The sequence below is a fragment of the Amborella trichopoda genome, chromosome 6 (genome assembly GCF_054954075.1).
Source record: "Amborella trichopoda isolate Santa Cruz 75 chromosome 6, AtrichopodaSantaCruz75HAP2 v2.0, whole genome shotgun sequence".
Classification (NCBI taxonomy): domain Eukaryota; kingdom Viridiplantae; phylum Streptophyta; class Magnoliopsida; order Amborellales; family Amborellaceae; genus Amborella; species Amborella trichopoda.
In genome coordinates, this window is record NC_142341.1 from 851340 (window position 1) to 983618 (window position 132279).

The following is a 132279-nucleotide window of genomic DNA, read 5'->3' on the forward strand; positions in this document are numbered from 1 at the left end:
AAAGGTTGGCGATGCACTTGCATCTTGAAATCAAATATTGCAGGTTGTGTGTTAAACGACTTGATTAATATCTCATCTAGATCCAAAAAGACCGTGGGCTTTGGAGGGAAGTCTTGGAAGGGAGCTAGGTAGTTTGGTATCATTGGTATAGGTCTTACGTCTAAAAGGAAAAATAAAAAAAAAATCTGAATGTATGATGAAAAACTATATCCATAAAGGGATAAATCAATTCAATTTTTTTTTTTATATATAGAATTATAATAAACTTAATTCCAATACAAATAGAATATTTTGGCAAATAAATTCTATCTCATACTCTAACAAGTCGAGGAACACAAGTTCTTATACAAATAGGACCATTATTTTCTCAGCTTAGAGTGGAGAGTGGCAGCTTAGAGTGGAGAGTGGCTTTTTATTTTTCAAATACATAGAAGGTGACTATTGGAGAGAGAGTCTGAGAAGAAACAGGACTGATGCAATGTTTAGCACAAAGAATATGGCTATTGCCATTCACATATGTATCATTTGATAATCCATTTTTCTTTATAAATATGTTCTTTGATATCCTTTTTGATATGGTGTTAAATCTCTGTATTTGTTGAGACTCAATTCTGGTTTGTTATAGATGCCTAGGGCACGTTTGGTTTGTACGTAAATGTTTTCTGAAAATATTTTCACAGTGAAAATTATGTTTTATATGTTTGTTTGGCACGTAATGTATAGGTAAATAAGTCTCATAGTAAAACAAAAACTCACCTCTTTAACCTCACCTCTTTAGGTGAGAAAATTCTCGTGCTCTTACAGACCCACTATTCACTATTGGGTGCAGTTTGCATATGGATGCATCAGTAGGTGTAGAGGTAAGGTGCACTTTTAAATTTTATCATGGCATATTATTTGGATGTAAAATGTTTTTTGGACTATCTCAAAATCTATTTTTATATCTAATTATAAAATTTTAAATTTAAAAAATGGTTGATGTAAAATGTTCTTAGGACTATCTCAAAATCTAATTTTTTTATCTAATTATAAAATTTTAAATTTAAAAAATGGTTAAAATCAAGTAGATCTATAAACATATGAAAATCTTAAAAATGGATGGTGCAGGTAATATGTTGTAAAATGCACTATTTTTTAGAATTAAAATCTTTTTATTTTTCATTGTCATACATCTCGATGTCGAGATGATGAATCAAAGGGTTTTTCAATATTAAAACTACCTATGAATATTACAAATTATATCACTTACCATTAGGATAACAAAATATAATTTGTCAAGTTTTATCACTAATTTTTTATTCTATAACTTTGTTTCTCTTCGTGATGGTAAACAAAGTAGCACACAATAGTCATAAAAATATTTAAAATAAAAGTGATTTTTAATCTCAAGTGCAAACTTTTTATGAAACTAAATTAAAGTACATGTATTTGCGAAGTAACTACATGTGTAACTCAGTGATATTTGAAAAATTGTATTGAATACATACCCTATCGTCAGTCTACTCCAATGTCTCAAAGCTTTAATATCTCCAATATCTGCAATATATGCATTATACTTAAAACATTTATGTATCATAATGTGGAGCTTTATACACAACAATCAATACGAAATTGACGTTGAGAATCAGATGATAATCATGTTGAAAATCATGTTAAAAGTGTTTTTGTCATGAGATTTTGATTCCAAAGGGAATAGGGTTTTATAATTATGTATGCTTATAAGCCTCTAAGTTTGCCAATAGCAAGAGCCTCACAAAATTGAAACTTTAAAGCAGTGTTTGTAAAATCGAATCGGAATGGTTAACCGGTCATGAGCCTAGGAGTGGTTCGAACCGGAACTGGACTAACCGGTCAAGTAAATTTTTTTTTTAAAAAAATAGGGTTAAACGCCCAAAATATTTAAAAAAATAAAAAAAAAAATAGAAAAGTTAATTAAACTATATATAAGTCATTTTTCAATTTTTCTTTTTTCTTTTCATCTTCTTGACTGGTCATATACTAGTCATTTGGATGAAGTTGCATCATAAGGTGCAGACAATTCATGGCTTCAATAGAGTAATAGAAAATTCTTGCAAATTCACAAGACTTCTACAATAATTCCATAGATTATCACTGAATAACAGTCAATAGTGTTGCAATAAATATATAAGTACGTCTTCAATAAAGCAATAGAAAATTCTTGCAAATTCACAAGACTTCTACAGTAATTCCGTAGATTATCACTGAATGACAGTCAAAAGTGTTGCAATAAATATATCGGTACGCATAAAAACTAGCCTAATGAAATGTTATATAACAAGGTCGTAACTGTTCCAAAGTCCAAACTAGATGTGACTGGAAATTTGTGATGAACATACTCATGCGAACCTGCAAAAGGATACGATTTGAAAGATAAAATGTATCAAAGAATGGAGTACCTTTACCATGTCCTATGATTTCCTATCAAAAGCCCAAAGAATTCATTGTAAACTTAACCAAGAAACGTGAATGTTTTGATACTATTCAGTCAACACAAACTCATTCCACATTTCCATACTGAAGAAGAAAGTAGAACAAAAAAACATACTTTTATAAAAAAATATATAACATTAAAAAGTAAGAAATATTTTTTTCGCATATTCATCACAAAAAAAAAAACATATTTTTGTAAAATAAATATAACAGTAAAAACAATCCAAGAAGCTCATCAAAAATATATAACATTAAAAAGAAAGAAATATTTTTCTCATATTCATCACAAAAACATATTTTTGTATATATATATATATATATATCATTAAAAACAATCCAACAAGCTCACCAAAAATATATAAAAGTAAAAAGAAAGAATCTATTTTTTCTCATATTTATCACAAATAATATATTTTTATAAATTAAAATACGTAATTTTATTAAGAAACAAATTTCTTTTTAAGAACCCTAAAATCGAGCCAAAAAACACGGTTTCTTTAGAGTCAAAATCAACCCCAAATATTTCATTTTTTGAATAAATTGATAGGGGGATATGATAGATACTTCAATCACAATTAGAATCCCCCAAATATCATGAAGATCAATTCACAATTGAGATCATTCTTCAAAAATGGCGGATATTTCACTTTACGCAATTTTCAAAATAAAAACGCTCCAAAAACAAATTCATATAAATAAATATACTGAATGATAAATCAACATACTTGATGTATTCGATTTATGAAGCCTTGATGATCAAAATTAATTGATCAATACAATAAAAAACAATCAATATATCGATCAAAAATCAATTTTTTTCCATCGAACATAGTTCTTTGAGCAGAAGCATTTTCAGCCGAAATCAACCTCCAAAATTTATCTTTTCCGATAAATCGCAATAGAAAAAAGTTTAAGAATTCCCTCCATTTCCATGCATATTCATGGGTTATTGAAGCTCATATTGACAAAAAGGCAGAAATTTCACAGTTTCAGAAATCCGCCATTTCAATCCACCAAAAAATCATTTTTCTTTGATTTTTAATTCAATAAACAGTTAATTATAGAAAATTTCAGGTGTATAAGTGTAATAATTCACCGAAAAAGATAAAAAAAGCCAGAAAATCGAATAAAAAAAAGTTACAAAACATGAATCATAGGTTCTGTTTAAAATAACGGCCTCTGTGAGAAATAACAACCGTTATTTAATAGAATACCGTTATGTCCGATATATCACCTGTTATATCAGAAACCTGACCGGTTAGTAGAAACTGGCTGGTTTTGAAGTAAAACTGTCGGTTCGAACTAGAACTGACCGGTTTTGATGCTCATTTTTTTTGGAGGTCCCTTAAATTTTACTAGTACCCCAAAACCGGCTTTAATTGGAATCGGTACCTTGCCGGTACCTATCTAACATGCCGGTTCCGGTTTGGACCGGCCGGTTTTACGAATACTTGTTTAAAGTCATTTATTTCTCTAGATATCTCATTTGTTACATAACAGTTGTCTCTATATTATATCAAGAGATAGGCACGTCTCGTAAGAATAAAAAGAACACCCTATTAGTAGAAAAGACGTAGGGTAAACTTTAAACGAGAGAATACTATAGGGTAGCTTACAATCTTTTCAAATAATGCAAATACTATATGTCTATTTTATCTAGTTTTTATGTGGGCCCTAACGCACTCGTGGCCACCTTCCATTGGTCATTTAGTTTGGATGATGCATAAGTGCCTCAATTTATCTCAAACTTGAAGAAGGGGTGAAAAAGAATGATTTGCATAATCTAATACAATTTGGGAATTGGTTTTTCTGCTCCATTTAATCACACCCATTTTAACGCAATCTTAGTCCATTCAATGAAATCTTAAAAGATTGTATGCTCCCAGCGGAGCAAAATGTACATTTCTTCCCTTTGATAAATCAAGACATTGGGATCCTCGACCTAGCGACCAACTTCAAAAAAAAAAAAAGAGTTTGAATAGCCACTCTGTAACTCTTTAAAGTATTTTTAAGATCCAAAAATTTGGGATCCTCAACCTAATCACCAACCTATAAACTCATGAAGTTCTTTGAAAGAATTCACTCCCTAAGATTAAATGCAGACCCTCCAAATTGGAAATCTGATCTAAGTTGACATGAATTTAAAATCCTAATTATTTTTTCTCTAAATATACCTACATAGTGAGTCTAACGTGGATCCAAAAATTTCAGATCACGAGAATCTTCTTAAGTGGGTCTATTGCACGAGAGAGTGAATGTACAATATGCACCACGGGAGCACAATACAACATGAAAATGTAAAAAAATGCATGATGGGTGTCACTTTAAGATGGTAGTTATTGAAAATTAGCCTCGTAATCATATCATTAATTTTCCTTTAGTACTTAGATGATATTTTCTAGGGTTTTATATTAGGTTTATGTGGTCTTTAAAGGCCTTATGAGAGTTTGTAAGAGCATTTTATATAGTGAAACATAAACTCAGTGGGAGTGTAGCCTTTTTGTGTACCATGGTAAGCAAATGTGATTTGCCGATACTCAGACTAGGCTCGACGTGCTAGGTCATCCGAGTTTGGAAAAACTCGACGTGCAAGGTCATCCGAGTTTGGAAAAACTCAAGATACCTGGGCATAGGGATCTACCGAGAAGGGTTTAATGGGTTAGTCCTTGATGAGGTCAGAGTATGCCCAGATGATAACCGAGGGACTGTGTGGCCATTGTGCGTGATGAATAGCCTTTATAGACATGGCTAAAACCTCATCGTTATATCATCACACGACATGTATATAGATAGCCATTTTTAATATTCGCCAATGAGGGTGAAACGTGTACATGTACGAGTGAGAGAGATTACCCCTATGCACTATGCACCATAGAGTCATGGTTGCATCATGGTCTGGAGGACGATGATTTTTGGTAATTTTTTGTCTCTAAGGGAGAACTTGAAATCTATAAACTGGGATTGTGTTTTCTAGTCTATTAATTGACTTTCGTGGTCCAATCATGAGCCCTTGCAGTGGATTGTGAGTCATGGGAACTGCTGGATTAGTTTGAGAAAGCTAGGTGGATCGTGGTCCGCAGTTGAAGGTAAAGTGCTTCCATATATTGATAAATTTATAGATCTAACGGATCTAATTCCCATCAAAATCAATTAGTTTTAATTAATTTTATGATATGTGATCATTTAGAATGTTTATTTGAACTTTTGTGAATCTTCTGATATTTTATTTTTGTCATTTGGATTTATAAATTAAAATAAATTAATTTTTCAATGTTTTAAATAAAACACAAGATTTAAAATTTTAAATACAAAATATGATATTTTTTAAAATTATATAAGACCTTTCATAAACATGAGAGCCCAATATAGAACATGTGGGATTGGGTGAGGCCATGTGTAACCATCAAAGGGTGGCACGCCCTATGGATAGGTACTAACTTGTTCTCCCATAATGGGTAATAGTTATCCCCTAGTTTGCTTGTTTATATTTTGGGTATAGCCAATTTACATAGATGAATATTTAAAATATTTAGTAAATCTTTTGAATGAAGATTGATTGATCCAAAAAATAAATAATGGATATACTAAAATAGAAATAATAGTAATTATATATATATATATATATATATATATATATATATATATATATATATATATATATATATATATATACTTTCTTTATTTTAAAAATTGATGGGAATAGATCTAGGAAAGAGATAATAAAGCTCTAGCTCATCTTTTTGAATCTTGATAATGGATCAAAGAGATAGATGGCTCAAATCTCTTACCCCACAAGTCACATAAGATTGACGGTCAAGATTTGACTATACGAATTGAGGCAAACCCCAAGGCATAGAAAATCTATAAAAGAGGCTCTCCCAACTCATAAAATCTCTACATCTATTTTCTCTTCTATCTCTGAGGGTTTATCTATCTCTCTAATTTCTAGGTGGCACATTTTTTGGTAGGAAAGCCAATGTAAGCTTGTGGTGGTTTGATTTTGGGTAGGAAAGGGGAGGATCTCGAGTAGATCTCTTCTTCTCTCTTTGATCTATCTCTCATATCTAAAAAAATCAAGCCAAAGGGGTTTGAGCAAAACTAAGGCATTGAAGCCTTATCTAATTGGTTCTAGATTTGTTAGATTATATGGGAAGAAAAAAATCAAAAACTCCGAGGATTACTGGCGGTGTCGTGAGACTGAGGTTCATAGAGGGGAGATTTTTCTAAACAATGAAAACTCTCTGTACTGTGTGTGCCTCTTCATGGCCATGAAAGGCCTAGATATAGAGGATGGAAGAGGTTGTTCTTCAATATTTGACTTTCTCCTTAAAACTCTGAGAAACGTGACCCTGTAATCTTGAGACGTGGTGGTTATTTTCTACCCGTTAGATAACGTGACTTTTTCTCTCTAAGAGAGCCTCCCTCTTTTAGTGATAAGTATTAAATTATAAGAGAGAGAAAAATGGCACGTTTAAAAGTCCCATAGTCACACACACGTACCAACATCTCCCACTTGGCCATGAGGGCCAAATATATTAAAATATCATAAAGTTTTTACCACTTAATGAGTTTAACATTTATGAGCATATTTTTATCATGAGGGTTTTCACGCGAGTGCGGTTATACATCTCATAATAAAAAATATCCAAAGTCATGTCATGGGTTTTTCACGTTAATGCAGTTTTTCCTCTCATGACCAAGACAAAAAAATATCACATTTGGGAGTTCATGACTTAAATATTTCTAAGTCTCATCAAAGCATGTTGCTTTGATAATATTTCTGCAGTCAATCCCTTTGTTAAAGGGTCTGCAATCGTATCTGAAGATGACAAATAACTTACAGTTATTTCATTATTTCCAATAATACCATAAATATAATGATAATCAATTTCAATGTGCTCACCATTGGAACTATAAGCTTCATTTCTAATTAATGAAATAGAAGCCTGATTATCAAAAAAAAATTTAACAGGTCCGTCGGCTATATCCAGTTTCAAATAATTTATAAAGCGTTTAATACAGACGGCATAAGTTGTAGCAATGCTACAAGCAATAAGCTCGACTTCCATAATATATCGAGCTATACAACCTTGTTTCTTAGTAGACCAAAAAATACATCCACCTCCAAAGAGGAATACAATTCTTGAGGTTGATTTTCTATCATCAAGGTTTTCTGTAAAATCTGCATCAGAGTACCAAATAACCTCTAAGTTGACAGCTTGGAAGCACAACTTATAATTTTTAGTTTTCTGAATATATCTGAGTATCCTTTTTATGGCTTGCCAATGAGCCATCTCGGGATTACTCTGAAATCTACTTATAAGCCCATATGCATGACTCAATCAGGTCTTGTACATAACATAACATAATTTATGCATCATACAGCTTGAACATATGGAATTCTTTTCAATTCAGCTTTGTCACTATCATTTAATGGACACATTTGCTTTGACAATTTTAAGCTTTTATAAACAGGTGTATCTATGGGCTCGCAATTTTTCATCTTAAATTTCTTTAAAACACTTTGTAAGTAATTTTCTTGAGATAAAAATAGAAGTCTTGAACTCCTATCTCTTGTTATCTTAATTCCCAATACATATGAGGCTTATCCCATATCTTTCATCTAAAAATGGGAACTTAGCCATGATTTGGTTTGGTTAATCATGCCAATATTATTACCGGCTATCAAAATATCATCTATATACAATGATAATAAAACAAAATTGCTCCCACTATTTCAGACATATACACAATGGTTTAACCTATTGGCTACATAACCAAATTCAGTGATTGCATTATGAAAAGTAAAGTATCATTGTCTAAAAGATTGTTTTAGACCATATAAAGATTTTTTAAGCTTGTATACTTTGTCTTCTTGACCTTTAATTAAATTTCCTTCTGATTGTTTATGTTTATATCTTTTTTTAATTTTCTATTTAAAAAAAGCTATTTTGACATCCATCTGAAATAATTCTATATCATAATATGTAATTAATGCTAAGATGATCCTAATAGATGAAAATTTTGCTATAGGAGAATAAGTCTCTACATAATCGATGCCCTTCTTTTGGATAAATCTTTTAGCTACCAACCTAGCTTTATATTTATCAATGGATCTCTTTGTATTAAGCCTTTTTTTTATGACTAATTTACAATCGATGGTTTTTTTATCTTTAGGGAGGTCTACTAATTTCCAAACTTGATTTCTTTTAATAGAATCAAGTTAATCATCCATAGCTTAAGTCCACTCAGCTGAGTCATAAGAACTAATAGCTTCACTGTAGTTTCGAGGTTCATCTATTGTATTCTCACTCATTGAAGAATAATTATCTTCATTTATAAATACATAAACTTCTTCTAAAGTTGTAGGTGGGCTCTAGTTCTTTTAAGCCTGTCTGGTATACTTGATTCAATTGAATCATTCTCACCAAATGTAGAGGGAGTATGAGAAACAGGGACTTCCAGACCCTTATCTTTATCAATTTCATATAAGTCCACAAGCTTATTTAAAATAGTGTCATCATCAATATTTTTTAAGAAATGAGCATCACGACTCTCTGTTAATGATTTAGTATCACGGTTATAGAATCTATACCCTTTAGAATTTTTTGAATAGCTTATAAAATAGTATTTTATAACTTTACTTTGTAATTTATCTTTATTTTGTGGTGGTATAAGCACATGTACCCAAGAACCCGAAACTTTTAATATAGTAAGGTCAAGTTTCTTACCTGTCCATAATGCATATGGGGTCAAGTTTATAGATTTAGTTGGAACACGTTTAATAATATAAATTGCAGTGATGAGAGCCTCACCCCAAAAATGAGGTGATAAATTTGAATGGCTCATCATAGACCTAATCATGTCTGTTAGAGTTCTATTTCTTCTTTCAGTTATACCATTTTGCTGTGGTTTATATGACATGGTTGTTTGGTGAATTATATTATGCTCCTTACAAAATTCGTTAAATAAGCCAGATCAATATTCACCTCCCCTATCTGTTCGAAAATTTTTAATATGTCTACCTAATTTATTGTCGACCTCATCTTTATATTATTTAAAAGTTTCTAACACATCTGATTTCTTACTAATTAGATATACATATCCGTAATGTGAAAAATCATCTATAAATGTTATGAAATATTCCATACCTTTATGTGTTTTTACGTTTAATGGGTCACATATATCAGAGTGAACAATACTGAGTAGATCACTAGACCTTTTACCTTTAGGGAAAGGCTTCTTAGTTAGTTTACCAGAAATACATAGCTCGCATGTTTTGAACACAATTTCTCCTAAATTGGGGAGCAAGCATCTTTTAACTATTTGATTCATTTTGTCTTTATTTATATATCATAATCTTAAGTACCATAAATATGGATCATCCATACATATATAAGCATAAAAAAAGGCATTAAAATGACCATAAAATGATGAATTTTCATTAACATTCAGTCAGTACAAATTGTCAACTTTAGTATCGTACACCAATGCTCTAAAATGCTTTCCAATGGTAACCCGACCAAACCTTAACCTTATTTCATAATCCTTGTCGTTTAGTCTAGAGACAAAAATCAAATTGAGTCTCATATTGGACGCATACAATATATCAGTCAATAAGAGATTTGTTCCTCCTGGTAAACACAGCTTGAAAGTACTGACACCTAGTACATCGCAGTAGGTGTCATTTCTCATGTAAATCCGCTGGTTATCAGCTGCAATCTCCTTCAATTCTGTAAATCCGTCCTTGGTCCTTGAGACATGTCGAGTGGAAGCTGAGTCGACCCACAAATTTCTCAGGTAATAGCCGGCAACTATTGATTCTAAGACTATGCATATCAAGTCCTATGCATATCAAGTCCTTTCTTTTATTTTGATTATTTCGAACATAGTTGTTATTTTGGTTCTTATTTTTATTTTTCAGCTTAGGACAATTAAACTCGATGTGCCCAATTTCTTTACAATAAAAACAGGTATTCTCAACTTTATTCTTTTGCTTTTTAAAATTTCTCCCATTTCCCTTATACCGATTATTTTTTTGATTATTTAAATGGGGACATGAGATGATGAACTTTAGGCAAAGTGGATCTCATTTGATTTCTTCCTCATTCTTCTTTCAGCTTCAATACTGAGATGTATGGGAAGATTTAACATGGTTATCCCTTGTGTAGACTGGTTCAATGCAATTGCAACAGACTCCCAAGATGGAGGGAGACTGTTAAGGGCAATGGACACTTGCATGCGATCGGGGACTAGATTCCGGGTTGCTGCAAGGTCATTTGCGAGCACTGTCATTTTATTGATATGTTCGGTCATTGAGTCTGTTTCTTTCATTCTGCAAGAATTGTATTTTTCTAATAACAATTGCACATGGGTCTCAGAAGTAGTCCCATGCTTTTTAGATAAGACACCCATCATATTTTGAGCTGTGGTGTGATCTTCAAAGACTCTAATCAAATAATCTTCAATAAAGCTCAACATAGTAGTCCTAGTTATTTTGTCATCTTCTAACTATTTTTCAAATCTCCTTCTGACTTGACCATTGGTATTAGGCTCTAAAACTGGTGGTTTTATTTCTAAAATATAATCTATCGTATCTTGAAAAAGAATATATCCAATTTTTCTTTTTCACATAAAAAAATTGTTCCCATTGAGTTTTGTAAATTTGGATAGGTCTAACTTGACTAGCCTAGCTATTTAAAATTTTTAGATAATACTTAAAAGTTCAAAAAATTTAATTATACTTAAGAAAGGGTTGTCTGCTAGCTAAATCAATAAATTTGCTGACTCTAAGTGAGCTGCAACCTCAAAGAAATTTTTTTTCAAACAGTTTATGTTCACACTGCTGTGATGCAAAAAAAAATCAATAAAGTAAGGCAACAACTACTTTATGTCAAATCTTGCATAAAAATAATTTTCATAAATATGTGAATATGTCTTAGTACAAGAAAGAGAGTCTGCATTGATATTTGATATTTTCAACAAAATATATGGCATAACATAATTACAAAAAATGAATTCACAAAATCAAGATCATAAAATTTGCTTATTTAAAAAAAAGGACAAAGCATAGAATAATTATGCAATGCAATGATAATTATTATGCAAATAAAATATGTAGAAAATCCCTAAATTATAAGCCACAAAAAAAGAGAGCATGCAATTAATATAACAACCTTTACTTGAATAGTTGTTGTGTACATTATAATTTTCAATAATCCAATAAAATTATGCACTAGTTTTCAACATTAAAATATGGAAGAAAGAAAGGTGCAAACCAACTGATTTTCAGCAAGTATGTGTCTCTTTGTCTCTCTTTCTCTAAAACTACAATAGTAACTCTATCTCTCACTCTCTCTTTCTCTCTAAAATAAAAGCAGCAAATTTTATCTTTACTTTTATTTTATTTTATTTCATTATTATAATAGTAAAACTTAGAGAGAGAATTACCGCTTCACCATGGTCAAGTGGTTAAGGTGTGTGGTTGCGATGTGCATGAGGTTTTCAAAAAAGAAGAAGAAAGGGCGAACTCTTTTTGAGTTAAAGAATAGCACAGAAAAAAGGGCTTGAAATTCACTGAAACTCAATGAATTTCGTTGTGATGTTTAATAGCAAAGAAAAAGTTAGAAAAATATAAACTTTGGTTGTGGGATGGAGGTATCAGCACACACAAAAAAAACGTGGCTATTTAAAAAAACTTCACTGAAACTTCAGTGAATTTCACTGAATTAGAGGGAGTAAATAATGAATCTAAGACAAAAACGAGCAAAGGGAACAAAAGATTACAACGAATTAACCTAGTATAATATATAAACATAAATTAATAGATTTAATCGTGTGAATAACAACCCGCATTCTTCTAAGCGTAAAACGGCATATGGAGATAACAAAGAAATCGTGAGGTTGTTTTAAGATAACAATGAGATGAAAATTGAATGATGGTACGATCCTCCTACTCTTAGGATAACAACGAGATAATAATATAGCGAGAGAGAGAGAGAGAACTTCACAAATCTCAGAGATGAAAAATTTCAACAGAGTAAATAGAGAATTGATAACGACAAAAAAAAAATTTAAGAGAGATATTGTTCAATAAAATACAAACTCACAGGGAACCAAATAATCGATTTTGATCATCCTGAGACCTGTTGGATATGAGCCTCTATGCTTCTGCTAACTTGAGGCTTTGATACCAATGTTGGAGTATGTGGGAAGAAAAGAACTCAAAACTTCAAAGATTACTGGCGGTGACGTGAGACTGAGGATCACATAGTGGAGATTGAACAATGAAAACTCTTTGTACTGTATGTGCCTCTCCATGACCATGAAAGGCCTAGTTATAGAAGATGAGGAGGCCGTTCTCCAACGTTAGGTTTTCTCCATAAAACTATGAGAAACATAGCCCTGTAATCCTAGGATGTGGTGTTATTTTCTACCTATTAGATAACGAGACTGTCTCTCTCTAAAAAAGGCCTCCATCTTTTAGTGATAAGCATTAAATTATAAGAGAGAGAAAAATAACACGTTTACAGGCCCCATGACCAAACACGTACCAACAAAATTGACATCCACGGCTCCAAAGATCAAGCTAAAAGGGCTTGAGCAAGACTAATTGGTTCTAGATTAACATCCATGGCTCCAAAGATCAAGCCAAAGGGGTTTGAGCAAAATTAAAGCATGGAGGCCTTATCTAATTGGTTTTAGATTGACATCCATGACTTCAAAGATCAAGCCAAAAGGGCTTGAGCAAGACTAATTGGTTCTAGATTGACATCCATGGCTCCAAAGATCAAGCCATCCATGGTTCCAAAGATCAAGTTAAAAGGGCTTGAGCAAAACTAATTGGTTCTATATTGACATCCATAGATCCAAAGATCAAGTCAAAGGGCTTGAACAAAACTAAAGCATTGATGCCTTCGGTAGTTGGTTTTAGATCGAGATACATATCTCATTGAGAGGTTTTGCCATATGTAAGAGAATAAAAAACCGATTATATATCCTGGTTGAAGTAATCTCTGACACTCTCTTTTTATTTATTGCCATATTTAATTATATTGTCTTTATATTCCCAAAAATTATAGATATTTTATTTGTTTAAAGAAAATTAGTTTGGTCTAATGACAACAAGGTTTTTAAGATCTTGGATTCGTTAATTTTATTTTCTTTGAAGCAAGAGTTATTGTAATAAGACTACTTGTAACTTATCTTTGCCAAAAGGAAAAAAAAAAGGTGAAAAATAAGAAAAATAAAAAATATATCCCCCGGCAAGTTCACATTAGTCTTTCTTTTATTTTATACATCTAATTTCTGTTTTATAGTTCTCTTTTCATAATGATCTGAAAATATTAATAGTAACTTTTTTTTTTTTTGGTAGTTAATGAGCTTTTCATTGAGAAGAAATAAAAAGTACAACGAAAGTAAAAGAAAATGTGAGGAAAAGAAAAAAAAGAAATAAAAAAAGAAGGAGAAAAGGCAAAAAAAAAAGGAGAAAATTACAAGGGACGGCAAGGCCAACAGCGGTCACATCACCTGCATTGTATTTTGTCTGGCTAGAGAATTTGCGGCCCCATTTCTTTCAAGATTTACATGGGTAAAAATGACTTTTAAGTAAACTTCTATCCAAAGTTTGAGTCCATTACTGATGGCCTTTGCACCACTTGATGAGGTTTAATGAAACTCTAATTGGGTTACATCTTATTGCCATAGGTGAAGCACAAGACATCTGGTTCAATTGACCTTGAAAGTTGGTTTATCTTATCGCTCAAAGTGATTCCCTTGTGCAAAGCTGATTTAGCATAAAGAAACACCACACTCATTTATTCCTAGCAGAAGCATATTACTTTATACGTTTTCCAGCATTCTAGATATCAAAACTACATAGGCCAAAATATTTGATGCTCCCGTGGGAGCACATGATGAACTAAATTTTCGAATGCCAGCACCCCAATGTAGTGACTGACCCCCCTAGGAAAAAAATGAGGAAATTTATCAAAATGCACATATACATAGATGAAATATTTAACAATATATCTGTCTTTTATTTAATTTCTAAAAGCCTATTAAAATACAGATTATCATTTGGAATAGTTGAGAAAGGTTAAAATGTTGAAGAGAGAATAAGTTGGTGTATTATGATAAATTTCCAATAAAAAAATTCTATACGTGACTCCCCAAGAAAAAAATAAAAAAAATAAATTTATCAAAATACACATACCTACATGGAGATGAAGTATTTAACTACTCATCTATCTTTTATTTAATTTCTAAAAGCCTATTAAAATACAGATGATCATTTGGAATAGTCGCGAAAGGTTAAATGTTGAAGAGAGAATACGCTGGTATATTATGATAAATTTCCGATAAAAAATTTCTATAAATGCGTAGAGAAAATTTTATTGCATTCTATGGTTGTTTAGAGACCATCTATTTTTTGGATGGTTATATTTAGGAACTCAAAAAAAAAATAGTATATATATACTACTCCTGCTAACAACGAAAAATACCCTTGGATGATCAAATCAAAAAAAATTGTTTCTAAACCCTTGTATGGTATTTTTAAAATGGATTTGCCATGGAAAAAAAAAATTCTCCCAACAGCTCTTCTGCACAAGGGAGTACGTATACAATGTGCTCTCACAGGGAGTCCACTAGCACACTATACGCTCTCACCAAAGAATTGACAAATTGGGAGATGACCTAACTTTATGGATGTTACATGTGGCGGTTACCGATCTTAGGTAAAAATTGTGACAACTACTATCTATGTGATGCTTGGTAAGATTTTTTTTATACTTTGAAACCTACTTCTTTGTGGACAGATCACAGACTAATGTCACAACTCAAAACACTTAAAATCCCATGTCACTGAAAATCTTTCTTTTTGTCCATCTCAAAGAATCTAGGCTAAAAATCTGGAACTCCTAAAAGGTTGGTCAAAGTGAAATAAAGAAAATAAAAAATTACAAAGTTCATATAAGAGTGAAGCCCTGAACAATCAAATTAACGTGCATCTCAAAAATTTCACTAAGATTGTTTTGATGCACAAAAATCTTCAAATTGATCATCTCGACTTCAACATGCGGATATGAAAATAAATGGATTTTAAATCTTGGAAATAGTGCATCTTGTATTGCACTTTCAGACGGTCAATTTTCAAGATTTTCTAGTGTTCATAGATCTTCTTGATATATACTGTTTTTTAAGCTTTAAATTTTATAATTAGATATGAAAATAAATTTTCATTTTATCACAAAGATTTTCAAGTTTGAAACAACACCTTTGGACACTATTTGAAGGTCCACCTTATTTTAATTGTTTAGGGCTTCGGCCTTATATAACCACACCCAATAACAAATGGCGTGCATGAAACGTACAATTGTACTAGAATTATAGAAAAGTTATGAACTTGTCGCTCAATGCCGTCCAAACACTATGAACCATTCATTTTGCTTTAATATTCGCACATTTTGAAATTTTACAATGGAAACGTCACATTCCCCTACATTTATGGATATAAATACAGTTATATATAGATATTCTTTCATCTTTAATAGATACATAAAATAAGAAAAACTTTAAAAATGGCTATAAGCTAAGTGCTATAGTATTTCACTAGCGTCATGGATTTACTATGCTCGTGGCGGTTCTGAACGAACCCACAACGGATGACGTGCCATCCATTGCGATTCTACGTAAAATTTTGGCCGTCACAGACCTAGCATTCTGTGACGGTACCGCCACAAGCATGCTAGGTTCGTGGCGGTCGAAAAATACACGCATGGGACAGTGATGAGCCTATGGGCGAAAATACTATTCATTTTCACCCATAGGTATTATGTAGTCTCTTGCCATAAAATATATAAGTACATAAAGTAATACATGGGGATGATATATTCTAAGTAATCCAATGAAATATATGTCGGGTTTATGTGGCCTTTAAAGGCTTTATGAGTACTTGTAAAATGAAATGATATAGTGGAACATGAACTCAATAGAAGTGTGGTCCCTAGTAGACCATACTAAGCAAACGATGTTTGCAGATACCGGACTGTGCTTGACGATCTAGGCCAGTCGGTTGGAAAAAACTTATGTTACTTGGGCATAAAGAACAAACCGAGAAGGGTTCTAATGGGTTAGCCCTTGATGAGGTCGGAGAATACGCCCAAATGAGTGAGCCGAGAGACTGTATGACCCTTGTGTGTGATGGTGGCCTACAGAGACGGCGGCCCAAGCCTCATCTATGTGCCATCACACGGCATGCATGTCGATAGATCGTTAGGAAAGCTAGAAATCTACCTTTTAGGGTGAAGCGTATGCATGTGCGAGAGATACCCCTATATACCATAGGAGCTATGGTCGCATCAGGTCTAGGTGACCTTGACTCGTCTCTAGGTGATGACCTGAAATTCACAGACTGGGATTGCGACCCCTTGGATCATCGACCGGACTTTAGTAACCAACTAATGAGCCCATGCTTGGACTGTGAGTCATGAGAAATATTAGGTCGATCTGATAAAGCAAGTGTGGTCTGTAGTCTACAGTTGAAGGTAAAGTGCCCCATGATTATTGTGATTCCTAAACCATATATATCATTTTCCCATCAAATTAATTTAATTGTATTTGTTTTATGATGAAAATTATTTTAGGATTATTATTTGAATTTTTATGAACCCCTGGATATTTTATTTATAATTTTTGGATTTATAAAATTAAAGATATTGATTTTACAATAGTTTAAATATTCAAATAATATTCTAAAGTCCTTTTATTAATTTTAAATATATAAAAATATCATGGGGGCCCATTGTGCATATGGGCCAACATATTTCTAGAAGGTGGGGCTCATGAGTCCTCCCTTGGGTGGCACACCCCACCCTTATTCTCTTTCCTATTTTTTGGTGATATGGCATGTGACCATATCATTGGAAGATATTGACTAAATATTGACTTGATATATCTTTGAAAGATTTTGCTGAAAGATTGAGTAGATTTGTGTTATTTTATGGTATGCACAATATTTTGATTAGATTTAATTTATTTAATTTCTATTGATGAGAAAATGGTTAAGGAAATGGGGATAATGATTCATGCACCTTCCATAATATTTATGGCCCATTTATGGAATGCATGGCTCAAATCTCTCACCCCACAAGTCACCCAAGATCAATGGTTCATATTCAATCTCACAAGAAGAGGCAAGCTAAAGAAAACCCTAAAAAACTCTAATCGTGTTCAAAGCCTATAAAAAGAGATTGTCTCTACCCAAAAATCTCTACACCTTATTTCTTGTACCTAATTCTCATCTTTTTCTCTCATATCCCACAAAAGGGCACACCCCACTTAGAATTTCTCTCTCTCTTAAGAAAAGCTTCTCTCTCTCATGAAAGCCAAAGGGGACACACACCACTCTCTCATCTTTGATCTCTCTCTTTCTTATCTCTCAACCATGATTTATGACTAGCGGTTTTAGGGTTTAGCAAAAAGATAATCCATCTCTCTCAAACTAGATTGCTAAAAGAATTCACATAGAGTTTGAGTTTGTGATCAAAGGGGTTCATGTTCTATTGGTATGACTTGACCTAAACTTGCTTTTCCGGTTGAGATTGAGGGTTGATCATTGATCCAGTGCCATCTGATGGTGGTGACTCGGTGTGGGGTGTAATAAGCCCGGTTGAGGTAATTTTTGGCACTCTTCTTTTTGTTTCTTGCAATCTTATCTTTTATTCTCAAGCATAGTGCATATGTTTCAATGGCATCAAGTTGTTAAGATCTTGGTTTTATTGTTATGTTGATTTTATTTTGAAATTTATCTTGTTATAATAAAGACCACATGTAAGTGATCTTTTACCAAAAGAAAAGGATGAAAAAAAAAAAAAAAAATTAATAATATGTATTCTCCGGTAAAATATCACATAGGTCTTTCTTGCAATATAGACCATCAGCTATTTATTTTAATGTCATTTAGAATTGAAAGTGTTTAGAAATATTTTTATTGTTGGCAAGAAAGGGATTAGGCACGCGATTAGGCAAGAAGTGTTTAGAAATATTTTGTTAAGGTCACAACTTCAGGAAATTTGGTAAAGTTGTATCTCATACCCTTGTTTGAAAAAAAATACCAGATCTAGTGTCGAAACATTTTGAAAGCCTGGAAATTTATTTTTGCATTTGATTATGGAATCTGAAGCATGGAAAATGATTCAAATCTAATGAATACGTGATCATTTCAAATGTACAATCAAGAAAAAAAAACGTTGCAACATGGACCATTTTCAGGACTCGAAACGACTTTCTTCAAAGATTTATAATTGTTGAGGTGGAAATGATCCATTTGTAGATTCTCCGACTCCAAAACTGCATTTTCCAATAGGATATAAAGTACAATTGTTTAGAGCTTTACTTTAGGAAATACTTTTCTTTGTTTAAAATATAAACTTAGAGTGGATGTTTGCGTATCAATCAGTTGTCTGAACCAATCAAGAAAGGTGGAAAGTAAGAATCTTAATTGCACACAAATGAAGAATGGAAACCTCCAAATGACCTAATTAGCGCATTAAGCCCAAGAGGTTAAAAAATGAACATGTGAAAGGTAGTTAATGGTACCACAACTCATGATATAATTTGAATTTGGGCACCATAGAGCATAAGAAAACAAGTCACCATGATGCAACACTCTTTACCAACCCAAGAGGGTGCACCTAAAACCATACTTATTGATGTCATGGAGAGAGAGAGAGTTAATTTTTTTTTAAAAAAAAAGGTTTACAACTAGAAGAAGAGCACATGCAAATATTGTGACTGGCTATAGCATACTCATGGAGAAGATTCATTAGAAAAAGTTGTTTTGATGCTGAAAAACCCTCAATTCAAGCATCTTGACCTCATGGACATGAAAAAAAATACATTTCAAGTTATGAAACTAGTACATCTTGTAATGTATTATCTAGACCGTCAATTTTCAATATTTTCAAGTGTTCATAGATATATTCAATCTACATTATTTGTTAACTTTAAATTTTATAATTACAAATGAAAATAATTTTTGAAGCTATCATGAATTGAAATAACACATTTTAGCAGTATTTGAAGGTGCGCCCTACTTTGATGCTTTGGGCCTCGGCCATATACAAGCCACACCCTAAAAAGGGCAACAATAGAGGAGCACATACAAAATGTTGTATATTTGCACTATGGGAGTTAGAAAGCAAATATGACTGATGGAGAGAGCGCAAAGCCTTCTAGTGTGAGAAGGGGTGCGGTCGCCCTTTGGATGTTGGTTGGACAATAGAAGCAAAGACCTAATTTTACCTAATTACATCGCTTTCCTGAGGCATGTAAGAAAGAAGGGAGACAAAAGCCACCTAAAAGCTTCCATTTAGTTTTTTGGCACTCTACTTTTATTATTCCACAGTGCAAAAAAATCTTCTTTATGACTGCTTGCAAATTTTGCTTTCTTTCATATGACTATGCTTGTGGTTTATCCTTTACACAAGGTGTCAACTTCAAAGATTTAAAGTAAGGCACATGGGCAAATTTTGCTGAAGGAAGAGTATGAGGTCAGCCTCTAGGCTGACGGCTATAATAAATACTCAATGGCTTAGATTGAATATAAAATCGATTTATTGGTAAATATTGTATTTTATATTTTAATTTTAATTTTTTTTATAAATTTAAATTACTTGAAATTTGGAACGTCTATTTGTGAATAATAGGTAAAAAATATTAAAGAAATAATTCACAAAAATTAAATAGATGACAGTACACCTGAGATTTTTAGAGATATTTTGGTCAGTTTATTTTTTGTGAATTATTTTTTTATATTTTTATTAGGTACGCCTTGATGAGACGTGTAGACACACCAAATTTAATGTGATTTACATTGGAAGAAAAAAAGCCCTAAAATTCAAATATATAGTCAGGACCGTCAAATCGGCTTATATTCAATATGGGCCGTTGGGCTTACAACATTCTATTAGCCCAAAAATGATCTTTTCCCTTTGCTGAAAGATTTAGTTTGTACATAAATCCTTAGGATAGCATAAAAATTCATTTTTACTCCTAATTATGAAATTAAAACTACAAAAATATGCAGATTAAACATATCTCTACACTTAATTTTTTTTTTTGAAAATGAACGGTTTAAAGGGTTTTTCAATATGGGAACAACCTTTCATAGGATTTTTTGAGGTACACCTTACTTCTATTAGGTTGACAACTTATAAAGATTTTCTCATAAGTATTCGTATTCGTGTATATCACATTGTCTATTTTTGGTACAAAAACATCACAACTACCCTTAAACTATATTAATTGTGAAAATCAGGCGGCTTATTAAGAAAAAAGGTATTTCAAACTGTAATCCTAGCCCATTACTTAATTTCATGTTTGAAATCTGGCAGTGAGTGTGACCTACTTATGCGAAATATAAATGGTCTTATCATGCACTTCTCTTAATTAATTTAAGGTTTATTAGTGTTCAAGAACTTGAACTTGAACCATAGGAATGGAAAATATGTTTCACACAATGTGTTTGTCATCTCCACATATCCTTGGTGACTGAAAAAACGAGGTCGACCTGGACCTAGACACGACTCAACAGAGTCCAAGCCTTAACGCACCCAAGCTGGCTCAGAGTCTGTCAGGCCTAAATTGGAGCCACCAAATTCTCGTTTGGTCGACCTCGACCCACACCTAATTGCCGTCCAACCACTGAACTACCAAAGAGAAAAAAACTCTACTTAAATGCTACACTTTGTTACCCTTCTCTCAATTAGACTCCTCTATTAAGTCTCTCTATGTGATCTTACTTACAGTTCTATCCCCAACTGTAAAATTTATGTTCAATATATATTCCCCCAATGAATTATTTTTTCCTGACACAAAATATATAGGGAAGTTTTTCAAAAATACATTTAAGATATTATCTATTTTACATTTTACTCAACTGTTTCCAATGAATTTCTAATACCATCAAAATGTGGATGAGTTTGAGTTGAAATATTATAGAAGGGTAAAATGTAAAATAATTAGAAATAAAGTGTATTTTGATAAAGTGTCCCAAATATATATAAGAACTAGTGATTTTGAAAAATACCGAGTCGGCTCAGTCTGACCCAAAAATCGGTCACTCCGTTTCGATTTTGTGTATATAGAGGAAAACGGTCTAGTCTAGAAGGGAACCGACAGTTACACACAAGTAAAACGGAGATTCTCTAAAATAAAAACACGATATGGACTATCTATTCAACAATCCGAACTGGTTATTAGCTAGTTCATTGTTTTTCACATGCTTTTCTGCTGGTTTGTTATCTTTTTTGCACAGTAAAACAACGATTAAAACTATGGATTTACTGATCCGAACTAGTTTTTGGGATGCCCATTCGGGTCACAGATCCTTTTTTTAAATCGCAGATAAGAACAATCTTGTTTGCTTTTGGGCTCGATCGATCCGTGGACGTAACTTAGATGCCCCGGTGCCTACTATTAATTTCACGTGTGATTCTTTTAGTTTGTAGGATATGAGAGAGAGAAAGGTCACTGCTCTTAATTTTACACGTGGTTCTTTTACTTTCTAGCGTATGTGAGAGAGACTAACTTGTTTTTTGTCATTACAACTGGGACATAGTTCTTTTTTAAGAAACACCAAAATTAGGATCCTTTTTACTTGTCGAAGAAGAGAGAAAAATGAATCAGAGTTTCAAAATATGAATTCAACTTGACTCACAAAAATGAATTAGAGTTTCAAAATATGAATTCATACCCCCTCTCTCTCTCTCTCTACCAAAATTAGGATACTTTTAATTCTAGAATAACTGACGAAAAAGAATTCGAGCTAGGGGTGGCAATGGATTTGGAACTCACCCAGGACCCGAGAGGTAGACCCGATCCAGGTCTGGGTATGGGTCCAAAATTTGGATCTGACGGGTACAGGTCCGATTAACTCCGGTCGGGCTTGGGTTCGGGTCTGATCAGTTCCAGTAGGATCCGGGTTTGATAATATTTTTCAGGTCTTAATATATGAAATATATTTAAATATAATTAAATACATAGATATTTTTATATTTGGGTCGGGTTAGAACGGTTCCATCCAGGTCCGAGTCGAGGTCCCACACTATATTTCGAGTCCAGGTTTGGGTCCAGGTCCCACACCGTATTTTCGAGTCTGGGTCTGGATCCCACACTATGTTATTTAGTCTGGGTCCGGGTCCAGGTCTGAGTCCCATATTATTTTTGGGTCCCACCAGACCCGACCCGTTACCACCCCTAAATTTAGAGCTTCAAGTGCATCTTTGCTCTAAAAAATAATTAGAATTTCAAAATATGCATGCAACTTGACTCTCTTTCTCTCTTGCAAACGTGACTTGTCATAATCATGACGAAGAATCCCCCACGAAAGGTTCCCTCGTCTCCAAACTAAAAAACGCTAAGAAACGTGTTCGGTTATGGTACAAGGATCTCAAATAGGGAACACCAATTTGGCACAATTGTGGCCATGAATAATAAAAGCAAAAGAAACCAAGTCATATGGGCCAAGTCGTGTTGCACTTGCTTTCCTCTTTTCAACTTTGGTAAACCCAAGTTCCTTGTTCCCAACCTCTTTCTTTACCCTCCTTTTGTGTTGCATAAGTTAGGTTTAGGTGTCACTTAAACGCTTGATTAAAATAAAGTACAAAGGATTAAAAAAAAAGCATTATGGTTTATTTGCATTAATTATCATTATCGTGATATTATTGATAGCAAGTTTTATTGGGGAAATTTTATTGAATATTATTTTAAAATATCAAACTGATTCATGTAACCGATCACAATTAGTTGGCAAAAGACTTTAATGATGATGTTGATGAGGACAAAAAATTTCAACCAAATAATATAAATCTGAAATATATACAAACATGAGTGTGTGAAAGATTTTATAAATTATAAACTGGACAATAATTCTTGTGTAAAAGATAATCGAAATATTAGAAACTCTTAGTAGCTTGTTTTTTGGGTAAGTCGTTGGAGGAGTAGGTCCCCTACCTGTTTTTTATTAAATAAAAATGGAGAAAAAATATATCATTTTTTAACTATATGGCAATTGTGCCAAATCATGAAATAAAGACAGATAAATAAAATTCAGTGATCTAAAATGCCGAACTAAAAGATAAAATTGCAAATTGCTCCACATTTGCCAAGTCTTGGAGAGAGTGTCAAAGGTGGTTTAGAACTTGAATTTTTTTCAAATAAACGCCAAATTTTGTTAATTTTTTATTTGCACTTCAATTTTTTATTTTTATAAAACATAAGTTAGCCTTTTTCATGGCCAACATTCCTTTCTTAGCCCAAGTCTTCGTTTGCCTCACGTGTATGGTGCCATGGATTATCGGTGCTCTTTCATAACTGCCAAGCCTGTTTTGTTTTTTTTATTCTTTTCACACTTTATTCGAAAATTCCCCTTTATTGCAGACAACATGAGTTTGTGATAATTATTTTAAAATAGCAATATTCTCCCTAGTAAAAGATGAAAATTCGACAATGTCAAAAAAGGCAATGTAAGGCTCTATGTTTTCACTAAATTTTATCTGATTATCACTTTATGAGAAAAATCTTCCCTTATAAACTAATATTGAGATAATTATTTCTTTGGAATAATATTGAAATAATTATTTGCTAACGTGTGTATTTATTTTTTGTGAGAGTATACTGTCTATTTACTCCCTTGAATGAAAAATTAGCTCATGAGAATTGGATTTGAAATTTTGTGATCTAGTTGCGAGTAACTATTATATTACTCCCAACAAGAGGACTAATTTCAAAATGAGGAATAGAAAACATTGAGATAAGACTGTCCTAAATGGACCCTCTGCTAGAGGGCAACAATTGACCCTATCCGGATCTAAATTTTGGATTTTGGATCCTATTTGGATCCGGGTACGGACCCAAATTTTGGATTCGAAATATGGATCCAGACCAGAAAGTCGTCCGAATTGAAATCTAAATCGGATCCAAGTGCAGGTGGATCCAATTCAGATTCGACCCTAATCCATATCTAGATCCAACTTGGTTTTTTTAATGGTAAATTATATATATATATATATATATATATATATATATATATATATATATATATATATATATATATATATATATAAGTTTTTTTTAAAGTATATATAATCCGGATTCGGATCCAATGTATACTATTTGGATCCAAATCCAAATATCCAAGATCCAATTTGAATCTGGTTTAGACACGAATCCGATATCTCCTGTTCTCACCCCTACCGTCTACTTCTAATTTTGGGATGTTATTTTTAAGAGTAACAAGGAGCTTACCTACGATTTTCTTTTCTATTTTTCTTTTTGAAGTTGATCGGTAGCTTACAAATTAGGATGTGGTTTCTATAAGGCCTAGGCTTTGTGAAAACAAAATAAAGCATCACCTCAAACCCTTGTTCAAGAAGAACATTCGACAACAAAAATCTTTATGATGGCTCTAAAATCAATTTTCAACCCCAACAATAAAATTTGAAACTCAAAACAATGGTATATATATTGCAGATCTATGTTCTATGAACACTTTTTTTTTTGGTGAAATGGATTGTCTAGATAAATTGTTTCAATAACCCCATTTTTAGAGCTTGAAATCCTAGTTTTTTCACAACCATAATGTTCAAGCCAAGATGATTTGATGCAAAGGTTTTCTAATGCTTGAATTGAAATTTTCGATGAGTTATAAAGTGAGGCTTGTTAGTCCTACTAAAGATGATAATAATAATAAAAATTGTAAAAAAAATAAGACCACACACTGATTTGCATTGGTTTCATGCTATTAAGATAAAATAGAATGTGAACAATTATGGCAATACAAAAATTTACCATAAAATCTTTGTAATTAGAACCTTCCAAATACTTTCCATATTCAAAGTTCATTGAATTCATGCTATTTAGATAAAATAGAATGTGAACAAATTTCTAATTTAAAGTAATAAAGAACTAACTGTAAAAACTTTGTAATTGAAACCTTTCAAATACTTTTCATATTCAAAGTGCATTAATTTCGTGCTATTTAAATAAAATATAATGTGAAAAAAAATTCTAATTTAAGACAATAAAGAACTTACCAACAAAAAAAAGATTTTTCTAATTGGGGCTTACCAATTATTTTGAAACACTAGCTAATATTAGACATGGTCCTCAAAGGAAACTCAAGGGAACTCTTTCTATTGACCTTTTTTACTAGCTAATATTAGACATGGTCCTCAAAGGAAACTCAAGGGAACTCTTTCTATTGACCTTTTTTTTTTTTTTTTTTTGATATTGCAGCTACAGACATCTCCCATCATGGACAAAACTCCAAAAAAAAAAAATCACGCAAAATAGGACATAGTGAATGTCATGAAAGGGGCTTTTAAGAAAGTGGCAATATAGTCACTGCACCAATGGTCAGGCTCAAGCTCATGGAGGGCTCAAAAGAAACTTCAACTCACTAAGGGTTGGCACCAATTTAACCAACCCCAGGAACATTTTCTCTCTCAAAGCCTCAATCTTCAATGAAATATATGAACTCGATGATCTTGCACAAAAATCTACAACTCCTTCCATAATTGAGGTAAATGGGAGAAGGGAAGCCAACTCTAAGTCCATTGTTCTACTGCAAAAATAAGATATCTTTTGGGTGTCAAAAGTCAAATTGCTTCTATTTGGCGAAAAAATATATTGAATGTATCACAAAATAGAAAGTTGTTGCAGTTGTGTCAATATTATCATGCACATCTATGTGGGACAAAATGCCTTTCAAGAACCAAACTCAATTGCCTCTATTTCTCTTTCTTTCAACAACTTTTTTAACCTTGCTCTAACACCATTGTTAATCCTAATAAAAATAAAAATAAATAAATAAAATTGAGATCCAAGTGTAACCCCTGTCTTAATTATCTTAAGTACAACTAATTAAGATTACCAAGTTGTCACCAAATTGTTAATCCCATGTAATAAGCTAAACATGTCATTAGTCCACTAATGATTTACATAATAGGATGTCATCCAAGTATACCCACAATTTGATAAAAAATATTTATAAATTAAATAAATTTTGTATATCTATAATATAAAAAAGTTATAACAAGGAATCCAATTCCAAATACGCCACTGGGTTTTTCCTCCAGTGATACTGGTTTTCCCCAGTGCAACATCCTATTAAAGCTAAAAATGGATCAAAATATATAACATTGCTTCATGTTAACCGTATGCGATTTTTCTATACTTCAATATGAATTTTGTACTATTATTGAAAAAAAAAATTCAAAGAAAAATAGCCTGATGGCCTACATTTCCAACAAGGTTTTACTTATTTTAATAGGCCTGCACTATCAACCCATATTCCTATAAATTATAGGTCTCCAAAATTGGGTGTCACTCAAATACTCTTAACCGAATAGGGTAGATGGATAGTATGCTACTGTAAGAGTAGTATTTCAAATCCCAAAATAGTGGGCTGGATTGTTCACCTATAAATCCATGTTGAATTGTTGAATTGGCAATTTCGATCGAACTTGAACCTGTCAGAATAAGTGATTTAAAAATTACAAAAATGAATAAAATAAAATAAGAGTTTATAGGGTTGAATTTTAAAGAGAACTTAAAATCCAGTGGCATTACCTTAAAAAAAACAAAGCGACACTCTGAACAATAAATAAAAGTTTGTAAATATAAATGGAAAATTGTCTCATGCATACTGGCTCTCATGACTATATATACGGTCCAAAAAGTATAAAGCATCCATCTTAAAGATGGATGCAAGTAGGTGTTCCCTCTAAAAACAATAAAAACTAACGGTCCAAATATTTTTTTACTAAAATTATTGTTTTTAAATTTTTAAATTATTTATTTATTTATATTCATGACCTACATGTTAGAAAATTGCACATCCTTAAATTTGTAAGTCCAAAAATCTTTTTCAAAAATAGATTTATTAATATTTCCGCATTTATGCAAATCTCGGCTTAGCTACATGGAAACCGGATCCAATATAACGTCCCTTGTGCCACATGGGGCAGAATTTCAAGGACCAACAAGGAAGTTTGGGGGCGGCAACATTCATACAAGATAAATTATTAATTTTATTTTTTAAATATTTTTAAGCATTTTCAATTGGCAATAAACAACGAAAAGGCAAATAATATTTGTTGGCTACGACACGTGGATAGCACTTGAGCTTTGGGCGTTACATAGTCGGTGGTCGCGTCTCTTTGAAATGACGTTATTACCCCAAGAGGAAAAGGAAATTACTCGAGTGTAACCTCCGCGACAATGTCTTTTAATAATGAAATAACTTTATTAGGTATATTATTTTGGGATTGCAGGAGATCATTTAATTATGGCACAAAGCGGCTACAATTAATCTAAAATTTGATAGTTTTGATGTATCGTAAAATACGAAAAATTTTATTTTGAAGTTTGAGTTTTATCAATAGAATAAATACATCTTCACATACTCATATGTAGAAATATGGACCTCTTAATAATTTATTTTTGAAATAAAATTAATTCCTAATTTTTAGAAAATATATATTCTTTAACTTGTAGATTATTAGTTTGTAAAAGTAGATAAATTTTTTAAACTATAAATGATATTTTTTAAAAAAAATATTTGAATTGTATATTTTGCTTTTTCTTAGGAGGACTATTATTTAAGGTGTAGATCTATATTTTTTAGTGTAGATGATGTAGATCTTCAAGCCCATATAGTATGTGCGGGATTGGATGCACCAAATAATTCTCCCACATTTAATGGTCAAGATTAATAGTGACCACTTTGTACTAAAGATAAATAATCTCATTGTATACTTTTTCTATAATTGTAAGAGATTATCTATAAACAGATAATTTATCTTATGTTCGTGGAGGTCACAATCATTTTCACTCATTAGATTTGTCGCTTGGGGTGAATCTTGAAGTTTGATAATTTTTTAAAAAAATTATTAGTATAATTATTGTTGTTATTATTATTATCATTATTATTTGTTTGAATTGTTAGATTGGTTTTATGGTTGTTTTGAATCCCTCTTTTTTCTTTTACAAAATTACTAGTGTTAAATATAAATTTTTAAATTTAGAAACCCATTTAAGACATCATCCAACTCTCTTTTTATTCTCACTCAAATGATAACCTAGAAAATCAAACAGTGACTCAATGAGTTTAATTCTCAATGATGCTTCTCTCATTTTATGCCCTTGGTGAGGATTAAGAAGGACATGAGAAGCTAGAGGGTGAGAAATGCCATTTTCAAAACTAGAAAGGATGCTGTACGTTACTTTAAATTTTGGTTTGTTAGGTGTAGGGGTAGTAATGGACCTGGTTCGACTCGGAACCCGAGGGACAAACTCCGATCCAAGTTTGGTAATAGGTTTAAAAATTGGATATAATGGGTTAGGGTTGGGTTCAAGTTTTAGACTCGATTACTATTTGGATCTGGATCTAGTTGGGCTTAGGTAATATTTTTCGATTCTCAATATATGAAATATATTTAAATATTAGATATTTTATTTTTTGGGTTAGGTCCGGTCAGGTTCAAGTCCCACGTTATCTTTTTGGGTCCAGGTCTAGGTCCAGTTGAATTTGGGTCCATGTTGTGCCAGACCCGACCGATCCATTGTCCCAAACTTAAAAGTAGTTCATGAGAGAGAGATAGATCTTGTAAATAATAGTAGATCATGAGAGAGAGAATGATTTATACAAGTAAACAATGATTGTGTTATTGGTTACAAAATGAATGCCACTTTGTTAAGAAAAGATCCAAGAGAGAGCTGCATTCATAATTCCGTACCACTAGAAGGTAGAATTTGTGGTCCAACTGTAAAGAAAAGTAATAAACTATAATAACCTGCGGGTCCACCTTAGTGACGATAAGCTTTACTTAACGCCTACGTGGCGTTGGGCTCAAGTGGTCTAAAGGAGTACAAATGGGAGAAAGAAATCATCATTCTTTGTTATTGCATTGTAATATAATATGATTGTGTAGTTATATAGGACTTAAGTGGGGTCTACTAAAATAGTAGGAGAATAGCGGAAATTTTCGTTTGACACTGAGTTTGGGCGAGCAATGATATCTAGCTCCGGTTACTAGGGCCGGACCACTATCGGGACCACCCAATGGGTTGGGGCGGTCTAGAATAAAAAATGTCTGTTCAATTGAAATTATAATTTTAAATGATAGGACCATCTAATTTTGACTGATCTGATCGACTAAAATAAAGTTCAGAAATTTTTAAATTGATGGAAACCTTTATCAAGAAATTACATATTCGACACATGAGCATAATATACGTTTACTTTGACTGATTTGATTGACTAAACTAAAGTTCAAAAATTTTTAAATTGATGGAAACCTTTACCAAGAAATTACATATTCGACACAGGAGCATAATATACGTTTACTCCTTGGAGTTCAACCTTTGTAGGACCCCATAATTTGGGGATGTTTCAAAAAATTATCCAATGTTTTGAGAACCAGATCTAAGTGCTATGAATCCAAAGTCTAATTCTTATTTTATAAATACTTATCTAGTGATTCTAAATTTAATCCCAACATTTAACATATAAAAAAGGATAGGGTTTGTATAAAACCGAGGCTCTAAACAATTAAGTAAAGTGCACCTTCAAATAGTATTGAGAAATGTGGTTTCAATACTTGAAAGCTTTGTGATAGTCTTAAAATATATTTTCATCTCTAATTATAAAATTTAAAGCTTAAAGAATAGTATAGATTGAGCAAATGTATGAAAACTTGAAAATTGATGACCCAAATATGCATTACAAGATGCACTATTTACAAAACTTAAAATCTATTTTTTTCTCATGTCCACGCATCTTGAGGTTAAGATGATCAATTGGAGGATGCTTGAGCATCAAAACAACCTCTTCTAATAAAATTTTTGAGCTGCGCACTAATTTAATTGTTTAGAGCCTCACACTTACATAAATTTTTTCATGAAAAAAAAATCCTCTAGAGTGAAATTTATGAGAAGGATTAAGTGTATTTATGCTCCAGCAAGAGCACATAGTAGTTTTGTCTCAAATTTTTAAGGAAAGTTTTTTTTGTCTCAATATACATATGCAGTCCAAAGAGTATAAAGCATCCATCTTAAAGATGGATGGATGCAAGTAGGTGTTCCATCTAAAAACAATAAAAACTAACGGGCCAAATGTTTTCTTCCTAGAATTATTATTTTTATTTTTTAAATTTATTTATTTTTTCATATCCATGAACTTCATGTTAGATATTGCATGTCCTTAAAAACTAAATCTTAAAATCCATCTCTAAAATAAATTTATTAAGAAGCCCGCATTTCTACACATGCGTATAGTAACCGGGTCCAAAGTTTAAAGAAGGGTTGCAAACAAATTTAGAGCACAAATAATCAACTTAGCTGGGTTTGGGTTAAAACCCGAGATTGGGCTCATCTTTTGAGAGTCTGTCATCTCTGACCATTCAAAACCCCATTTGAGTTAACTTCTTATAAATTCACTTGAAACCTATCCGTTTTTTTCCCATAATTATGAGAAATGATGATTTTACCATAATTGACCATTTCTTTAGTAATAACCATTATATCCCAAATTTCAGTAAAACATAAACAAAAAAAAAACCCACCAGTTCTCTGTTTTTTTTTTCAAAAATTTACTTGACAAGTCATTTTAAAATCACATAAATAATTTCTGACAATTTTTAAAACCATGAGTTCTCAGTTTTTGATTTCATCATTTTTTTCATCAATTACTAAAATTTAAAAATTAAACAAAAGAAATCTATATTCCCCCAATTTTTTATCAGGCACTCGAATTATCACCAAGTTCTAATCATTTCATTAATGTCTTTGGTAGTTGTATCATATAATTGTTGTTTTGGGGAAAGGGGGGGTAAAACATTATTTTGAGTTAAGTGCATTATGGGAAGCTTTTTCTAATTAAAAAATTAAGTAAACCCTGTGCATATTCTCTATGCTTTCGCGGAGCTTTCCCAAAATACTTAACACCGAAATGTCGGCCGGTTTCCGCTTGAAGATATTTTGGTCGAGAATTCGAAACGGAAAGCGGGGTTTTCGGCTAAAAAGAGTCCAAACTAACATTTTTTTTAAAAAAAACAATTTATTTATTTATTTTTCTAAATCTGTATTTATTTATTTATATTTTACAAGAGAAAAACCCAAAATAAAAAATGGCCACTAAAAATAAGCAACAAATATAGAAGAGAGATGGACATTTTAGCCGCCCATAATTTAATATTCCACCCATATTTTTTTTGCAATATTTTTGAGTTGAATATCAATAAAAAAATAGGTGGTAAAATAGTATACAAAGCAACTAAAAAATAAAAAATAAAAAATCATAGTTAAAAATAAATAGATAAGGGTGTGGTATAAGATCGAGGCTCTAAACAATCAAAGTAAGACTACTTTCGATACTTTGTTTCAATTATGGAAATCTTTACGATGGTCTGAAAATTTATTTTTACATGCAATTATAAAATTTAAAACTTTAAAAATAGTGTAGATCAAGCTGATCTATAAACATTTGAAAATCTAAAAAATTGACTATCCGATAATACATTACAAAATTCATTATTTCCAGGAATTGAAATCTATTTTTTCCCATGACCATCTTAGAATAAGTGATGATTAATTTGAAGATTTTTGCCCTAAATTGATTGTTTAGAGCCTCGGCCTTACACAAACTTTTTCCAATAGGATGATTGGAGGGGCGGTTAATTTAAGGGACACTGCACTCTCTCAATTTTCAAAAAACAAAAGAAATTCTCAAGGACAAGGGATAAATACAAAAGAGGAGGCTCATCAATCCACCCTATTAATAGATATTCCACTAATATTTCCTTGCACTAAGTTTTAGTGGAAAATTAATAATATTGGGTGCCAAAATAGCCAATAAAAAAATCCCAAAAAAGAAAAGAAAAGAATAAAATAAAGGGCGAAGACGGTTAATAAAAGGGACCCTTCTCCCTCTCATAAAACGAAACCTCTCTCTCTCTCTCTTCTGAAAGGGACTCTCTCTCCCATTCTTTGTACCAGAGAGAGGGAGAGATCCTGGTCTAGGACCGCACGTGCTGAACCGGTCGTGCACGTGCGATCTATAGATCTGGACCGTCCATCCGTGGTCTGTTGGGCGCAGGCTCAGCATTGCCCTTCGATCCACAGATAAGCTTATCCTGGTTCAGGGGCCATGGGTTCTTACGAGCTCATTAAGGGCGATGACAACGGCGTTGGGGATGTTAAAAAGACTTACATAACGGTGGAGGACGGGTTCAAAGAGGGCGAGGCAGAATTGGCCAACGAGAACGCCCAGTTCAGGGAGAACTCTGTCAAAAACGGACAGAAGAATGTTATTTCGGTCTCGGATTCCCCCTTGCAGCAGCGCCTGGTCTCTCTCGATGTTTTCCGTGGCGTTACGGTCGCGGTACAATCCAATGAGCCTTTCTCCGTTATTTCTTTTGTTATTTTCTTCTCTTCTCTGTCCTCTGTGTATGGAATGTCTTCCCTTTTTTTCCTGTTTTTTCTCTGTTTAATTTCCTCTTTATTCATCTATATTGGGTTAGTTTAATTTCATTTTTTTTATCGATATTGGGTCTATTTATTATTGCAAAATCGATCTTTTATCGTGTTTTTTGTAATTTTATTGGGTTCTTATTAGGCTGCATTGTTTTTGGTATGGCCATTTTGTGGGAGATTTAATCACCACTTCGATTTACAAATCAATTGTGTTTTCATATCAATTACTCTTGTTTTCTCTTTGAAATCTATTAATCTTCCTTTTTCATTTTTTTTGCTTTATTGGACATATGTTTTGCTCCGCATTCTTCGTTGTAATGGTGGCTTTTTTTTGCTCTGCAAAAATCGGCGACTTTAATTAAATCGCCTCCGAGAGCCGTGCTAATAATTACTTTAATTATTTTATTTGGCGTTATAAAGCTTTTTGAATTAATGCTGCTGCCGCCAAAACCACGACCTTTATTTTCATCTGATTTTTTACTAATTTTAATTACCAGCATCCTATTCCATATGTCCTTTTTCAATTCAATTCCTTTACTATATTTTTCTTGCTCTTTTTTCCTGTAATTATTTCTTTAAATTTCATCTTTACTTTTCTTGCTTTTTCTGGCTTTTATTTTTTTTATATTTATCTTTTGAATCTTATATGTGCTTTTCTTTCTTTTGGTCTTTCTTCTTTGTTTCTTTTTCTCAATTTTTTTTCTTAATTATTGTCCTTAATTTTATTCCATTTTTTGGACATGATTCGCTGTAATTGTCTATTTGATGGACTTTCTAATTTATTGGGAAAGAAATAAATGGTCCATATCTATTGGTGATAAGCCATATGTCTCTCCATTTTTTAAGTGGATAAACTTTTGATAATATCTCTTTCGAATAATAATTTTATTCTAATTTTGTTGCTCCCTTATTTTATCGATCGCTTATTTCTTTTTTTGGAGTAAGAATTGTTTTTTCTGTTTTTACGATTCCTTTTCTTTTTAAACTTTTCCACACGGTGATCAGTGATGCGCAAATTACGTGACAAACCCCTAACGACAGGTAGGGGTACTTTGGATATTTAGGTGGGGAGTTTTGGAGTTATTAGTAAACGGATCTAAAAGATTTTTTTCGAATGGCCGTTTTTCTATATATACATACATAATGAAAACAGTGTGATTGATCTAGATTTGATCATTTTTTTATATATACACATAATCAAAACAAGCTTAAGTTAAATCACCTAGTTAAACTAGGTCCTCTCCATAGGGAAGGGTTTCGATGAATCTTAATAAAACTTTTCTCTCTACTTGGTAAAACCAAATAAAATATTTAGTCTTTGTCACCTTAAAAAAATAAAAAATAAAAAAAAAGTTTGTTCCACTTTTTAGGCCTGATCCTTAGTATTTGATAAATATCCATATATCTTTGACCAAGGTCCAAATTTCTCGGTCTCAGCAAATTTTGGTTGTTATCCAGTCGTAGCCAAATTTTTTGGAAATTTCATAATGAATTTTTAAATTTCGTTCATGAAATGGATAAAGATTGTTTTATTAGGTTTCTATTTTGCACCACTTTTTTCATTATTCACAAGTAGTTTTAATTTGCCATCAAAGATGCACATCCAAATGATGCTTAAAGATATACAAAAATCTATTTTCATATTGAAGCATAAAATTTAAAGATATACAAAAATCTATTTTCATATTGAAGTATAAAATTTAAAGCTTCACAAATATTATAGACCACTTGGAAAACTTGCAAATGGATGGTTTAGATCGTAGGTGCACTATTTTTCAGATTTACAGTTATATAAACTTTTTCTTTTTAATTTATGATCTACTTCTATCTTTTGTGGCTTCTCCTGAACTGCTGATTTTTTTTTTCATTTTTTGTGAAATTTATTGAAATGTATCCAAGCGATAAGCTATATATTGTTTTTCTATTTCTTTCAATCATGAGGTTGAACACTTAATAAATTAAGTGTACTTTGATAGTTTACCTTTTTTTCTAGGTGGTTTATTTCTCATTCAAAAATTATTAACTCTATAGGTTTTATTACTATGTCAATTTTCTTTATATTTTCTAAAGTTTTTCAGTGTTCTAAATTGTTGGTTTCCTTTTATCTTTCGAGTGTTAATTTTTAAGTTTAATTGAAAAACTTTATGGATTTTTGTGAACCTTTAAAATCTGAATTTTTATGGATGCGGTATGTAGAGCCCACCTTCAATTAATGTCGAAAAATGTGGTTTCAATATTGATTGTGATAGCCTTAAAATATATTTTCATCTTTAATTATAAAATTTTAAGCTTCAAAAATAGTATAGATCAAACATATCTATGAAAATTTGAAAATCTTAAAAAATTGAAGGATAAAAAATACATTACAATATGCATTATTTCTCAAACTTGAAATCCAGTTTTTTTTTTTTGTCTATGCATCTTGATGCGGAGATGATCAATTTGAGAATATTTGAGCATCAAAACAACATCTTCTAGGTTCAATTTTTTACGTAAGCTCATTTGATTGTTTAGCCTAGGCTCTATATAAACTTTTTCCAATTTTTATTAAGTTTTAATAGACAGTTATGATCCCATAGTGTCATCCCATAAATAGAAGTAGAGGACTAGGTGTTGAAACCCAAAAATTGCCGAAATCCAATGAAATTTATGAGGAATACCTCCATTTTACAGCTGTTAGGAAGCCGGCTTGCTCAGACCCTGCGACCCATCAAAATGATGTGATTAGACTCGTTATTACCTTTTCAATTAGGAGGTCACCCAACAAATTAAGCGATGCGACTCATTAGTGTTTAAAAAACTAGAATGAATTGCAGACTCGCGTTCGTCGTGTATGCCTGTGGATTCCGAGTTGCTGTTCGTCTCTGAGCGAGTTGCCTAAAAGTTGTAAACGAAAAGGGAAAGATATGAAAAAAACCGGTCAGGAATTGTCCGGTTGTTCATTATACTGAATTGCTTAGTTGAACATCCGAGCCGATTCTTTGGTTCTTGGTTTTATATAGGCCAAGGCTATTCCTCAGTTTGGGACCATCAAGAAGCTTGGAAGCTAGGGGTTAGGCTCCCCGATTTTCAATCGATAATTACCCATACTTTTAAAAACTGATCTTAAGTAGCTGGGATAAAGCCTAATTAATGATGATAATTGTTACTAATACTTTATGTTGTTGGAATAAGGCCTAAATAATAATGATGATAATTACTAATACTTTCTAAACTCATAAAAAGTACCATTCTCAACTAGGAGGTCACCCAAGAACTTGAGTGATACAACTCGTTAGTTTTTTTACCAATAATTGGTAAAGATGTATCAGTTTAATTGATTATGGTTTGCGGTTTTTTAGTAAAGCGGATTTCTTGACTCTATCTATGAAGTATGGAATTCTCTCTTGAACTCACTACTCAAATAGACTCATTCGATTTTAATAGACTCATTAGATTTTTTTAGGTAATTCAATCGGGAAGACATGTCCTTGCGGTTTTTTCAGATTAAAGAGTTAGCTTTTTGAAAAGTGCGGTTTTTTCATATTAAAGAGTTAGCTTTTTGAAAAGTGCGAGTCGGAGGTGTTAGTGGGAAAACGTGGTAACTAGGTGTGAGGTGCAACCACCATGACCAAACCCCATTCCTTTAGACTCTTTAGTGTATTAGGTATACTCTTTCAACGAAGAGATGGAATAATACAAACTTTAGTACTTCTTCGACTTCGTGGTCACTTGAGAGTTGAGACGTGTTATTTGTATGATTTTTTCAGCTTAGTGGTCACCCACAAAAGAATTAGAAATGAAGACTTGTTAATTACTTCTAATATGGAGAATACATAGTCTTACCTCCTAGTATTTATACTATAGAAAATAGAGGGAGTCACCTCTGGGACTTTTGTTTGACTAATGCTTTTTCAACTTAGTAGCCGCCCCACCTGACCCTTGCTTTAACTTTTTACTAGGACTTTCAACTTGGAGGCCACCCGCACACAACTTACGACCTTTTCAACTAAAGACAATAGGTCTCATCACTCGCATTGCTTTTTCAACTTAGAGGCACCCACAAAAGAGTTGGGTGTACTATTTTCTCAACTTAGAGGCACCCACAAAAGAGTTGGGTGTATTATTTTCTCAACTTAGAGGCACTTACGAAAGAATTATATATATGAAGTCTTATACTTATTGTTTTCTCTAAATAAGATAAAAGCATTTGGAAATATTGAATTCTTGAGAAATGTATCACATTCAGATGAGTCCAACAGTGGATACACATCTTTCTCGTTTTTTTTTTTTTTTTCCCAAATTGCTGCAGGAGAGGCAGGTCAATATTTTTAAGATCATATAGATCTATTCGATTTGCATTATTTTTAAAATTTTAAATTTTATAATTAGGTTTGAATATAGATTTTCAAAACCATCGTAAGATTGTTGACACTGGTTTTACGTTTTTTGGCAAAATTTAGAGGTGGGCCTTATTTGTATAGTATAAAATTGGTACCGTGTTCTAACCTCACTATTTGATAAATGAGCAATGATCCTATAGGAGCCTACCCCACCTATGTATTTAAGACTTTAAAGGATCACCATTAAAATCGGTATAAATATCTAAAACAATTATCAAAAGATCGGTATAGATATCTAAAAAAGTTATCAAAAATTATCTACGGATCTCTAAACAAGTTAACAAAAATTATTACATGGGTGTAGGACTTGACTTTTATGTAAATCCGTCACAAATTTAAAAGTGATATTTTTGAAGTCCTACAACCATGCAAGACCATTTCTCTAAATAATATCCCCAATAAAAATACTGGTTAGTGACTTCCAGAATAAAGAGGGCTTTCCTTTTTCCGTCTTTAGTTTGGCCCGTCTATTTTGGAAAGGCTTTACGTATTGTCCTGAAATGTCAACAACCTTTGATTCAATGCGTGTGGGTTGTCTTTTCTTTTAAATGCCTTGGGACCTAATGGAAATTACGAGAGTATCCTCTAATCCTGCTATTTATTCTTTGTGGATATTGTTTTTGGGAAGTGTTCCCCATGTGGTGCGGTGGCTTTATTAAACAGGCCGACACGCACCTCGAATCGAGAACCAAGTTGACACGTGCGGTGGGTTTTCCATAATTTATAATTAATTTAAACTCATAGTTTTCTTCACAGTGGAAATGAGTAGTAAGCCAACGATTCCCCTAACTTTCTTGATTGACGATATTTTTATTCGAGTTTCTTTTGCATATTTGTGGTCCTCATGTCTATATTCCCATGTTTTTCTTATGAGAATACTCCTTTTGAAGCCTCTCTTTCCAACTGAGAGGTGAGCTAGCCGCCCTCTTGTATGAAATTCTCTCTTTAAAGTTGACATTAGTTTACCCTATATCTCTCACGCTCTCTATATATACGGTTATGTTAGGTATTTACACTATAAAGTATTTTATGATTATATTCGATAAATTTTGGATTTTTATATATTTTTATTTTGTACATACAATATTTTTTAGTAGAGATATTTTTTGTCATCAAGAGAGATGTGACTTCATCTACGTGAAGTATATTATTTTTTGTCATTAGAAGATGTGTGACATTATCCACATGAAGCATACTAATTATATGGACACAGAGATGTGTGACATCATCTACATGAAGCATACTAATTATATGGATACAGTTTCTATACAGCTAACTTGCATATTGTAGAAATACAGGCTTGGCAATAAATATATTTTTTAAATATAATTTGATCTTAATTTTTAGAGAATATATGATCTTTAACATGAAGTTCATGAATATGGAAAAAATAATAATTAACAATTAAAAATAATAATTATATTAAAAAAACATTTGGACCATTAGTTACTATAGTTTTTAGATGGACCACTTATTTGCATCTATGTTTAAAATGGATGCTTTATATGCGGTCCAGCCCATATCAAACAATTTTCTTAATTATATGTAGTGGGTAATGTCACACTCCTCTTAATGATCTAAAATACCCTTATTAAAAATATTATATTATAAAACAAATGTATAGAAGTGTCCAAAATTTGTTAAGTACAATTATAAAATGCTCTGTAATGTGAGCACCCTAAGATAAAATAGGAATAAAAATAGGGATCGTTTATAAAGTAGCCGTTTATCTCTATTACGAGGAGGTCACAACTTTTCATACTCATTAAATGTTAAATTCGTTGTTAATCCCCACTCATAATATAAATATATATGTATATCCTCTAGTGGAGCACTCACAAGGACTTGTTCCTTGCTAATCCCCCTTTCTCTTGGAATCCTTTAATAGGGCCTCTCTCTCTTATATTCACTCTCTCCACTAAAGGTGACATTTTGTGAACATGCAAGCACGCACTCAAATTGGTGCTATTCCTTGGTGCCATTTCATTTCCTCCATGAATCCATCGGTGGACTCCTTTAAATGAGATTTGTTGCTTCCTTTACCAATTTGTTTTGGGATCCCACAATCCTTAGTAGTGTTTTGAAATTCGGCCGAGTTGAACTCAATTTGTTTTGGGATCCCACAATCCTTAGTAGTGTTTTGAAATTCGGCCGAGTTGAACTCGGACTTACCCCGTTGTGCGCTGAGTCGACTTGTAGAACTCGAGGTATATAAGAAAAATAGAAAAAAAGTCATAAAAATATATAAAAGCATAGAATCTATTCATAAAATTTTATATGTAACTTGAGCGTTTATGGCAATTATTGGTGAGTTCTTTTTTTGAACATGCTCTACTTTTATATTTTATTTTTCGAATTTTAATAAATATCCCAGCGATAAATCAATTATTTTAAATTCATGTGCTATAGATTTTTTAATCTTGGTTGGACTTTTGGGTTAATTTTTTGTTTTGTTTGACTATTTCTTTTTTGCTTTTTTGTTCTTTTTTATTTTTAAGGGCCTATGGGCCTGATGCAGTTCTCTTGTGAGTCCACTCGGACTACTCAAGTAACCATCCTCAGGCCAGAGTGGAGTACTTCGGCTTATGCAAGTTTTAAAACATTGATCCTTATAATCATACCCTTGGGCTCTCTCTCAAGGGGTGGCAATTGGGTCTGGGTCCGGGTCCAGGTCCAAAACCTTGACGTGAGTCGGATTAGAATCCAGGTTGAGATGACCCAGACACATTTATATGTGTGTTGAAATCAAAATGTGTAGCTATTCAAACATGATAAATATGATACACGAGTGGTAACCCAAATCCCTCATATTTTGGGTAACTAAAGGTGGAGAATATCTTGGTGATATATTTAAGAGATATTTTGGAAATCAGTTTCTATTTTTTTGTTATCTTGTATCTTCTATTCAATATTGGGTGAATGGAATACTGGGCAAGAATGAATGACCTTCAACTTTGGATGTAGGTCTAAGAGATCGAACCATGTAAAACTTTCTTTTGTCTTGCTTCTTCTTCACAATTTCTTCTACATTGTGTGTATATGTTAAAATACACAAGGGCACGTACACACACACATATATTTAAAAATTTAAAATATATAATATTTTGACAAATTTGTCTATATTTGTATCATATGTTTGTGTATTTGTGAAACGTATTTATTTATCTTTTTCAAAATGTGGTTGTTAGGTTCTAGACCTGGAATTGACCCGGTTACAAATCGGGTCGGATCCGGGTCCAAAGCCCTAAACCTAAGTTGGTTCTAGGTCGGGTTTGGGTCTAGATTGACTTGGACCCGAGCTTACCCATTGCGACCCCTATGACGCTCTCTCTCTCCCTCTTTGTCTCTCTTTGGAAAATGAAATTCTAGTGCTCTCATTCGCAAATTTTATCGGAGGGGTATTATAATACTCAATTTTACATTTTAGGCTTCTCTCTTGGCCTATTTCAAGGAGGTGGGCTATGTTAAGTAGGCAACCAACATAAAATTTAACTAAAATATTTCATAAATTTGCAATATATATTATCTGCTTATGTTAAAGCATCCCGGTAAGCGACATGTTGTGCCTTAAACCGTTTGGGCCTCTCTTGATGGTGCGTTTTAGATTTTCATTTTAAAACACCATCATATAGATAAACTGCTTTCTCGAACAAAGATTCGACATGAGGCTTTACTTCATGTCCATAAAGCTATTATATCCTTTGTACAAAACCAACCCTCCGTTTATTTAAATTTTTTTGGGCTAAATTACATGATTTATACTCCACTAACATACCGAGGTTACGTAATCACCCGAGTACCGAGTTACACTCTCGTGACGATGCGTGTGCGTACGAAGAATGTTATTTTCGGACCCGGTTTTTATGTGTCTCCATACTCATACTATTCTCATGGGGCGTCTAAATTTGTATATAGATAATGAATATAAAAAATGAAATATAAAACTTAATTACATTTTTTTAAAATTTTTTCTAACCATTGGATACGAATCTTGTGAAGATCTTAAAGATGAATGATTGTGCGAGCGGGCTAGTGAGTCCGCTGACTCATTTTAATCGTATTAGCGTCGTTTTTATGATGCAGTAAGCATGGTCTCTCTCACCACCTGGTGTAACTTTCTCTCTCATCACGTACTGTACAAGCCCTCATCATCTTACCCATTCTCTCTGTCATCACCTACCATGCACATTCTTTACTACATGGTTGCACTCTATTCTTGGCGTCCCTTTCTCTATCTCATCACAAACTCTCTCTCTTATTATACTTATTGTATTCTTTTGTATTTGGTTGTATTGGGTTCGGAGTTTCATAATCTTAAAAAGAAAAAAGAATTTTTAGTCTTAAAAATAGTTTATTTTCTAACATATTTTCTGAAACCGTTTATTTTTAATATTTTTAAGTGTTTATAGATTTGCTTGTTCATCACCATTTTAAAATTTAAAATTTAATAATCGAGTACAGCAATATATTTTCATACCATCGCAAGGCTTTGCGACATCGAAATTGCATTTTCCACATAGTTTTGAGGTGCACCTTACTTCAATAGTTCAAGGTTGATAATGTATACAAAACCTGGCTCATCGTTGATAATGTATACAAAACCTGGCCCATCTTTTGCATAAGGTACTATGACTTTCTCTCTCTTCACGTACCCTTTCTCTCTATTATCACCTAATAGCACAACGTGGTTGCACGGCATCTATAGTGTTCCGTATGGTGTTAATATTTAAATAATATTTAGTACATAACATTTAAATAATATTTAAATATATTATTTTTAGTTATAATGTTTATACAAGTCATGTATGTATTTAACATAATATTTAAATATAAGTTTTTTTTATTTTTGGATCGGGTCTAATCGGGTCCGGGTCTAGGTCTAGATCTGAGTCCCATAACTTTTTTTCTTGGTCCGTACCCGACTCGACCCGACACGTTACTGCCCTAAATGCTGAAAAGCCTTCACTGCAATCAACTAGACCTCAAAACATATGGATGTGAGAAAAAAATAGATTTCAAGTTTTCGAAACAATGCATGTAATGTATTATCAAGACTGGTAATTTTTAAGATTTTCAAGTGTTTATGGATTTGCTCAATCTACACTATTTTTGGATCTTTAAATTTATAATTAGGGATGAAAAATAAATTTTTACGCCATCATAAAGATTTCTAATACTGAAGCATTATATTTCGATACTATTTGAAGGTGTGCCTTACTTTGATTATTTAGCTCCTCGGATTTATGTGTATTTTACTTAATAATGCATCTGATTGTTTATCTTCTCAGGTGTGGTTTGCATAGATGCATTATTTTTAGGTGTTCGGATTTATGTGTATGTTACTTAATAATGCATCTGATTGTTATCTTCTCAAGTGTAGTTTGCATAGATGCATTATTAAGTAAAATACACATAAGTGTTCAACCATTTAACAATTTACTTTCAACTTCTTGTTTAATTTCAAAACACTCTTAAAAAATATGCATTCCAATAAGTTGGAATATTTGGAGAACAGTAAAGTGTTAAGTTGTTGAAAAGTTAGGTGTATTTTGATAAATTTCCCCTGATAAATTAATACTGCACGAGTGTATAGTAGCATTTGTTGTGCTAAAATCTTTGGGTTGGTAAATTGAAGTTCTTGAATAACCATACAAAGGAAAGTCTGTGAACTGGCTTAATGGATGCTACTTTCAAATTTATGAACTAGTTGGTTATTGGCTCAATGCTGAAAGAAGTGTCATATATAGTACATTTTGTCATTTTGCATTTTGGATTTTAATCTTATATATCTATGGATATATAAATTTGTTGTTGTTCCTAACTATTTTGTTTTATTTTTTTTGGATTTTTTTTCCAATTTTTCAGTTTTTTCTCAATGTACTACTATTTTCTTAGTTATTATTGTGGCGGTCTTGTTTTGTCTGGTCTGATCGGATCATTGCTTCCAATTTGACGGCGGATCTCGTCTTGTGTACATTACTTTATAAGGCATCAATTTTTTGTTTAGATATTCATTTCCTATTATATGGTAAATCATCAATTTTTGGCTTCATGGCATAATCTCTGATAAATTCATGTTATCTTTATTTTATCATGATAGCTTCTATTCTGGATAATTAATATGATAATAATGTAGTGAATCCATTATTTGTGTTATTTTAAGCCTTCCTGTCACTATTGCGATAAAAAATATCACATGGATTGAAAGTAACTGTAAGATTCAATAATGCGAATGGCAAGCAGTTTGCAAAGATTTGGAGATGGATATCTAAGTAAAATTTGTCGCGTTGGATAATGATTTTTGACATTTTAGTCTTGATATAAACCAAAATCATTGTCAACTCTTTCATTTATAAAATGTTTTACTAATCTAATTATGTATACCTTGAATTTGTCATAGTTAAAATTTATTTTTAATAGCTAATATATTAAAGTCCTGTCAATTATACTTAATTTGAATACGAACTTAAAAAATTGTATAAATATAAGAATAATAGTTCTACTAATGCATATTTGCGATCTCAAATTTTATCTTGTGTTTTTCTAATTTCAGAAATTTTGGTCCTTGGTTTTCATCAAACCACCTGATCGAAAAATTTCAGGCCCATGTTTTTCTAATTCTTTAGAGGAAATATCATTTTTTGTCTCTCTGGCTTGGGTAATAATCACTAAAATGGAGGATAATGCAAAGTTTTCAGGCCCATGTTTTTCTAATTCTTTAGAGAATAATGCTGTCTTGGTCGGCTTTTTGTTCTAAGAAATGTGTCTTTTCATGTCTTGACCATCACAACATGTATAAATAAACCTTAACGGTTCATTCAATTCACCCGCATGCAATTTGATAGGATCATGTCCATAGCACATTATACAGATTAGTGCAGATTTTTAGTATTTTTAATACAGATTAGTACTTCAGATCTATAAAATTAACTAAATACGTGATTGATTGTCTTACAATTGCCTTGTTATATCGCAATGCAGCTCATGATACTTGTGGATCATGCTGGAGGAGTTATCTCGGCGATCAATCATTCCCCTTGGAATGGTCTGACCCTTGCAGATTTTGTAATGCCATTTTTTTTGTTCATGGTTGGAGTTTCACTTGGGCTTACTTATAAGGTAACACAGTTTATAATGATGATCTGTCGCTACATAGATAAAGTCGACTTTCGTTGAAGTTCTTTTGATTTGATCTCTTTGCATTATAAAGCATTTGTTATTTATTTATCATGTACTTTGTTTGCAGAAACTGCCAAACAAGATCGTTGCTACTAGGAGGGCAATTTTGCGAGCTCTGAAGTTGTTGTTTTTGGGTCTAATGCTTCAAGGTATCTAGAAGTGAATTGTCCTAATTGAACTTCAATGACATGTATATGTTTTTGAATTTTAATTGAGTACGTCCGTTTTCCCTTGTATCTAAAATCTAAAAGTCTCTTCTCCAATTTGCAATTTTATATTTTAAAACATGGATGACTATTTTTTTATGTGTTAACATTGTATACTTTTTCTTAATTAATGAATATAGGAGGATACTTTCATGGTGTCAATGATTTAACTTATGGTGTTGATCTCAATCGCATCCGGTGGATGGGCATACTTCAGGTACATGCTTTGCTCAATTGATTGCTGCTTTGTGAAATTGTCAGACTCTTTTACTGTTAGTTTTCAATTTTTTTTTGGAGTTCCAAAAGGTCAAGGTATAGTTTGATGGTGCGACTCTTTTGCTACTTCAAAGAATACTCACTATTTTTTTTTTTGCACGCGCACTCTCTTTAAAATTTGATTTGCATATTTTTCACTGACCACAATCACAATATATCTTTTCTTGTAAGTACAATCTTAACAGTTTTTACTTACTGCATAAATCCAATAACTTGTCATGATGCAGAGAATAGCGATTGCTTACTTTCTGGCTGCAATTTGTGAGATTTGGTTGAAGACTGATGATGATGCGAAATGTGGACTTGACTTAGTAAAGAAATATCGGGGCCAATTGTAAGTTTTCATGGCCATTTTTTTCCATTATAGTATTCTCGTTATTGGAGTTTATAAACATAAATGAAACCCTCATTTATGCATGTGATTTTTATTTCTTAGAGCTACTTCCTATTCGATATTTAAGTGACAACATATTTTTTCAAATATGTATGAGCTTGAAGGAAGAAGCAATTGTTAGTAGCATATAAAATCAAGGCCATGAAATTCTCCTTAAATTTGTGCAAATCACCCCCCTGCCTAGTCTACTCGAAACTCACTTAAGTTTGTGCTTTATGGAATGTTAACAATCACTTGGAAGTTAGATTCATGGAAAGAGGAGTGAGAGCAGGGGTGTTTGGTGCACACAGGATACAGATTTTGAATTGGTGTTGCATGGCGACATATAATACTTGCATCTAGGCTCTAAACCTAAATCTTATGTTCGTGCGAGTTTTATTTTAGTCTACTACCATGGGTTTCAAGTTAATTTTAACTACATATCATGATATGTTCAGTTTCTTATTTTGTTTCTTAGGTTGGTGGGTTTTGTGCTTAGTGCACTGTATATGTCCCTGTTATATGGTTTGTATGTGCCTGATTGGGAGTATCAAATTCCTGTGGACGGTTCTTCGAATGCCACAAAAACATTCTCTGTGAGTTTCTGAATTTGTATTAATTGGTCATAATTTGAGCCGATAAATATATTTACAGATGGACAAATTTTTCCTGATAATTTACATAGTAGCAAAATTATACTAATAAAGGAATCTTAAGTTTCTGCATACTTAAACCATAAAGTGGATTGCTTTTTCTCTTCCACCGCAAGGTAATCAAGCTCTATGAATACCAGGCAATTGGTTTAGAAAATGGCAATTATTTGGTTTGGCAGCTGAGTCCATTAATGTTTACTCTCCAGGTGAAGTGTGGAGTTAGGGGTGATACTGGACCTGCTTGTAATGCTGTTGGTTATATCGATCGAACACTTATGGGACTGCAACATCTATATAGAAAGCCAACCTATGCACGAACAAAGGTTGGAAAACATATTCTTTGCTTCAGAACCGTTTGTTTTGTAAGTTTTATCTTTTTCTTTTGTCTTATGAAGGCTTAATTTGATCACATTGAATTCCTCTTGTGTGTTCCAGCATTGCAGCATTAACTCCCCGGATTATGGTCCGCTACCTTCTGGTGCCCCTTCATGGTGCCAAGCTCCTTTTGATCCTGAGGGTCTTTTGAGGTTTGTAACTAGCTCCACCATGTAGTGAGTCTAGTGTGATTTATTCCCTTTTTTCCAAATGGTGCGGCAAGCTTAGACTTTCCATTTTCCTTTTTTTTGTTTGATCTCTCTGACGATAGTGGTGGTTCTTAATTATTGGCGTGCAGTACGGTGATGGCTGTTGTGACTTGCTTGATTGGTTTGCACTATGGACATATTCTAGTACATTTCAAGGTTGAGAGATTCTCCTTTTAAGCCTTTTCTTTTCTAAAACTAAAATCCTGTTTTTCTCTTAGACTAATGTTGGATTTCCTGTGGTGCCTATCAGGATCACAAAGAGAGGATCTTGCAATTCACAATTCCTTCTTTTTGCCTTGTGGTCTTAGGGTTTTTGTTGGATTTATGTGGTAAGTTGTCGGTTTTTCACTTGATGTTGATTACATGCCTCTTTTTTATGTAGTTATTTTTCTCTCTTATTTTCTAATGCATGGATTCTGTTTGCCTAGGCATGCATTTGAACAAGGTTCTTTACTCATTCAGTTACACCTGTGTTACTGCTGGAGCAGCCGGCATTTTCTTTGCTGGAACTTATGTGCTGGTCAGATCTCGATGTCATTGTGCTCACCCCTTTTTTTTATGTGCTTTTTGTTTTTGTTTTTTTGTTTTTATTTGCAGTTAAACCTTTCTATGAAACTTTATACTAGGCAACAAACCCCCAAGTAAATCTATGGCCTCGACTATAGCATGACTAACTAGGAGAATAATGAATTGGAAAGACTTGTCTTGTACCTCTTTTTTGTGAGGAAAATTATCTTTTAAGTTGCTTTGATTAGGTTACATGCCAAGTATGAAGAAGTAAAAAATTCTGAAACTTTTGGTTCGAGTGGTTCACCTGAACTTTATAATGCCAGATGAAATATTAGCATAAAAATTCTATAGAAACATATGTTAATTATTCTGTGAAGGACATCTCATGTTGTTTCTTTCTTCAGGTTGATGTATATGGGTACAGGCGGCCAACCATTGCCGCAGAGTGGATGGGGATGCATGCACTGATGATCTACATTCTGGCTACCTGCACTGTTGTTCCAGTTTTCCTTCAGGGATTCTACTGGAAGACTCCTCACAACAACATTGTAGGTTTCTCTCTCTCTCTCTCTCTCTCTCTCTCTCTCTCCCCCTCTCTCTCTCTCTCTCAGTTATCTGTAAAGTTAAATAAGTTTTCTATCTACTTGTCACTTTTTTTTTTTCAACCTATATATGGATGTTACCCTCATGCTCTGGTGTGTCCTTTCTTAACCACATGTACAAGGCCTCTTGAAATGCTTACACATGCAAATGCATATGTTTCCCATACGTTGCCCAACATGCTGTCATCGATAGGATCATTGATAGGATGAAACCTTTTCTTAAATTTTGGGAAATTTATCACAATACACCTCACTTTTCAATTATTTAACTTCTTAAAATTTTTGTACTATTCCAACTCATCCGTATTTTGTTGAGCATTTTGAAATTAAATCAAAATAGATGGATAGAATGTTAAATGGTTAATAGCTTAGTTGCATTTTGACAAATTTCCCTTAAATTAATGGTGGCTACTTCTGTTGGCGATTGCATTTGTCTCTTCTTTTTTCGTGGGTCACTTCCCTTTTGTAGGTTTTCTATGTAAGAAGATAAAAAGTTCTTGTCACGTTTTATTTGTGATCACATACGTTCATATGATGGAACCTTTTTTAAATCAATGGAAGATAGTGCTCTAAGTTATTCCATTTGTCTCTTCTCTCTTTGATGGGGTTGATTCCCGTGAATGGTCTTTCTTTGAAAGATGAGGAAAAGTTTTTCTTGTTTGTTATTTCTCTCAAGTCATTGGTCTATGCAGATTAATTTTACAACATTAACTTTGATTGCAAATTCCAATCGATTCCCATGAATGGTCTTTCTCTGAAAGCCGATGACAAGCTTTTCTTGTTTATTATTTCTCTTAATAAACATTAAGATTGATTGCAAAATTTCAAATTATCATTTTTCTCAATGATCACATTTGGATAGATTCTGAGATTTTAATGCTCTCTTCCCTTGTAATCTGCGCATGATGTATTTGGCTCTGGTAGACTCTTCTTATTTATTGTCTTAGTTCAAAATCTTAGATTTGGTCCAGTTTTATTTATTCTCTAATTATGATATCAGTTTCCACATATTGCTTGAACCTTGTACATTGACTTTGGTTAGTCCAGGTTGGTTTTATGCTGTTTCAGTTATTATTGCCACATTTAAGTTGATAAAAATACCTCCATCCTCTGATTTTTGGTTCCTTTGCCTTCTCTTACCAGCTATCTTTGATTGGTGTTGGCTCCTGAAGATCTGCTAAAGCATGCCCATTTTGGAGGACTTTGGGGAAGGGTACACAGGAGCACACAATCTCACTACCCAAGTAGTCCTCATAATCGGATTTTGTCTCATCAGATAAATGGAAAGGTTTAGCCTCTTGTCTCTTGTACATGTAAAAAACAGGCAACAGGCTTGGTCTGACCTTGAACCCTTTTATTTAGTGTTGACGGGGGTCTCGGTGCATCCATTCCCATTATTGTAAAGACCTGATTACATGAAGAGAATTCAGCCAATTTTTGAAATATATAATATTAGAAATTCAAGAAGCCCTTATTATTCAAGTAGCCTTACCTACTATATCAGACCCTTTTATTGTTTTCCTAAATGATACTTACCCCTAAATGGTACCGGCTGAGCTTTTCATTGGTCCCTTTGTACATTATTCTCATGTGTTTGGGGATCGACAAATATCTATCCTTGATCGGATGGTTGGTAATGATCTAAAAATACGTCAAGTAAATGGAGGCTTTAGAGGAATAATTGGTGCTAATTGGACATTATTATCATCTCATTGTCAGCTGCCCAATCGACATCAAACCGCTATTATCTCATGACTTCAATGAGTACACATGAAGTTTGTTGGCAGGGGAAAGCATACAAAAATCCCATCTTGTCTGTTTGGTCCTGATTATCTTATAGGCAAATGTGTGGAGACCACCATACATATATTCATTGGACGATGATAATCGTAAGGACGAAGTTTCTCATGGTTCATAGGATTATGGCTCAGTTTTTGCCTTCATTTTTAAAACTTTAGGAGTTTCGTTTCTGCCATTTTTAGAACTTTAGGAGTTTCGTTTCTGCCAATTTGGATGCCTCTTTCTCCCATTCTGGACATGTTCCTACAGCTAATTACAGAAAAATACCATTAAGATAAAAGACCAACATGCTGAGCTATTTTACTGAAGAGCTTCTAAGTAAATAATTCAATCATCTTCCATTAATGTTCTATTTACACAATATTTTAGCAAACAACCTTTATTTTAGCCTCCCTTGGACAGGAAGATACTAAGAAAGAAAAATCACAAGCACCGTGAAAGAGAGGGAAAATATTTTGTAAGGCCTTGCTGAGAAAGCCGGCATGTGGCTGGAAGAACTGAAAATCTGCTAGTTCTATACTGCTTTTACAGTTCCATATCCCACAGTTGGGTGAAAATGAATTTTCAGACCACAGCATTGTTTTCTGGCCCCGAGAATGGTTTCTCTCGCGAGATATACAGCTGCAATCGTACCTAAACCTCACCATAAAAGAAGCAGGATGGACATGCCCAAGAAAACCATGCATTCGAAAGAAGATAAAAGGAGAGAGAGAGAGAGAGAAATCAAAAGGAGAGAGGGAGAGTACACTAGGATGAAATTAATGGGGATTATGGTAGCTGAGCCCTGAGTACACTGTCTGAGCCACCGTAAGCATGAGCAGGAACACGGCAGCCAGCAGCGAGAGGATCGCCCATGGGCTACTCAGGTAGCTCTGGTGGAACTCGGCGCAATACCTGTTGCTTCTTCTCTTACAATGATCACTCAGCTCCTTCTGCAACCTCGCAAAAGGGCCCCTTTGCTCCATGGTCACCTCCTTTGAGAGCTTGTTGAAGAGCAACGCTACCTCCTCATCACTCCCCATTCCATTCTCTATGATGCCTTTGGAGCGCAGAAGCTCGACGTCCTTTTTAGTATCTATGAGGTTGTCCATGAACCAAATGTACGATGAGACCTCGCACCCCGCCCCCACATGCAGGTGCTCGAACGCCATCAAATTCAAGAACATCGACTCCTGCTCGTAAAAACAAATATCAATCCCATCTCAAAGAAAAAAATCATGACATGAACACATTTTGTTATGTTTTTGGGGTAGTCGACAGATCAAGGCACGAAATTTGTCTAAAAAGCCAATTACAAGACAGACACTTCTATCCATTTGAACTCGACAAATGAAAGTTAAGCCTTATCCCTTGAGGGGATGTAATCTGTCTTCTGATCTTCCGCTAAATGGATGTCGGTGGTACCCGGATCTGGTTTCGCTCAATGTTCTAAAAAATGTCGAACCGGATCGAAATTACTCAATCCAACTTAGGAATCAGTATGATTCTTAGAATATATTGGGAAACACCCGCTATGAAGTAGCCAGTTCTTTGAAAAAAAACTAGTCTATTCTATCATAAACCAGCCTATCCAGCCCCATATTTTATTTTTATTCTTTTTTTATTTTGATTTTTATTCTTTTTTTTCTTCGCCGATTATCTCGGCCGTATCGCTGATTTGGATTTGATTATTTAAGAAGAAATGAATAACACATTGCTTACAAATATTTGTTATGCATAGTTCTTTAATCGTTATCCAGTTTATTTTTCTCTCCGAGACAATGCCTTTTTTTTTTTGACTTCTATTTAAATGGGATTTGTTTACAAAAAGACCGTTTATCTTTTGTATATGGAGGTTACAATCATTCTTGTCTCGTAAATTTCAAAATGGGTGGTTATAAGAGTGTCATTGAATAGACACAGTTCCAAAAACAAATTATCGGACTTCATGACTCACCTCAAACTATCCAATTTGTCATCTTATGAGTGGAAATGATTGTGACTTCCATGTATGAAAGATAAACTCTCTTTGTAGACAATCCCTATATAAATTAAGGGTGCTGTTTTTATAAGGTTACAACCTTCAACAATCCAATTAAGGCGCACCTCTAAATTTTATCATAACATGTAATTTTGGTGTAAAAAATTCTTAGGATTATCTTAAAATCTATTTTCATATCCAATTATAAAATTTTAAACTCGAAAAATGGTTAAAATCAAGTCGATCTATAAACAAATGAAAATTTTGAAAATGGATGGTCTAGATAATTTGTTGCAAGATGCACTTTTTTGGGACTTAATTTTTTTTTTTTTTTTTTTGATATTGATACATCTTGATGACAAGATCAATTAGAGGGTTTTTCAACATTAAAATAATATTTTTCGATAGATTTTTGAGGCGCATCTTTAATTCTACATGTTAAGGTTGCAACCTTATATAAACTTTTTCATGACAAAAAAAAACCACCCCCCAAAAAGAAAAAGGTTTATACAAGGTTGCAACCTTAAAAGGTAGAACTACGATGCACCACGAAAATCCATTGGAAAATGTTGCTTTAATGTTGAAAAACCCTGTGATTGATCATCTCGATATCGAGATGTATGACTATAAAAAATAAAAAGACTTTGAGTTTCAAAAATAGTGCATCTTACAACATATTATTTACACAGTCCATTTTCAAGATATTCATATGTTTATAGATCTACTTGATTTTAACTATTTTTTAAATTTAAAATTTTATAATTAAATATAAAAATAGATTTTGAAATTATCCTAAGAACATTTTACATCAAAATTTGCAACTTAGTTGAATTTAAGGTTGCAGCCTTATCAACCACACCTGTGGCTATTTTCTCAAGACAGGATGCCTTGTGTTTGAAATACAAAACACTGGCAGAATTTTATTCCTATATTTAGTTCATAGGATAAGGATGAAATATAGACACTCCCGTTAAGGAGCGTTATATTTCAACCATGCGTAAAAATACAGGTGTCAAAGTTCCTAAACGTGGAAGTGAAGGTGTTCAGATAATATTACAAGAAAGTGGTCTCTCTTTATGCCGCTTATCCGGGTGCAAATGGTTTGATGTTGGAGAGAGACTATTTTTATGCCATTTTGTATAGATACTTGCTTTTAGTTTAGTGTTGCATGACGACTTAACATGATTTAGGTCTGACCTTAATGGGTCACCCATAGGATTTAACCGTGTATATTTATCCCATAGGATTTAACCGTGTATATTTATCCCCAATTCCATATGAATGGGTTCAAGTTGGACCTTAAACAACTTGTTCAAGTCCAGATCCTTTAAGACCCGGACCCTATTCTACCAGCCCCTGACCCGTTTGGGTTAGGTTCCAGGGTCTAGGCTGTTGGATCTGGACTTGAACTCGATTAGGTTCCATTCCGGGTCCATAATAATTCGATCTAGGTTGGTCCCTCTGACGTTCGAATGTACCGTGGCATCGTCGATGATTATGTGCGGCAGGTGCAGCACCCTGTTGCTGAACTTAACATCCATCAACCCATCCGATTTGCTGGTCTTGAACCTCACCCTCGCGCCGTTCAGGGCTGTCGCCGACCTCCCTGTCTCATCCCCCTGCGCTCCGTCGACCGACATGTTTGCAGCTGACCTCTCGGTCTTGCTCTTCGTCGTCCCCCCCACCAAATGCCGCCTAAACACATCAAGCGCGTGCCATCCCAATCTATTGTCATCTCCCCCACCAAGACTTGTGCCCTTGGGGAGAAAGAACTCGAGCACAAGCTTGTGCACGGCCGCACTACTGGCATCACCGAACGGGTCCATGAGCCGCTGCAACACCTGTAAAGGTATCTGGTTCTCGAGCATCAACATGTCCCTGCGTACAAATGGAAGCACATGTGTCGCACGGTGGGGACCGAACACCGGGTCGTTACTCATGTAGCCAGCATAGTCCCCCTTGATTGTAGTTTGATGGAGCTCGAGCAAGAAGCAGCCATCCAGAAGCATCATGCGAAGGAAGTCGGAGCTAATAGGTGGGGGCATGTCGCCCGGCCACCGGTAGCACGCCTTGAGGTACTGTTCCACGGTTTTCAGAGCATTGAGGCAGTCCTGGATTTGATGCTTCGAGCGGTTTAGGAAGTGGAGGACGGCGCGTTGCTTGTGTGACTCCATTGGTTGGAGGTGGGGTTGGGCACGGTGGAAGGGGCCGAGGGCGACGAGCTGGGGGGTGTAGGCTTGCTTGTTGAGCTCGGCTAGGTAGGCCGGGACTTTGTATATGCAATGCTTCTCCCAGAGCTCAGACTTGGAGCTGCAGTCGAGGTCAAGTGTTTTCAGGCTGTTCTCTATGTCCACCACCCATTGATCTTCCTGTCTTTCCATACTGTGTTTTTGCTGGAGAGAGAGAGAGAGAGAGTTTTGCTTTGTTGGGTTGGCTTCTATGGAGGAGCACAGAGGTGGTTTATATCTACTGGGTTGATTCTCTCTATCCCTTGAGTAACGGGGCTTAAGGCGTTTGGGAAAGGGAAACGAAATCCTTGTGTGTTTGAGAAGACGCACCTTTAATTTGCCTAAAGCAAAAGGAGGTCCCAATCAAACGTGACTCATGTGTATTTTTTGGTGAAAAAATTGAGACAATACAAATTTGGTTTTGCATGAAATTATTGACTTGGTGATACATGAAATTTGTTGTTACATGGAGTTTATAATTTCATAATTAAAAGCAAAAGTTTTTGATGAAATATTTTAAAAATATTAATAAGGTAAAGTTGGTAGGAGGAATATATATTAGATAAATAAAGTTTGAGGTTGGGCCCCATTTGGCACAAGAATGATGGGAACAATACGAAGAATGGCCTCTCATTGCAACAAAAAAAAAAGAAAGGAAGAAGATTGTATGGTTCCGCAGGAGCAAATTGTAGACTTGCTCTCATAGGCAAAAACTTGGCTTAAGCATTTTGTGGACTCCATTTTATAGGGATCTAATCCACTCAAACTTGGTGACCAACCTAAATCTTCCTTAGAAAATTCACTTCGTAGGATTGAACACATGCAATTTATTTTCCCTTTTATTTTCTAGATAGTTAGATTTAAGTGTTTAGGAATACAAAAGTCTTTTTTTTTTTTTTAAAAAAAAAGAATACAATAAGATCATTTGCTTTTAGTACAAGGCGGTCACAATTAATCTCAACCATAAGATGTGAAATTGAGTGGCTTGACCAAGCTCAAGTTCAAAAGAAATTCTCTCGATATTTGTGGCATACCTAAACTATCAAATTTCACATCAGATGGTCATAACTAATTGTGACCTCCTTGTACCAATGATAAATGGTCTCATTATATACAATCTCTTTTCAATAGTACTTGAAGGATTCTAAGATTAGTCTTAAATTTAAAAAATTCAAATAGATCGTCTTAAGTTGGTATTTGCCCAAGGGAGCACGTACACAACTTGCTCCCCCATAAGCATAATAGTATACAACCTCAAAAAAGAGAAGGCATATAGTAGTATAACTCTGACTAGGGTGAAGGTATCATTCAAAGTTTTCCCTTCTACTTTGCTAAAGGAAAGAATCAGCACATTGCATTGCAATGTCCCAGCCTAGTCGGAGAAAAAGGCAAATAATATTGTTCCTCAATAAAGGTCATTATTTGTTAGCGAAATGATTTTGTCTTGCAGGAGCATACTATCCATTTATTCCCTTGGGTAAAACCCAATTCAGAAGTACTTCAGAACTTCAAACTTTGCAAATGTAATCTCTTCAACTCATAGACTGATCTCAATAATAATAATAAAAAAAAGTTCCAAATCACAATGTCTGTAGGCTTGGAAAAAGAAGAAGTATGAAGATTGAATGTTTTGGAGGGCGAGATCCAAATATTAGAGAACTCAAAATTATCTTTTTGAAAATATTCATTAAGTGGTTCCCAAACTTAGAACATCTTTGTTGGAGGACCTTGGATTTCCTTCAGAATATATATGTAACATTATAAAAAATGTGAGTAACAGTGTTTTTTTTTTTTGGAAAAAGCATATAAAAAGACCATTTATCTTTTGTACAAGACGTTTACAATCACTTTTGCCGTTAAATTTTAAAATGGGTGGTTGTAACAGTGCCATTGGATAGATACAAAGTTCTATTTTCTTTTTCTTTTTTTTTTCTAGATTTCATGACTTATCCCAAACTATCCAATTTGACATCTAATGAATGTGAATAGTTGTGACCTCATTTAATTTTAGTTTTAATTTAATTTTTTGATTGATTTAATTTATTTTCAATTTTAGTTAATTTTTTTTCAGTTTTTGTTTTTCTAGTACATTTTTTAGAACGACTGGCAATTCTTCAAGAACCTAGATCTTTGCAGCTTTGGGGTCTTACTAACACAGATCCCCTTGATTTTCTACGGATCTTCAATTTGAAACAAGTTTAAAGCATACATTTGGGGAGGTTTTATCCGGGATCTCATCAGATCCGCACTGTAAGCAAGGAAATAATCCGGTCATGTGTAAAGAATTCAAAGAATCGATAATTAAAGTGTTTGAAATGATCTACATTGACTTCATGACTTATTTTCCTAGCATCGAAGTTAAACAAATAGATGTTGGAATTTTTGTGTCCCCAAAAGGCTTATGTAAACGAAATACTCAAGAAATTTAAAATAAAAAATTACAATCCGGTAAAAATAACAGTGCACTATGGTGTAAAATTAGGGAAAGAAAAAGATGGAGATGTTGATCTTACTCTCTTTAAAAAACTTTTGAGAAAACTTTTGAGAAGCCTCCAATACTTAACATGTACAAGACCAGATACTATCTATGGAGTTAGTTTGATTAGGCGGTGTACCAGACATTCCAAACACCTATCACTTAAAAGTGGCCAAAAGGATTCTACGGTGTATAACAAGGGCACATTTGATCGTGACTTGTTTTATTCATGTTCTATTAGTTTTGATGATCATGTAAGTTTTATTGATAGTAATTGGGCCTGGATGATAAAAAAAAGCACTTTTGGGTATATCTTTTATATGGGGAGTACCACATTCACTTTGTCATCAAAGAAACAATCGATTTTGACACTCTCAACTCGAGAGGCCTAACACGTAGCCACAACTTCAAGTACTTGTTAAACTTTGAGGGTATGGAACCTTCTTAAGGGCCTCTTAAACCTTCAAGAAACTCCTATCAAAATTCACATAGATAACAAGTTGACAATTGCATTAGCAAAGGCCCATTGTTTCATGAAAGAAATAAACATAATAAGATTTAGTTTTATTTCATTCGAAACCATGAAAATGAGAAGGCTGAACTTGTTTACACAAAGACACAAGATCAAATTGCCAATATTTTTACAAAACCCTTCGAATATAAAATATTTCATAATTGAGGTATGTATTGGAGGTGACCAAAATTGAAAACCAAGCTTAAGGGAGATATTAGAAATAAGCTTTATTTATTTTTATTAAGGGTATTTTTGAGAGTTAAATAATGTAAGGGCCATTTTGGAAAAGTTGGTGTTAAAGGTATTTTTTAAATAATGAACTAAAATTATTCTAGAGTTCAAATGAGAGACAAGTCCAGAAGCATACAATGCGTGGAAATTTGAATTTGAAACGTGTGAAGTCTAGAATTTTCTTATATTCTCTTATAAATTCGTTCAAGTGTGTATGGTATATGTCAAGAGTGAAAAAACTTCATTAAGAAGGTGTAAAAAAGGTCTAGACAGCTCCAAAATATTGAATTTGAAATGTGTTAGGCATTTTTATAAACTGTCAATGAAAATAAAATCCCCATTGACTTACCCTTATTTGTGGCTTCTATTCCCACTTGCAGCTTTAAAAACCACTAACTAATCAAGAATCAGGTAGGGGCCTATCATCCCCACTGAATTACTAAAATATATATATATTTTTTTTTTTGAGTTTTTAAACACGTAGATCTCACCCTTTAAAAATTGGATGGTCTCCATTCAATCTTGTAACGTTATTTAAGCCCATAGACAGCGCGATTTGTAATCATTGCTCCAAAATCCAAATAGCCCTGATGATGGGATCAATAACGCTTCATGCAATGGGCGCAATAACAGGTAGCAGAAGTGAAGACTCGAATTACTTGTAATAGCTGAGAACCGTATATTGTGTCTGGAGCAGCGTTAGTATCAGTAGCAATGCCGCTACCGGTAACGATATAAGCGTCCATGGATCACTAAGGTACGTGTGGATGAATTAAGCCCTCCACCTGTTACGACGCTTCTTGCTATGGCCAATGAGCCTCGTCCGCACCCCCATCAAGGGGATTCTCACAAAAGACAAGAAATATTTTGACAATCCACATAACCTGATGTCTTTCATAAGACAAGAATTCGATAACCTCCACCCTAATGAGGTTAGACTAAATTCTATTCTACAAGAATTATTATGGATTGGTTTTTTTTGTTTTTAAGTACTTATAGTTGTTTGCTGGCTGATTGTTGTATGTGATACTTTATATCATATGACAGGTAATTTGGAATCCGTATTTCAAGCCTAATGATGTTATTTTAGATGATATGAAGCAGACATTTCAATCTGCGATGTGCATAACTACATTGATATTTGATGATATTGCGGAACCATATATGTCGGACTATGTACATCGGCAGTTTAGAGCAAAACATGGCATACCAAGAAATCCTATCTATCTTGGTAAGAGGAGTAGTTGACAAGGTGGGAAGCTCAATTGGCGAAATGTTAATTCGAACCAACTTCATCTTTGGCTGACTCGACATGAGTGTATGATGTCGGGCATTGAAGTTGATGACATCAATGGGTTGCCCTCAGAGGTGTACAAGCCCATAAGTGGTGTACTGCATGAAAGTAGTCGTGCTGCAGAAGACATGACCCTGTCTACACAACCCATGGTTGAGAAAGCCAGTATCAGCCAAAAAGAAGGTGATTTTTATAGTTTACAGCGTTATGTACTGTTAGAACTATCGAGCAGTTAATGTAATGGACTTGGGGTCATGGACTCGTGTGACCTGGTCTTTCCTTGGGAGTCTTGTAGACAGCAGCTTAGTCCTGGAACCCGACGCATCAGGTGTCTGAGGCTCCTCCTTCTCCTCAAGTGAAGGTGTCCAAGGCATGCAGGCCCAGCCGTGGCATCTCTAATGTCGGAAGAGGCCTAGCACCAACTCGTTGACCTCAGTGAAATAGACATCCCCGAGCCGTGTTTGCAAAACCAGTAAAGGTATCTGGTTCTCGATCATCATCATGTCATTGTATAAGTCATGAGCATATATAGGGTCATTCTACTCATAGCCCGTGGTCTCACTAAATCTTTTAGCGAGATATAACTCTAGGAGGAAGCAGCCATCTCCAAGAATTCGGCTCTCAGGGGGGCCTCCGAGACATGAGACCGGTCGTAGCAGGCCCAGAGCTTATGCTCCTTATTTCGGAGTGCATCTTCGTAGTCAGAGCCATTGGGATAGTCTCATTTCCTGACTCGATGTTCTCCATATCTATCGTGTGGTGCTCCCTTCCTTGCTCTGGAGCCACTGGGACAGCCTCATTTCCTGACTCGATGATCGCCTCATGCTCCCTTCCCTTCCTCGCCTATTTATTTCCTGAGCCAATGCTCTTCGATCTCGGAGGGAGAGAGAGAGAGAGCTTCTTTTTGTTTCAAGAAAGTGTTGGGGCCTTCAAGTAGGGCTGTGGAGAAGTCCACCCCGAGAGGACACCAAAGAGCAAAAATAAACCAGCTATTAATGGCAGGCACTGTCATATATTAGGGCTGTGGAGAAGTCTACCCCGAGAGGACACCAAAGAGCAAAAATAAACCAGCTATTAATGGCAGGGACTGTCATATATTTCAAAGCTACGGTACAAGGTATACACTATTTTTAAGCTAGAAATTTCATAATTACAGATGAAAATAAATTTTCAATCCATCTTTTTTGGTGATGAAACGACATCTTTCAATGTAATTTGAAGGCCCGCCTTACTTAAACAACAGGCCAGCCCAATTCCTAGAAAAAATATTATTATATATTATATCTTGCAAGATTAAAATATAATACATTGCATGTGGCATTAAAAGCCAAGTCATTTTGAAATACACCATCTCACCGAGCAAATGCTCCCAAGTTTTTATTTAGTGGCCACTGTCATTTTGAAATGGACCCGTTCACACTGATGACTGTAATTTATACTGTTTCTTTTTTAACCAAACACAAGAAAATATCAAGTAGACATGTCCAATGCATAAATGAATAGCACCTACTTCAAATACTCTCTTAAATCTTTGGGTCGCTTCACCAGCCTATTGTTTTTCTAATAGGAAAAAATACAAGTTAAAATATAAGGGTCTGTTTGAATGTAGTCAATGATAATATACTATTAACATTATACCTTGCAAGTGGCATTTTAAAAAGCTCAGTCATTTTGAAATACACCATCTTACTGAGCATATGCTCCCAAGTTTGAAATGGACCGGTTCACATGGATGCCTGTAATGGTTACTGTTTCTTTTTTAAACCAAGAACAAAAAAAATCATAAAGTGGAGGTGTGCAACACATAAAATAATAGCACCTACTCTTAATCTTTGAGTCGGTTCACCAGCCTAGTGTTTTTGTAATAGGAAAAAATACAAGTTAAAATATAAAGTTCTATTTGGATGTAGTCAATGTCAATGGTAATTTATTATTTTAATAAAAATAATCATGGATAATGAATTACCTGTTGTTTGACAACTTCTATCGGATCGGTAGATGTTGACTTATCCTTTAGCTAATTAGCGTGAATAGAGTACAAATTAGAGCCTACCTTCAAATAGTATCGAGAAATGTGGTTTGAATGCCGGAAATCTTTGTAATAGCTTTAAAATATATTTTCATATTTATTTGTAAAATTTAAAGCTTCAAAGATACTGTAGATCGGCAGATCCATGAAAACTTGAAAATGACGGTCCAAAAGTTCGTTACAAAATTAACTATTTCTAAAATTTGAAATCCATTTTTTTCTCATGTTCATGCATTTTGTTGTCACGATGATAAATTTGAAGATATTTAGACATCAAAACAAACTCTTCTAATTTTTTTTTTGAGATAGGCTCATGTTTGATTGTTTAGAGCCTCGGCTCTATATAAACTTTTCTCTTCATGTAAAGGATATTTGCGGGCAGTTGGCACAGTAACTCCCCAACACCACACGCATGTTTTTGGCCAAACTAGCAAAAAATGGCTGGAAATTGCTAAAATAAGTAAAACAACATGATATATAATATAAAATATATACCAAATAACAAAGAAGATAGTTTATCTAAAATATTTTAATATCGATTATATATATATATATATATAGAAAAAGTTCTTTTACGCCATTACTGCTACAATAAATGTTCAATGGTTTAGATCAAATATGGGTCGATCTAACGGTCACGGTTGTCCAAGAGTATTTGAATTTTAATTTTTTTTATACAAATATGAATGATCTGAAATTTGAAGTGTGTGTACATCTTAGTGAGTCGCACCTAATAAAAATATAAAAACAATAATTCGTAAAAATAAAATTGATCAAAATACCCCTGAAATGTTTTGAGGGTATTTTAGTCAATTTATTTCATGTAAAATATTTTTTTGATATTTTTCATAGATTCACCTATTTTTTATGAACACACGGTCCAAATTTCTGATCATTCTGATTTGTAAAAAAATAATGAAAAATTAAACATTACCAAATATCCGTAATCATCAGATCAGTCCAGATTTGATCTAGGCAATTCGATGTTTACTGTAGCGGTACACGAATCGGCATATCGTAGCATCTTCCTATCATGGTATATAATTTTGATGTAAAATGTTATTAAGATTATCTCAAAATCTATTTTTATATAATTTTAAATTTCAAAAATAGTTAAAATCAAGTAGATCTATAAACATATGGAAATCTTGAAAATGGACAGTGTAGATAATATGCTGTAAAATGCACTATTTTTAAGACTTAAAATCTGTATATTTTTCATAGTCATACATCTCAATGTTGAGATGATTAATCAAATTTTCAATATTAAAACCATCTTTTTCGATGGATTTTTTAGGGCATCCGTAGTTCTACATTATAAGGTAGCATCCTTAAGTGTATATAAGAAATGAAAGTCAATAGTAAAAGGTGTATGCTTATTTTGGAAACCCTTAAGAAAGACGAACAAAAAGGAATACAGGATTCTTAACTCAAATAACAAGACTCTCAAACATTTTAGTTCTTCATCATAGTATTCCCATAAATTGTGCAAGCTAGGTTTTTCTACGTTAACACTGCAATGCATGCTCACGTGGAAGCATATATTGTGCATTTGTTCCCTTAGGCCAAAGAGGTACTTAGAAGGAATTTTAAAAATTGAGATCCACCTGAGAATAACCGAATGATTATTATGATAATGAAAAATGGATTTGAAGTTTTTAAATACTTAGATCTAACTGTCCAAAAATTTGGAGGCCCATTTCCTATACCTTTACATTAATATTTTACTCATTTACTATGTCTGATTATTTTTGTACTTTTTATATTTTATATATATATATATATATATATATATATATATATATATATATATATATATATATATATATATATATATATATTTGTTTTGGACTGCCCAAAATGATATAGGTAAAAATAGTGAGAAGATATATGGTGGCTTATAGTGTTACTGATGATATGGCCATCGATAGAGTAGAATGATAAGACAATATTTACGTAAATAACCCCCAATAGTAGGATAGTGCTTGGATGACGACGATTTTTATTTTTCTGAGATTGACTATTATGATCAAGAGATTACAACCCCAAAATACCTTTAGATTGCGCTTTGCTCAAGGCAGCAAATGGATAGTATTCTCTCGAAGAGCAATAAACCATTTCAGTTTCTATACCATACATTGTACATTTTCATGCCCAAGTGTAATGCCTATCTATACCTGTCATTGTCACTTTTCTTAATATCCCCCTTTCAGTAATTTTTGATCGTTTGTTTTACCTTGTACATGATAACAACGTTTACAATTGATAGAAAATGGTCAATCTATGGCCATTAGATGTCAAATCGGGTCGGTTGTATTGTTGACAATTCGAAGATAATTTTCCTCAGTTTGAATGTTGCATGTCGACAATTCGAAGAAAATTTTACTTATTCTTTTCCGGAAAATTGAAATCCCAGCCATGCAAATTTAAATCGAACAACATGAGGTGTTTGTGACCTTTATATATTGGAAGTAATTTATGGAATATACTGTACTTAGTTTTGTGGGTTCTAGGAATATAAACATTAAGGGAGTAAATTTATCACTTTCGATTGTGTAGGAGACCCACAAAGGTTCAAGATAGCCTTCAAAAAACTCACCTTCAACCGAAACAGATATCGTAACTTCAAATGAATCCCTTTGAAGGGGAGTGATCTTTGGAATACAGTTGAGTCCTTTAAGGGCCCCTCACCCAATCAAGATTCATTTGGGGGAGAAACTATTGTTGCAATAATGTATCTTGAGACCATGAAATACTTAACACTAAACAGAAATAGTGATTCCTACATACCAAAAAATAGAGAGAGTTGAAGTTCGATGATGGATAGAGCAATAAAATTTTGATGATCATAATAATAGTTAATAATAGTATTAGAGAGATGACATGAGAAATACATCATATATATATATATATATATATATATATATATATATATATATATATATATATATATATATATATATATATATATATAATTTAGGGATGAGGGATTCCCATTGCACAAGAATGATGAAGCCAGTGTGAACACAAAGTGACTAAAAAAAGGATTATCTCCTTTCGTGGCATCAATTTGTACACTCTCTCTCTCTGGCAAAACTTTGGAGTACTTTGGGAACCCAAATCTTGGGATGTAATGAAATATAAGTTGAATGAGCATCATGCAATTGCCTGAAAAAAAGAAAAGAAAAAAAGAATATCAAACTCAAGATTGAACACAGATGGTTTGGTTTTTGGGTTTTTAGATCTTGGTGTTGAGACGGTACAATTACTACTGTTGCTGCTGCGGTAATAATAATAATAATAATAATAGTAATAATAAGAAAAATCTTTCTTCACGATTGTCTATAAAGAAGCTATTTATTTTTGGTATATAGATGTCACAATCATTCTCACTCATTAGATGTCAAATTGTATGATATAAGATGAGTCACGAACTCCGATAATTTTTATTTTACGGAACTTTATGTCTATTCAACAACACTCTTACAACCACCAATTTTGAAATTTAAGGGACAAGATTGATTGTGGACTCTATATACAAAAGGTAAATAGTCTATTTGTAGACAATCCCTTATTTATTTTTATTAAGACCAAAACAAATTGTCCCACTGGAAAGAACATTTGTCGTTTGGATTCTCTACCATGTTCTTGCTTCCATGCTTTTAAAACTGCATCTGTTCCATCTTCCATGTATCCGAAGGATGCTTTTTTATGATTACTGATTTTTAATAATACGTCTATCTTTCTACCGCTGAGGCTTTTGGATGTTTCTCCTGTTGAAGTTTTTTCATGACCATAAAGAGGAAGGGACGATTTATGAATATAGATATCTTCACTTAAAAGTTACAACTTACTTGAAAAGATATCTTTTTCTATCTATAAATTTGAGAACCATCTAAAAATCACCGATTGTTTTCAAAAGAAAAAAAATTATTTTGACTTTTCTAATGCTTAGATTTTTGTCTTCAAGATTTAGATGGTCTCTATTCAATCTTGAGACATTATTACTTTCAAGCCCATAGACAGTATAATATGTAATTTTTTTTAAAAAAATTTAAAGTCATCCTACCCTTTGAAAAGGTCACATCCACATTTTTTATTTCCTAAAACCACTTCTCTAATTGATTTTAGTTGAGGGAATAAATGGAAAGTATGCTCATGTGGGAGTACGAAATCTTCGCGAAATCTTCGGGTTAAAATGAATTTGTACCAATCCAGTCAGTGCTTCTTTATTAAGCGATGATCTTCAAGATTAATTGCAAAGAATCATTGCTCCAAAATCAATTGATAATGAGACCAAAATACACTTTCATGGGCGCAATGGAAGTGAAAGATTCATGTGTCGAATTACTTGTAATAGCCGAGAACCGTATAATGTGTCTGAAGCAGCGTTAGTATCAGTAGCAATGCTGCTGCCAGCAATGATATAAGCGTCCACGGATCACTAAGGTAGGTGTGGATGAAGTAAGCCCTCCACCTGTTACGACGTTTTTTGCAATAGCGCATGAGCCTCGTCCGCACCCCCATCAAGTGGGGATTCTCAAAAAAGACCATCCCCTTTGTGATCCTGTTGAAGATATCGGCCACATCTTCGTTACTTCCCATCGCATTCTCCACGATGCCTGAAGAAACTAGCAGTTCAACATCATTAGCAGTGTCTATTACATCATCCAACAAGCTTACGTATGAGCTGACCCAATTTGAATTCCTGACGCGTAACTGCTCAAATGCCATCATATTTAGGAGAAAGGTTTCCTGTAACATAAACAACAAAACACTTGAAATAAAATCAAATGCCATCATATTTAGGAGAAAGGTTTCTATAACATAAACTACAAACCAGTTAAAACAAAAATAAAAAAAAAAAAAAACGAAACTCTTTTTTTTTCCTTCTTTTCACAATTCTTAAAATACGTGTATGTATGTTCTTGTAACATTTTTTTTTTTTTTTTGAATTATCAAAGTGATACTCTGCATCATAGCCACAAAGGGCTCGATCTAAGGAAACGATTACAAGAACCATCTTAGGTGGAATACTCTTAGGGGTCAAGGTTCAAAAATGGTTTCATAAACTTTAGTGTGGGGAGGGTCAAGGTTCAAAAATGTTTTCATAAACTTTAGTGTGGGCAACAATTCCATGCCCAAGAGAACTTCAATTTACCAAGTTTAAAGGGAGAATATTTTATCCATCGAAAGGTAGACTGCTACGGTATTTACCTTCCCCTTTTTTTTGAGGGTATTTAGTTTAGCAAAGATTTGGCACACCAAAGATATTTGGGACAAAGGAGACGTGTGAAAATAAATTGTTTCAGGATATAGAAAATGATATAAATATGGATAATTCATTTTAAGAAAGAATGAATGACACCAAATCTAAGGGGCCTTGTTTGACAAAATTCTTTTTTGCCCTTGAATGATTTCCACCACCTTTTTTTATTGTTTTATTTATTTATTTATTTATTATTTTTTAAAAAATTTCTTTCAACCACTTTTTGGGGCTATTTTGGGGGTGGTGCATGACTTGTCCGAGTAACTAGGACTCGGCCAAGGGCCTCCATAGGCCAAAACATATCCAACTAAGATACCAAAATGAGTGGAGGGTGGACACTGTAGCAAATCCAGCCTTAAGGGACGCAGTGTTTTCCCTAGTCTAGAAGTGAGTTCTAGAAACACTCATATAAGTTTTTTTTTTTTAGAGTTCTAGTTGGAATTTAGTCCTACAAATCAAACCCAACTCTTGGAGGCACACCACAGTGCTTGCCGCATTGGATACATGCAATATGTGTCAAATTAATCATAGAACATTGCATTAAAAAAACTAAAATAAAATACTTTGATGCACTCAAGTTTTTCATATCTGTAATGTTTTCAACACATCCAAAACATGTGCTGAATCGGAAATAAGAAATAGCAAATAAATAAAACAGATACTTAAATATCGGAAATAAGAAAATCTGAATTTTCTTTCAATTGCATATTTTCGGTCTTTTATAGATACAAAACACTAAAAATTTGATAGAACCACGGTTTTCAATTTTAATCTTACCTTGTGATCCGCTGTGGGCTTGGTTGAAAGTAGTAGGGTTTAAAGCACAGGAATTAGGCTTAGACTAGGCAGCAGTGGTTATTTCCCTAGCCTTGGACTATTCAAACCAGGCTATATTACAAAAAAAATTCGAATGAAAAAATAGAGAAACTGAAAATCAAGCAATTCCATGGATTTCTAAACCAAAACCATTCACCTTTTGATTCCGATCTAATTCGGCTGATTTTGAACTAGATCTGTAATGTTTGAATCACTGTGATATTGTGTTGACAGTTGCTACACTACATTCATTATGGGGGGCGAAGATATTTCATTTTTTTATATGAATGTTCATGTACGTCCCTCCCACCGCAATAGATAAACCAACGGGCGATCAAGATCACATTATTGACTGAACCTGTTAGAGACCTAGTCAAGTCAAAATTTGTATGATTGTTATTCGAAAAATTAAATGCTTGATTTCAAAAGATAATAAATTTTAGATAATAATTTAAAAATATAAAAAAAAAAAGTTGCCAAATTTTGGATGGACAATTTAATCAATAGGACTTACCAAACATGTCAAATATTAGTTTTATTTGATTTTTGACTAAATCCAATTTTTGCTCTAAAAATCAAACCAGCAACCAGTCATGAGAACTATGATACGTACCGTAGATCCATGAATGGCTATCCATGGTAGCCGTAGTACTCCGTGCTCGAAGGTGATGTTCATGAGTCCACTCTTGCTGCTAATTTCGAACCTCACCCCAGCTTCATGCAACTCCGTGGCTGAGGGCAACTTCTTGAAATATGGCTCCGGATCGCTCAACTCCTCGACGTCAGGAACGTCACCACACAGATTGTGCATCATGTAAACTTGTAGCGTATGCAACCCCATCTTGCCCTTTAAAACCTCCCCTTCGATCTCCTCCCCTAATAGCTCAAGCATTAGCTCATTCACCCGGGTGCAGATCCTTGTTCCGAGTGGGTCTAATAGAGTGTTCAAGACCATCAAAGGGATCTGATTCTCCAGAATCAAAAGGTCATGATAACTGTTGTGGTGCGCAAAGAACAATGACGATTTTGACCCGAACACCGGATCCTCGGCTGCATAGCCTGTCTCGCCGTCTGTTTGGCTGACACGATGGAGTTCAAGCAAGAAACAGCCGTCGAGCAGCATCATGTCAAGCAACTCGGGGCTGTTGGGAGGGGCCAGGTCGTTTGGCCACTCGTAGCAGCCCCGGATCGCCTGCTCCTTGGCTTGGAGCGCACTCAGATAGACTTGAAGAGGGTGCTCCGAGCGGTCGAGGAAGTGGAGGAGCGCACGGCGCTTGTGTTGCTCCATGGGTTGGAGGTGCGGGGAGCCATGGTGGAAGGGCCCCAATGATACAACCCTGGGAATGAATGCTTCTTTGTGGAGCTCTTTCAGGAAGCCTGGCACTTTGTAAATGCAGCGTCGTTTCCATTCCTCAGCCTCCTTCTCTCTGTTTATAGAGAGCTTCCCATTCATCAAATCCAACATCCAGTGCGTCTGTGATTGCTCCCTTCCTGTTCCCCCCATATTTGTTTCTTGTGTCATGAGCCTTCAGAGCTTGAGGGGCTCTACTTTTATACACAGTCGTCTTTAGAGCTTTCGTTATACACAACTTTGACAAGCTGGTCCTGAGACCACACAACGAATTATTATAAAATAATCTTGTCAGGACCAAACTGGACCAATCAGTGAGGGCAGCGGCCTGGTTGGACCGGCTGAATGGACTATGTCTCGGGCCTGTCTCGGAAATTAAATAATTAATAAAATAGTCATATAAAAAATTTGAGAAAGCATAGAAAAAGAAAAGAAATAAAAAGAGACAATTGTAAAAAAAATAAAAAAACCGAAGACTACATTAACTATGCAACTTACCTCGACTTAACTTTTTTTCTAACGTTTTTCTCCAAAACAAACTTTCTAGGCAAAGAGAAAAAGTTCATTTTTTAAACGGAAATGCCTTCATTGTACACAAAAATCAATTTGGCCATATTTGACGATGACTTTCAGACCGCACTAGCACATTGCCGAAGCGTAATATCGTACTGTCGAACCGAAACTGAGTACTGTCGGACCACCCTTTGCAACTGCCAGCCTAGTGACTCAGAAGTTCTTTGGCTGAACAGAGCCCTTTGCAACTGCAGGAGCACTGTGTCTTCCGAACATTTACTTTCAGACCGCATTTACACACTGCCCTCATGACTCTAGAGTGTTCCACTGCCATACCGCACTTACACAGTGTCGGAGTGATGTGATTCCATAGTGTTCCAGACTGCACTTACACAGTACCGGAGCCTGTAACTCTAGAGTGTTCCACTAACGTACCGTACTTAACAGGCGCACTTGATCAACTGCCGGACCACTCACATAGTGTCGGAGCGGATAGAGGCCAGAGAGGTGTGGGTAAGCTAAAAGTAAGGGAGGCTATTTAATGTATTTTTTAATTTATTTTTTGGTTGGGGGTAGTTGTATAGCAAGTCTAGTTTGAGAAAAAAGTGAGAAAATAACTTTCGGTGGGGGTAAGTTGTATGACCAGTGTTGTCTTTTTTTTTTTGGATAGAAAAACAAGAAGAAATCTTACAAATTCAAAAAGTATTACAAATATTCGATTCCAAAGAAACCCCCTTTCTCAATTCTATTCAACAAACAATCAAACCCCCAAAATGTGCCTTCACAATACGCATTTGCCCTCTCGCTATAAAACACATATGATCATTTCTTATCTTTGTTTTATCTACTTTTTATGGTAGGAGTATTCAATTTCAAATAATTCCAGACATAAATAAGCAAAAGAAAGTTTAGAAATTTGACAAATGTAGTTTTTTTGCTTTTCTTTTCTTTTTTTTGCTTTTTTTAGGTTTTGTATATCGTTAATGAGTTAAACAGTTAAAAGCATTTTCTAAAGAAATAGGAAAATGAAGAAAGAAAAAATGATAAAAAGAGAGTACAAAACACAACAATAAAGTATATTATTGCCGGATTGTCGCCGGAAAGTAAAGCACAAATGTTTTTCCTAAACACAACAAAAGGAAAAACAAAAAAACCATTTTCTTCATTACTTTTGTATTTTCTAAAGTAAAAATTAAAGAAAAAACTGAAAAATACTCACCCGATGCGAGCCCTTGGCGGACGTCTTGCCTGCAACGTCACGAAAATCTTGCCGGAAAACTAGCCGTGAGCCCTTCAGTGAAGGCTAGAGAGAGAACCCTTTCTGCTCTCTTTTAATCTCTTTTTAATAACGAGGCCTAAGTGCAACATTCCTAGTTTACCCTTTACTAATTCAATAAGACAAAAAGGTCCCCCTACCACCCAATTATTGGAAACCTAAAAATATATTGTCCGTGTAATACATAATACATTACTCGTAAATGGATTATTACTGTTTGTGTAGTATTTAGATGCATTTTAAAAAATATAATGTTATTTTTTAGTTATATCTGGAAGAAATATAAAAAATGTATTATCAACGTTTTACTAGCACGTGCTTATAAACTATCATTTTTTTCTTTTTTGTCACAAAAATCCACTAAAATGCATAATTATCATTTCTTTTTTTTTGTTACAAAATTCTACTAAAATAATGAATTAGTACTATTATCACACCATTCCAAAAATATTTTTAATAATAACATTAGCACCATTTTAAAAAGATTTTCTAATAATAACTTATACTATTTTACAGTCATGACACTATTTTCTATTTATTTTAAGTGCCTTTAACACTTATATGCAATCACATGTTTTCTAACATGACATTGGTTTCAACATGATAAGTCATTGGAACAATATGATTGGAATAAGATAATTTTATTATGATAAGCCTTATTTTTATTTATTTTTTATAGAAATCTTTTAAATGTCTCTTTATATAATTTCAAATAAACAATAAATTTATGATACTAAATTCAAAATTTGTAGGGTACGAGTTAAAAAATAGGGTAAAGTTTGATTAGTAAACTAGAAGGTTTGATAATTGCAGTATAAAATTTTGAGATATTGGAAGAGTTCAATTGAGATTTTAGTTATCTTTTATAAGGATTATGTTGTGTGAAATTTTTTATTATGATTGTATCGTGTAATTTATCATTGATTATTGATTTTTATTTTTATCATTTTTATTTTTATATGACAATCCTTCAGATGAAGGGACAAGCTTCAAAAAAAAAGTGATCATATTACGTTGTGTAAAATCTTTTATTATGATTGTATTGGGTAATTTATCATTGATTACTAATTTTTATTTTCATTATTTTATATGATTGTATTGGGTAATTTATCATTGATTACTAATTTTTATTTTCATTATTTTTGTTTTTATATAAGAGCTTATGCTTTTAGATAGGGGATGCGTTTAAAAAGAAGAGATCACCTAGTTATTATGAAGAGAGAGAACTTAAAAGATTTTTTTAATCAAAGATAGGGTATAAAAAAATGTACGCGACCGATATCAAAAATTACCCGTCACTGTCGTAATAAATTTTTCACCTATAACTGTACATAATGGATTTCCTAATTTTTTTGGAATCTCTTTCAAATTTTTTACGATTAAGTGTACAAAAGAGTGAAAATGCCATATTAACCTTTTGTAACGTAATAGATTTCCGCCCTGAGTAAATAACAAAACGAAAACGTAAACGGCAGAAAACCTCCAAGGAGTGTTTTATAAAAAAGTGAAATTATTTTATGGTCGCGCATGAACAGTCTTTCCGTTTGCTCATTCAGCTGAAAGTCAAGCAAAGAGGACGTCATATTTTTTGGGATTTAACCTCACCAATCTCCACAAAATATACAAATCATACGACTTCAAAATAATAAAAATAAAAAATAAAAAAAAAGAAGAAGAAGAAAGACAAGATCTGAGAATCAACAAACTCAAAATTCAATTTTTTTAAAAATCATCTCGTGATTTACGGATGGATCTCACAATTTAATATTGACAAAAAATAAAAAGAAAAAAATCCCGCAAGTGGCTCATTTGCTATAAGGGCTGAGTGTCAAAGAACTCAAATATCCTTTCCTTTCCTTTTTTTAATTGAAAAAATACTAAGTAACTGTATTTCCCAAAGGAGTTAGTGTACAGTACACAACCATAGAAGCATGCTATTCACACTATTATAAAAATATTCCATGGGTTAGCTTGGTTAACTCGGATGAGACTGGTGAGCCAAGTCCCCCACTGAAATTGGCGAGTATTATAAAAAAATGGTTTTTTTTCATTTAAAAAAATATTGGAAACTCTTGGATATACAGGTTCAGAAGGCTTTCAATGGCTTCCCAATCTAAGACTGCAAATCGATGAGTTATTTCCTACAAATCACGGGAAAATCTTACCGTATTTTTAAATAAAAGTCCCTAATTCACAACATCCATGAAATCCACAATTTTTGGGATGTTTAGAATTTAAGCATCCAAAATTATCAACTATCTTACATTTTATGGGTCAAAGGGATTTTTGGTGGGATATTTATTAAAATACCCAAAAGTTATCAACTCAATTTACCCATCTCTTTTGGCTTATTTTCAAAAAGCCCATCGAAATACACATAATCATGAGTTTGATAATAGTGTTAAAAATCGGTAAGATGTAAGATAGTTGATATGTGAGGTTTTTTCCTTTTTTTTTTTTTTTTTTTGTTTTACTTTTTTTAAAAAATTTTGAGATCCATTTAAGAATCACTATGATTATTTCCAAATAATGGAAAAAAAGGGTTTTTTGAGTTTATAAACACTTAGATATGCCCATTCAAAAACTAACTGCCCCAGATTAATATTTTCACATTGAGTTTATCGGACACAAAGTCCAATTGATTATTTTTTTTAATATTTATCCTTTTGAGATTTGTCTCTAGGTCTATGTGGCTCCATCTCAAAATTTTGGGAGATAAAAGTTTACTGATAGAAGGAGTAAATGAACGACATGCAACTAAGAGGGCATGAAAAAATTTTCGTTTTTCCAAGGTCCTTTTTGCTTATAAAAGTATACCAACCCGAAATTGAGAACCTAAAAGTACTCTTAGATAAGTTTTCACCCAAGGGAGTAAATGGACAATATGCTCCCCTAGAAGCATAAAGCCTTTTCGCATTCAGCTGATCAATAAAATACAAATCAAAGAACGTGGGGGTAAAAAACAACTCAAAAGACGGAGAACATATCGTATATTTCAATGTACTCCCTCTTTGGCCAACTAATCACGCCATCAATTTTCTAAGGTCTTCAATTAGATACCACCTCTTTTGTTTCATGAATCGCCTTATATACCACCTAAAGGTACCCAAAAAAGTTAATTAATTAAACAAAAGGTAATTATATTAAACTATGAATGAAAAAATAAAAATTAAAAGCTGGAGCGGTTTGACACAAGCCCCCATGCGAATGTCGGTATATATAGGGAGCTTACCTTAAACAATTCAAGTAAGATGCATCTTTACATTCTACAAGAAGATGTAGCTCTAATACTCTAAACTCTTTTAATAGCTTCAAAACTATTTTTATCTTTAATTATAAAATTTAGAACTAAAAAACTAGTATAGATCAAGCAGATCCATCAACACTTAGAGAATTTTCACAAGAGATGGTTTAAATGATGTATTATAAGTTGCATTAACTTTAAAAATTGAATGTTGTTTTTTTCATATCTATGTATCTCGAGGTTGAGATAATCAATCGAAAGGTTTTCCAACCTTATAACAACATTTTCTAATTTTCTAATGGATTTTTAGAAGAGCCTTCAACAAGGTCAACACCTTATACAAACTTTTTTAAACTACTTTTGAGTAGGTGCTAACGGGGAAAATATGCTAAGTAACGTGTGAAGGAGCACGCACAGTGACTCAAGGTTCATCAACTTCTCACACTACACCATGGGCATAGGCAGCACTAATGTTTTAAAAAAGGATTCATAATAATATTTGGAGTGGCATCTTATGAAGAACAACCCTCATTTTGGAGTAGCCCACCCTACTAAGCAAAAGCTCCCAGGTTTGTAATATTGTGGCCATGGTTATTTTTAAACCTAAAAAAGTCAAGGTAATTACGTCTATCCAATTTGACATCTAACCGTCAAGATTAATTGTGACCATCTTATACCAAAAGTAAATGATTTTTTCTATATTTTCTCTATTTTTAAATGTAAAAAAGAACTGACATTGAAAAGAGAAACCCATTCCCCATTCCTAAAACTAAAACGTTATTTTGGATAGGGTAAGTAATAACTTAGGGGGCCAAGTTATGGAGTGATTATAATAGGCGCCAACCAGAGTTTTCTGAGCTCTCTAGGTTGTTCGAAACTTTGAATAGAAATCCAAGGAAGAGAGAAAAAATAGGGATGGCAACAGGTCAGGCTAGAGCCGGACTCATACTTCTATAAAGAATATTAATTTCAAAAGTCCAATTTCTTTAGGACTCCATAAAAGCATATTAAAAAATGATTCCTAAAAAAAATAACCCATCCTAAATAAGTGAATCTCAAAGCTTTGTAGAGAATTCCCACCAATATTAGGATGTGCCAAATAGGGCTCCCATAGTGGGCCCCATGCACACCCCAATGGGCCCTCATCTTATTACATTAATTTTAAAATAAGAAAATCAATTTTTAGTACTTGGGTAATAGACTTTAATTTTTTATAATTATTTAAATACCAAAAATTGAATATTCCTTATTTATAAATTTATTTTACAAAAATAAGCTATCTAGATTCTCTCAAAAATTTAAATAATTATTTTAAAAATCAATTAGCACCAAAATAATTTTGATGGAAATAAGATCCATTGTCTAAAAATTAATAATTCTAAAGCATTTCATCTTCTACTGTAGATTATAATTCATATTTGTTTTCTCAAACAGGCCCAGCAGTTTCCATGACCCATAGACCACTGTAGAGGTTCATGATTAGGCTAGTAAAAGTCAGTTAATATGCAATGGGACATAATCTTAGTATATGGATTACAGGTTCTTCTCTAAAACGAACTCATAGTCACCAAGACCGAATGCAACCACAGCTCTATGGTGCAGAGGGGTAATTTATGGTACATGTGCATGCTACACCCTCAATGATATATTATTTTTCTGATATGGCTATTATATGTACATGGCGTATGATGGTTCAGTGGATGATTTGGCCATCGTCTCTAGAGGCCAACCATCATACACAAGGATCATACAGTCCCTTGGTTTATTCCCGTAGACAACTCTAACCTCATAAAGGGATAACCCATAAATCCTCATATGTTTTATTCCATGCTCAGGTAATAAGGTTCTCGAACTCGACTATCCTATCACATCAAACCAAGTTTGAGAATCGACAAATAACATTTGCCTATCTCGGCCCCTCTAGACCATAATCTTTTGGTCCCTCCGAAACACATTCCTACTAGAGTTCTTTGTTCCACTATATCAAATATTGATTATATGCTCTCATAATGGCTACATAAACCCAACAATAGATGTGCTATTTAAGGGGAGAGAAAGAGATATGGGTATGATAGCCAAAGCAGAGGGTCTAAGAGTGCGACCTTTTCCAATTTTTTGTTAGTTCAACAACAATAATCAAACTTAAAAATAGCATTGCCATTGTCAACTGCTTACCACTCATGCCCAAGACCGATTCTTTAGCTATTGACATGATTTAGAATAATTGCCAACTATCGAGTACAGAGACTAAAGCCACATAACAATCAATAGATGCTCTGCAACAAGCTGGAAGATGGGCATCCATGAGTCACTCACTAAGCCCTCCACCTGTTCTGCTGTCTCCTGCAATGTTCAATTGTCTTCCTCATCACCTCTTTGAAAGTATCATTACGAAGGGCTATCCCATTGCAATGTCAGTGAACATTTTCGCGACCTCCTCCGCACTCCCCAGCATGTTATCTACTATGTCTGCAGACATAACTGTACATCCTTTCCGGTGTCTATAAGGTGCCACATAAAGGCTACATACGATGCAAACTCGGTTTCTAACTCTACGTGCAATTGCTTGAGCGCCGTGAAGTTCAAGAGCTCCGATTCCAACACCAGCAAGAAACTACACAACCCCAAATTAGAAAAGAAGTTAAAAGTAACAAAAAAGTGTCATTACACAACTAAAACGCCGCTTTATAATTTCAAAATTACAACGATTCTTCTTCAAAAACATTACTAATTAGAGGGCCTAACACCTCCAACAAATTTTCTTTTTTTTGGGGGATAAATTACACAACAAACACCTTAAACTACAGTAGTAAACCCAACGTTTGAAAAAGATTTAACAATAAACCATATAACTTGAGGGGTTGATGCTTATTGGTTTTGAAACACTCTTTCCCGTCACTCACCTCTGCATGTAATATGCTAAGCTTTTCCTCGCTCTCTCTCTCCAAGTAGAAAGACAACGAAACAGTATTTCCCACCATCTTTGTTCGGGAGAAATAGCACTCTTCAAGAAAAAGTGAAGGAGCAGTTTGAAATAGGCGCCAACTCCAGGTTCTTTGGTGTGCACGCCAGGGGTATGTTTTCTTTATTTTATTTTCATTCATTTAATTTTATTTTTAATTTGACTTTTAGATTGATTTTGTTTATTTTCAGTTTTAGGGTTTTCTGGTAGGATTTTTGGCGATATTAAGTCGGATCTACAGGTGATTCTTAAAGATCCTAGATCTCTCATGACCTGGAGTCTTTCTGAATTGTAATTTTATGGATCCCACTGATTTCCTACTGATCTTCAATTTGAACTCATAAATATACTCAGGTTTCTTCCTAGGTATCGCTGGATTTGTAATGTAAAGAGGGAAATAATCCAATCGTGTTTAAAGAATTCAAAGATCCATGATTAAAGAGTTTGAAATGGCCGTCATTCCGTCCATATCTTATTTTCATCGAAGTTGAACAAATGGAGATGGAGTTTTTACATCACAAAGGGCTTATGCAAAAGAAATTCTCTAGCATTCAAAAAAATAAAATTGCAATTCGGTAAATATAACAATGAATTGATGGGATCAAAATACATTTTCATGCAATGGGTGCAACAAGAGGTTGTCTTCATGGGTTGAATTAGTAGTAATAGCTGAGCACTGTATATAGAGTCTGAAGTATCGTTAGCAGCAGTAGGAGTGCTGCTGCCAGCAGCGATATAAGCGTCCATGGGTCACTAAGATAGGTGTGGACGAAGTAGGCCCTCCACCTGTTACTGGGCACCTTGCAATGGTGGATGAGCCTGTTCCGCACCCCCATCAAGTGGGGATTCTCAGAAAAGACCATCCCATGGGCTATCCTGTTGAATATATCGGCCACATCCTCCTTACTTCCCATTGCATTGTCTATGACGCCTGAAGAAACTAACAGTTCAACGTCATTAGCAGTATCTATCAGATCATCCAACAAGCTTACATATGAGCTAACCCAATTCAAATTTCTGACGTGCAACTGCTCAAATGCCATCATATTTAGAAGAAAGGCTTCCTGTAACACAAACTATTAAATAGTTAAAACAAAATAAAACCAACTTTTTTTCTTCCTTTATTTTTGCAATTCTCAAAGTATGTGTGTGCATGTACGAGTTTCTATAACAATCATTTTTTTTTTAATTATCAGAGTGATACTCTCCATCGTAGCCATAACAGGCTCATTCTGTAGCAACGATTACGAAAGCCATCTTAGGTATACCAATTGGGGGTGCTCTTGGCTCAGTGGTGTGGGTTTTAGGGGTCAAGGTTCAAAAGAGGTTTCATAAACTCAGGGTGGGCAACTGGGCCATGCCAAAGAGAACTTCAATTTACCAAGTTTGGAGGGAAAACATTTTATCCATCCAAGGCTAGACTGCTACATTGTTTACCTTTCCCTTTTTGGAGGGTTTGTTGATGGGCACAGTTTTGGCACACCAGTGGTATTTGGGATAGAGAACAAGATTGTGAAAAAAAACAGGAGAAATAAGCTAAGGAATGTTTCAGGATATATGAAATATGGGTAACTCATTTTAGGAAAGAATTAATGGTACCAAATCTAGGGTGGACACTATAGTAATTCATCCTTAAGAGTGCGTTTGTTTGAAAGATATCTTTTGAAAAGTTGAATGTTTTGTTCATGAAGGTTTATATAAGTTTTAGGTACTGTGTTTGATAACATATTGGAATGTTAAGAAATTTGCGGGTACTAGTATGATAACATATACATATTAACCATATAAATATAAATATATAACATATATAACATAGAGTGATTTACATATGGACCCTAATATTTTAGGTAAAATACAAAATGCTCCGTTTATATGCAAAAATTACATAGCAAGTCGGTCAATCAGGCTTTTTTATTTTTTTCAAAATTGTCCCTTAGTCAACCCGAATTTTATTATTATTTTGTTTAGTTTTTTTCGTTAGGAGGCAATGTCCCAAACTTTAAAGAATTGCCCTACTAACGAAAAAACTAAAAAAACTTAAAATTCGAGTTGACCGAGGGGTAATTTTGGAAAAATGAAAAAGACAGGTTCACCGACTTTCGTTGTAATTTTCGCATATACGCGGAGCATTTTATATTTTACCTAAAATTTTAAGGTCTGTATGTAATTCACTCTATAATATAAGATATATATATATATATTTCTATATATGTACATAATATTTATATTATTATTTATTATATTATATATAATATTTATTTAATATAATAAATATAATATTTATAAAATAATAATATGTGTTACATATAATATATAGTATAATAAAAAATAATATATTATACTATATATTATATATATAATATATATTTAATATAATAAATATATTATATATAATATAATATAATAATATAATATAATATACTAATATAAATTATAATATTATATTATATAATATTGTGTTATTGTAATATTATATTATATTATATCATATTAATAATACTAATATTATGTATTTATATTATGCATAGTAAATAGTGATCAACAAAAAGTTCAGAAAGATTAAGTTCCTAGCCTCTCCCTAAGAACTTAATATTTCCCTTTTTAACAAAAGAATGAGAACTTTTGTTGAAAGATTAGTTTATGAACTTTTCATAAAAAGTGTGAAACAAATGCGAAACTTTTTTAAAATATGAAAAAATACTTTTAGAAAAACAAACGCAAGTCTTTTCCCTAGCCTAGATTCTCTAGAGGTGAGTTCTATAAAAACTCACGTTCTTTTGAATTTTTATTGGAATTTAGTCCTATAAATCAAGCCCAACTCTTAGAAGCACACCAAAGTGATTACCGCATTGGATACATGCTATATGTGTCAAATTCATCATAGAACATTGTGTCAAATTAATCATAAAACGTTGCATTGAATAAAATAAAATAAAATACTTTGATGCTATGTGTCAAATTAATCATAGAACATTGCATTGAAAAAAATAAAATTAAATACTTTGATTCACCCAAGAAACTCATTTCCAAAATGTGTTCAAAACATCAAAATCACGGGCTGGATGGAAAATTAATTTATAAAACCAGCCTGCACATTGAGTCATTTAAGGAGACTTTTCCAACTTGAAAGGTGTTTGCATTCACTACTACTTGCAAAATAAGTAAATAAATAAAATAGATTCTTAAAGATCGAAATTAGAAATCATAAATTTCTTTCAAATACGATTCTTTTGGTCTTTTGTAAATACAAAAGACTGAAAAAGTTTAGGGTTCTCGAGAAATCCTCACTTGCGGAATCAGGAATCCCAAATACCGGAATCCTACCCAAGATCATATACTTAATTGGTCAAATGCTAAGAAGATGCATACAACTATAGATCGAATGCAAGAAGTAAAACAAACATAAAAAGCACACTACAACAACACACAATTTACGTGGTTCACCATGTAGGGCTACATCCATGGACTCGCAACTAGAAATCCACTATCACAATGAAGATTACAGTTTTAGGTTACAAGAGATATATCTCTCTATAAACATTGGTAAAAGACCATCACCGATCTTTCCTTCTAAACCTGCTCTCCGGATTGAGCAACACCGCCAATCAATACATTCTTTCCCACTACAATACTGTTACTGGAAAGATAACCTCGAGAACAAATGAGAGATTTTCTTTCTCTAGAAGTGGAAGTCTTACCAACCCAAAACTCATAAGAATACAGCTTCTCTTTAAGAGGTCATGTCTCTCTTTCTCTAGGAGACTCATCTCCATCTTAGAAATCCATTCCCATAATCTCAAAGGGGTGACCTTCAAAAGGAAGGGTATTATGTCTTCTTTGAACTCTTATATAGATATCACTATCTTGTTTTTCAACAAAGTTCTTTTTTTTTTTACAATAATACCCTTAATCTTTTATAAGAAAATATAGGTATGGTGATTTAGCTATCACCAAACCAAAAAAAATTGACAGAATCACTATCTTCAATTATAATAATACTTTGTTTTCGGGTTCCAGGCTGGGTTGCAAGTAGCAGTGTTTAAAGAACCAAAATCAGGCCCTAACTTGGCATATGTTGTCATTCCCCTAGCCATAATGATTCCCAATTCAAACCAAATTTTATTAGAAAAAGTTTTGGAATAGAAAACCGAAAATCATGCAATTCTATAGATTTCTAGGCCATGACCATTCACCTTTTTTATTCCAATCTAATTCGGCTGATTTTGAGCTCGATTGGGGATGTTTGAATCACTGTGTTTTCGTGTTGACTATTGCAACACAAAATCCATTATGGGATTCCTGGATGGGGGGCGAAGATATCTAATGTATAATTTTGGGAAATTGTTTTTTATGATCGTGTCTTACTTGTTACGCCCTCCCATCTCAATAGATGTACCAATTGGATATTATGATTACATCGGTTATTCAATCAGGGAGAGATTTGATTTAGTTAAAATTGGTCTAACCGTCACTCAAAAAAAAAAAAAAAAAAAAAAAAATAGTATTTAAAAATAGTAAAAAGTAAAGAACAATTTCAAATAATAAAATAAACGTCAAAAAAGAAAGTTTCCAAATATTAATTTAATTCGATGTTTAAGCAAATCCAATTTTGGGTTTGGATGTAGAGAGTTACAGGTAGCAGTTTGAGTACCGTAGATCCGTGAATGGGTATCCATGGTAGCCGTAGCACTCCGTGGTTGAAGGTGATGTTCATGAGCCCACTCTTGCTACTAGATTTGAACCTCACCCCAGCTTCATGCAACTCCGTGGCGGAAGGCAACTTCTGGAAATATGACTCCGGGTCGCTTAACTCTTCGAGCTCAGGCACATCGCCACACAGACTGTTCATCATGTAAATTTGTAGCGGATGCAACCCCATCTTTCCCCCAAAAACTTCCTTCTCGATCTCCTCCCCTAATAACTCAAGAATCAGCTCATTCATCCGGGTGCAGATCCCTGCTCCAAGTGGGTCCAATAGAGTGTTCAAGACCATCGAAGGGATCTGATTCTCCAGCATCAGAAGGTCATGGTAATTGTTGTGGTGTGCAAAGAATAATGCCGATTTTGAGCCGAACACCGGATCCTCATCTGCATAGCCTGTCTCTCCATCTGTTTGGCTGACACGGTGGAGTTCGAGCAGGAAACAACCGTCGAGCAGCATCATGTTAAGGAAATCCTTGCTCTCGAGAGGGACGAGGTCATCCGGCCACTCCCAGCAGCCCCGGATCGCCTGCTCCTTGGCTTGGAGCGCATCAAGGTAGACTTGGAGAGGGTGCTCCGAGCGGTCAAGGAAATGGAGGAGAGCACGACGCTTGTGTTGCTCCATGGGTTGGAGGTGCGGCGAGCCATGGTGGAAGGGGCCAAATGATACAACCCTGGGAATGAATGCTTCCTTGTGGAGCTCTTTCAGGAAGCCTGGGACTTTGTAAATGCAACGTTGTCTCCATTCCTCGGCCTCCTTCTCTCTGTTTATACTGACCTTCCCATTCATCAAATCCAGCATCCATTGCGACTGCGATTGCTCCCTTCCCGTTCCCACCATATTTGTTTCTTGTGTCATGAACCTGTAAAGCTTGAGAGGCTGTACTTTGTTTTGATATACAGGGCAGGCCCCTTTAGAGTTTTTGTTATGATCTACTTTAATATGCTGGACCTGAGACCACACAACGACTTATTATAATGTAATGTTGCCAAAACCGATCAGCATGAATCGGTGACGGCTCTACTTGGACCGGGAAAAAAACGACCTAGCCTAAGAAATTAAATGATTAATAAATTAATAAAAAATTCAAAATAATTTAAAAATAATCAATCCCCCTTACCCTACGACCACACCCCCTTTCTCAATTCTACCTAAGAAACAATCAATACCCCAAAATTTCCCATTTGCCTTCTCTCTACAAAACCCATATGACCATTTGCTAACTTCTATCTACAAAACCCATATGACCATGTCCTAACTTGTCTCTCTAAGCTTTCTCCAATTTTTTATGGCAATGCAAGAGTTTTCAATTTCAATTTCAATTTCAAATCAATTCAAGATTGGACTCAAGGCTTGGTGGTCACGGTGACTATGTCTTTAGCTCCATTTCTATTATGGGTAAGGAACCTATCATAATCAACTACACCAAAAGAGAAAAAAAATCAAATAATTTTTTTTTATTGACTTTAGTAAGCAAAAGAAAGTTTAGAGATTTGATAGATTTAGTTTTACATTTTTTTTGTTTTTGGTTTCTTATATCGTTGATGAGCTGAACGGTTCAAAGCACTTTTTCCAAAGAAGATAGGAGAAGGGAAAACAGTGAAGAAAGAGAAAATGAAAAAGAAAAAAAGAAAAAAAAAAAAAGAGTGTAAAACACAACAATTATGCGTATTATTGCCGGATTCTCACTGCAGTATTGCCCGAAAGTAAAGCAAAAAACAATTTTCCCAAACCCAACAAAGGGAAAAAGAAACATTATTTTCTTCATTTCTTTTGTATATTCTGTAGTAAATATTAAAGCAAAAAAAGACTCACCTGGTACAAACTCGTGGCCGTAGTCTTGCCCGCAACGTCACAGGAATCTCGCCGGAAAACTTGCCGTGAGCCCTTCAGTGGAGGCCTGAGAGAGAGAGGATGGAACCGTTTCTTCTCCCTCAATCTCTTTCTCAGAAGGAGACCTAATTACAATTTTCCTTGGCCTAAGTGCAATTTTAATAAGACAAAAAAGTTCCCTGCAACACTTCTTTTTATAAATAATAAAACGAAAGCATATGGGCGGAAGACATCAGAGGAGTGTTTTATAATGAAGTGAAACGATTTTATGGTCCTGCATGAACAATCTTTCCGTTTGCTCATTCAGCCAAAAGTCGAGCAAGGAGGACCTCCTATTTTTTGGGACTTAAACCACTTCAACTTGGTGACCAATCTCATTAAAGAATACAAATCATACACTTAGTGACACAAAGTCCAATTTCTTTAGACACAGTCTTATCAGCGAGGCTGCTTTTGGGGTGGCAACGGGTCGACACAAAAACTCGACCCAAAGAGTATTTGGGTCCAGGCTTTGGACCTAGACCCGACCTTTTGGGTCCAAAATTTGGAACTATACCCGGATCCGAAGTCGGCTCTCCCTGTCGGATCCCTGGTCTAGTCGAGTCAATTATCACCATCCCTGGTCTAGTCGAGTCAATTATCACCCTATAACTATGGGAAAAAGTTTCTAAACTTCCCCTACATTCTAAAAGATATATATTTCCCCATCCATCCAACTGTTAAATTTAGAACAAGTGAGCCACTGATTGCTTGATCTAGATCCAACACCTCAGAGTATTTTATTTTTAATTTTTTTTTACAAATTGTATGAATATGAAATATGTTACGTGTCATCTTCTCAATGTGGCGCACCTAAAAAAAATATTAAAAAGAATTTTTAATAAAATATAATAACCAAAATACCTCTTGAATCTTTCAAGCGTATTTTGGTTATTTTATTTTATTGAAAATAGCTTTTCATATTTTTTTATAAGTGCGAGTTTAAGAGAAAAGGACGCCTAAAATTTCATGTCAAAATGTTTTGTAGAAAAATTTTTTAAAAAAAATAGTATAGTGACATGACATTATGATTGCAACCATCTCAACTGTCCATTCATAATGGATAGTTAGGTAGGGGAAGTATAGAAGTTTTATGCTGTAGGGGAAGCATAGAAAGCATACCCATGACTATAATTTCTTTTATTTCTTTTCTTCTTCTTTTTTTGTCTTTTTTACCATCATATATCTATATTATTGGCAACATTTACACTATTGCACAACATTTATGAATGCCCACATATATCCACATTCCTTACCGTTTTACGTAATAACAAGAAATTCCTAAGAAATAAACATATTGGCAAATACCTGCATATACTTATATTATTGGTGGTCGGGTCTGGCTGGAGCCAGACCTGAATCCGACCTTCTGGGTCCAAAATTTGGACCCATACCTAGACCCGAGGATGGGTCTATAGTCGGATCCGGGTTTAGTCCATTGCCACCCTTGCCAGCATCCCAAAATTTTGGGTCACAAAAATGCTATTATAGGTTGAAGTAAATGAACTACATGCTCTTAAGAGAGCATGAAAATTTTTTCATTTTTTCAAAGTCCTTAAAAGTAACTTTCAGCCGAAAATTGGAACCTAAAATTACTCCTATATTAGTTTTCACCCGAATAAATGGACAATATGCTCCCCCAAGAGCATAAAATCTTTTGGCATTTAGCTAATAAATAAAATAAAATCAAAAGGACGAGGAATTAAACAAGAGAACATATCGCATATGCCAATGTACTCCCTCTTTGACCAGCTCATCATTAATTTTCTAAGGTTCTCACCTAGATACCACCTCTTTTGTTCTTGAATCGCCTAAGATACCACCTCATTCACATCGAAGTTAATTTATTAAAGTATTGGTTAGAAAAAATTAAGCTTTGAGTCAAGTCCCAAATGCCTCACCTAATATGGGTGTCGTTTACATAAGGAGAACACCTTAAATTATCAATGCGCACCTCCAAACTCTGACAAAAGATGCATTTTTAATATTAAAACTCTTAGCGATGGTTTTAAATCCATTTTTACTCCTCTAAAACTAATGTTGATCAACTTAAGGGCAAACTTTCTATACTTTCTTTACAACATCAAACTTATATACTTCCCTTTATCCAACCATCCATTATGAATGGAGGGCTAAGATTGCCCCAATCACAATGTCACATCTCTATACTATTTTATTTTTACTTTTTTTTTCTATAAACTATTTTGACACCGAATTTTGGACGTTCAATCCTCTATTAAACTTGTACTAATGAAAAATATAAAAAATATATTTTCAATAAAATAAAATAACCAAAATACCCTTGAAACTTTCAAGGGGTATTTTGATTATTATATTTTATCAAAAGTTATTTTTAATATTTTTTATAGGTGTGCCCCAATGAGAAGATGGCACGTACCAAATTTAATATTCATACAATTTTATAAAACAAAATAAAAATAAAATACCTTGAGACGTCGGATCTATGATCAAATAGTGAGTGGCTCTCTTGATCAAAATTGAAAAGCTGGATAGTAGGGGAAGCATAGATCTTCTATGTTGTAAGGGAAGTATAGAGACCTTTCCATTTATAAATACTTGAAATCTTGAAAATGATTGGTCTGAATAATATACTACAAGATGTATTACTTTTAAGACTTGAAACGTTTTTTTGATCCATATATCTCGAAGTTGAGATAATCAATCAAAGGATTTTCCATCCTCGGAACAACATTTTTTAATAGATTTTTAGAAGAACCTTATTTCTATGGTATAAGCAACACCTTATACAAATTTTTTAAGCCACTATTGAGTAGGTGCTAACGGGGTAAGTAACGTGTGGACGTCATTGGCCCATTGACTCAAGGTTAATCAACTTGTACATGCATCTCTCTCTCTCTCTCCCTCCAAGTAGAAAGATAACTAAAAAAAATCTTTGCCATATCTTTTTTAGGGAGAAATACGTCGGCGCTCTTCAAGAAAACGTGAAGGAGCACAACATAACCAACCCGCGGTCTAATACTGGTGCAGTAAGTTTTTTTGTTTTTTTATATTTTTTTTAGTTTTGGTTTTAACTTAATTTTTAGATTGATTTTTCTTATTTTCTATCTTTGAGTTTTCTGGTAGAATTCTTAGTGATCTTGACCGGGAACTACTAGCGAGTTTTAAAGAAACTAGATCTCTCCAAATATGGAGTCTTTTTGAGTTGTAATTTGACGGATCCGACAAATTTTCTACCGATCTTCAATTTTAACTCATAAATTTGATGAGGTTTCTCCTGAGATCCCGTTGAATTTGTGCTGTAAAGAGAAATAATCCAAGCCATTTTTCAAGAATTCAAATGTCCATGGTTAAAGAGTTTGAAATGGCCGACATTCCATTCATGTCTTATTTTCATCGAAATTAGACAAATGGATGATGGACTTCTTGTATCATAAAAGGCTTATGCTAAACAAACACTCAAGAAATCTAAAATAGAAAATTGCAATCCGGTAAATACAAAAATGGATTGTCGTGTTAAATTAAGGAAATAAGGTGATGGAGAGAGGGTTGATCCTGCTTTTTTTTTAAAGTCTTGTGAGAAGCTTTCAACACTCAACATGTTGGAAGCTTCTCTCAACATCTTTAGATTGATTTTTCTTATTTTCTATTTTTGGGTTTTCTGATAGAATTTTTAGTGATCTTGAGCCCGAACTACTAGCGAGTCTTAAAGAAATTAGATCTCTCAAGATATGGAGCCTTTTTGAGCTGTAATTTGACGAATCCCACAAATTATCTACCGATCTTCAATTTTTACTCATAAATTTTTTTGAGGTTTCTTTTGAGATCTCGCTGAATTTGTGCTGTAAAGAGATAAATAATCCAGCCATTTTAAACGAATTCAAATGTCCATGGTTGAAGAGTTTGAAATGGCCGACATTCCATTCATGTCTTATTTTCATCGAAATTAGACAAATGGATGATGGACTTTTTGTATCATCAAAGGCTTATGCAAAAGAAACACTAAAGATATTTAAAATAGAAATTGCAATATGGATAATACAACAATGGATTGTGGTGTAAAATTAAGGAAATAAGGTGATGGACAGAGGGTTGATCCTACTTTTTTTAAAAGTCTTGTGGAAGCCTCCAACACTTAACATGTACGAGAATTGATGTTTTTTTTAGAGTTGATTTGGCTAGCCAATACATAGATACTCCAGGTACTTATAACTTGAGAGTAGTACAAATGATTCTCCTTTATATCAAAGGCACATTTGATCACGATTTCTTTAAACATGATTTTTATCTTGTAGGTTTTGTTGATAGCGTTTGGACACTTGGATGATAGAAAAAGCACTTCCGATTCCGTCTTCTACATTAGGAGTACGATATTCACTTTGTCATCAAATAAACAACTAATCATAACACTTTTAACTTGGGATATAGCCGCCAGTTCAAGTACTTGTTAAGCATTGTGGATATGGAATCATCTTAAGGACATCTTAAATCCTCAAGAGACTCTTGTCAGGATCCACATAGAGAATAAGTCAACAATTGGATTAGCAAATAACTTGATGTTTCATGAAAGAAGCATGCATATGGAGACTTGGTTTCATTTCATTTGAGACCAAATGAATGAGAAGAAAGTTGAAGCTGTTTACACAAAGACACAAAACCAAATTGCTAATATTTTCATAAAACTCCTTAGAATATGAAATATTTTAAAAATTGAGATAGATGTTAGGCATAACGAAAATAGAAAACCGAGCTTAAGGAGGGATGTTAGAAATATGCTTTATTTTTATTAAGGCATTTTGGACAATTGAATATCATGTAAGGCTATTTTGGGAAAGTTTGTGTCAATGGTATTTTTGAATTAATGTAGTAAAGTTATTGTAAAGTTCAAATCAACATTGTCTTATTCGCTTCGGAGTCTTTTTCGGTTTGATGAGAAAAATGAAGTAATTTGGTACTTTGGCCTATTTAGGAAAAGGCTTCAGACTTTTTTTTAATTTAATATATATATATATATATATATATATATAATAAGAGAAAAATTTAAAAATATTAAAAAATATTTTTATAAAAGTATTTCTTTTCTGACCGAAGCAACCTGAAGTTTTGGACGAAGTAAACTCGAAGAAGGCTGAAGTAGCTTGAAGCGGCTCAAATCTGACCAAAGCGGTAATACCACGCTTCAGTTTATGCTTAAAATCTGAAAGCTTCGGCTCCTTCGACTGAAGCAAAACGAATTGATAACATTGATTCGAATGAAGAAGGAGTCCAAAGCATACATACAAATTTGAATTTGGAACGTGTGAAGTATTGAATTTTCTTGTAATGGCTTGTAAATTCGTCCAAATGTTTAGTGCATATGGCAAGAGTGATGAAACTACACCAGGAAGGTGCAGAAAGAATTAGAAAGGTCATCAAAGGCCTCTATATATACAGTATGTATTTGTGGTGTGAAGAAATTGGGTTGAATTGGTCTCTTTTATATGTGTAATTATAAAATACTAAAAAACACTTCCTTCCTCCCTTCATCCAACATCAGGCACCTGTAGTCTCACTTAAAAGGAATTCTTTTCTATATTTATTTTTGTTAACAAATTGTTCCACTGTAAAAAAAACCTTTTAGTTGGGGATTCTTGCAAAGTCCACGAAGTTTCTTTAACATGTTACTTGCGATTGCGGGTTGCCATGTTTTTAAAATTGCCTGTGTTCCATCATCTAAAGTAGCATTTTTGTGATTACTGATTTTTAATAATTCATCAATCTTTCAACCCTCTTAAGGCTTTGCCTTCTTTATTTTCATTTCAGGAGTGTGGTATAAGTTTCTCTTGTTGAAATTTTTTGTGGCTATAAAGAGAAAGCAACAAATGGTTTGCAATTTCCTTTTTTTTCTAATTGAAGTTATTCAACCGTTTGAAGAAGTTACATCCACAAATTTGAGTTCCAAAATACATTCTTTGAAGTGATATTAGAATAAATAGATGATATGCTCTTACTCTGAGAGTATGAAATCTTCTGGTTTAAATGAAGTTCTACCGATCCAATCAGTGCTTCTTTATTCAGGAATGATCTTCAAGACTAATTTGTAAGGACTCATTGCGCCAAAATCACTGTGGCCTAACCATAGGATCATAATACACTTGCATGCAATGGGTGAAGTTACAGCTAGAGGAAGTGAAGTCTCATGGGTTAAATTACTTGGAATAGCTGAGCACTGTATACAGAGTCTGAAGCACCGTTAGCAGCAGTAGGAATATCGCTGCCAGCAACGATATAAGCATCCATGGGTCAGTAAGGTACGTGTGGATGAAGTAAGCCCTCCATCTGTAACGACTCGTCTTGCAATGGCAGATGAGCCTGGTCTGCACACCCATCAAGTGGGGATTCTCAGAAAAGACTATCCCCTTGGTAACCTTGTCGAAGACCTCGGTCACATCTTCATCACTTCCCATCCTATTCTCTATGATTCTAGAAAAAACTAGCAGTTCAATGTCCTTGATTGTGTCTATCAAATCATTCAAGAAACTTACATTTGAGTTGACACAATTAGAATTCCTGACATTCTCAAATACCATTATATTCAAGGGAAAGGCTTCCTGAAACATAATTTACAAAATAGTTAAAACAAAATAGAATCAAGTTTTTTTTTTTTTTTCTTCTTTTTGCAATTCTCAAGGTGCATGTGTTTTTTAACAATGTCTTTTCCTTTTTTTGCAATTCTCAAGGTGTGAATCCAATAAAAACTCAAAAGTTTCTTTTTTTGAATTTTTGTTTTAATTTTTTCCTATAAATCAAGCCCACCTCTTGGAGGCACACCATAGTGCCTACCGCATTGGAACATGCAATGTGTCAAACTAATCATAGAACATTGCACTTAAAAAATAAAATAAAGCAAAATACTACGATGCACTCAAGTTTTTCATTTCTATAATGCATTCAATCCATCGAAGTCACGTGATAAGTCGTTTAAGGAGACTTTTCCGACATGAAAGGTGTTTGCATTCAGTCGTTGCAAAAATAGATACATAAAGATAAGAAATCTGGAGTTTCTTTGAATTACGTTCTTTTGGTCTTTTGTAAATACAAAAAAATAAAAAAATTGACAGTATCCTACTTTTCAGTTATAAATAACACCTAGTGATCTGGTTCCGAGTTGGTTGAAAGTAGTAGTGTTTAAAGTATCAGAATCAGGTCCTGAGTGGGCAGCAGTGGTCATTCCCCTAAGGTTGGATGATCCCCGATTCAAACCAAGCAATAATATAAAAAAAATCTAGAATAGAAATACAGAGAAACTAAAAATCAAGCATTTCCAAGGATTTCTAGACTAGAACCATTCACCTTTTGAATCAGATCAAATTTGGATGTTTGAAACTTTGAACCACTATGATATCGTGTTGATGATTGCAACACTATATCTATTATGGATTCCAGTATGGGGGCACCTCAATATATATACCAACCGTTGATTAGGATTACATTGGTCATTGAACTTACGAGAGGTTTGGAATAGTCAAAATTAGCCAAACTACTATTTCAAAAAAAAAAAAAAAGATTAGAGGTTAAAATAATAATAAAATACAAATAATAATTTAAAATATAGAATACATATGTAAAAATAAGAAAGTTTTCACATTTTAGGTGGACACTCAAACCCATAGCACCTGTCAAATATTAGTTTCATTATATTTTTAACCAAATATAAGTTTTGCTTTTGACTATACCAGCCATGATACCGGTTAATAGTCCAACCAAGTGCAGCAACTGGTCTACACCAGTCACGAGTAAATCCGTGAATGGCTGGCTATCCATGGTAGTCGTAGCACTCCGCGTTCGAAGGTGAGGCCACTCATGCCGCTAGTTTCGAACCTCACCCCAGCTTCATGCAACGCTGTGGCCGAGGGCAACTTCTTGAAATATGGCTCCGGGTCACTCAAATCCTCGATCTCAGGGATGTTGCCGACGAGACTGTTCATCATGTAAACTTGTAGTGCATGTAACCCCATCTTGCCCTCAGAAACCTTCCCTTGGATCTCCTCCCCTAATAACTCAAGCACCACCTCAGTCACCCGGGTGCAGATCCCTGTTCCAAGTGGGTCCAAGAGAGTGTTCAAGACCATCAAAGGGATTCGATTCTCCAGCATCATAAGGTCACGATAATTGTGGTGATGCACAAAGAACAATGCCGATTTTGAGCCAAACACTGGATCCTCGGCTGTGTAGCCTGTCTCGCCGTCTGTTCGGCTGATGCGGTGGAGTTCGAGCAGGAAACAGCCGTCAAGCAGCGTCATGTTAATGAACTCGGCGCTCTCGGGAGGGGCCAGGTCGCCTGGCCACTCGTAGCAGTCCCGGATCGCCTGCTCCTTGGCTTGGAGTGCATCAAGGTATACTTGGAGGGGGTGCTTCGAGCGGTTGAGAAAGTGGAGGAGCTGTCGACGCTTGTGCTGCTCCATGGGTTGGAGGTGCGGGGAGCCATGGTGAAAGGGGCCCAATCCTGGGAATGAAGGCTTCGTTAAGGAGCTCGCTCTTTCAGGAAGCATGGGACTTTGTAAATGCAACGTTGTTTCCATTCCTCGGCCTTTTCCTCTCTGTTTATGGTGACCTTCCCATTCATCAAATCCAACATCCATTGCGTCTGTGATTTCTCCCTTCCTGTTCCCACCATATTTGTTTCTTGTGTCATGAAACTGTAGAGCTTGAGAGGCAGTACTTTGATATTCAGGCTTCTTTAGAGCTTTTGATACGCAAGCTCTGCTTTGATAAATACCCTGAGACCGCACAGCGACTTACTATAAAATAAAATGTTTTCCGAATCGGACCAGACTGAACCGGTGAGGGCACCGGTCAAATTAGGGAAAAACAAAGAAAATGGCAAAAAAAAAAACCCGAAAAAATCTAAACGAAAACAAATCAAAATAATATTACAAATAATCAATCCAGCTAAAACTAAAGCCAAACGCTCTTTCTCAATTCTATCCAAGACAACAATTAATCCCCCAAAATTTCCCTTCATCTCTCTACAAAAACCTTTCCGACCATTTACTAGCTTCATTTTCTATCTAATCTTTGTCCACTTTTTTGTGGAACTGAAGGAATATTCAATTTCAATTTCAAACAATTTAGGTTATTGCCGGATTATCGCCGGAATATTGCCGGAAAGTAAACACAATCATTTTCCTAAACCCTATTTCGGTATTTTCTAAAATAAATATTAAGAAAAAAAAAATACTCACCTAGTACGAGCTTCTCGACAAAGTCTTGCCGGCGACTCTTGCCGGAAAACTTGCCTTGAGCCTGGAGGCTTGAGAAAGAGAGAGAGGATCGAACCCTTTCTTCTCTCTTACTCTCTTTGTAATAAGGAGGCAGGCCTCAGTGCTATTTTCATCTTTTACCCTTTATAGACTCAATAAGACAAGAACGTCCCCTGCTGCCGTTCTTTTTAACAAAACGGAAACGTAACGGGCGGAAAACATGAGGGGAGCGTTTTATAAAGAAGTGAAATGATTTTATGGTCCTGCTAGAACAATCTCTCCCTTTGCTCGCACCGTTGAAAGCCAAGACCTCGTATTTTTTTGTTACTTAACCTTTCAACTTGGTGACCAATCTCCTCAAAGAATTCAAATCATAGGCTGAATGACTTTGATACAAATTTTGAAGGAAAGATCTAAGAGTCATAAAAACTTTATTTTTTTATAAAAAACCTTTTGGTGATTCATAGATGGATCTCACAATTTAATTAAAAAAAAAACTTAAAGTACACTCACATTTAGACCATGTTATACGTGCCATTATAAGAAGGAAAATTGTTTCATGTGGGCTGGACCGCATTTCTACATATGCGGTCGAGAAAGTGTAAAACATCCATCTTAAATACGGATGCAAGTAGGTGTTTTATCCAAAACCAATGAAAAATAATGGTCCGAATGTTTTTTTTAATAAAATTATTATTTTGAGTTTTAAAATTTTATTTATTTTTTCATATTCATGATCCCTATGTCAGAGATTAAATGTCCTTGAAATAAAGTCTTAAAATCCATCTCAAAAATTAAATTTATTTAGAGGCCTGCATTTCTACATGTGCGGGCAAGGCGGCATAGAAACCAGGTCTTTATAAGAATTTTGGAGAGTTAGCATAGATCTGAGAGTCAAAAAACTCAAATACCTTTTATTTTTTGAAAAATGGTTTGATAGGGTTGCAGCCCTATCAAAATAAGTAAAGCCACACCTCATAACTCCTAAAAAAATTACTATTCAAAAACCTTTATATCAAGTTCTAAAAATAATGTATATCCCAAGAAATCATATGGACCATCCATTTTACCCAAAAAATAAGCGTTTTTAGATCCGTAAGGTCTATACTATTTTCTGAGTTTTAAATTTTACTGTCGGTTTTGAAAATTGTTTTAGAGCCATCATAAAGATTTCCGATGCCAAAGTTACTTTCCGGATGAGGATTTGAGGTGAGGTTTTATTTTGTTTTCGTAAAGCCTGTGCCTTATAGAAACTTCATCTTTTTTTTTCTTTTCTTTTCTTTTTTTTTTTTAAATAATCACCTCGCAATTCATTCATATATGATTCTTAAAATTTTATTAAAAAAATACCAAAGTACCTCTATTTCCCAAAAGGAATGTATCTCCCAGAGAAGCACGCTATTCACACGATTACAGAAAGTTTTTATCGATCGCTTAATTAACTCCATTGCTCAAAACTGGTGGGGCTGGTCTAAGCCCTGGAGAGTCATGTAAAAATAAAAAGTTTTCTTTTTGGAAAAATATTGGAAACTCCTGGATTTACAGGTTCGGGAGGTTTTAAATGGCTTCCCAATCTAAGCCTGCAAATCCATAAGCCATTTCATATAAATCATGGGAAAATCTAGTCAAATTATTGAACAAAAGTCCCAAATTTAAAACATCCATGAAATCGACAATTTTTGGCTTGTTTAGAATTAAAGCATCCACAATATGCAACTATTTAACACTTTATGGGTCAAAGGAATTTTTTATGGGATTTTATTAAGGGGTGCGGTTTCTATGAGGTTGCAACCTTAAACAATCCAATTAGGACACACCTTCAAATTTTATTATAAGATGTAATTTTGGTGAACAATATTATTAGGATTATCTCAAAATCTATTTTCAAACCTTACTAGAAAATTTTTAAATCCAAAAATGGTTAAAATCAAGTAGATCAATAAACATATGAAAATCTTGAAAATGGATGGCCTAGATAATATGTTGCAAGATGCACTATTTCTGAGACGCAAAATTATTTTTTTTCAAGTTCATATATCGAGGTGATCAATTAGAGGGTTTTTCAACATTAAAATAACTTTTTTTGATGGATTTTTGAGGTGCATCTGTAATTATGAAAGTTGCAACTTTATATAAACTTTTTTCTTTATTAAAATACCAAAAACTTATCAACTCAATTTACCCATCTCTTTTGGTTTATTTTCAAAAAACCCATCCAAATATTCATAATCATGAGTATTTCGATGGATATTTTGAAAATACACATAATCATGAGTTTGACAGCCTACTTATTTCTCTCAAATATACATAATCATAAGTTGGAATAGTTGAAAATCAGTAAAATGCTAGATAGTTGATATGTTAGGTGTTTTCTTTTTTCTATTTTAAATTTTGGGATTCATTTAGAAATCGCCAATAATTATTTTCAAAAAATAAAAAAGGGCTGTTTGAGTTTCTAACCATTCAAATATTGAATTGTCCCAGTTTAATAATTTGATATTAATGTTTTCAGACGCAAAGTCCAATTGGATTGTTTTTTATTTAACTCTTTTTGAGATTTGTCGCTTGGTCTAAGAGGCGGCATCCCCAACTTTTAGAAGGGAGTAAATGGATTTTCAAAGTCCTTTTTTTTTTAATAAAAATATATTCTACCCCAAAATGGGAACTGAAACTTACTCATTGATTTTAACCCACAGGAGTACTTAGACAATATGCTCCGTGCGGGAGCATGAAATATTTTGGCACTTAGCTAATCAGGAAAATACAAATCAAAGAATGAGTGCTAAGGTCTTCAGCTACATAGCACCTCCTCCGCTTTTGAACCGTCTTAGATACCACCTCTTACAATGCACAAAAGTCTTAAGTTAATTAAATAAATTATTACCTAAAAAACAATAGCTCGAGCGGTGGTACATTACAAGATAATATTTTAGATCAAAGTGGGCCTACATTAGGCCTAAGAGAGATTTGTATTGGACATTCTTTTCTTGGGTATGTATTAAAACTATTAACGCTTCAATTTGCACATGGTTTCTAATTTTTTATTTGTTGTCACTCTTTTTTATCATTATTTCTCATTATCATCATCGTCTGAGTCTTAACTTAATTAATTATTAAATTAGTTGTATATCTTCTTTCGAGCAATAAAAAAAATTACTAAACTACAAATCATTATCATCAAAGTCTTTTCTTTACAATTTGAGGTTGGCTAAAAATTATTAAATTAACATTTGGTAAAATATTTCACTTACGTTTTTCTTGACAGGAAGAAAGATATGCAAGCAAGAAAATAAGTACTTCATATTGACTTCTTATTGGGTCAGAGAGGGGTTCCATGTGTGCTACTTAACACTCCATTCCACCTAAGACCTACTCTCTCTTACCACTATTTCCAATAAATATTAATGTATATCATGGTAAACATGGACTAAGTATTTTACGTGCAAAACAAGATAAATGAGACTGCGAGCTATGGGGCATGGATCACTTGAAGTGCACACACAAATACACAGCATAGGAGAGAGAGAAGTGGAGGGTGAACCCAATGGTATGCTGTGCATGATTTTCTAAAAAAAAAAAAAACAAAAGGAAAAGAAAAAGAAGAGAAGCAGAAGAGAGAAAATTACAGCTTTTTAACAGCTAAAATTTTACTTATTGTGAAAGGGTGTAGTACCAAGAGAGCTTCGAATCAAATGGGTTTCTTAAAAGGAATCGTGGACGCTAATAGATGCCCTACTTATGGAGAGAGAAAGAGAGTTAATCACCTCAAAGTGATTGTCGAAGGAGATTCAATGAACTTTATTCAATGGTGCCATCTGCCAGACCTCATGCCTTGGAGCCTTAGTGGCATTATGTGAAAGTTGGACTATGTGATCAAGCTCGGTTTATATGAATTAAATTTTTTTTTATTATTCTCATTCTTATGACCACTCATAATTTTCAATTACAAACAAATCACTCTTGAAAAATAAATAAATAAAAGAATAGAAACACGTATTTCACTTGCTACCATTATTGAATATAATTCATTAAATCAAAACTTTAACTCATTGTTTTATGGGAAGAAAAGATCAGATCACAAATAAATATTTTAAAAAATAAAATTGCCGGAGATTACTTCAACCGGGCTTAGTACACCCCACACCGAGTCTCCTCCTTCTGATGGTGCTCGGGATCTATGATCGGTCTCTTAAGTCTCCTACATATAACAAAAACCCTCTCAATGGCATATGGATTTCAATTTAGAACTAACTACCTAAGGCCCCAATACCTTAGTCTTGCTCCAGCCCTTTTGGATTGATCTTTGGAGAGATAGATCATCATATTAAGTTAAAGAAAAATAATGAGAGATGTATATCTCAACTTGAATATACTAGGGTAATTGATAGTTTGATGTATGCAATGACTAGGACGAGGCCTGACATTGCATATGTGGTTAGCAAACTTAGTAGATATACAAGTTGCCCAAGTAAAGAGCATTAGGATGTTATATATCAAGTATTAAGATACTTGAAATGAGCTATCAATTATGGCATAACATATGTGGGCTATCTTGGAGTTTTGGAAGGTTATAGTGATGCTAATTGGAATAATGAAATCCAAGATTTACTATCAACATCAGGATGGATATTTAAATTAGCAGGTAGTGCGATATCATGGGGGTCAAATAAACAAACATGTATTCCACGCTCTACTATGTAATCTGAAATTATTGTTTTAGACTCTGCTGGTAAAGAGGCTGAATGGCTAAAAATGTTAGATAACATTCTCATACGGCCAAAACCAATATCTGCAGAAACAATATATTGTGATAATCAAGCTACTATTTGTAGACACCTCATTTTAAAACTGACAAATTATATGGTTTCCTGAACCTTTAGTATCACACTTAACCTAGTAAACCTAAATTCATAGCTCACATAACCTATCTTGTGACCCGGAACCAATCTGCCTGCCCGAAACCCTACAAAAACACTGTTTTGATCTAGATTCTTGTACATGCCCTATTTTACCAAAACAATCATTAAAAATAGTAAAAAAAATATTTTTTGACCCAAATTTTCTCTGAGAGCTTCAGAAGAGGCCGAGGAACATATCTGAAAAAAATATTTTAATTCGGACTTTTTTTGAGTTGGGCGACACTAGCCATGTCACCCAGCCTAGCCTGGAATGGGCAACACGCCCAATGTTGCCCAAATTTGGACGACATTGCTAGTGTCGTCCGGGCAACACAACCCATGTCGCCTAGATCTGTGACCCGCAAAACGCTTTTTTGATATGTACATGTTGGTTACGTGAGTTTATCATTCTCAATGGATTTTGACCCCTATAATGCATCTTTTCGTGGCCATTTGATGGGGAATAGAGATAGAAAACTCAGAGAGATTAGAAACCCTCGAGATAACTTCAGAAAACCCTAACCTCCTGAGACCCTAACCCTTACCCCTGAGAAAACCTAGACCTAGAGCACAACAACCCTAGATCCGAACTAGACCTAGGGCACAACATCCCTAGGTCTAACCCTTTACACTAGTGATTGGCTGATCGACATCCGAATCAGAGAGGCAAAAAAGGACCGGTTCTAATACGGGCGAGCCCTACGAAGCTAGGGAGTCCCAGGCCATCCGGCCAGTTTTGGTATCATTTCTTCCCATTTTATTTATCCTACTTTATTGTTTTTCATTTCATTTGCTTAAAAATGATATTTTGTAATGTCTTGATCATGCTGGCGCTACCACATATCTAAGAGAAGATATGTTCGTTTTCGAGCAGATCTAGCTTTAGATCTAAATTCGAGTTGTCTCACTTTATTTACAGCATTTTCATAAGTATAAGGTGTTAAGATCCCCAGATCTTCATTGGAGATCTGTCAGATTTTGCATCATCAACATTGTTGCAAGAGCATGTAATTGTGTAAATAATGAAAAATCTCCACATATTGCGATAAGGCATAACTACATTAAATTATTAATTGGATATGGGGTGATTAGTGTAGAATATACAAGATCAAAGGAAAATTTGGCAGATCCTTTGACTAAAGGCCTCGCAAGGGATTACATTTGTAAGATGTCAATAAGAATGGAGCTAGAGTCCATTGAATAATCATCTACAGTAGGAGCCTAACTTAGTCTTTTCTAACCTCAAAATTCTAGGTTCAATATGGTAAAAACAAACTGTACTTATAGTTAGTTTGGTCACTAGACAAAAATTTTGTAAGTACCTATTCTAAGGAAATCTATATGGTGGATAAGTCTAGTGATGACATGTATGTTAGTATGCTCATATTATTGTCTATAGAATATATATAAGCCGAAGTATTTTATATACATGAGCACTCTTGATAGACACACCTATATAAGTGTGGAAGTGAGGCCACTTTTTATGAGATGAATTCGTCTCTAGAGCACTTATGAACTCGGGATATAAGCACAAGGCTCGAAACGTGTTGGTAGCTAAAAAGACACCAGAGTTGAATAATGTTTGTGAGTTATACTACCGATCTATTAAATAAGCAACCTAGTTCAAAGCTTTAAGCAACCGCGGTACTTGATTGACTTTGTAGTGTATACTCTAAGTGAAAGTTCAAATCGAAAGTTGCTTTCATGGTATGCAAATAATTTATTTCCTATGTTTTGTTTTGTTATTATGAAATAGTGGAGGAAATTATTAATATTTTTTGTTTGAAAAATACTTGTATGTTTTTCAAAACAACACTATGGAATACCGTTCTTTCCTAAATTGTTTTGATTATGATTTTATTGTTCTTCATAAACTTCTTTGTAGAGAGAGAAAGATGTGAGTTTGAATCTCACATTGAATAGGAGAGAGTTTGTTGAGCTGTATTTAAGAGCATGTATTCCATTGGAATATACTCAAAGTACAAAGGAGAGAAAAGGTGAATTTGCGGAGCACGCGAAGCGTGCAACGCGCACACGCACATGCATGTGCGAGGGTGTGGGCGCAAGGGGTGCTTGATGGCGCACTTTGCACTTCACCCGAGCAAGTGTCCGGGTCGGGCTCGTGGCTCATTATCTTTTTGTGAGCTCGGTTCATAGGGGAGTCCAACTGTCATCTAGCTGTTGATGAGTATGGGACACCCAATGGTCACTTAACCATTAATGTGTCGGAGTGTCGGTCAGCTAGCCATCAATGAGTGTCGGTTAGCTAGCCGTCGAAGAGTGTGGGACATCCAACGGTCATCTAGCTATTGATGAGATGGGGGCTGGTAACGACAGCATTCAAGTGGCTTGTAACGGCAACATTCAAGTGCATATAACTCATGTAACTTGTAGTTGTTGGGGTGCATGTAACTTATAGCTGTTGGATGATGTATGTAACCACCACAACACTAAATGCGGCTTTTTGATGCTTTATAATAATGGGCCTCCTACCCATACGAGTAAGTTTCTTTATCACACTGAGAATAACTTTTTTGCCTCTCTCAAGAGACCATTGTCAGCAAGCAATTCCAACAAGCAAATCAGTGAGCTAACTCTCTCTCTTTCTACTCGATTTTATCTCTCTGTCTCTCTAAACTATCAAGATTCTGGTGTCTATTATATAGGTTCCAAGCTCGGGTGCGTAGAGCTTAGAAATATTGTTACAAGACCTCTATGTTTTCTTGTATCTTGAGGACGAATTATCTTTCTTATGCACAATAAATACTACATCAAAAGGAGGCAAATATATCGTCTTGAGATAGCTGTATGCCTGAAAAACAAGAAAACTTTGTGATCTAATTATACAAATCGCACCATTTTTCTGCTCCCATTTCACCCACCATAACTCGAACAGTTTTACAGCGTTGTGAAGGAGATAAAATATCAAGTGTGGGGTTGGGGTGGTTGTTTATAGTAGGCTAGCATCGAGTAGAGGGTTTGGAGGAATGTAAGTAGCAGGAGGACCACTCCAGCAACCACGGAGGTAATGGTCCATGGGTTTCTTAAATAGGTGTGGCAAAGGTTAGCTCGCCACTTGTTACACGGTCTATGGCAATACTTTACCAGCTTGCTCCTCACCTCCTTCATCTGGGGACCGTCATAAGCCATCATCCCCCTTGTGATTCCGTTGAAGAGCTGCGCCACCTGGTCATCGCTCCCCAACCCGTTCTTTAATATGCGTGCATGCTGAAGAATCTGCACGTCCTTGGCCGTGTCAATCAGGTCCTCCATGAAGACCACAAACGAGGAGACCTTGGTGCCATCGTTGCCCAACCATGCGCCACCTAGCTGCTCGAACGCCATGTAATTCAGGAGGTAGGATTCCTGCATACAGAGGCAAAATATTTTAGGCTCTCACAAGAGTGTATTAGGGTAAAATAATATTTTTCGGATCACAAGATTTGAGGATTTGAGAGTAGTACTATCGAGTCTTTTTTTAAGAAAAAGGCTAGGATCGTAGTAGTTGCACCTCAAACCCTAATCACCACATTGTGATTTTCATTCCCACTACTAACACCACCTCTTAATACATTCTTACCACTAATATATTCAAAAATCTAATTTTTAATCTACTTGAAAAAAATGAGGAGCACGTCTTCCCTACTGAATAACCCAAACAAAAAAAATTTCTTTAACCCAATAGATTAACCTCATTAAAAATAATTAAATAAATCTAAATTAGTGTAAACAAATAAATCTGAATCTCACTCTCTGCACGCTTAAAATATAATTTGACCACCCAATTTTCAGATGGTGAGATTTATTAGACTACTCAAAATAAAAAAAATTTCTTTAAAAAAATAAAGATTCTTAAGTGGTACCTAAAATTTACCATGAAAAACTACTTCCAAACAAATCTTCTACCCCAGGAAGTAAGGAAAAGATTTATGTACTTTCCCTGTATATGCATTCATATATTTCCCAATGTCCAACCGTCCGATCAGAACGGAGGGCTGAGATGTCTCAATCACAATGTCACTCACCTGCACTATTTTATTTTTAATTTTGCTACAAAACACTTTGACACCAAAGTTTGGGCGTCCAATCCTCTCTTAAACTTGCACCTGTAAAAAAATATTAAAAAAATATTCTCGATAAAATAAAATAATCAAAATACCCATCTTAATTGGACGATTGGAAGGGGGAGAAGTATATAACTTATAGGGTGCGGTTTGTATAGAGCCTAGCCTCTAAACAATCAAATTAGAGCCTACCTTCAAATAGTGTCAAGAAATGTGGTTTCAATACTGAAAATTTTTGTGATAGCCTTAAAATATATTTCCATCTTTATTTATAAAGTTTAAAGTTTCAAAAATAGTGTAGATCGATAGATATATGAAAACTTAAAAGCCTTGAAAAATGATAGTCCAAAAATGCGTTACAAGACACACTATTCCCAAAACTTGAAATCCATTTGTTTATGTCTATGCATCTTGATATCGAGATGATCAATATGACGATATTTGAGTATCAAAACACCCTTTCCAAGTGAAATTTTTGGGGTAGACTCAAATTTTGATTGTTTAGAGCCTCAGCTCTATATAAACTTTTCTCTAACTTAAATACAATGGCTGAAATCTAGAAAGCGTTCTCTAGGTAAATATATAGTGCGCTTCAGTTGGCGCATAATATACATGACAAGCTTAGGTGTTTATACATTGCGTTATGGGCTGCACTTCTACATTTGCGTCCCCTAATGCTGCTCGCGTCTTAAAAGTTGGACCATCCCACCAAAACTATAAAACAACCGTTAAAAAATTAAAATACATCAATTTTTTGTAGTTTTTTTTTTTTTTTAGTTCCTTTTTTGTATATTCAAGTTCACTATATATTATGATCCTCTAAAATTTAAGATTGAAAATTTATCTCTAGGATGGATTTGGGAGAGAGGACTCAAGGTGAGTTGTGAGGCCCTAAACGATGAAAGGAGCACCTAAATAATTCACTTAAGAGGTTATTTTGAGGCCCAAAAGTCCTCAAAGTAATCATCTTGACATCAAGATAAATGGATATGAGAAAAAATAGATTTCTAGTTTTGAAAATAGTGAATCTTATAATGCATTTTTTAGACCATCAATTTTCAAGTATTCATAAATCTACACTATCTTTAAATATTTAAATTTTATAACTAGATATGAAAATAAAATTCCAAGCCATCCCAAATATTTTCAATACTTAAACATCTTTCAATATTATCACTATCTAAAGGTGCTCCTTATTTGACATTTTAGGGCCTCAGCCTTTTACAAACCACACCCATGTCTTTATCTTTACGTCTCAACTAAATTAAAAGAGAAATCACCGGGTACCCCTTGCACAAGATTCAACCTGAAAAAGATTTTCATGGCTTTAAAAAAAGAAAAGGATTTGAAACACATCGCAAATCATTGCATCAATGGGTTTGCAGATAGAATAACAGGCACATGTGATGATTATGGTCTAACAAAAATACTAAATAGACTATTTTTAAGGTTTAAAATATAATGTTTTCATATGTATGACAAGTGAGCTGGTGAAATTTTTCATCCCTTTTAATCAATCTTACAAGATCAATTTTGGAAAGCGGAAGTACAATAAATATGACACATCAGCACCAAAACTGATAATTTAAATTATCAAAATGTACTAAAGAGATGTTATTGAACATCTCAACTATAATTTTATTTAAATTCAAAATACCCATGAAACACACAAGCAAAATATTTTATTTTAGAGTTATGGGGATTGTATACAATGAGACCATTTACTTTAGATATAAGGTGGTCACAATTACTTACAATTAGTCCGATATGAAATTTGATAGCTTGGATGTGTCACAAAGTTCAAAAAATATTTTATTAAAGTTTGAGCTTGGTCAATGAAATAATTAAAACGTTTTTATGATGAGATATCTAACTCCAATCTCACCAAAAAAGTAACAGCCTGAAATCCCCATTAACTTATCACTTTTGAGAGGCATGGAGCCTTGGCGATAGCATTGTTGTCGATCTATCTATGTTGAGGTCTTTAACTCCATTAACAACAAAGGGTGGGGCCCAAATCCCTACTGATTCTTCTTTTTTTTTTTTTTTTTTTTTTTTTTTTTTTTTTTTTTTTTGGACGACAATGGTAACCTTTAAAAAACATTATCAACAAAGGGTGGGCCCCAAATCCTTACTTCTTTTTTTTTCTTCGACAATGGTAACCTTTAGAAAAGAGGTAGGTTCTTGGTGATAGCATCCCCACACCCCGTTTCCACATTATAGTGTCCATTCCTAACGTTGACACCCCCAATTAACACCTTCAAAATATAATTCCCTTATCTATTGAAAAAACTCGTAGGAACCTATCTTCTCCACTGAATTACCCAAAAAAATCTATTTCACTTACCGTATTGTCGGTGACGTTTAGCAGCGGTAAGCGCAATTCTCCGTGGTCGAAACTGATGTTCATGAACCCATCCTGGTCGCTCCTTTTAAATTTTACACCGGCTTCGTACAACTCTGTGGCCGAAGGTAGCTTGAAATCCCAACCATCGTAATCCTTATCCTGGTTGGAGGCGTGGTGTGAACTGCTCTTTCCCTCGGAGTCCTGTAGACAGCAGCTCAGTCCCGGCATCAGGTGTCTGCGCCTGCTTGCAGGCTCCTCCTCCTTCTCAACTGAAGGTGATTGCTCTCCCAGCTTGCCCTTTATTCTCACGTCCAACAAATGCAGTCCCAGCCCCGGCAGCTCCAATGTCGGAGGTTCATCGAAGAGCTCTAGCACCAACTTGTTGACCTCGGAGAAAGGGACATCCCCGAGCAGTGTGTGCAAAACCAGCAAAGGTATCTGGTTCTCGACCATGATCATGTCATTGTATAAGTGGTAGGCATATGGTGCATCAATGTTGTTGAATATAGGGTCATTCTGCTCGTAGTACGCGGTCTGGCGATAGCAGGTACTGCGGTGCAACTCTATGAGGAAGCAGCCATCAAAGAGCATCATCTTCAAGAATTCGGCGCTCTCAGGGGCCGAGACATGAGACCAGTCGTAGCAGGCAACGAGCTTATGCTCCACATTTTGGAGTGCATCTAAGTAGTGCTGACGAGGTTTCCCTGTGCGTTTGAGAAAGTGTTTGAGCGCCCGGCGCTTGTGTTCTTCCATGGGCAGGAGGTCAGGGTTACCGTGGTGGTAGGGGCCCATGGATATGAGCTTGGGCGTGAAGGCTCCCTCGTGCATTTTGGCCATGAAAGCAGGGACTTTGTAAACAGAGTGATTCTTCCAGGCACTCTCATTTCCTGGCTCGATGTTCTCACTTCCTTGCTCAGCTATTTCGGTCGCCATTGGGACAGCCTCATTTCCTGACTCGATCTTCGCCACAACCATCGTCCCGTGCTCAGTTATTTCCTGAGCCTCATTTCTTGACCCCACGTTCGCCATATCTATCGTATGGTGCTCCCTTCCTTGCTCACTTATTTCCGGAGCCATTGTTCTTCGATCTCCGAGAGAGAAACAGGGGTAATAAGAATGACGACTTAATAAAGGGTGGGTGTGGTTTATATAAGGTTGTAACCTTGATCAAACCAATTAAGGTGCACCTCCAAACTTTATCATGTATGTATTTTTTGTGTTAAAAATTAATAGGATTATTTGAAAATCTATTTTCATATCTCATTAAACTCTAAAAATAGTTGAGATCTATAAACATATAAAAATCTTGAAAATAGACGATTTAGATAATGTGTTGCAAGATGCACTATTTTTGAAACTTCAAATCTTTTTCTTTCTTTTTTTCATATTCATCTATCTTTAAGTCGAGATGATCAATTCAATGGTTTTTCAATATTAAAACAACATTTTTTGATGGATTTTTGAGGTGCATCTGGAGATCTACATTTTAAAGTTGCAACCCTATATAAACTTTTCCCACTAATAAATTTCCCGAGATTAGTGGCACAATAAATTGCCCAGATCGAGTGAGCCCCCAATATAATCAGTAATGCACGAACGCAAAAAATGTTCAAAGATTATAAAATAAATTAGAAAAAACTTAAAAAGGAAAAAATTTATATAAAGCCGAGTCTCTAAACAATCAAATTAAAGCTTACTTCAAAAATTTCATTAGAAGATATTATTTTGATACCCAAATATCTTCAAATTGATCATCTCGATATTAAGATGTATGAACATGAAAAAATATTGGATTTAAAGTTTTGGAAATAATACATCCAGTAATATATTTTTGGACCGTCAATTTTTAAGATTTTCAAGTTTTTACGGATCTGATCAATCTACACTAATTTTTAAGCTTTAAATTTTATAATTAAAAATAAAATATATTTTAAGGCTTTTAAAAATATTTCTATCAATGAAACTATAATTCTCGACACTAATTTGAGGATGAGCTCTACTTTTTAGAGCCTTTGCTATGTACAAACCACACCAAGGAAAATGACTTTATGAGACACTCCCAGACTTGCATGTGTAGGATTATAAATGATCACTAGTCAATTTGATATATATCTCTAAAAAAGTCAAGTACTATACATACGTGATAACGTTTTTAGAAATCGGTATCAAATTTAATAGTGCTATTTTAAAGTCATCTACACATGGGTGTGAGAGGGTCTTACAGCATGATTAATCATTAAAAAAAAAAAATGACACTAAGACATCCTCTCCCATGAATAGAATACCAAATGGTTATATTAAATTTGTCGCACATCTCAAAAAAAAAAAAAAAAAAAATGTATTACATATAAATAAGACTTTAACTTTTTTAAAATATATATCAAATATGATGGTGATCATTTATACATTATTTAAATACGTGTGAAAAGTTTCATACGAGCACAAGTTCATTGGAAGCCAGCTGTTAACGATACCTTTTGTGTCATTTCATTCGAAGCTACCGTACAAGTATTCATATCGCGCTTAAAGTGCCATTTTTAAAGTTCAGATTTTAATAAATTTCCCGAGATTATTGGCACACGCAATTTCATTTTACTCGACAAAATACGGAAAAAGTTTTTATGCTTCCCCTTCTTACAATAAGTTCCTAACCATCAAATCTACATCTGAGATTAGCGGCACACGCAATTTCATGTCATGGCAGGAGTATTCAATTTCAATTTCAAATAATTCCGGACTTAAATAAGCTAAAGTTTAGAAATTTGATAAATGAAGCTCTGCTGTTTTTTTAGGTCTTGTTTATCGTTGATGAGTTAAACATTTAAAAGCATTTTCCAAAGAAGATAGGAAAATGAAGAAAAGAAGAAGAAAGAGAAAAAAAAGAGTACAAGACACAACAACAAAAGTATATTATTGCTGGATTTGCGCCGGAAAGTAAAAAAGCACAAATGTTTTTCCTAAACACAACAAAGGGAAAAACAAAAATTACTTTTGTATTTTCTAAAGTAAATATTAAAACAAAATTTGAAAAAGACTCACCCGATGCGAGACCTTGGCCGAATTCTAGCCTGCAACGTCACCTGAAGCTTGCCGTAAAACTTGCCTTGAGCCCTTCGGTGGAGGCCTGTGAGAGAGAGGATCGAACCTTTTCTTCTCGCTTAATCTCTTTCTAATAAGGAGGACCAAGTACAACTTTGGGCAGAAGACATCAGCGGAGTGTTTTATAATGAAGTGGAACACTCATTGACACAAAGTCCAATTTCTTTAGACACAAAGTTTTATCACGGAGGCTGCTCCCAGGGATGGCAACGGGTCGACCCAAATACTATTTGGGTCCAGGTTTTGGACCTGGACCTAACCTTTTGGGTACAAAATTTGGAACCATATCCGGAACCAAGGTCGGATCTCCATGTCGAACTTTAGGCCTGGTTGAATCCATTGTCACCCTTAGACTATGGGGAAAGATTTTTATACTTCTCTTACAACGTGGAAGATATATATTTCCCCCTCCATCCAACCGTTCAATTTAGAACAAGTGACCCACTGATTGTTTGATCTAGATCCGACGCTTCAGAGTATTTTATTTTATTTTACAAATTGTATGCATATGAATATGGTATGTGCCATTTTTTCAATAGGGTGCACCTAAAAAATATATTAAAAAGAATTTTTTAATAGAATTAATAACCAAAATACCCCTTGAATCTTTCAAGGGTATTTTGGTTATTTTATTTTATTGAAAATAGTTTTCTAAATTGTTTACAAGTGCGAGATTAAGAGAAGAGTGGACACCTAAAATTTCGTGTCAAAATGTTTTGTAGAAAAAATTAAAAATAAAATAGTATAGTGACATGATATTGTGATTGGGGCCATCTCAATCATCCATTTAGAATGGACCGTTGGGTAGGGGAAAGTATATAAGTTTTATGTTGTATGGGAAGTATAGAAAGCTTGCCCATGACTGAGCTTTTTTTCTTTTTCTTTTTTTTTTTTTTTTTTTTTTTTCTTTTTACCATCATATACCTATATTATTGACAACATTTATACTATTGCACAACATTTATGAATATCCACATTACTTACTGTTTTACATAATAACAAGAAATCTCTAAGAAATGATAGTATTGGCAACATTTATGAATACCCGCATATGCTTATATTATTCGGGTCTGGTCTGGCTAGACCCAGACCCAAATCCGACCTTTTGGGTCCAAAATTTGGACCCATACCCAAACCCAAGGTCCGATCTACAGTCGGATCCGAGTCTGGTCGGGTCCATTGCCGCCCTGCATCCCAAAATTTTGGGTCACAAAAGTGCACTTATAGGTTGAAGTAAATGGACTACATGTTAAGAGAGCATGGAAAAATTTCCATTCAAAGTCCTTAAAAGTAACTTTCAGCCGAAAATTGGGAACCTAAAATTACTCCTATATTAGTTTTCACCAATGGAGTAAATGGACAATGTGCTCCCCCAAGAGCATGAAATCTTTTGGTATTTACTTAATAAAAATAATAAAATCAAAAGAAAGAGGGGGAAACATATCGCATGAGCCGATGTATTCCCTCCTTGACCAGCTCATTATCAATTTTTTAAGGTTCTCCCGTACATACTACCTCTTTTGTTTTTGAATAGCATACCTCTTTCTATGCACATCCAAGTTAATTTATTAAAGTATTGGTTAGAAAAATATTGCTTTGAGTCAAGTCCCCATGTGCCTCAACTAATATGGGTGTCGTTTACATAGGGAGCACACTTTAAATTATAAGGGGAAAATAATGGATACCACCTCCCCCAATTTCAACTTTTCACATATCTTACCCCATTTAATTTTGTATTAAAGAAAGGTTTCTATTTTTTTTCTACAACATAGAAGTTCTATCCTCCCCTACCATCCAGCGGTCCAATTTTGATCAAGAGAGCCACTCACCATTTGATCTTAGATTCGGCGTTTCGAAGTATTTTATTTTTAGTTTTTTTATACAAATTGTATTAATATGAAATTTGGTACGTACCATTTTCTCATTGGGGTGCACCTATAAAAAAATATTAAAAATAATTTTTCTATAAAAATATAATGACCAAAATACCCTTTAAAACTTTCAAGGGTATTTTGGTTATTTTATTTTATTGAAAATATTTTTTATGTATTTTTCGCTAGTGCGAATTTAATAGAAAGAATGGGTCCAAAATTTGGTGTCAAAATAGCTTATAGAAAAAAAAATTTAAAATAAAATAGTGTAAAGACATGACATTGTGATTGCGGCAATCTTAGACTTTCATTCATAATAGAAGGTTGGATAAGAAGGATGATAGAACTTCTATGCTTACCTTAACCGCCTGTCAAATAGTTAAACCATTTTGTTACCAAAATACCCTTTTTTTTCTCTCCTTTTTTTAACTTGTTTTTCATATTCTCTCTCTTCTATATTTTGAACTTACCCAAAAAACCAAGCTCCCTCTCATCCGTATTCTCTCCACCAAATTAAACTAAGTTCTCTCTCACTTGCAGTCTCTCTCTCCTTTCCCCAAAACTTCTGTCTGCTTGTGCCCTCTCTCCCATTATCTGTGTACCCGCCGTCTTACTTTTTTCCCAAACTTCTCTCTCATCCTGTCCCCTTCCCTCTCTCTAAACCCCACCCTCTCTCTCATTCTCTGTCTACCCGCCCTCTCTCTACTTTTTCCTCAAACTTCTCTCTCCCATACCTTCTTATTCCCTCTCTCTACCATGCCCTCCCTCCCATTTTGGCTGTCTACCCGCATTTTCAAGCTTATTCATCTCGATGTGTGCTACTACAGATAGAATGGGAGAGATGGTAGAGGGTGTGCAAAGAGAAAATCAGAGAGGATGAGAGAGAGGGAGAAACATAGAGAGAGAATGGGTAGAGAGAGAGAAAGAATGGGAGAGAATGGGCACATGATCAATTTTAAAAAAACGAGAAGAGAGGAAAAAGAACATTTTGATCCTAAAACTCATTGACTATTTGATTAGTAGGTATATACAAAAGAAAATACAAAAAGTAATTCGAAATAGGATATATGAAAAAGTAAAATTGGGGGTATCAATAATTTTCCCAATTATCAATGCGCACCTCCAAAGTCTGGTGAAAAATGCAGTTATAATATTCCAAACTGAATGATGCAAATCTAATATTCAAACGCTTAGTGATTGTTTCAAAACTATTTTTGCCCCTAAATATGAAATTTAGAGTTCCAAAACTAATGTTGATCATGTAAATCTATAAATACTTGAAATCTTGAAAATAGACGGTCTAAATAATATACTACAAAATACGCTATTTTTAAAGCTTGAAATGTTGTTTTTCCTCATTGCTTTTCCTCATCTGTATATTTCGAGGTTGAGATAATCATTCAAAGGATTTTCCAGCCTCATAACGCCATTTTCTAATGGGTTTTTAGAAGAACCTTATTTCTATAGTAGAAGCAACACCTTATACAAAGTTTTTAAGCCACTATTGAGTAGGTGCTAACAGGATAAGTAAGTAACGCGTGAACGTCATTGGCCGATTGATTCAAGGTTATACATGTGTCTCTCTCTCTATCTATCTAACGCATGTTAGACCAAGTAGATAGATGACTAAAAAGAATCTTTGCCATATCTTTTTTAAGGGAAAAATACCTTGGGGCTCTTCAAGAAAAAGCGACGCCATAACCAACCCTCTGTCTAATACTGGCGTGGTAAGTTATTTTTAAAAAAAATTATTTTCTTTCCTTTAGCGTTAGTTTTAACTTAATCTTTACATTGATTTTTCTTATGGAAAAGCTTTCTATGTTCTCTCTGCAACATAGAAATTCTATCCTCCCCCTATCATCCAATCGTCTATTTTTTTATCAAGAGAGCCACTCACCATTTGATCTTAGATCCGATATCTCAAATTATTTTATTTTTAGTTTTTTAATACAAATTTTTTTAATATGAAATTTTGTACGTGTCATCTTCTCATTGGGGCGCACCTATAAATAATATTAACAATAATTTTTTGATAAAACATAAGAACCAAAATACCTCTTGAAACTTTCAGGGGTATTTTGATCATTTTATTTTATTGAAAATATTTTTTTTTTTTTCGTTAGTGCGAGTTTAATAGAGGAATAGACATTCAAAATTAGGTGTCAAAATAGTTTATAGAAAAAAATTAAAAATAAAACAATATAAAGACGTGACATTGTGATTGGGGCAATCTTCACCCTCCATTAAAAAATGGACCGTTGGATAAAGGGGAGGATAGAACTTCTATGTTGTAAAAAGAACATAGAAACCTTTCCCTTTTTCTTATTTTCTATCTTTGGGTTTTGTGATAGAATTCTTAGTGATCTTGAGCCCAAACTACTAGCGAGTCTTAAAGAAATTAGATCTCTCTGGGAGTCTTTTTGAGATGTATTTGACGGATCCCACAATTTATCTACCGATCTTCAATTTTAACTCATAAATTTGTTGAGGTTTCTTCGAGATCTTGCCGAATTTGTGCGGTAAGGAGATAAATAACCCAGCCATTTTAAAAGAATTCAAATGGCCATGGTTGAAGAGTTTGAAATGGCCGACATTCCATTCATGTCTTATTTTCATTGAAATTATACAAATAGATGATGGATTTTTTGTATCACGAAAGGCTTATGAAAAAAACACCAAAGATATTTTATAATAATTCTAAAAAAAAAATTAAAAAAAAAAAAAAAAATTTAATAAGTGATGGTCTATATGAGTATGATGGTCCTTAAAAACCATCACTATTTTCAAAAGCTTTTGCTTTAAGCTTTTCCTCACCTTTGCCACGTGCATATGTGGATATGGGCTTTAACCGTATACCAAGTAATATAAACCGGTTATACCTCCTGTTTGAGGTGTAACTTAATAAAAGAATATTATAAGGTGTTATAAGAATTTAAATAAAAGAAGTGAGGACTCCCATTTCAAAAAATTTTGAGATCTCTTTCTAGTCAAAATGTAGTGAGCTCTTTCTCTCTCTAGCCGAATTTTTATCGGAAGCACCCTCTTAAATACTTTAGGTAAGTGACTTCATTACTTTGAAAAATAATCCGTTCTTTTTAAAATAAAATAAAATAATTATTTTTGCTCATTATCATGAATTTTAGACACGATAAATTTTATGTGCAAGCGACCTCTTTATTTTGAAAAATAATCTTTTTAATAAAATTGTGATATTGTATTTATGTTAGAAATTTTAAATGCTGTAAATTCTTATAAATAAATTTATTTATTTTTCTTGTCTATTGTTAGAAAATTTTAGATACTGTAAAATTATTAAAAATAAATGTCATATTTCTGCTTTTAATAAAATTGTGAGATTTCTTTCTACTGTTTTTGGATATTTATACATTGTAAATTTCATGTGCAAATGACTGCCTTATTAATTGAAAACTGATATTTTTGCAATTGATTATAGCATGGTCTGTGAAATGTTTATTTACGAATTGACATCCCATAAATTGTAATAATTATGTATTCTTGAATTTCTGTTAGAGTTTTTCTATGCATATTAGATTGGCAATTATGCTAGAATGTATTTACAAACTGCTACCTTTCTAAATTTGAGCCCAAAATATTTGACTGGTTATTTTAGAAATGTTATTGAAAGTGATTATTATTAATGGTTTCAGTGAAATTCATGTTAATAATTGCAGTGATATGTTGAGGACATGATATTGCTGCTTTCGAATGTTTAAAGAGATTTAGAAATACTTTAAGTATGCAATTAGACTCATCCGGTTCGCCGGTAATATATAAGTGGACCTATCTGTGATGCCGGTAGGGATTAAGTGGACTCATCCGGTACGTTGGTGAGGTATAAGTGGACCTGCAGGGATTAAGTGGACCTATCTGGGAAGCCGATAGGGATTAAGTGGACCCATCAGGACGCTGATGGGGTATATAGGTGATCTACTTGAGACGCCAGTAGGGTAATTTGTAAAATCTTTTGAATTATGCATTGCCGTTAAAATGTTATACACATTTCAATTATTCGAAATATACTTAATTATGCATTTTTTTTTAAGTGAAATTGTTAATGCATTTTTGTTAATATATCTCTTTTTTGAAATATTGATATCTTTCAATCATGATTATTTTTAGGATTATGATGATCACTTACTGAGTAGCCAAACTCATCAAATTATGATAAACATTTTTCCAGGATAACTACGGTTTCATTTTGAGTGCTCGTCAGGATCAACTTTGGAAAATACTGTAGTTGTGCTTAAACTTTCTTTTGTTACCTTGTAAGAATTTGCCACTGTAAATTTTTCCTATCAAGCGATATATATATGTTTTGACTGTCACATCTCACGAATATTTGTATTGTAAATTCTTGGGGTGTGACAAATATGGTATTAGAGCAATAGGTTTAAGATTCTTAGGAAATTTAAAAAGAATGTACTTAAAATAATATTTATTGCATGTACAGACCGGACGAAGTCAAGATCCAAAATAGCTGAAGCTATTATGGAAGGAATTCACAAAGCCTTGGAAAATATGGTTGCTCTAATGCAACATCAGATGGAAAACAACAATCCATCCAGGCAGTCAGTTACAGGAAATGGTGGGAGTAATATTGAACAATTTAATAAATTGAACACACCTTCTTTTGCTGTAAACCCACTGGCAGCTGAGGGATGGATTATGCAATTAGAGAAAATATTCGAGGTAATAGAATGTTCCGATGATAGGAAAGTGGCCTTGACAGTTTTTATGTTAGAAGGTGAAGCACAACACTGGTGGCGAATGGCAAAAGGAGTATTGGTTAGCAAATAAACCATTGACTTGAGAAGTATTTCGAGAGGCATTTAATGAAAAGTATTTTCCAGATTTTATTCGAGACCAAAAAGAAATGGAATTTCTGGAATTAATCCAAGGAAATCGGACAGTAGCACAGTACGAGGCCAAGTTTACTGAATTGATCAGGTTTGCACCACATATAGTTAACAATGAGGCAAGAAAGGTGAAGAAATTTGAAAGGGGTCTCAGACCAGCTATTAGAAGCAGAATATCAGTCTTAAAATTGAGAACTTATGCTGAAATAGTGGATCGAGCCCTAATTGTTGAAAAAGATTTCGAAGATTACCAAAAGACGAAAAATCAAAAAAGCCATGTTAAACCCACAACATCTAATCGACAACAGTTTGAAAGGGCAAACAAGAAGCCAAGGCCCTTGCCACTTCAAAGCCCAATAGAACCATGTAAGAAATGTGGGAAAAATCATGGATCCAGCCCTTATTATTGGAATACCGGAGCCTGTTTTAAATGTGGAAAATTGGGGCACCAGATTAAAGAATGTCCTAGCTTACTGATACAACAGCTTCCAAAGCAGGGAGAGATAGCTTAAAAATCTCAAATGAAGAAAAGAGTGTTTGCGATCACCCAACAAGACGCTCAGGCCTCAAAATCAGTGATCTAATGTACTCTTATTATCTTCCAAAAAGTAGCTCATGTTTTGATTGATCTTGGATCTACTCATTCATTTGTGTCACCACATTTTGCATGCCACTTAAAGGTAGAAACAGAACAATTATAATACATTCTAGAGGTAGCAACACCGATGGGAAATTCAATTGACACCAATATAGTGTACAAATCATGTGTAATAAAGATAGAAGAAAAAGAACTGTTTATTGATTTAATACTCCTAAAAATTCAAGATTTTGATGTAATCTTAGGCATAGATTGGCTTGCTGAATACCATGCAAGTATTGATTGTTACAAGAAAATGGTTACCTTTAGTATTCCGAATCAACCAATATTTTACTTCAATGATATCAAAGAAGACTCCCCATCATATTTAATCTCCTGTATTAGAGCTAATCGCCTCTTTTAAAAAGAGTGTTAAGGATTTCTTGCCTATATCAAAGAAGACATGAAGGAAGAGATAAATTTAGATACCACTCCGGTTATCCGAGAATTTCTCGACGTTTTTCCTGAAGAATTTCCAGGATTACCGCCTGACAGAGAAATTGAATTCTCTATTGAATTATTGTCAGGGGTAGCCCTAATTTTTAAGGCACATTATAGAATGACACATGCAGAACTTAAGGAACTGAAACAATAATTGGAAGAATTATTAGATAAAGGTTTTATCAGGCCCAGTGTGTCACCTTGAGGTGCTCCGGTATTGTTTGTTAAAAAGAAAGATGGGACTATGAGATTGTGTATTGATTATAGACAGTTGAACCAAATGACAGTGAAAAATAAGAATCCATTACCTAGAATTAATGATTTATTTGATCAATTACAAGGATCACAAGTGTTTTCAAAAATTGCTCTTAAATCTGGATACCATCAGCTTAAGATTAAAAGTGAGGATGTTCCCAATACAGCTTTCAAAACAAGGTATGACCATTATAAATTTTTAGTCATGCCTTTTGGATTAACCAATGCACCTGCTGCATTTATGGATTTGATGAATCGGATCTTTAAGCCTTTTTTGGATAAATTTATTGTGGTATTCATCGATGATATTTTAATTTATTCCAAGATTCAGAAGGAACATGAGCAGCATGTAAGAATGGTATTGCAAATATTAAGAGAGAAGAAATTGTATGTCAAACTTAGTAAATGTGAATTTTGGCTTGAACAAGTGACATTTTTAGGACATGTCATATCAAAGGAAGGTCTATCAGTTGATCCTTCAAAGGTTGAAGTCGTTGTTAATTGAAAACAACCAAGAAATGTGACTGAAGTTCGAAGCTTTTTAGGATTGGCAAGATATTACAAAAAGTTTACAGAAGGATTTTCTCGAATCGTAACCCCATTGACTCGATTGACATAGAAAAATGTCAAATTTGAGTGGACAAGTGAATGTGAGGAGAGTTTTCAATAACTAAAAGTTCGATTAACTTCAGCACCTATTTTAACTAATCCTGAGGGGAGTGGGGGATTTGTGATTTATAGTGATGCTTCACATAAAGGCTTGGGCTGTGTATTAATGTAATATGGGAAAGTAGTGGTATATGTATCCAGACAGTTGAAAGAATATGAGAAAAAATATCCAATTCATGACTTGGAACTGGCTGCAATAGTATTCGCTTTGAAAATGTGGAGGCATTATCTATATGGTGAGCAATTCGAACTATACACAAATCATAAGAGCTTGAAATACCTCTTCTCTCAGAAGGATTTGAATATGCGGCTGATAAGATGGATGGATTTCTTAAATGATTATGATTGTACAATCCATTATCATTCAAGAAAAGCTAACGTTGTGGCCGACGCTCTAAGTAGAAAATCTACGGGAGTCTTAGCTCATCTAATGATCCAATAAATAAGATTGTTAGAGGAAATAGTGGATTGGCATCCGGCTCCGTCCATTAATGGTGTGGTAAGTATGATTGCCAACATTAAGGCAGAACCCCAATTAATCCAACATATTCGATCGGCACAAAAGAAAGACCCTCAGCTTATAACAATTGTAGAAGAGGTGAAGCAAGAAAAGAGAGACAAATTCTCTATATGTAGTGAGGATTTACTATGATTTAAAGGTCGAATTTGTGTCCCGAATGATGAGAGTGTGAAGAAAACTATATTGGAAGAAGCACATCACTCTCGTTATACGATATATCCCGAAAGTATTAAAATGTATCAGGACCTGAAGAAAACCTTTTGGTGGAATAATATGAAAAAATAGGTAGCGTTATTTGTGTCTAAGCGCCTAACATGCCAGCAAGTAAAAGCTGAGCATCAAAGGCCCGCTGGGTTGTTGCAGCCTTTACCCGTGCCAGAATAGAAGTGGGAGCATATCTCTATGGATTTTGTCTCTAGCTTGCCTATAACAAATTCAAGACATGATAGCATTTGGGTCATTGTGGACCGGCTGACCAAAGTTGTCCATTTCTACCGATTCGCACGACATACACTTTGGATCGACTGGCCAAGTTGTACATTAAGGAAATAGTGCGGTTACATGGAGTTCCGGTCAGTATTGTATCGGACAGGGATATTTGGTTTACTTCTAAATTTTAGGCTAGGCTACAGTCAGCCATGGGGACGAGACTCACCTTTAGCACTACCTTTCACCCCAAAACTGATAGACAATCGGAGAGGACTATTCAAACTTTGGAAGATATGTTAAGGGCCTGTGTCATTGACTTTACAGGAAGCTGGGATGACCATTTACCCCTGATTGAGTTTGCTTATAATAATAGCTTCCAAGCCAATATTCAGATGGCACCATATGAAGCCCTGTATGGAAGGAAATGCAGGTCACCCATCTGTTGGGACGAGGTTGGTGAAAGTAAGCTTTTGGGGCCATAAATTGTCCAGATAACCATATATAAGATAGCATTAATTCGAAAAAGGCTCAAGACAGTTCAGAGTCGGCAAAAGAGTTATGCCGATAACCGAATGAGAGATCTTGAATTTGAGGAAGGCGATCGAGTTTTCTTGAAAATCTCACCAATAAAAAGCATTATGAGATTCGGCAAGAAAGGAAAGCTGAGCCCACGTTACATCGGCCCATTTGATATTCTGGAACGAATCGGAGGTGTCGCTTATAAACTTGCCTTACCACCCGAATTGGCAAACGTCTATAATGTCTTCCATGTATCATCACTACAAAAATATCAGCCTGACCCATCCCATATCTTGAAATTTGAACCTTCACCAATCAGGAAAGACTTATCCTTCATTGAGCAGCCAATTTTGATACAGGATAGAAGGGTACAAGTGTTGCGCAACAAGGAGATTCCTTTGGTCCGTATATTATGGCAATACCATTCAAGAGAAGAGTTGACTTGGGAACGAGAAGACGATATTAGAGAAAAATATCCTTATCTTTTTCATTAATCAGGTACAAAAAATTAGAGGACTAAATTTCTTTAAGGGGGGAAAAATGTAATAATCCTAAAATTTCAAAAAAAAAAAAAAAGAAAAGAAACTTTTAATAAGTGATGGTCCATATAAGTATGATGGTCCTTAGGGACCATCACTATTTTTAAAAGCTTTTGCTCACCTTTGCCACGTCCTGCATAGGACATGGGCTTTAAGCGTATACGAAGTAATATAACTGTTACACCTCATGTGTGATGTGTAACTTAATAAAAGAATATTATAAGGTATCGTAAGAATTTAAATAAAAAAAATGAGGACTCTCACTTTAGAAAATTTTGAGATCTCTCTCTAGTCGAAATGCAGTGAGCTCTTTCTCTCTCTAGCCGAATTTTTATCGGAAGCACCCTCTTAAATATTTTAGGTAAGTGACTTCATTACCTTGAAAAATAATCTGTTCTTTTTAAAAATGAAATGAAATAATTATTTCTGCTCATTATCATGAATTTTAGGCCCGATAAATTTTATGTGCAAGCGACCTTTTTATTTTGAAAATTAATCTTTTTAATAAAATTGTGATATTGTATCTATGTTAGAAATTTTTAAATGCTGTAAATTCTTATAAATAAATTTATTTATTTTTCTTGTCTATTGTTAGAAAATTTTAGATACTGTAAAATTATTAAAAATAAATGTCATATTTTTGCTTTTAGTAAAATTGCGAGATTTCTTTCTACTGTTTTTGGATATTTATACATTGTAAATTTCATGTGCAAATGACTGCCTTATTAATTGAAAACTGATATTTTTGCAATTGATTATAGCATTGTCTGTGAAATGTTTATTTGCGAATTGACATCCCATAAATTGTAATAATTATGTATTCTTGAATTTCTGTAAGAGTTTTTCTATACATATTAGATTGGCAATTATGCTAGAATGTCTTTACAAACTGCTACCTTTCTAAATTTGAGCCCAAAATGTTTGACTGGTTATTTTAGAAATGTTATTGAAAGTGATTGTTATTAATGGTTTCAGTGAAATTCATGTTAATAATTGCAATGATATGTTGAGTACATGATATTGCTGCTTTCGAATGTTTAAAGAGATTTAGAAATACTTTAAGTATGCAAGTAGACTCATCTGGTTCGCCGGTGATATATAAGTGGACCTATCTGGGACGCCAGTAGGGATTAAGTGGACTCATCCGGTACGCCGGTGAGGTATAAGTGGACCTATCTGAGAAGCCGATAGGGATTAAGTGGACCCATCAGGACGCTGATGGGGTATATAGGTGACCTACTTGGGACGCCAGTAGGGTAATTTGTGAAATCCTTTGAATTATGCATTGCCGTTAAAATGTTATACACATTTCAATTATTCGAAATATACTTAATTATGCATTTTTTTTAAAGTGAAACTGTTAATGCATTTCTATTAATAAATCTCCTTTTTTAAAATATTGATATCTTTCAATCATGATTAGTTTGAGGATTATGATGATCACTTACTGAGTAGCCAAACTCATCAAATTATGGTAAACATTTTTGTAGGATAACTGCGGTTTCATTTTGAGTGCTCTTCAGGATCAACTTTGGAAGATACTGTAGTTGTGCTTAAACTTTCTTTTATTACCTTGTAAGAATTTGCCACTGTAAATTTGTCCTATCAAGAGATGTATATATGTTTTGACTGTCACATATCAGGAATATTTGTATTGTAAATTCTTGGGGTGTGACATATTTAAAATAGAAATTGCAATATGGATAATACAACAATGGATTGTGGTGTAAAATTAAGGAAATGAGGTGGAGCAGAGAGGATTGATTCTATTTTTTAAAAAAGTTTTGTGGGAAGCCTACAACACTTAACATGTACAAGAATAGATGTTTTTTTTTAGAGTCAGTTTGGCTAGCCAATACAGAGCTACTCTCAAGTACTTGTAACTTGAGAGTAATACAAATGATTCTCCATTATATCAAAGGCACATGATTTGTTTTGTTAATGTTCTAATGTTTTTTATCAGTTTTTTTTTATAGTGATTGGACACTTAGATGATGAAAATACGCTTCTGATTCCGTCTTCTACATGAGGAGCTAAACATTCACTTTGTCATCAAACAACTAACCATGACACTTTTAACTTGAGAGTCCTAGTACATAGCCGCCAGTTCAAGTACTTGTTAAGCATGGTGGATATGGAATCATCTCATCTCAAGGACATCTTAAATCCTCAAGAAACTCTTGTCAGGATCCACATAGAGAATAAGTCAACAATGGGATTAGCAAAGAACCTGATGTTTCGTGAAAGAAGTAAGCATAATGAGACTTGGTTTCATTTCATTTGAACCCAAATGAAAAAAAAGAAAGTTGAAGTTGTTTACGCAAAGACACAAAATCAAGTTGCTAATATTTTTATAAAACTCCTTAGAATATGAAATATTTCAAAAATTAAGATACATGTTAAGGGTAAAACCGAGCGTAAGGAGGGCTAGGGATGTTAGAAATATGCTTGATTTTTATTAAAGTATATGTCAATGATATTTATTGTAAAGTTCAAGTCAACATTATCATATTCGCTTCAGAGTCTTCTTCGATTTGATAAGAAAAATGAAGTAATTTCGTGTTTCAGCCCATTCGGGGGGAGTTAGACGAGCACTCAAAATAAAAGAGTTAGCATGGATCCATGTAAATTGATTCGAATGAAGAAGGGGTTAGCATGCAATCCATGTAAATTTTAATTTGGAATGTGAGAAGTATATAATTTTTTTGTATTCTCTTGTAAATTCATCCAAATATTTCATGTATATGGCAAGAGTGAGGAGGAAACTACACGGGGAAGGTGCAAAAAGAGTTAGACAAGTCATCGAAGGCATATATATATATATATATATATATATATATATATATATATATATATATATATATATATATATATATATGATGCATTTGTGGGAGTAAGAGTGAAGAAATTGAGTTTTTTATGTGCGTAATTATAAAATAATAAAGAAAATCCAACATTAGGCTCCTGTAGTCTCACTTAGAAGGAGCTTTTTTCTATCTTTATTTACTTTTGTAAAAACTAAAACAAATTGTGCCAGTAGAAAGAATACTTTTAGTTGGGGATTCTTGCAATGTCAAAAGGAGTTTCTTTACCATGTTTTCGCGACTGTGTTTCCATGCTTTTGAAACTGCATGTGTTCGATCTCCCACGTGTTCGTATGTATTTAAAGTATGCGTTTTTGTGATTTCCGATTTTTAATAATACATCAATCTTTCAACCCTCTTAAGGCTTTGCCTTCTTTATTTTCATTTCGAGAGAGTGATACAGGTTTCTCTCGTTGAATTTTTTTATGGCTATAAGAGTAAGCCACAAAATGGTTTGCAATTTCCTCTTTTCTTTTTTTTTCTTTTTTTTCTTAATTGAAGTTATGCTGAAGAGGTCACATCCAAAAACTTGAGTTCCAAAAAATACTATACTCTTTGAACTGATATTAGTTGAGGGAATAAATGGACGATATGCTGCTCATACAGGAGTATAAAATCTTCTGGTTTAAATGAATTTCTATCAATCCAGTCGGTGCTTCGTTATTCAGCAATGATCATCAAGACTTGATTTGTAAGGAATCATTGCTCCAAAATCCAACATGCCCTAATGATAGGATCATAATACACTTTCATGCAATGGGTGCAGTTACAGCTAGAGGAAGTGAAGACTCATGCATCAAATTAGTTGTAGTAGCTGAGCACCGTATACAGAGTCTGAACCACCGTTAGTAGCAGTAGGAATACCGCTGCCAGCAACGATATAAGCGTCCATGGGTCACTAAGGTAGGTGTGGATGAAGTATGCCCCCCACCTGTTACGACGCTTCTTGCAATAGCGGATGAGCCTGGTCCGTACCCCCATCAAGTGGGGATTCTCAGAAAAGACTATGCCCTTGGTGACCTTGTTGAAGACATCAGCCACATGTTCATCACTTCCCATCCTATTTTCTATGATTCCGGAAGAAACTAGCAGTTCAATATCCTTGGTTGTATCTATCAGATCATCCAAAAAGCTTATATATGAGCAGACACAGTTCGAATTCCTGACATTCAACTGCTCAAATGCCATCACATTCAAAAAAAAGGCTTCCTGTAACATAATGTACGATACAATTAAAAAAAAAATAGAATTAATTTTTTTGTTTTTCTCATTTTTTCAATTCTCAAGGTATGTGTGTTTTTTAACAATTTATTTTCTTTCGTCTCAAGGTGTGAGTTCTATAAAAACTCAAAAAAAAAAAAAAAAAAAAAATTGAATTTTTGTTTTAATTTTTTCTTATAAATCAAGCCCACCTCTTGGAGGCACACCATAGTGCCTACCGCATTGGATACATGCAATATGTGTCAAACTAATCGTAGAACTTTGCATTGAAAAAATAAAATAAAGCAAAATACTTCGATGCACTCAAGGTTTCCATTTCTATAATGTATTCAATCCATCGAAAACACTTGTTAAGTTGTCTAAGGTGATTTTTCCAACATGAAAGGTGTTTGCATTCAGTTGTTGCAAAAATAGATATATAAAGATCAAAATAAGAAATCTGAGGTCTCTTTCAATTATGTTTTTTTGGTCTTTTGTAAATACAAAAAACTAAAAAATTTACAGTATCCTACTTTTCGGTTATAATAATACCTAGTGATCCGGTTCAGGGCTTGGTTGAAAGTAGTAATGATGTTTAAAGCGCCCTGACTAGGAAGTGGTGGTCATTTCCCTAGCCTTGGACGATTCCCCGACTCCAACCAGGCTATATTATAAAAAAAACCAGAATAGAAAAATAGAGAAAATAAAAATCAGGCATATCTAAAGATTTCTAGACTAGAACCATTCATCTTTTGAATCCGACCGAATTTGGTAGAATTTGAGCTAGATCGAGATGTTTGAATCACTATGATATCGTGTTGATGTTTGCAACACTATATCCATTATGTTTGCAATCATGTCCATCCCACCTCAATATATGTACCAATTGGTGATTAGAATCACATTGGTCATTAAACCTGGGAAAGGTTTGGTCTAGTTAAAATTGGTTCGACCGTTACTTTAAAAAGTAAAAATGGAATATTCATCAAGAAAAGAATTTTTTCAATTTTTGGATGAGTTTTATAATCAAATATTAGTTCCATTATATTTTTAACCAAATATAATTTTTGTTTTGGACTAGACCAATCATAGTCCAACCAACCAATTGCATAGTACCAATTGAGAGTCCAACCAATCGCAGAAACTGGTTTGCTCCAATCACAAGAACTATGATACGTACCGTAGATCCATGAATGGCTATCCATGGCAGCCGTAGCACTCCATGGTCGAAGGTGATGTTCGTGAGCCCACTCATGCTGCTAATTTCGAACCTCACCCCAGCTTCATGCAACGCTGTGGCCGAGGGCAACTTCTTGAAATATGGCTCCGGGTCGCTCAACTCCTCGATCTCAGGGATGTTGCCGATGAGACTGTTCATAATGTAAACTTGTAGGGCATGCAACCCCATCTTGCCCTCGGAAACCTCCCCTTGGATCTCCTCCCCTAATAACTCAAGCATCAGCTCATTCACCCGGGTGCGGATCCCTGTTCCAAGCGGGTCCAACAGAGTGTTCAAGACCATCAAAGGGATCTGATTCTCCAGCATCATAAGGTCATGATTGTGGTGGTGAGCAAAGAACAATGCCAATTTTGAGCCGAACACCGGATCCTCAGCTGCGTAGCCTGTCTCACCGTCTGTTTGGCTGACACGGTGGAGTTCAAGAAGGAAACAGCCATCAAGCAGCATCATGTTAAGGAACTCGACGCTCTCGGGAGGGGCCAGGTCGCATGGCCACTCGTAGCAGTCCCGGATTGCCTGCTCCTTGGCTTGGAGTGCATCAAGGTAGACTTTGAGGGGGTGCTCCGAGCGGTTGAGAAAGTGGAGGAGCGCCCGACGCTTGTGTTGCTCCATGGGTTGGAGGTGCGGCGAGCCATGGTGAAAGGGGCCCAATGATACAACCCTGGGAATGAAGGCTTCGTTGTGGAGCTCTTTGAGGAAGCGTGGGACTTTGTAAATGCAACGTTGTTTCCATTCCTCGGCCTCTTCCTCCCTGTTCATACTGAGCTTCCCATTCATCAAATCCAACATCCATTGTGTCTGTGATTGCTCCCTTCTTCTTCCAACCATATTTGTTTCTTGTGTCATGAACCTGTAGAGCTTGAGAGGCCGTACTTTGATGTACAGGCTTCTTCAGAGCTTTTGATACGCTATGCTTTGATAAATAGGCCCTGAGACCACACATAAAATGATGTTTTCCGAATCGGACCACACTGAATCGGTGACCGCACAGGTCTGGTTGGGCCGATTCACTGGTCTGACTGGTATAAGAAATTAAAAAAGTTAAAAATAACAAAAAAATTTGGGAAAAACAAAAAAAATGAAAGAAGAAAGGGAAAATTCTAAAAAAAAAAAATCAAAATAATATTACAAATAATCAATCCAGCTAAAACTAAAGACAAACGCCCTTTCTCAATTCTATCCAAGAAAAAAATCAATCCCCTAAAATTTCTCTTCACAAAAGTACTCGCCCTCTCTCTACGAAACCTATGCGACCATTTCCTAACTTCTTTCTCTCTCTAATCTTTCTCCATTTTTTTTGTGGCACTGAAGGAGTATTCAATTTCAAACAATTTACATTATTGACGGATTATCGCCGGAATATTGCCGGAAAGTAAAGCACAATCTTTTTCCTAAACCCTACAAAAGGAAAAACAAGAAAAAAAAAAAAAAAACTCACTATTTTTGTATTTTTCAATATAAATATTAAGACAAGAAAGAAAAAAAAACTAACCTGGTACGAGCTTCCGGACAAAGTCTGCCGGCAACGTTACAAGAATCTCGCCGGAAAACTTGCCATAAGCCAAGAGGCTTAAGACAGAAAGGATCGAGCCCGCCCTTGTCTCTCTTAATCTCTTTCTAACAAAGAGGCCTAAGTGCAATTTTCATCTTTTACCCTTTCTAAACTCAATAAGACAAAAACGTCCCCTGCTGCCGTTCTTTTACCAATGGATAACGTAACGGGCGGGAAATATCAGGGGAGTGTTCTATAAAGAAGTAAAACGATTTTATGGTTCTGCAAGAACCATCTGTCCGTTTGGTCGCTCAGTTGAAAGCTAAGCAAGGAGGACCTCATATTTGTTTGGTACTCATCTTGGACCAATCTCCTCAAAGAATTCAAATCATACACATGATGACTTTAGAAAAATAAAAACAAAAAAAAATTCCGCATGGTACAATTTTTGAAGGGCAAGATCTAAGAGTGGAGAAACTCGGAATTTTATTGTTAAAAATCTTTTGGTGATTCATGGATGGATCTCACAATTTAATTAAAAAAAAAGAAGAAATCTATAAGTACGCTCATATTTAGACCATGCTATATATGCCATTATAACAATTTTGGGGCGTTACAATAGATCAAAATGTTCAAGAACTCAAATATCTTTTTTTTTTTTTTTTTGGGGGAAAATAATCACCTCGCAATTAATATATAGTTCTTAAAATTTCATTAAATGGATAAAAAAGCAAGTCTATTTCCCAAAGGACTGTATCTCCCATAGAAGCATGCTATTCACACGATTATTAAACATTTTTGTCAATTCGCTTAGTTAACTCCAATGCTCAAGACCGGTGAGGCTGGTCCATCTGTCCAAGTCCTACATTGAAATCGGCGAGTCATATATATATATATATATATATATTCTTTTAAAAAAATATTGGAAACTCCTGGATTTACAGGTTCGGAAGGTTTTAAATGGCTTTCCAATCTCAGCCTGCAAATCCATAAGCTATTTCATATAAATCACGGGAAAATCTTATCAAAATTTTGAACAAAAGTCCCTAATTTGCAAAATCCAAATCCACGATATTTGGGTTGTTTAGAATTAAAGCATCCAAAAATTTCAACTATTTAACATTTTATGGGCCAAAGGAATCTTTCATGGGATTTTATTAAAATACCAAAACTTATCAACTCATTTTACCCATCTCTTTTGGTTTATTTTCAAAAAATCCATCGAGATACACATAATCATGAGTTTGAATAGTTGAAAATCGATAAAATGTTAGATAGTTGATATGTTGGGTTTTTCCTTTTTTCTATTTTAAATGTTGGGAATCATTCAGGAATCACTAATAATTATTTTCAAAAAATAGAAACGGGACGTTTGAGTTTCTAACCATTCAAATATTGAACTGCCCCAGTTTAATAATTTGAAATTAAATTTTTCAGACACTAAGTCCAATTGAATTATTTTTTATTTTTTATTTTTTTGACAATTGTCACTAGATCTAAGAGGCTGTATCCCCAAATTTTGGGTCATAACTCATAAAAGTGTACTTATAGGAGGGAGTAAATGGATTTTTAAAGTCCCTTTTTTCTTATAAAAGTAAGTTCTAGCCCAATATTGGGAACTGAAAATTACTAATAAGTTTTAATCCGAATGAGTAAATGAACGATATGCTCTGCCGGGAGCATGAAATCTTTTGGCATTTAGTTAATCAGAAAAATACAAAAAAACATCACACATTCGTATACTCAGCAGCTCATCACTCCATCAATTTCCTAAGGTCTTAAGCTACATACCACCTACACCTCCTCCGCTTTTGAAAAGTCTTAGATACCACCTCTTAGAACGCACAAAAGTCTGAACCTAATTAATTAAACTATTATTTAAAGGAAAAAGTTTATATGAGGTTGCAATCTTAAAATTTAGAATTACAAATGCATCTCAAAAATCCATCGGAAAATGTTGTTTTAATGTTGAAAGACCCTCTAATTGATCATCTCGACGTCGAGATGAGATGTATTAATATATGTAAAAAAATTGAATCCAAAAAATAATACATCTTGCGACACATTATCTAGGCCGTCCATTCTCAAGATTTTCATATGTTTATAGATCTACTTAATTTTAATCATTTTTTAAATTTAAAATTTTATAATTAGATGTGGAAATAGACTTTTATATAATCTTAAGAATTTTTTATACCAAAATTACATGTCATGATAAAATTTAGAGATGTGTCTTAATTAGATTGTTTAAGATTGCAACGTTATAGAAACTGCACCCTTACTTTAAAAAACAAAGCTCGAGCGGTGGTATATTACAAGATAATATTTTGGATCAAAGTGGGCCTACTTTATGCGTAAGAGAGATTTGTATTGGACATGCTTTAGTTGGTTTTGTATTAAAATTGTTGACTCTTTAAGTTTGTTGTTTGGTTTATATTTTGCCATTTGTTGTAACTCTTTGTTTATTGTCATTATCATCGGTGTCTTATTCCAACTAACTAAACTACAAGTCATCAGTATCATCATCGTCTTTTCCCAATTATTTGAGATCAACTAAAAATCATTAAATTACAAAAACATTTAGTAAAATATTTCACATAGGTTTTCTAGACATGAAGAAAGATATTCAAGCAAGAGGATAACTACTTCGTAGTGAATTGCCATTGGATTAAAGAGGAGTTAATATGATTTAGACCAAAGTAAACCTATATTAATGTATAATGACAATATAGGGAAATTTATGTACACACAAAATTGTACACATTATTATAAAATGACTATTTGATTTCCTCCAATTAGCATCATGCCACTGTGCTAATTGAAGCTCCATTCCACCTAAAACCTAATCTCTCAACTCACTCTCTCTTACCACTATTTGCAATAAAGAAATCAAACTAGGCCTTAAAATCTGCATTGATGCGTATCATGAGAAACAGGATCCAAGTATTTGACATGAAAAACGAGACAAATGAGACTGAAAGCAGGGGCATGGATCACACAAATACGTAGCATCGGAGAGAAAGAAGTGGAGCATGATATTTACAAAAAGGGAAATGTTTCTATGCTTCCCCTACTATCTGCCGTCCAATTTTGATCAAGAGAGTCACTCACCGTTTGATCTTAGATCCGACGTCTCAAAGTATTTTATTTTCATTATTTTTATACAAATTATATGAATATAAAATTTGGTACATGTCATCTTCTTATTGAGGCGCACCTATAAAAAAAATATTAAAAATAAATTTTCGATAAAATATAACTACCAAAATACCTTTTAAAATTTCTAGAGGTATTTTGGTCATTTTATTTTATTAGAAATATTTTTTTTCTATTTTTTGCTGGTGCGAGTTTAATAGAGGATTGGACGTACAAATTTTGGTGTCAAACTAGCTTATAGAAAAGAAAATGAAAAATAAAATAATATAGAAACATGACATTGTGATTGGGGCAATCTTAGCCCTCCATTCAGAATGGATGGCTAGATAAGGGAGAAGCACATAAGTTTTATTCTATAGAGGAAGCATAGAAAGCTTGCTCTTTACAAAAAAATAGAAAAATACACCTTTTTAATAGATAAAATTTTATTTATTTTAAAAATAAGTTTATATAAGGGTGAGGGCGTAAAAAAAAAGGGGCATGCGTGGAAAATCTACACGGTGGGAGAGAGAGAGAAGGTACAAAAGACAAGTATTTGTTCAAAAGTTGGAAATGTGATATTGTCAAAGAAAAGTAGAACTTTTTTTTGTTGGTGAATAGATAGGTGGTGTCTGCCATACACTTACTCCCTCGAGCAGAAGACTTTGAAGGTTTTTCTGAGTTTTAAGCTTTTGACTGAGTGTTTTCAACAATAAAAATTTCGAATTCGACTTCTCGAATACTTTGATCTGAGTATATCCACAAGTTGCTGGATCTTCATTCAATCTTGGCATAGATGGAAAAGATAAAGTCTTTTGGTCAGTGTTTTAGAAAATCTTGGCATAGATGGAAAAGTTAAAGGCCTAGGCTTTAAACTTCACCCGATTGTCTTTTGGTCAGTGTTTTAACTTAAAAGTGATTGTAACATTTTTGTACCAACAATGAAAAGTATCATAATATACAATTCTTTTCTTTTTTTTCATTTGCTTTTGCTTTTGTATTGTACTTGGAATTTTGATGGTTTTGATTTATAATCGATTATTTTGATGTAAATAGTACTCTAATCTATATGGTTAAAAATGCCGCATCAATATTATGTTATTTTCCTTCCAAGAAAAGAGACTCCTACCTATTGACAGAGAGGAAAATCTAAAGTTGTTCTTCAACAAAGCAAAATAATGAATCCTACTTATTGAGTAGAGAGAATTCTTTCTACTTTAATGTTCTGTAGTCCTACATCAAAATATGATCGGGTGAGGTTTTTATAAGGCCTAGGCTTTATGAAAACAAAATAAATCCTCACCTCAGATCCTAGTTCGGAAAGTATTTTCGGCAACATAAATCGCTATGATGGCTCTAAAATCAATTTCCAAGATCGACAATAAAATTTAAAACTCAAAATATAGTACAAATCAAACGGATATGGGAACACTTTTTTTTAAAGCAAAATGAACGGTCTAGATTATTTGTTACAATGTACAATATTTTTAGAGCTTGAAATCCTTTTTTTTTTTTTCCATGACTATTTTTAGAGCTTCAAATCGTAATTTTTTTTCACAACCATAATGTTCAAGCCGAGATCATCGATGTAAAGGTTTTTCAATACTTGACCTGCAATTTTCGATGAGTTATGAGGTGGTTATTTTGTTAGGCTGCAGCCCTGTTAAACCATTCTTCAAATATGATATCATGTGCTCCTCTTATCAGAAGACGGAGAAAACAAATAACAACTTCATGCCCTCTCTCTATAGTTTTTGTATAGGGCACATCGCCAATGGCTCGCCTATACACCTACATGGCTCTTGTAATTTACTTTTCTTGTATTTTTCTTTTCTCCTTAGGTACAAAAATAAACTTTCTAAAAAAACAAAAAAACTTCCATGCTCTCTATAAAGCAAATTACATGTTTTGTAAATTGCAGGGCAGCACTTACAAATGATCTCAAGCTCATATTATTTATAGTATTTAATGCACAAGTACATCAACCATAAGATGCCTTTCGATATAATTCAACAAGCTTCGAAGTCACTACCTTTCCCTTATTTTTCAACCAAGACTAACACATTTGAGTGTCATTGCCAAAAAAAAAGAGGCTCATGAGAGTGTCTCTAAGTCTAGGGTATGAATAGAAACTGAGATGTGGCATTGCTAATGTCAACTGCGAACCCCAATTCTTAGTCTAGGGTATATTGATTCTTGACAACAATAGAAGCCACCTTTCCTATAATGTATACTCGTCGTTAATATATGGGTGTGGTTTCTATAAGGTTGCAACTTTAAACAATCTAATTAAGGTGTACCTCTAAATTTTTTGATAACAAGTAATTTGGGTAAAAAAATTTTTAGGATTATCTCGAAATCTATTTTCATATCTAATTATAAAATTTTAAACTCAAAAAATGGTTTAAAATCAAGCATATCTATAAACATATGAAAATCTTGAAAATGGACAGTCTAGATAATGTATTGCAAGATGCACTATTTTTGGAACACAAAATCTTTTTTTTCTTTTATATTCATACATCTCGATGTCGAGATGATCAATTAGAGGTTTTTTTAACATTAAAACAACATTTTGCAATGAATTTTTTGATATTCATATGTAATTCTACATTTTAAGGTTGCAACTTTATATAAACTTTTTCTTTAATATATTGCTGAATATTTCTTTGTAGAGTGAGTCTCCAAAGTAAACAATAAATTAACATAACTCCAAGCCTTAAATATAGGAAATCTATCAAATTATCCAGAGAAGAACAATTTAAAAAGACCTGTAAAAAAATATTATGGTTTTGAGTTGGAATAGTTCCAAAATGTTAAATAGTTGATCTTTTATGGATATTTTGATAGATGGTATTACTGACGTAATGATCCTTAATAGAAAAGAATGAAAAAAACATAATTCACGTAGCCGAGAGAAAAAAAATTGGATGACAATGATGATGGTTTGATAGATCTCTCTTAAATATGTAAATACCTTGTCCATTCATCTTTGACTCCTATATATATAACATCTTGGACTCTTGAAGACCAACTTGTAAATTTTAGATTTGCTAAGGATTTTAGTTTTTTAAGTTAGTTTCGGTAGGATTACATTGACTTATTTTCTAACCCGATTGAGTTAAATATTTATGGTTCATTTGGATTCTAGGGCATGCAAACTCTGTTTCACATGCCCAAACTTGGAAAGGGAAAAACATTTGGGAGATTCTCATAGTACCATACCAGGTTTATATTGGAAATGCATACAATAACATCAGTTATTTATGATTTCACAATCATTATTGATTGTTAGTCATGAATGAAATTAGATGGTTGAGAGCAGTGTTCTAAACCACTACTCTGGCCCGGTACTCGGCCCATGCTGGAGCTGAGTACTCAACCCAAATCCAAGTAACTCAGCCCAAGTAGAGCAGCATATAGTACCAGCAAAAACATATTAAAAAATAAAAATAAAATATAAAATATAAAAAATCTTTAAAATATGAAAATTTAAAATAAAAATAAACAAAACACATCTAAATTTTGTAAAAAAGTAGCGAAAAAATAGGTTTTAAAAAATCTAGAAAATTTTCAAAAAAGTTGAGAAAAGTGTAAAAATAATTATTTATGGCTAAAATACTTTTCAATATTTTTCAAAGTAGCATAAAACATAAAAAAAAAACATATTACAAATATAATTCTTATTTTTTGGGATTTGTTATAATTTTTTTGAATTTTTTAATATCCCCGAGTTGGACCCCCAACTCAAGACAACTCGGCCTCAGCCATTCCTGAGCTAACTCGACCGATTTATCAAACACTGGTTGAGAGTGTGTTGTCGATTAGGTACAAAGTCCAAAAATATATTTACGTGACACACTTTAAGTTGTCGAATTTTACATCTGATGGCTATAAAATTAATTGTCTTATAGCAAACGATCCTTTTTTATTCACACTTTTCCCCTAGAAACATGCATTTGCCGAATAAAATGAATTCAAAACATCTATGAATCACGTCATTCACCTTTTCAAACCTTTTTATTTTTTTCTTCTAAAAACCACATGATATTAAGTTCTTTCATGGTTGTTTGGATCCCAGGTGCAAAAATCGTCTTTTGCGTACCCACTTTTTAAGTGGTATCATAACGTAACTTTTTTTAAAATGGCTTTACCCTTTTTCGGGTGTTGAACAATCAAATTGAAGGGTTTTGCGGATGTTGAACGTCCGAATTCAATGTATTTTCAGTCACATTTTCGGATGTTGGACATCCGAAAATATCACATTTTCAACATTTTCGGATGTTGCCAATGCAAGTTTTATGAAATGTGACTTATGACCGAAAATACATTGAATTCGGAGGTTGAACATCCGAAAAATCCTTCAATTCGGTTGTTCAACACCCCAAAAAGGGTAAAATCATCTTTTTAAAAACTCGTGTTATAAAAGGTAAAAAACAGACATACATGTAATTACGGAAACTATTTGGTACATCCATAATAACACAATGTGTAGCGGATATGTAAGTATTTTTCTCTTATAAAAAATATATCTTTTTTTAAATTATTAGAAATAAACCCAATTTTTTTAAGAACTCATCTTCTCCACTATTTGTGCCTTTTTTATGAAAATACCATTCATGATATTCTTATATCTGTGAAGGTGTCATAATGGATTCATAACCGTGATGGTCAAAATGGGATCTAAGCCAATGCACCGCGACACTAAAAGAAATTGTGATGGATTTTTACACTGTCACATGATCACTTGGAGCATCACAACATTTAAAGAACCGTGATGGTCACTTGGAGCATCATAGGACTTATAGAATTGTGATTGTCACTTGAAGCATCACAACACTTAAAGAACCGTGATGGTCACTCACAACACTTAAAGATCCGTTATGAGCTTCTGGACTGTCACATGATCACTTGAAAAGCATCACGACACTTAAAAACCGAAATGGTTACTTAAAGCGTTACATCACTTAAATAGCTGAGATGCCTTCACGTGCCTAATATTTCTGTGAAAGGTATTTTAGTCACAAAAATGCAAAACATGAAAGAAAAGAGTACGGATGAGGTTTTGACAAAATTAGGGATTGTTTCTAATAATCTAAAAAAAAGTATACTTTTATAATTTCCCAAGAATCAAAGCATGTTGCACTTCCAAGCCCCATCAAAAATGAATCCTAGTGCCCACAACTCTTGCAATTACATGAGTTTTTGTTTTTAAATTTAAAGTACCAAAGAATAGTGCGGATCATTAATAACTATAAACACTAAGAAATTTGAAAAAATGAACCATGCACTACAATTACACTTTTTATAATCTTTAGAACAATTTTTTTGTCATATCCATTATTTCAAGGTCGAACCCATCAATTCGAAGGTTTTTCGGCATCGAATTGAACTTTAAGGGCACCTAATATCAAAATTTTCGCAGTTAGGATACCTCGCACGATATTACAATGGGGATACATGCTTACGTACTATGCTCCTGCTGGAGCATGCTGTGTACGTATTTTCTAAGCAAAATACCTACTTAAAAGTATCCTTTTCAATCTAAAATTTAGAAATCTACATAAAACATACTATATGATTAATTTTCAAAAGAAATTAAACTTTAAGGTTTAAAAAACTCGATATCGCCTTCCAAAAATTGAAATGTCTCTATTCAATATTGAGGTATT

At 34.0% G+C, this 132279-nt stretch overlaps 6 protein-coding genes across 11 annotated transcripts; 1 reads left to right on the plus strand and 5 right to left on the minus strand.

Annotated features, from left to right (window-relative positions):
- The first annotated feature begins 32810 nt into the window (after positions 1–32810).
- On the plus strand, positions 32811–49220 carry LOC18434612 (heparan-alpha-glucosaminide N-acetyltransferase-like protein (DUF1624)). Of its 3 annotated transcripts, none has more exons than XM_088870027.1 (13): positions 32811–32896; positions 44352–44489; positions 44617–44698; positions 44896–44972; positions 45259–45365; positions 45863–46000; positions 46264–46380; positions 46493–46584; positions 46731–46797; positions 46892–46970; positions 47070–47161; positions 47556–47699; positions 48897–49220. In XM_088870027.1, exons 6-13 carry the CDS (start codon positions 45914–45916, stop codon positions 48921–48923), a joined length of 705 nt encoding a protein of 234 aa, XP_088726153.1. In that variant the 5' UTR covers positions 32811–32896; positions 44352–44489; positions 44617–44698; positions 44896–44972; positions 45259–45365; positions 45863–45913; the 3' UTR covers positions 48924–49220. The 3 variants fall into 3 exon arrangements, with proteins under 3 accessions (XP_088726153.1, XP_011623496.2, XP_088726152.1); XM_011625194.3 differs by having other exon boundaries at positions 45883–46000; XM_088870026.1 differs by lacking the exon at positions 32811–32896 and having other exon boundaries at positions 44346–44489; positions 45883–46000.
- A 652-nt stretch (positions 49221–49872) lies between these two features.
- On the minus strand, positions 49873–69554 carry LOC18434608 (uncharacterized). The gene is made up of 5 exons (XM_088869919.1): positions 69454–69554; positions 66984–68084; positions 64635–65040; positions 52992–54082; positions 49873–50725 (listed from the first exon to the last, which is right to left on the minus strand). Exons 2-5 carry the CDS (start codon positions 67890–67892, stop codon positions 50312–50314), a joined length of 2820 nt encoding a protein of 939 aa, XP_088726045.1. The 5' UTR covers positions 67893–68084; positions 69454–69554; the 3' UTR covers positions 49873–50311.
- A 6686-nt stretch (positions 69555–76240) lies between these two features.
- On the minus strand, positions 76241–82471 carry LOC18434607 (UPF0481 protein At3g47200). 2 transcript variants are annotated; one of them, XM_088870028.1, is made up of 3 exons: positions 82234–82471; positions 80368–81369; positions 76241–76647 (listed from the first exon to the last, which is right to left on the minus strand). In XM_088870028.1, exons 2-3 carry the CDS (start codon positions 81274–81276, stop codon positions 76639–76641), a joined length of 918 nt encoding a protein of 305 aa, XP_088726154.1. In that variant the 5' UTR covers positions 81277–81369; positions 82234–82471; the 3' UTR covers positions 76241–76638. The 2 variants fall into 2 exon arrangements, with proteins under 2 accessions (XP_088726154.1, XP_020523075.1); XM_020667416.2 differs by having other exon boundaries at positions 76241–76780.
- Positions 82472–88457: 5986 nt separating this feature from the next.
- Positions 88458–89082, minus strand: LOC110007292 (UPF0481 protein At3g47200). The gene is made up of 2 exons (XM_088869920.1): positions 89065–89082; positions 88458–88859 (listed from the first exon to the last, which is right to left on the minus strand). Exons 1-2 carry the CDS (start codon positions 89080–89082, stop codon positions 88458–88460), a joined length of 420 nt encoding a protein of 139 aa, XP_088726046.1.
- Positions 89083–89925: 843 nt separating this feature from the next.
- LOC18434603 (uncharacterized) lies at positions 89926–105061 on the minus strand. The gene is made up of 4 exons (XM_020667440.2): positions 102821–105061; positions 99337–99775; positions 96121–96300; positions 89926–91045 (listed from the first exon to the last, which is right to left on the minus strand). Exons 1-4 carry the CDS (start codon positions 103895–103897, stop codon positions 90039–90041), a joined length of 2703 nt encoding a protein of 900 aa, XP_020523099.2. The 5' UTR covers positions 103898–105061; the 3' UTR covers positions 89926–90038.
- A 15013-nt stretch (positions 105062–120074) lies between these two features.
- LOC18434602 (UPF0481 protein At3g47200) lies at positions 120075–123557 on the minus strand. Of its 3 annotated transcripts, none has more exons than XM_020667243.2 (3): positions 123473–123557; positions 121921–122909; positions 120075–120749 (listed from the first exon to the last, which is right to left on the minus strand). In XM_020667243.2, the coding sequence occupies exons 2-3, from the start codon at positions 122824–122826 to the stop codon at positions 120342–120344; spliced, it is 1314 nt and encodes a 437-aa protein (XP_020522902.1). In that variant the 5' UTR covers positions 122827–122909; positions 123473–123557; the 3' UTR covers positions 120075–120341. The 3 variants fall into 3 exon arrangements, with proteins under 3 accessions (XP_020522902.1, XP_006844733.2, XP_088726155.1); XM_006844670.4 differs by having other exon boundaries at positions 121921–122999; XM_088870029.1 differs by having other exon boundaries at positions 121921–123378.
- Between the last annotated feature and the right edge of the window lie 8722 nt (positions 123558–132279).

What these genes read in the sequence shown, in the direction of transcription:
- LOC18434608 (XM_088869919.1), bottom strand. Translation starts at nt 67,892, where the DNA reads ATGACACAAGAAACAAATATGGGGGGAACAGGAAGGGAGCAATCACAG. An exon ending in TAGCCATTCATGGATCTACG is followed by an intron (nt 65,041 to 66,983) that starts GTACGTATCATA and finishes TTTATGTTACAG; the next exon opens with GAAACCTTTCTCCTAAATAT. An exon ending in GGTTCTCGGCTATTACAAGT is followed by an intron (nt 54,083 to 64,634) that starts AATTCGACACAT and finishes CTTTTGCTTTAG; the next exon opens with GCAAATTAAAGGTGCGTCTT.
- LOC18434603 (XM_020667440.2), bottom strand. Translation starts at nt 103,897, where the DNA reads ATGGCTCCGGAAATAAGTGAGCAAGGAAGGGAGCACCATACGATAGAT. An exon ending in TAAACGTCACCGACAATACG is followed by an intron (nt 99,776 to 102,820) that starts GTAAGTGAAATA and finishes CTCTGTATGCAG; the next exon opens with GAATCCTACCTCCTGAATTA. An exon ending in TATCCATCCTGATGTTGATA is followed by an intron (nt 91,046 to 96,120) that starts GTAAATCTTGGA and finishes TTTTATAGTAAG; the next exon opens with TCGCTGTGCGGTCTCAGGGT.
- LOC18434602 (XM_020667243.2), bottom strand. Translation starts at nt 122,826, where the DNA reads ATGACACAAGAAACAAATATGGTTGGAAGAAGAAGGGAGCAATCACAG. An exon ending in TAGCCATTCATGGATCTACG is followed by an intron (nt 120,750 to 121,920) that starts GTACGTATCATA and finishes ATTATGTTACAG; the next exon opens with GAAGCCTTTTTTTTGAATGT.
- LOC18434607 (XM_020667416.2), bottom strand. Translation starts at nt 81,276, where the DNA reads ATGACACAAGAAACAAATATGGTGGGAACGGGAAGGGAGCAATCGCAG. An exon ending in TACCCATTCACGGATCTACG is followed by an intron (nt 76,781 to 80,367) that starts GTACTCAAACTG and finishes TTTGTGTTACAG; the next exon opens with GAAGCCTTTCTTCTAAATAT.
- LOC18434612 (XM_088870026.1), top strand. Translation starts at nt 44,346, where the DNA reads ATGCAGCTCATGATACTTGTGGATCATGCTGGAGGAGTTATCTCGGCG. An exon ending in TTTGGGTCTAATGCTTCAAG is followed by an intron (nt 44,699 to 44,895) that starts GTATCTAGAAGT and finishes TAATGAATATAG; the next exon opens with GAGGATACTTTCATGGTGTC. An exon ending in AGACTCCTCACAACAACATT is followed by an intron (nt 47,700 to 48,896) that starts GTAGGTTTCTCT and finishes TTCTCTTACCAG; the next exon opens with CTATCTTTGATTGGTGTTGG.